This window comes from Trichosurus vulpecula, chromosome 3 (genome assembly GCF_011100635.1).
Source record: "Trichosurus vulpecula isolate mTriVul1 chromosome 3, mTriVul1.pri, whole genome shotgun sequence".
Taxonomy (NCBI): Eukaryota; Metazoa; Chordata; class Mammalia; order Diprotodontia; family Phalangeridae; genus Trichosurus; species Trichosurus vulpecula.
Window position 1 is genome coordinate 409,043,917 of NC_050575.1, and position 144,179 is coordinate 409,188,095.

General features: G+C 41.7%; 1 protein-coding gene and 1 pseudogene across 1 annotated transcript; one reads left to right on the forward strand and one right to left on the reverse strand.

The window, feature by feature from the left end:
• Window positions 1-2,868: 2,868 nt before the first annotated feature.
• On the reverse strand, window positions 2,869-110,134 carry LOC118841070 (zinc finger protein 420-like). The gene is made up of 6 exons (XM_036748484.1): window positions 110,091-110,134; window positions 107,634-107,686; window positions 83,512-83,638; window positions 81,923-82,018; window positions 74,483-76,239; window positions 2,869-7,378 (listed from the first exon to the last, which is right to left on the reverse strand). Exons 2-6 carry the CDS (start codon window positions 107,664-107,666, stop codon window positions 6,521-6,523), a joined length of 2,871 nt encoding a protein of 956 aa, XP_036604379.1. The 5' UTR covers window positions 107,667-107,686; window positions 110,091-110,134; the 3' UTR covers window positions 2,869-6,520.
• Window positions 41,113-42,017, forward strand: LOC118841333 (annotated as a pseudogene).
• Window positions 110,135-144,179: the final 34,045 nt, after the last annotated feature.

Sequence of the window (144,179 nt, forward strand, 5' to 3'; positions counted from 1 at the left end):
TCCCTCACTCAAATCAAAGTCAAGTGTAAGTCATATCACCATTTCCCTGATGCCATGGCCCTTTTTCGAAAAGGAAGGGCAAACATACAACAAGGTTAATTCAATAAAGCAGCCAAGCTATGATGAGACTATTCGATTTAAAGGAAAGATGGTTTTTCCTGTAACTTAAAAAAAGTGGGGATGATGACACTTAATCTTATTTCCTAGTCTTTAGGCAATGCTTTCTGTGGATCTATTTCAAAGCTCTTATCTTGTAATTTCTAACCTTGTTGAGTGACCCACTATTACCTTCCATGTCTTGTAAGATAGGAGGGATCTTTGTGTATAGTGAATGTTGGGAACCAAATTCACCACCCTGAACTTGGTCAGAATATCTGCTTTGTCAGCAATGAAATCATTTTGCCGAGAAGATTAAGATAAATCCTTTATCACTTTCCTATTGATCCTATTTACAAGTAATTGATTTTGTACTGTAACTACTTAAATCAGGGCCCTTTGTATCTGAATTTTGTTTAAAGACTCAGTGGGCCTGTAATGAACTGAAAAATGTAGATATTGATTTGGTATTGTGTATTCAAATGTATTACTAAAAATCTACATTAAAATGCACTCTGGTATTCCATTCCATAAGTGATCCTACTCTATAACCCATATATATATATCTATATATAACATATATATATAGATATATATATCTGCCTATATATCTATATCTATATATCTATGTATCTATGTATCTATGTATCTATCTATCTATCTATCTATCTATATCTATCTATCTATCTATATATATATATAACAGGCCCAATCCCTCCTGGGAATGCTTTAGGAATGACTTCCATAAGGCTTTGGCAAACTTTTTCTTCTGTAATCAGTGTGGTCCTTATTAGGCAGAGCCTAAGAAATACCTTCCAGGGGATGTTTGCCATCAGCCATTCTGTACCACTGAACTCACCCCAGGACTCACCAGATCCTCTATTAATTGATAAATGTCAGGAAGGCTGGACTGTTAAGTAGACCAAGTGAGTTGGAATTCTCCTGTCAAACTGCCTGGGGCTTCACAGCCTTTTGGAAACTCCTTGGCCATAGCCCAGAGTTCATCTTTGGCCCAGGGCATAAAAGAGGAAGTAATTTTGGTGTCCTTGTCCCTCCTGACCTTTATTTATCTTAAAGGGAAGCTGGGGCTTAGGAGCTCCCTCTTTCCCTCTCTCCTTTCCTGATCTCATTCTGAGGGAGTGGGTTTTCTTTGGGGAGCAGTGGATAGATTTTCTTAGGGCTGGGCAATTTGATCTAACATGCATGCAGATCTCTGATTTCCTTTTTCAATTGAGCTATACAGTTCTCTCATTGTGGAGGGCCCAAAATCTTCTCTTCTGCCCTTTCCTCATTCTTTTTAATTCCATTTAAGATTTCTTTAAAGGAATCCAAGTTATGAGAAGCTTCTGCTCTGGTGGTTTTGCATAGCCATATATTGAAAGCATTCCATTTCTTAAGGTAATTTATTTTATTCTATTCAAAAGAACCTATGTTGGTAAGCAAAATGGCTCTTAGCACTCAGTTCAACCAAGTGCCCTTGGAGAGTTTGGCTTTTGCTTCCTCTGAGTAATTCAGGTGCTAAACCCCAGGCCCAAACCCCTATTAGGTGCTAAGCCTATGTGGATGTGAAGCTCCCAGGGTACTAAGGGGAGGTGCTAACTCAAGAGCCAATCATAGGAGCCTAAGTTCTGGTCATTCAGATGACATTTGATGACGTCTGAAGCCCTATAAAAAGAGAGGACAGAGCCATTTGCGCAGGGCTCTCACTTGTGGTGGTGCTGATGCTGAGACTCAGGGCAGCTGTAGCTAAGAGCCCTCCCGCTTATAACCCGGATGCTGAGACTTTGTTAAAACTCTGGTAACTATGTATTGGGATTTGAATCAGACAAGGTCTGTCTGTCGATGTTTGTACTTTGTATTTTGCTGTGAAGTTCAGGGTGCTGGTTTTTCCCCCAAACTAAGTGAAGGATATTTGTATGCTGAATTAAAGTAAGTTTGTCAACCCCTTAACGTTGCTTTCCTTACTAAAGCAGATCAAAAGAACCTGTGCTTTTGCAGCGTGCTGGTAGCATTCTTGTTGTTGGGCTTGTGTTGGTCTTTCACCCCCACAACAACTGCTAGCCAGATTGTTGAAACAGAACCCCACATTGGTCAACAGTGACAGAGGTCATCTTGGTTCAATTTCTGCGAATTAGTTAAATATCTGAAGGTTTGGGGCATCTAACAGAGACATAGAGCTAGCTGCTGTCCCCTTGGGGGGATAGCTTGGGAAATCTGGTTCTTCCAGGGAATTTGGCCAAGATCTTACTTTATTCTGGAATTTATCTTTTCACCAAGTAATATGGACTACCTAAATTAAAAACTGTGGCTTTAATAAGTTCTTAATGCTGTCTAAACTGTTAACTGTGGTCCTCAGGTTTTCACTAGTCCCCACCAAAGGGTCTTCATCACATCCCCACTCAGAGGGTGTATACCCTGGGGAGCCTATGAAGGAGTCTCCACCCTGTGCCACAAACCCCTGAGCCCTTTGGCCCTTAGTCATTAATCAGTGTTACCCTTGCCTGGACTTTATTCACCCTGGCACCTCTTTCCACCTAATAAATGAACTCTACTAAAATAGACAAGAGCATGGGATTCAAGCAGGGAGACATTTACCAGACCCCCAAGCGGGAAATGGCAGGCTGGACATCAAAAGTTTGAAGCTGATAGCAAAGCACCTGGATCACCCCTCCAAGGGTCATGAAGTTCCTGATCATGATGAATCCCACTTCTTACACTACTGTTAATTGGGCAAACCTACCCCTCCCCCCTCAAATGCAGACAACTCCAAAATGAATTGAAAGCAAAAAAGTTTTATTAACAGGAACATATGACACCGAAGAAGAGGCACCCCAGTTCATAGTACAAAGGAGTTAAGAAGCAGAATGAGTAATTGAGGTAAGTGTCCTCCTGAACAGAGGAGGTAAAAGAATTCACCCTCCTCCATCTGGGGAAAGGAGAGAGAGGGAAGGGCAGCAGCTACAGCAGGAGCCCCATAAGCAAAAGCCCTGGGCTCTGGGAACCTGGGGAACTACCCAAAAAGCCTGGAAGCATCATCCAGATTCAGCACATCCTGTTTACTGCTCCCCCCAGCAGCTGTGGAGAGGAAAGTGGAATAGGTCAAGGCAGCATGAGGTAAGAAGCCAGCCTCCCTCTGCCCTTGGTAAATCCACTTTTTTGAAGTTGTAGTTTTAACTTGTTAATCATGAGATGCTGGTTCTCTCTGTAATTTGGAAATGCATAAAACAAAATTGAAGTCACCTGATTGGTAATGGGTTTGTTTCAAATTGGTAAACTTTTGTTTCAATTATATTAAGGAACTTTACATAACTTGGATTTATTAGAGTATGAAATGAGAGAAACTGAAAAGACAGTGGAAAAATTCTTCCCCTGCTAACCCTGTCTTATAATGTTTTGTAACATTTAGAAAACTGGGTATTTTCACCTTAACTTATAGTTAAGAGGAAGTTGCAGCAAAGTTGCAGAGTTTGGCTCTCAGGAAAATTCTAAGATTGCTAACTATTTCAGTTGTTTTTTTAATGCTAAAATCTAAAACTAGCAATTGATTACTGTGTGTTTGTGTGGAAAGCAGGGGATGAAGCCTTATCTGGATTGGTTCTGCCCATTCAGAGCAGTCCTCAGGGCTAGTCATAAGAAACACTCCACAACATCTCTAAGGGTAGATGGGATGCAGAAGCCCCTTTTCAGGGTTTCTTGTCAATCCCCTGATTTTGTAAACTGCCAAAAGTGCTTACATGGGTTACAGAGATCCAATGAACTTGGCTTCCCAAGAATTTGCAAGTATATAAACATCTAAAGATTGGCTTTTACACCATTTCAAATTGTAAATCTGAGATGCAAGTCCTAGCAAAATTTCCCCCAAGCTGTGATTAGTGAAACTTGCTGTTTGATGTAAAGCTCATAGGACCATAACTGATTTTGAGTTGTCTAATGGATCATACTAATCCATCAATAAATCGTCAATAATCCACCATCTAAGAGAATTGCCACAAGGTACTCAGAATGTGATACAGGTAAATGTCTGGATCTAGAAAAGCTGAAAGACCACTTTTAAGCCTCATTTTAAGATGAGATCCTCCTGGCTCAGTTTCCCCATTGTGTTCCTTTGAACAGGAATGTTACCCACCTGGCTATGAGGTGGAATTGATACTGCATGGTTGGAAAACTGTGAATTACCTGATAAGGATGTTTTATCCTGTTTTATCTGATATAATCATATCCTCATTTTATCCTTTTATACCAGATTTCTGTAATCAGAACAAATGGTCAAAGATAGGAGCACATTGCAAGCACGTGAGATCTTGCTGTTTTGACCTGAATGCGTAGTCAACCTACTACTTTACTCCAACAGCTGGGTAAATTAATATTCAGGCTTCTCATCTACCTGCCTGCATAGTCAAGTGATTTATTATCCCACAGACTAAGGCTGGGCTAGTAAAAGGTATGTTTCAGATTTGAGCTAGTCTGGCTAAACTTATATTCCTTTCTATATCCTAAACAACCTATTTAGGTTATTCTATTGATTACTGAAACTAAATCAGAAACATCTTCACTTTGGTTTGGGGAAAGAGAATTTCAGTGCAATTTTCTTAGAGGGAGGTAACCTCCTTACTTAAGTATCCTCCCAAGGCTTTTGTTCTAATTGGAGTAAAAGTCAGTCTCTGGCAAATTGATTTGTTTAAGTATTGAACCCAGGGGTGGAAAACTTCTACCTACAAAATTATTGCTACTTCCCAATGGCATCTGATCCTCCTAAAGGAATTTTAAGTCCCCCTATATTTGGGCCCTGCACATGGAACCTGCTTGTTAGATTTGGGTCTTGCAGACTACAGGCCATTCACCTATGGTTGAGAGCAAACAGTGGGTACCAGCTCATGTCCCCTGGATGCAGCCTTTGTTGTTCCACTCAACTGCCTCTCTGAAATACCAAAGCAGGGACAGCTATACAGCCCTTGCCAGCAGGAAGCAGTTTCAGAATCTGAGACTTTACCCCTTACCCCAAAACATACTGGGTCCCATTTGTTTGAGGGGGGAGTAATGTGGTGCTATTGATGGGCTCCTAAAAGAAAATGTCTTTGAAAGCAACCCCTCCCTGAATTTTCCCATACATTTCAGCAGCCCAGATCACTGGCATCTGGCATAGCTCTTCTTTAGGACTGGGGCTTAAGCTGACATTTTCCAATCCAGTAGACACTTTGGAAGTTTCCAAATTTGCTTGCATATTGAGTGCAGCACTGTTTTTTTCTTTTTTGAAAAATTTTGGTTTTCCAACTATATATAACAATATTAAAAACATTTTGAAAAAAATTTTGAGGTGGAAATTCATTCCTTCTTTTTACTCTGGGATTGGAACATGAAACTGTGTATGTGCAATACAAGATGGTCCTATGCCCAATACCAGGACAAGCTTCCTTATCATCCCTTTCTGACCAGTTGTCTGACCCCTTTATTGTCAATGAGCTGAGAGCTCTCCAAGCTGCTGCTGTTGCCTTGGTGAGGAATGGCCTTCACCACACTGGTGTGCAGGTACAACCACCATCATTTTTCCTGTGGCCTGCTAAGCTGTCTTGGGTTGGAAAATTGTTTTATCCAGACTTTTTGTTGGTTCTTCCCCTCCAGAATTGGATTCAAAGCATCATTTAAAATTGTTTTGAGCAGAATTTGGGAGAATTCAGGTGAGTTTCTGCCCTTACTGAGCAATCATGGCTCCACCTCCCTTCTCAAACTCATAAATTTAATCATTACTTAATGACACTATACATTTCTGCAGACCGGGGTGGGGGGGGGGGAAGATCTGTTGTGCTCTTGTGTCTCATCTGCCTACCAGACTTGATCAGTTAGAAAAACAGAGGAACAGACTATCTTTTTGAAGACTTTGCAAGTTCTGCAAAAGTGTTCCTTTTCACCCCATTTGCTTTGGCTGATCTGGCCACAGGAAACAGTCTATTTAGATTTACCAAGACAGAAACCATTTCCTATAGAGGAATCTCAGGAGGTCCCTTTGACTGTCCAGAGCCCTGGATTCTAGCCCAGATGCCTCTTGTGTAGTTGGTAGCTCTTTTTTGTGGGAAACCACTAAAAGGTAGTTTGTAGTCCACCTTCCCCCACTCCTTCTCCAGTTGTGACTTGAATATAAAACCAGTGTGTTTGCTTCACCTAAGGAAACATTCTTCACTCTGACATTGATTAAACACCATGATTACTGGCACTCCTGTTTCTAGGCCTGCTTTGTGTGGTTCCAAGCATTCTCAGATTAGACACTGACTCAGTAAAAATCCTGTTAACAGAATCCATTGAGGAAAGGATAAGAGATGATTTCTGGCTGAAGGCCTTCTTCACACTGAGACCATAAATGGCTTGTATGCACAATTTTCTGTTGTCTACAAAGCTCCATACTCCATTTACATGCCTCTCCTCAATCATGTCACTGATGAGGTTTATATCTTATATGAATTCTCTGATGTTTAACTAGACTGGCGCTGACTCTAAAAGCCTTTCCACATTCATTACATTCATATGGTTTCTCCCCAGTGTGGATTCTTTGATGTGTAGCAAGACTGGAGCTGCCTCTGAAGGCCATTCCACACTGATTACATTCATAAAATTTCTTCTCTCCAGTGTGGATTTTCTGATGTTCAGCAAGACTGGAGCTGCGTCTGAAGGTCTTTCCACACTGATTGCATTCACAAGGTTTCTCTCCAGTATGGATTTTCTGATGTCCTCTAAGGTGAGCCTTCCGTGTAAAAGCTTTACCACAGTAATTACATTCAAATGGTTTCTCCCCAGTGTGGATTCTCTGATGTTCAGTAAGACTGGACCTAACTCTGAAAGCCTTTCCACACTGATTGCATTCATAAGGTTTCTCTCCAGTGTGGATTCTCTGATGTGTAGTAAGAGTGGAGCTACTTCTGAAGGCCTTTCCACACTGATGACATTCAAAAGGTTTCTTGCCAGTGTGGATTCTCTGATGTTGAGCAAGAGTGGAGCTACTTCTGAAGGCCTTTCCACACTGACGACATTCAAAAGGTTTCTCTCCAGTGTGGATTCTCTGATGTTCAGCAAGACTGGAGCTGCCTGTGAAGGCCTTTCCACACTGATGACATTCATAAGGTTTCTCTCCAGTGTGGCTTCTCTGATGGACAATAAGACTGCTCCTCCATGTAAAATCCTTTCCACACTGATTGCATTCATAAGGTTTCTCTCCAGTGTGGATTCTCTGATGTATGGTAAGATGGGCTGACTGTTTAAAGGTCTTTCCACATAGATTACATTCATAAGATTTCTCTCCAGTGTGAAGAGCACAGTTTTCTCTCCAATTGAAGTCACAGGGACCATCACTCATCAATCTTTGCTCCTGAGTTTCTTCCACAGAAAGATTTAGGTCTGCAAGAGGCTCCACTCTGATCTCTCCTTCTGAAAGAAACAAGCAAATAAAAATCACATAGACACATACATAATTACCTCCCCTTCACTTCATTGGCAGAACATAAGCTCCTTTATATTTTCTTTCCCCAGGCAAAGAGAAAGGTCTTCAAACTTCAAGTCTTCAAATGGGTAGAGCGAATTATTTCAAAATGCCATTAGCTCACATCATAAAAATGATTTAATTTATAAAGAGCTTCACACGATTACAATGGATCCTCAGAAAAAACCTCAGAGGCAGTGTTATCACATTTGAAACTCAGGCCATGAGCTCAGAATGGCTGAGCAACTTGACCCAAAATCCCAAATTTGAGACATGACCTCAAACCCAAAACTGGGCATTCTCTCTGTACGGTACTAAACAGTTTTCTTCCACTCAATTTTTCCTTTTTATTTTCATTTTCTGCACTTTCAATCCTTTCTTCACAGATATTATGCCATTTGGTGCACACATATTATTTATTTCATGATCTCTCATACTTGTAAGTATAATGTAATTTCCCAGTATCAAGTTTTAATCTTAGTTCTTCCTGTGGCACCATTTGAGTAGTTTTTTTATTTACCTAAAACATAAGATTTTGTTCTGGCCTATTAATATTTTTTTATAAATTTATTTTTTTATTTTTAGTTTACAACACTCAGTTCCACAAGTTTTGGGGTTCCAAATATTCTCTCCCTCGCTCTCTTCCCCCCTACCCACCAAGATGGCATGTAATCCGATGTAGGTTCTACATATACCTTCACATTTGAACTCATTTACATAGTAGTCCTGTTGTAAAGAAGAATTATAAGCAATGGAATGAATCATGAGAAAGGCGAAATGAAACCAAAAAGGAAGGAAGAAAAAAAAAGAGCAAAAAGTTTGCCTTAATCTGCATTCAGATTCAGTAATTCTTTCTCTGGATGTGCACAGCTTTTTCCATCATGAGTCTTTTGGAGCTGTCTCTGAACCTTGCATTGATGAGAGGAGTCAAGTCTATCAAAGTCAGTCCTTATAGATACCATGTGTCTTTAATCATGTATATATTCTTTCCATTTCTCAAGTCAACATCAAATTCTTTGCAAACTCGTAGGAAGGTTTGACATTCATGTGGAAATGATAGCAAGCATGCACAGACCCTCACTGGCTGGCTGCCACTGCACTAGAGTCGTCCTCTCATTCCTGGGTTACTTGTAATCACATTTCATCAATGCTGTAATTACCAGATGAAGACATTACTTGGGTTGGCTTCTTTCTAGGCTCCTGAAAGGACTCATACCAGGGGACACCTTCACGTCTATACCTACCAGTTCCTCAACAGAGGTGGTCATCACCAACATGAACCTGGTTAATGATTCTCCAACAACGGGATAGAGATTGAGCCATAGAGATCAGGAAAGTGACTTGGGCTGATGATTTATGCTAAGCTTAGCCTTGGATTACTTCAAAGCAAGGCAGCAGCCTTCATTCCTACTCATGTGCTGCTGGATGAGAGTGAGAAAGCCATGAAACCAGGCTGCCTGGATCCACTACAAATGTAGACTGTGCAATCTCAGCTAGACCCTCATTGTGGCAAGGCAATCCTTTGACATCTCCCTAACTCCCCATGTTAGTCACCAGAGCAGCTTTTCCAAATCTTTTCATTCATCCCCAACCCTCCCTTTTGGATTATTCTCTCCCTGCTTCCGCCCCTCCCTGCCCCCATACATTCACACCTTTTAGATTAAGAACCTGGCATCCTATTTCATTGAAAAAACTGGACATTTATCAAGAGCTATCTTATTCTCCTTATCTCACATTACTCATATAGCTTCTTTTCCTTTTTGTCCTCAGTATCAGATAAAAAGGACATCTTTTGCTTCCTAAAGCAAATCACTTTATGTGTACACATAATCCCATTCCATCCCTCATCTGCCACATTCAATTCTTCCCCTAGTAACCACATTTTTTTTTTACTAATTTTTATTCTCTCCCATACTAAGGACTCCTTTACTATTGTCACAAATAAAATCATTCATCTCAAAACACCCTCAATGAACCATGCAGCCACATGGATTATTGTCCAATATCTTTTCTCCATTTCATGGCCAAATAGCTAGAAAAGGCAATATACAACTGGTGTCTCCAACTCCTTTCCTTTGCTTTCTTTGAAACTCCACAGTCTGGCTCACAACTTTATTGTTCTACTGAAAATTATTCCTCTAAAATTAGCAATAATCCTGAAATTGCTAAATTTGATGGCCATTTCTTGATGCTCATTTTTCTTGACTTCTCTACAGGCTTTGACACTGCCAGTCACTCCTTTTTCTTGATACTCTCCTATCAAAGCTTTAGTTACACTACTCTCACCTAGTTCCCCTTTTACCATATGCAAATGAAACCCATTCTCTTTCTCCCAACCCTCCCAACTCCTTACATTGCTAAAGCTATCTGAGGCATGCTCAGTAGTCCAGGCTCAGAGATGAAGTGTCATGCAGTTCTCATTGACTCTCACACATTCACACTCCTGACTCCATATTCACTCTGGAGCAAAGTCCTGGAACTCCATTTGTGTGACATCTCTCCCACAGATCCCCTTCTCACCCAGCACTGTCACTGTCTTGGTTCAGGCCCCAATCGCCTCACACCTGAGGAATTTCAGGGCCTGCAGGTTGTTCTGACTGCCTCACATACCCCCAGTTCAATCAATCTTCAACCCAGTTGCCAAGTTCATCTTCCTAAAGCTCTCATCTGATGATGTTACCACCCACTCCACAGCCTCCTCTGACTCCCTAGCAAAACGATCCAATGTGAAATCATCCCTAGGGTTAATAAAGCACTTCATCACCTCCCCATCTCCTACTCTTCCAGTCTTTTTTCACACTGTTTTCCCCCCATATAAGCTATAATCCAGTGGTATGGGCCTCCTTCCTATTCTGTGAACAAGGACACTCCACCTCCTGAATCCCTGGGTTTTCTCACTATCCCTTTGGCCTAGAATGCTCATCCTGGCTTCCCTGAAGACCCAACTAGAGCCCACCTTCCATAATAAACCTTTCCCAGTTTTCCCCACTTGAGGGCCTTCCCTCTCTTGCCCAACTCCAATTTAATCTGTCCATATTAGTTTTCTACACAGTTGTTGGACTGTTCACCAGACTGTGAAATCCAGGAGTGGTGAGGACTTCCCTTGCATCTCTTTATGAACCTAGTCTGTAGCAAAGGGCCTGGCATGTAGCAAGATCTTAATAAATGTTTGTGGGTTTGAAGAAGGTCTAAGAAAGAGCTCATCTTGGACTGCCTAACCCCTTTTGGCACCTTCAGGAGATAAATTCCAAATAGCAGTTTCCTATAAGGTGATAAATTTATCCCTAGAAGGGAGCTGAAACACCATGGAGTATAACACCTTGGTTTAACAGATGGGGAAACTGAGACTCCATGATTCAGTGAATGTTCCAGGAAACCACTGCTAGTGAAAAAATCTGAAAAAGAATTACAAGGCAGGCCTTCCTGCCCCCAAATCTAGCACTTCCTTCACCACACAAAGAGCAGTCTCTCATAATCACAGCTCTCATATACCTGCTTTCACCTCACTCACCTGGACAGAGGCTCCTCAGGCCTTCTTGCTCCAGCATCCATGGTGCTTCCCTTTGCTCAAAATAGGAGATCACATCTTCTCTGGGAACTGGAAACCCTGGGCATGGGGAATCACTTATGGATGAGCATGGAGAGAAACATGTCATTTGGTTCTCTTTAGGGAAGGTATGTGGATACAAAGCTGCTCCATTTTGAGATCACTCCATTCTGGTCATAGGTAGAGGTCCACACTAACCTATTAGTGCTTGTAATGCAAAGAGCTACTGAATATAAATACTCTCTTCCCTTCCCACCATCTGTGCTGGAATTTTAGGGCAACATGAAGGAAGATTAAGGAAAAACCTGCTACACCAGCCACAAATGAGAGCTATAAACTACCAATGTATGCTCATTAAATAGAAGAATATTCCAAATATTAGGCCAATCCCAATGAGGAAGGGGCTGCAAGGAAAAGCTGACTGGGCAGTTTTCAGAGATCTGGCACTGAAATTCATGTCCAGGTAGAGGTTAGACCTAATAACTCCTGAGTTTAGTTCCATGTCTGAGATTTCTTCCACACTGATTGGGACTTTGACCTGGAGATACCTAGAATTGCTAAGAGACTGCATCAGAAGCAAGAAAGGAAACCCTCAGCTGCCTATCACACAATGAGAAGAAAACCATGGTTTTAGGAAAACCAGGTAGCATGAGGAGTCAGTCTCTTGGACACAGGAGACATACACTTTTCTCTAATAAGTGATAGATGCTCCAAAGCCTGCACAGTAGGGAATGAAGACATTCCCTTTACTTCAGACTCAGAGTGAGCAAGGGAAGTATCCTTACCCAGGGAAAGCAGGTTCTGGGCATTCTCCATCATGACCTCCTTGTACAATTCCTTTTCAGGAGGGTCCAAGAGGCCCCATTCCTCCTGGGTGAAGTCCACAGCCACATCCTTAAATGTCACTATCTGCTAAATCATCAAAAGTCATAGGACACAGAGCTGAAAGACACTTCAGAGTTAAAATATTAGAATCCTCATTAATTTATAGGAAGAAATTTTGGGGTCACCTCTTGAAACCACAGTCAGTTAGAACCCCATGGAATTCAGAGAAAATTCATTTCCAAATTTGAGAAAATATCATGAATTTTTATAAAGCTGAAAAATGTTTTATTATGGAATGTGTCTCACTGAGGAACCAGTGAGAAAGTATGTGTTCTAGCTGATAGGCAGGTTAATCTATGCAGGAGAAAGAGAAAGGGTGATGTGAAATTTCCTGATGTGATATATTCTAAATTCATTCTAGGGGAGAAAAAACCATTTAATATATTCACTGAAAAGAGGATAAAGATTAAAAAAAAGATGTAGTTTGCTTCCTGAAAGGCTGAAATAAAGTTTTATCTACATGAAAACGGGAAGATTCTAGAATGATGCTCTTCAGAATCTGGACTGCACTGAGTGGTATGAGAGACTTCCGAGCTCAGTTTGTGTTCTCCTGGGTTTTCCTGTGGTCTACTGGGATTACTGAATGCTGCCTTACCCCAGAATCTCAAGGACAGCTCAGGCTGGGGACCTGCAAGCTTTGTCTCATTTGTGACAAAACTGATGGAGGCTTCCCTTGCCCACAATGGGTTCCCAGTTCTGCAGGCTCCTGATCTGGTTTTTATCCTTCTTGGCAATAGTAAATCTACTGAACTTGGCCACTATCAGTCAGCTGGCAAGCTCTGCAGGTCCCATGTTAGATTACGATTCCTGCCCTGGTGATTCTTGTGCAAGCTTCAGGCAGGGATATGAGCTGGGACTGAGCTCCTGCTCCCATCCTGAAATATCAGCCACACCAATAAAGGATTCTGAACCAGCTTCTCTCTAGCTATTCCACGTAGAGTCTCCAACTGCTCCTGACCTCAAAGGCTGTCTCCAGATGCAGGTCATCAACTATCCAATCCAGGAATAGGTAGATGGCCACCAAGATGTCAGCTGGCACCTGGTGCAAGTCACATGGGTCCACAAGCTAGTTTCCATCCTCTGCTCCTCACGTTCTCCTCCCCCCCCCCACATCCCATCTGTTGTCCAGCTCTGCTGATTCCACCTTTGCAATATCTCTCATAAATGATCACTTCTCCCCTACCTAATACTTCCCCATCCAGGTCCAAGCCCTCATCACTTCAGAACTAGGCCCTTGCTATAGCCTGCTGGTGGGTCTACCTGCCTGAAGCTTCTCCCCACTCCAATCTGTCCTACAGTCAGCCACTAAAGTGATTGTTCCTAAAGGGATGCCCTGCCCATGCCATCACCCTGCTCCTCCACTCAATAACCATCAGTACCAAATACAAATACAAAAGTCATGCAAAGCCCTTTAGGACTTAATCCCTACCTGGATGTACTCTTCTATCCAGTCACCCTGGCCTCCTGGCTTTTCCCTAAACAAGAACCTCCTTCTCTCAACTCCACACGTTTTCAGTGGCCAGCCCCACTGTCACACTCTTCCTCTTCATCTCTGCCTCCTGCCTTCCATAATGTTGCTTTTATTACTCAGTCATGTCCACCTCTTCATGATTTGGGGGTTTCCTTGGCAAAGATACTAGAGTGGTTGGCCACTGCCTTCTCCAGCTCATTTTACAGACAAAGAAACTGAAGCAAACAGGGTCAAGCGACTTGCCCAGGGTCACACAGGTTGTAAGAGTCTGAGGCTGGATTTGAACTCAGGGGTATGGCTCAGGCCTGGGATGCCAAGCAGGGTCCCCCTTCCAATGTCCCGCCCTTCCTGCAGTGGATAAACAAAGGCAGGAATCCCAAACTAAAGAGAAACTGCCAATCCTTCCCCTCTGAGCCAGCCAGCACAGCTTATTAGTTGGCCAATAAGGACAGAGCCTGGCAGTGGTCTACCCTTGTAGAGACTCAAACCCAGGTCAGAAACTGAGAGAGCTCAGAACAGGAGGGCAACAATCTGATTTTGCTCTGGATCAGACCACTTTGGGAACACCGAGAGCTCAGAGGACTCTATCCTGCCCCTGAGATCCTGGAATAAGACAACACTGAGGACCTCAAGGAAACAGCAACAGAAGCATCCCAGACATTCCCTCCAAGGTACTGCAGAGGACGTAGGCTGAAAGAATGAGCCAACAAAAGAAGAACCTCACCATAATGAATGGTTATGGCAGCAAAGGAACTGGAGACACAAATACAGAAGGGTGACTCCTACCTGCAAGCACTGCCACTGAAAAACACAGCTTGGGCACAAATTCAACCAGAATTTCTGGAAACATTAAATAAGAATTAAACATGTTTGTAAGTGGAATGAGAGTGCTTGAGGGGAACAGAAAAGCTAAACAAATGAATGGTGAGAGAGAAAGGATCAAGGAATTAACAGCTTGGCAGACGAGGTACAAAACCATGGCCAAGCAACAAACTCTCTAAAACTTTGAATACAACAAACAGAAGCCACAAGGCAATAACAAATATTATAACATATTCAAAAGGTTAAAAAAAGGAAAATGTCAGTTATCTCATTGTAAAACACAACACACATAGAAAATATAACAAGAGAAGATTTAAATAACATTGGACTATCTGAATGCCATTAAAAAAAAGAAGCCTCAATGTGAGATTTCAAGAAATCTTAAAACTGCCCAGATGTCTTACAACCAGAGCAAAAAGTCAAAATGAACCACAGATCACTTCCTGAACGAAATCTCTGAATGAAAACTCCCAGGAACACCATTGCCAAAAATACAGAGCTAACAGGTGAATGAGAAAAAATACAGCAAGCAGTTGGGAGAAAAAAAGAAAAGCAAATCAGTTCAAGTACTAAGGAGCCACAGGATCACACACAATTTGGCAATAACCAACTAGCCTATGGGAATTAAAAAAAAAAAGTAAAGGATAAACTATTTTTATTCAAATATGGGAAGGTGATATGTGTCCCCTCTAATTTCTCTCAGGGTTCACAGAGGGAATCAAATTAGAAAAGACCTGGAAGGGGTTCTGTTATGTCTTGATCTTAAGTAAAAGGAGAAAAAAAAAGGAAGAGGAATACACTAAGGTGGGTGGATGGAAAGGAAGGTTAGGAAATATTATCTTGCATGATGATGAGGCACAAGTAGACATCTATACAAACAAGGAGGTAGCAGTGGGTGGAAACATCTGATGCCTAAACCTTAGTCCTTTAGTCAATGGAAGGAAGAATATGCACAACATAGAGTTCTATATAGAAATAGATTTTACTCACTAGTAGAAAGGTGGGAAAGGAGAAAAAGGAGAGGGGGTATTAAAAAAGGAGGATATATTATGGGAGGCATTAGGCCTAAACAAATCAAATTCAATTTTTATAATTCTTTGTCAGGTGGCAAAGAAAGAGAATCTGAGGGATTATTCATAAATGGGGTATAGATGAATAAGTTTAAAAAATGTAATGGGATACCATTGCACTGACCTCGAATTAGCATAATGACCAACCAAGACTCCAGAGGGCCAATGACAAAGAAACATTTTGCCCACCACCTAGAGGGGAAGGACTCAGGGAGAGAATGAGAAGTATTTTTCAGATTGACTATACATTGTGTGTAATGGGTTGTTTTTCTTGTGTCCTCAATGTGGGGGAGGGAGCAGGTGGGAGGACGATTAGGTGGACCTGCACTGATACAAACGCATATATTCATATGGGTCTATACACACACTGGAAATCTGATCAATGCAATGATCCTTCAGTTCCTGAGGACTCATGGTGACGTGTTGCTTTCCTCTTGATAGAGAGTTGATACTCAAAGTGATGGTTGATATTATTTTATAACCACTGAGAAATTTTGTTTAGCTCGACTACATACATCCTTGTAATAGAAGCTACTTTTTCTTGCTTTCTTGATGGTGGGGCGCGGCAAAAAGGGAAGGGAGACAGGGCTAATTTCTGATGGACAAAAAATTCAATTTAAAAATAAGGTAAAAAATGTTTCCCCTCAAATATTCCAGACTCCATAAGTAAAAATAAGATGGGGATAATGATGCCTACCTTCCAGGACTGGTTGTGAGGCTCAAGTGAGATACTGGTAAGGTGCTCAACTCAGTGCCTGGCTGATAATAAATAAGGGTGTTCTTCCTTCAGCCAGTCTTGAAATCAGACTGACCACTCACCTGATGTCTGTCAAAGGTAGCCCCCTCCCCATCTGAGAAAGGGCCACCATCTCCAGGAGTTCTGTCCTTCCTCTCCCACATGGTTAGGCCAGCTTCTTGTTTTTTCTCCCAGAAAGGTGACCAAACTGTCCCAAGGACCCGACTTACATAGTTGGCAAATGTGCCATGGGCCTCCCTTCAAGCAGTATTCTAAGGGTCTCTGGACAAATCAGTGTGGCTGGCTGGCAACCTAAAGGCATAAAAGTCTATTCGTGTGAAATTAGGGTCCTTCAGATATGACAGATCTCCCCTAACGGTACACTGCCACACCTTGCTCTGCTGACCAGATGGGCTCTCACATGGAGGTGAGGGCTGCCTTGTCTACTGAACCTAAAGAACTCTTACATCCTTACAGAATGTCCTTTTTATGCTATACTTAAGTGAAGCTCCTTTTGCTTGTTGAATGACCTACGAGTGTCTGATTTTTGCTTAACATCTAAAATGAGTATTGTCCTAAGTCAGTTCCATCCATTACTCTCTTCCCAGGTCAATCGAAGACCTGCTCCAGCCTATGGGAGACTCAGATTATATGAGAAGCTGTCTGAGGTACCTTGACACACTAACTTGACTCTGTTGGTCCTTCCTTTTCTCCTTATTGCTCTTGTGGTCTCTGCCAGTGCCTGGCACAGTGCACAGGGTAGACCAAATTATCTCACCAGGAATCCAATCTGTACAGTAACATGGTATGTGGTGAAGCTAGTCCTGGTGCCCAGGACCAACAGAGGCAAGGGTGAGAATCACAGGAGCCGCCTTTAAACAGTGTAGAAGCTGTCCATCATTCAATCACTGTGCCAGGGAAGGTCTTAGAAACACAGGAGCAGCAGGATAGCCCCTGAACAGTCTGTACAAGAAATCCTGGGCTTATATACATAGGGTCTTTCTAAACGCTCATTGATTTGACCAGAGAACTGATAAAGGGGAAGGCTTCAGAGGGACCTGGGAAGCCTTGTGTGAGCTGAGGCAGGAGGAAATGAGCAGCACCAGAACAATTTCTGCTCTGAGGACTGCACAGCAAAGGACAAGAACTGGGGAGCCTTCAGGGCTCTGCGCCAGGTCTGCCCCAACAAGACTCAGGGTGAGGGGATCTCCTGGGCCTTCAATCACTATAAGGGAGAGCTTGGCCACCAGAAAGAGAGTGGAAGGGGAGGAACTGTGTGTAGAGGGAGGGGGTGCTGGTAGGAATTAAGAGAGTAAGGACATGATCCCTGAGTAATAGACACTAAGGAATGAAGGGGTCACCCTTCTCAGTCACCTGTAATGAAGGGGAAGTTAAAAACAAATTGTGAGTGGTAGGTTGAATAGTAAATAGAACACTGGCCATGGAGGCAGCAGGACCTGGGTTTAAATCCAGGTCGGGCATTTGAGACTTACTAGCTGTGTGACCCTGGGAAACTCACCCAACCCTGATATCCTCACAAAAAGAACCTGGGAGGGCAGCATGGGAGGAGTGCAGGGGAGCAGTGCTCAAGACACAAAGGTGCCAGTGCTTAAGGTTAAGAAGATGGGAGCAGGGTGGTGTTATTACTGTATTCAATTTCACACCAATTTTTATAAAGAAATGATCCATAAGGCAGGGATCACCAGCTCCACAGACCATCCTCTAGGTCTATGGAAATGGCTGCATTGCTGATGTTGCTCAAGCCCATGGATGGACTGTACTCACCTGGGCTGGGGCTCGGCCGTTCCCGGGGGCCATTCCCTCTGAATCCAGGCTCCCTGTGTAGGGAACAAAGGAACCAAAGTGACTCCATTTGGTAAACTTTCTCCATCTTATACCTGGACATTACTGACCTCAGGGATCTGCTCCCCCACCCTTTATGTCCCCACAGATGAAGCCCCAGCCAAACCTCTTCTTCACAGATGTCCGATTAATCATGGAGTGTCCCAATTCTAAGCCTTTCTGATAACCAGGAGACAGCCTGGAGCCACCTGGAAAGTCCTTGTCTTCTTTACCTCTGCACAGAAAAGCCCATCTGCCCAACCTGTAACCTTAATCCCAGGCTGCCTGCCTCGGTGCTCATACTCTGAGTCATTGCTATTTGTTGTACCTTTTAATAAATCTTCTATTTTCCCTCCTGCTGTGGTGTCAGGATTTGACCCAGTACCTGCTTGGGGCAGTCCTTGGTCGTCTGCAGACTGAGCTGGGGAGGGAGAAGGATCCCAGACAGGGAGGGCTCATTCCCCTCTCCTCCTGGGCACTAGGCTGCCCAACTAGGATTTACAGAGGGCCAGGCCCTGCCGTCAGGGGAAACATTCTAACCTATAGAGGGAGGAAGGCAGCAAGGAGGGTCAGGCTCGGAAACGAAGAGGGTCTGAACAGGAAGAATACTTCCCTCCCTCTCTTACTCCTCTTCTGTCCCCCTCCCCTCCCGATTCTCCTACAGAGCCCCAGGAGGCAGAAGGGGGCGCACCTTGGGATCCCAGATGGGATGACTGGGGTCAGAGCTCTACAGGGCGGGCTCCAGAATGGAGCCACCAGGGAATGACCGGGGAAGTCTGAGACTCGGAGAGAAAACGCAGACTGGGATTCAGCCCTCTGCATGGGACCTGTGGGGGCAGGGAAGCAAGAGACCCGGGGTCTGGGAGGCAGGACAGTCTAAAACAGCGCAGGGCAGGGCTTGGAGGGCTCTTCCCAGGACCCAGAACTGCGGGACGACGGAGGCTGCTCCTAGTGCGAGTTCTCCCGAGACTGGGGACGCGAGGCTCACCTTACTTGCTAGAGGATCACCTTTTTCCAGGCCCACGAGTTTCGGCTCCCGGAGCTCCTACCCCTCCATCGGCCATTTCTCCCTCCTCTGTAAGGTAAGGATATCCCGCACCCTTACCTGCCGGCGCCGGATGCCCATTGGTCCCCTAAACCTCCATTTCCGGGGCGTCCTCCGCCGGCAACACTTCCGGACTCCATTTCCCAGCAGCCTCTGCACCTTCTGGATCCGCCTGCTCATTGCTCTCCTAGGTCTCCACAGATGGACTCGGTTTCCCAGAATCCCTCGCTCCCTAGTCCTTCCCATGCTAGAGGCAGAACTTCATATGTCACCCAGTACAGGCTCCTGATTCGTCCCTTCAATCCACACTATTTCCTTTCCGGGAAGTAGCAGATGTCCCAGGAGGAATCATTTGGTGCCTGTTGCTTTTTCTGTAACTGATCTCACAGAGGTTAAGGACAAACTCGGCCGTCACTCTGTTACTCCACTAATTGTGTGGAGGGCCTAAGAGCCATCTGCCTCCAATTTGATTTGTCCCGAGGATACATGAACAGCCTAAACCCTTGTTGCTCCAGGGAGGAGAGACCGGGGATCCAAAAAAAAAAATGCAGAAGAAAGTTTTTTGGCGGGAATCTTTTTCAAGAGGCAAGGCAACTGGTGGATTCTTTTAATTTCTATTTTACCCTCTGGCTCTAGAATATCAGGGCAGTTTTCCTTGATAATTTCTTGAGAGATGATATCTAGGCTCTTTTTTTGATCATGGCTTTCAGGTAGTCCAACAATTTTTAAATTATTTCTCCTGAATCTGTTCTCTAGGTCAATGGTTTGTCCAGTGAGATATTACGCATTGTCTTCCAATTTTTTTTACTCTTTTGGTTCTGTTTTATTATTTCTTGATTTCTCATAAAGTCACTAGCTTCCACTTGCTCTATTCTAATTTTTAAGGCAGTATTTTCTTCAGTGGTCTTTTGGACCTCCTTTTCCATTTGCCTAATTCTGCCTTTCAAGGCATTCTTCTCCTCATTGACTTTTTGGAGCTCTTTGGCCATTTGGGTTAGTCTATTTTTAAGGTGTTATTTTCTTCAGTATTTTTTGGGTCTCCTTTAGCAAGTTGTTGACTTGTTTTTCATGGTTTTCTTGCATCATTCTCATTTCTCTTCCCAATTTTTCCTCTACTTCTTTCACTTGCTTTTCCAAATCCTTTTTGAGCTCTTCCATGGCCTGAGACCAATTCATATTTTTCTTGGAGGCTTTTGATGTAGGCCCTTTGACCTTGTTGACTTCTTCTGGCTATATGTCACCAAAAAAAGATTCCATAGTCTGAGTCTGACTCCTTTTATTCTGCTTGCTCATGTTCTCTGTCAACTACTTAACCTTTGAGCTTTTGGTTAGGGTATGACTGCTTTCAGAGTAGAGAATGCTTTGTCCCAAGCTTAAGGAAACTTGACTGCTGTTTTGAGAGCTGAGGTGGTATGATCCTCCACTCCTGGACTGTGCTCTGGTCTGTGAGTATAAGCACTCCTTTCTGTCATGTAGCTACCAAGATGAGTCCCTCCCCACAGTCACTGCAAGCAATGCCACACCAATGCTCCTCCTCCCTCAAGAACCCCCAACAAGGATACGACCCAGATCCAAGCAGGGCAAAGCAAGAGAAACTTGCCTCAGTGCCAGCAAAGCATTCCTTGCACTCCTGCTCTGATCAGCCAGTTGATTCCTCTGATCTTGTGGGCCTGGGGCAAGACCATACACTTCTCTCACCCAGATCCAGCAGTTTTCCCACTGACTTGCTAAGTTGTTTTTGACATTTGTGGGTTGAGAAGTCAGGTAGCTGCTATAGCTCAGTGATTCTTGGCCCTAAGGCCTGCTCTGCCCAATCTATTCCTGGCCTGGTCATTCCTGGCTCAGTCCATGCTGGGCTGCACTCTGCTCCCATGACAGCGCAATAGACCCTTCCCAGTGACCATCCAGGGAGTCCTGGGCTAGAGACCTGCTTCCCTCTGTTATTTAGTGGGTTCTGTAGCTCTAGAATTTGTTCAGAGTCTTTTTTTATAGGTGTTTGGAGGGATTTGGGGGAGAGCTTAAGAAAGTCCCTTTTCTCCAGCAGGCATCTTGGCTCTGCCCTCCTATGGATCCCACTTCTGACATGAAAAATATCAACTGGGTAAAGCCCACCCCCTCAAAATGCAAAAGAGTACAAGATAAACGGAAAGCAGAAAAGCTTTATTAGGAGGAAAATAAGACACTAAAGCTAAGGCAACCCAGTACAAAGGAGCTGATTAATTGTAGCAGAATGAGTAATTGAGGTACCTGTCCACTGACCAGAGGGAATGGAAGCATAGTTCAAATGCAAAACCTGAAGCATGTATTGGGTGAATACAGGATATGCAGATGCTCAGAGAATAGGAGAACCTAGTCTGGCTTCTCCCCAGATTGGGGGTTCAGGGAGTGCTCTCTATGGTTTTACAACAAAGAGAGGCAGGAGAATAGGGTGAATGCAAAGTAGCCAGGACCAGGATATTTGTCCAAGTTCTGTCCATTTGTAGCCAGTATGGACCAGTTTGAGCCAGCCCTGTGGTTGCTGGCACAGGGGAGGTGTTCTGGGCTCACCCCCCCCACCCCGACACCACAAAGGATCACTGCTATCTCAAGCTTGAGCAGCACTCATTCCACTTCCTGATTGGCTGATTTTGATTCCCAGGTTATTTCTGTCTCTCCTGGATAATGAGTGAGCTCAAACACATCACCTTGATTAGTAAACTCATTATCATTCCATTTCCACAGAATCCCTAGCCTAGGGGAGGCAGGAGTATTTTATGCTTGAAAACATCAAAGGGGAGGTTTGGGGAGGGGTCAGCACAAAGGATGGACAACCTTTTTCAGGAACAAGTGAGGCACAGAAGGAGGATGCTTTGCAGGAACAGTTGACCACTAGGCTGTTTTGGGCCATAGCTCAGCAAGGTCAGCCAGAGAACACCAACAAAGGCAGCTGGGAGTGAGCAAGACTGGCTCACTGCAGGCTCCTTATTGGTACCTTTAGCAAACAGGCTTATTCTATGTGCAGTGCACTTGTCTGTTTATGGTCAACTAATAGAAAACTGCCATATCCATCTCAGGGGCACTTTCACAACTGTAAATCCAAAGTTGATGAGATTGAGATTGTCCTAAACGAAATTATAATGAGAAAACATTCAAAGTCACATGTATTTTTCTTTTAGGATAATTATGATGTTTGACCTTGTAAAGGTAGCATAGGAATTAAAACCATCCAACTTCAATAAAAGAGACTGAGGCAGAGGCCAATGGCACCTTATCAAGAAGCTGATGGTCTCCTCTAATGAACTGCATCTTAAATCTTCCTCATGATCTGAGATGACCCCTTCTTCCAGTACCTTGTTTTATAGTGTTTCATACCCAAATATGCAGAAGAGGCATGGCAAAATACAGCATCTCATTGATTGAAAGACATTGCTTGAGGGCAAAAAATGACATATTAGCAGAGAGTGTGGGGGTTCACAGGTTGGGTGAAGGAAGGGGGCATCTCCCCTGACTAAGTGGTCATAAAATGGTCACTTGTACCGGTTGAATAAGATAGAATAACTTGGGGGTCTTTCCAAAGAATCGAGCAATCCCACCCATCCTGGTTTTGGACATGCAATTTGAGTAAAATGGGATGGAGATATCTTTGTCAGCATTCTTGTGAGTTGCCCAAGTGAGCTTCAGAACTTGGTAAACAAGTAGTGAACATGACATTAAAGTTTGAGGCTCACTATGAGAACCTAGCTATCCTATGTAACTTTTCCCCATATTTTTATTATTTAACATTTTTGGTTTTCAACATTGATTTGCACAAGATTTTGGGTTATAAATTTTCTCCCCATTTCTACCCTTCCCTCCACTCCAAGATGGCACATATTCTGATTGCCCCTTTCCCCACTCTGCCCTCCCTTCTGTCACTCCACTCCCCCCCATCTCCTTTCCCCTTACTTTCTTGTGGGGGCAAGATAGATTTCTATACCCCATTGCTTGTATATCTTATTTCCCAGTTGCATGTAAAAAACCAAATTTTTTTGAACATTTGTTTCTAGAACTTTGAGTTCCAAATTCTCTCCCTTCTTCCCTCCCCACCCACTCATCCTTGAGAAGCCAAGCAATTCAACATAGGCCAACGTGTATCATTATGCAAAACACTTACATAATAGTCATGTTATAAAAGACTGTATTTCCCTCCATCCTATCCTGTCTCTCTTTATTCAATTTTCTCCCTTGACCCTGTCCCTTTTTAAAAGTGTTTGCTTTTGACTACCTCCTCCCCTAATATGCCCTCCTTTCTATCATCCCCCCTGTCTTATCCCCTTCCCCCCTACTTTTCCTGTGGGGTAAGATACCCAGTTGAGTGTGTATGTTATTCCCTCCTTAAGTCAAATCCAATGAGACCAAGATTCATTCATTCCCTTTCACCTGCCCCCTCTTCCCTTCCAATAGAATTTCTTTTTCTTGCCACTTCTATCCCCATTCTATCTCTCTCTCTCTCCTTCTCCCAATATATTCCTCTCTCACCCCTTGATTTTATTTTATTTTTTTAGATATCATCCCTTCATATTCAACTCACCCTGTGCTCTCTGTCTATATATAGGTATATTCCCTTCAACTACCCTAATACTGAGAAAGGTCTCATGAGTTACAAATATCATCTTTCCACGTAGGAATTTAAACAAAATTATCCCTATATAATTTATGAAGAATATCAAATTGATTAATACTGACTGGAATAGAGCAGGGGTCCAAATGAATGATTTCTCACAGTAGGTCAGTTTAATAGGAAAGTGATGTTTAGAAATTGTTATAAAGTTTGATATGAAGGTGATGTTTAGAAATTGTAAGGATAAGAAATAAAAGTGTAATTGGACCAAAATTCAACTACTCTGGTCTCTTAATGCAATCAGCCCAGAGTGTCAAATTGAGAGATGCATGAAGTGATTTCTTATATAAGACAATTTAGAAATGAAACAAATTTATGTCATTGGACTGCCAGTAATTTTATCTCATCTTTTACATCCATAACATCATATTGCCATTATCACCTAGTTTTCCTTATGTTGGGAATATTTAGGACACTACTATGTATGAAATGTTATTAATTAAAAGATGATCTCTAGAAGGTGATGCAATTACTTTTGTTGTTCAGTCATTTCTGATTCTCTATGATCCCATGGACCACAGCATGCCAGGCCTTTCCATGCTTCAGTATCTCTCAACACTTTTTCCAAGCTCAAGCTCATTGCTTCCATGACACTGTCCACTTCATCCTCTGCCACCTCCTCCTTCTACCTTTAATCCTTCCCAACATCAAAGTCTTCCCACTGAGTTCTGTCTACTCATTATGTGCCCAAAGTATTTAACCTTCAACTTCAGTATTTGGCCTTCCAGTGAATAGTATGAATTAATTGGATTTGATTTCCTTGCAGTCCAAGGTGTAAGGTATAAATTTTGTTTCCACAGAGATCATATGAAAATATGATTCGAAACCAAACTAGTGGCCAGTTGAGGAGTTTGGTTGCCTGAGAATCATCATATCTAAAAGACAGACTCCTCTCTTTGTTCTAAGAAGGCCTTTTCCTGTATCTCAGGAAGAACCTCCAGACCAGGTGTTATTCACAAAGGCAAACCTGATGGCGCCTATTTCAACAATTCGGCTAGCAGCTGCTGTGGGGGGTGTAAAACCAACAACAACCAGCTCACAGAATGCTGCAAGTCCAGGTCCTTTTGGTCACCTTTACTAGGGAAAGCAACATTAAGGGGCTAACAATCTAACTTTAATCCAGCATATAAATATCACTTACTTAGTTTAGGGGGAAAAACCAGCACACTGAACTTCAGAGCAAATACAAACAAATTACAAGCATACATTTATAAACATACCAAATACCATTCATAGTTACCAACATCTGAGTTCAGCCAGGGAGCTCATAACAGGGGCTGGCCCAGAGTCACATGCCACTCCTGCTGCGGCTCAGAGCTCTGAGGGAGAAAGCTTATATGCCCTGAGGGGTTTGACCTTACCTAGGCTGGCTGTGGGAAAGTTTCCCACCCCCAGTATCACATCATGTACAAATCAATGACTCCCAGTTGTCTCAGTGCTGAGAAATACTCCAAGACAAAAAGATCCCACTTTATCTGCCCTGATAAAGGCCAGAATCATTAAAGGTACTTAAGAGAACAACAGCAAAAAGTCCTACCTTAATTACTATTACAGGGCCTTAGATAATGTGTCTTTTAGCATTGATATCCTGGGTTTGAATCTTCAAACTCATACTTTTGTCAATTCTCTTTAGCAATTGAGAAGGATCCTTTCTCATGCTACGAGATGAAGACAAATGGAAAGGAAACTAAAAATATAAATCAAGTGTATTGGATGAGAAAGGAGGGTGGGATTGAAATGTGAAATGACAAGATGTAATCAAGGTGTAAGGTTTAGTGAACCCTAAAATGCTGACCAATGGGGTTCAAGGTGCAAAATTCAAATCTGGATGTATTATAAAGAAAGCTTTGTACCTAACTTGGGGAGGGGCTTGTGCCAACTAAGAAGCCAAGTCACCTTATCAAATAGTGACATGACATAAAAATCTTTTTTTTTCTAAATTCACACACGGCCAGGTTAAAATTTTTGATATTTCTAACAATAGAGACCTTGATCTGTGATCTTAAAAAAACATCTGGAGTGAAAAGTGCTCCATGACAAGAAAGAAGCATCCCATTATTTTTTTTAATGATTCTCATGCTGATACTCTCCCTGGCAGACTGTTCAGAATCTGAGGACCATAAGAATTAAAGAGGCTGCTGTGAAGAAAAGAAAAAAAAATAAAGGGAGAAGGAAGTAAGTACCCAGGACAGGAAGGAAAAGAAAAAAGTAAGTGGGTTACTGGGGCAGTCAGGCAAATTGAACAGACTAAGGTAGGGACAGGGCAGAGGATTCAGGATTAGTGACTGGGGAATACTGCTGAGACACAAGACCATGAGGAGTCTTGGACAGATTAGCAGGATGGGGAATAGAGGAAGAAAGTCACCAGATGGAGTGGATTCCCCTAGAAAGGAAAAAAGGGAAGATCTCCCTAAGGAAAAAGAAAGGCATTCTCTTGTGAGCATAATTCCAGATAATCCCATAGGAAAAATGTTAAAATACTAGAAGATTACACCAGAGACCAAAGTACAGAAAGTTAGCTCTAAGGCCTTTGAGATAGAGCAGACTAAGGAGGAAACACCCTCAAGCCTTTTTATAGAGGCTGAGGGATCAGAGGACTAAATACTTGAGGATGGACATTGAGTCCCTAATGGCAGAAGAATTCTTAAAAGTGCACTTTGTGACTAAGGCAAGGCCTGATATAAGAAAGAAAGTGCTAAAAGATAGAATACTGGAGTTTTAAGTCTTTGGAGGAGCTGGTGAGAGAAGCACAGAGAGTTTTCTGAACAGAGAAGAAGAAAGTCAGAAACTAAGGGCAAGGATTATGGTAAAAACCATTAATGAGATGATGGGGAAAAAGTCTGAACAGCAAGGATATAAGTGTAAAGATAGAAACTGGGGGGCAGAGAAACATAGGAGTTTTGGAAAACGAAGAGGCTGAGGAGGGGCTTTTCTCCCTGTCTGGGAGGCCAGATGTTTTCATTGTAGAGAGCTGGGGAATTTCAGAAGACACTGTGCCAAGCTGAAGAGGAAAGGAAAGGATTATTTCTCTGATGAATTTTGAGGCTTATAATAGGTCTCACGGACTGTAGTAACAATTAGGCTAGCAGCTATGTGGCTGTGTAAAACCAACAACAACCAGCACACAGAGGGCCACCAACACAGGTTCTTTGAGCTGCTTTACTAAGAAAAGTAATGTTAAGGGGTTAACGATCTTACTTTAATACAACATACAAATATCATTCACTTAGTTCAGGAGGAAGAGCCAACAACCTGAACTTCAGAGCAAATACAAACAAATTACAAACATACCCAATTTAAACAGACCAGATCACAATTCACAGTTACCAGAAAAGCATCAACATCTGGATTCACAAGCCGGAGGGCTCCTAACAACAGATGCCCAGAGTCTCAGCATCAACACTCCTCCAAGAGTGAGAGCCCCAAACAAACAACTCTGTTCTCTCTTTTTTGTGCTGTTCTTAGACGTCATTTGATTGACCAGAATTTAGGTGCATACTATTGCCTCTGCTCTTAGCAACTCCCCTTAGGGCCCTGGGAGCTTCTTGCCTCTCTCAAACTAGTGTGGGGCATTGCACCTAGTAAGACTCAATCAAAGACACTTAATTAATTTAGCATTCTAAAACAGTAAAAAAAAAAAAAAAAAAAGGTCCCACCTTAATTACCAATACAGGGACCTAGGAAGGAGGATTTGAAATATCCCAGCATGCTAGAGGAGATAGGACTGGGGAAGAGATCTGGAAGGGGTCTCTGGGAAGGATATTCTTTTGAAATTAGCTAAAAAGTCAGAATAACTTGCAATTCTGAGTTTTCTTTGGATCAGTCTGAATTCGAATTCTAAATTGTTTCTAATTATTTTTTGCATGCTGTCTTGTCAAATGTCTTGTCTAGTGTCTTGTCTGTGTGTTTGAGAAATGTTTCATGGTTTGTGGTGAGAAATTTCTGAGGTCTGTAATTAGAGAAAGAGAACATTGGGAAAGAACTCCCCCTTTTAGGCTTTCAGGGGGAGATTAAGATTCCTTTTGGTTCCAACACTGGCCAAGTTGGAATACCAGATTAAAAATTAAATCATAAAAAGCCAGCAGCTTTTAGAATTGATAAGGAATCAGAACCAAAGCAGTCCAGCCGAAGCAAGGGCTGATAGGGAGAAGAAGGCTGAGGGCTTCTGAATTAAGGTTTAATTAGGTGCTTAGGGTTAAAAATCTGTATGTTTTCATTAAATCAATGTATCTGACATCAAGCAAAGTGTTTTAAAGCTGCAGAAGTAAGGGGATCTTCTGCATGATAATGGAATGTTCACTTTATGGATTCAGTGGTCTGTTTAAAATATGATGAAATTGTTAGATATTTAACTTAACTTCTAGTTTTTAAGGTACAGAAAAACTGGATGAATTCATGAGTATAATTTTTTTATTTATTTGAAATATAAAGGAATAGTCTAGATGGAGGGTGTTTTATTAAAAACTGGGTTAAAATGGATATTGACTATGGTAAAGATATTAATTACTGTGATTTGTAATTATTACTGAAGTTGGCCACATCTTGTTCAAATTCTCTTTTGTCTGGGCCAGAGGCAACAGTTAGAATATTGGCTTAAGCACATTTTAAGCTAACATAATTTCAAATTTTAAAACTTTTCTCAGAAGAATAGTTATTCAGTACAAGAGGTATACAGCTAAATAAAAATATATTTAAGGGAATATATAAATTCGTGGATAATATTTCCTTTTAAAAGGCCAGAAGTATTGCACTTAAAAAATATGTTATAAAGGTAATTGAAGTGTTTACATATTGTTATTTGGCAATAACTGACCAAAAGACCAAAAGTAATAGGATCAATAATTTCTCTATGTGATTATCTGGAAATGTAATTGATATCATCTTATTTCTAAATGTGTTTTTAAAGTTCTCTTAGGTTATAAAATTTGAGAGATCACGGTTAGGTAGAAATGGTGTTAAAGCAATTTTAATCTGGTTTTATTATGTATGAATTTTTTTAAAAGTGTTATAAAAATGTGATAATTTGAAACTGTTATACTTGGTTATGAACAAGTAATAATAATATTATATGGCAAATTTTCCATCTGAAATCTTGGCTATTTATGAAAATGTATACAGTGGTTTAGGGTAATAGTTTTCAAGTTTTCAGCACATAATAATGTTAGGGCATTATTATACTTCTGTGGTTTAAATGTTATTAAGAATTGTACTGTCAGAGAAAAATGATGAATGGGTTAAGAAGCTGTACCATTGCTGTAACTTAAGAAATTATAAACTTCCAAGTTTTGTCTTTATTTAAAAGGAAGTTTCAGTTAAAATTGTTTTGCTATAAGTCAAACATTTACAAAAGTATGTTTGTGAAATGAAACTTGGTAATTATGCAAAAACCTTTTTGGTATCACCTCTTGTAATTTCTGTCAATTCAGGATAAATTGTAAACTGTTTTGTTTTTTTACAAAATAATTAGCTGAGAATTTGCAAATGATCTCTAGTAACTGACTCAGGACAGATTTTAAAATTAGAATTTGAGATGTGGGTCCTGGTAACATTTTGATTAATGAGACTTGCCATCTGATGTAGAAGAACACACCCTCTGGGGGAGATGCCATTAGTTACTTCAGAGAGAACATGTGGATGTGATGCAGCATGTGTTAGGCTGAGATGCTTTCTTTTCCTTTTGGTGGCAAGTCTCTGTAATTAAAACAAATACTTAGTGATAAAAGGAAACATATCTGTCAGAATCTGTTACTATTGTGAAGTGAAGTTGTGGTTCCCAAAGACCTAGATGGTTTTATGGGGGGAAATGTAAAATTTGGTTAATGCAAATATAGGAAAACTTGCTGTTTTTAAAAGCAAATAAATGGGTAAATTGGTACTCTTGTATAGTCATATGAAAGATAGAATTCCTGGAATGAGAACATACTTATGTTATGGGGATAATTAGATAAAGGGAAAAAGAAATAAAGATACAAACACTAACGCTGGAATTTAAAGTTACTGTGTATCCATATGGAATAAGATCCTTAAATGTTTCAAAATGATGTAAGAGCAATTGGGTATTGATACAATTGACTGAATTAATTACTGGAACTAAATCAGAGACATCTTCAGTTTGAGGAAAAGAATTTAAGTGTAGGTTTCTTAGGGGGAGATAACATGTGGCATACTTTTACACTCATGAAAGAGCTAAATACTTTTGTTTTGATTTGAATTCATACCATGACCTAAAACATAAGATAAAGTTATTGTTTGAACCCATCATATTTATATGGTTCAATTCTTGAAGTATATCTCATTCTTTCAGATCAGGCATAGAAAGAGGAGGATGGAGACGCTTGGGAAACAGATTCAAATCTATTACAGCAATAACTTATGATCTTATTGGGAAGATTTTATGAACAAAGGTAGAAGTACATTCACGCTACTTGAGGCTCACTTTAAAGATGTTCCTTAACCAATGTGAGTTTATAGTCATATCTTTTTTTAAATTTAATTTATTTATTTAATATATTTAGTTTTCAGCATTGATTTTCACAAGAATTTGAATTATGAATTTTCTCCCCATTTCTACCCTCCTGCACACTCCAAGATGGTGTATATTCTGGTTGCCCTGTTCCCCAGTCAGCCCTCCCTTCTGTCATCCTACTCCCCTCCCATCCCCCTTTCCCTTCTTCTTTTGTAGGGCAAGACAAATTTCTATGCCCCATTGCCTGTGTATCTTATTTCCTAGTTGCATGCAAAAACTTTTTTTGTTGTTTTTGAATGTCTGTTTTTAAAACTTTGAGTTCCAAATTCTCTCCCCTCTTCACTCCCCATCCACCCTCTCTAAGAGGGCAAGCAATTCAACATAGGGCACATGCGTATCATTATGTAAAACCCTATACTCATGTTGTGAAAGATTGGCTATGTTTTGCTCCTTCCTAACCTATCCCCTTTTATTGAATTTTCTTCCTTGACCCTGTCGCTTTTCAAAAGTGTTTGTTTTTGATTACCTCCTCCCCCTGTCTACCCTCCCTTCTATCGTCCCCCCTTTTTTATATTCTTCCTCCTTCTTTCCTGCGGGGTAAGATACCCAATTGAGTGTGTATGGTATTCCCTCCTCAGGTCAAATCCTATGAGAGCAAGATTTACTCATTCTTCCTCACCTGCCCCTCTTCCCTTCCTAGAGAACTGCTTTTTCTTGCCACTTTTATGTGAGATAATTTACCCAATTCTATTTCTCCCTTTCTCCCTCTCTCAATATATTCCTCTCTTGTCCCTTCATTTGATTTTATTTTTTTAGATATCATCCCTTCATATTCAACTCACCCTGTGCCCTCTGTCTCTCTGTCTCTTTCTCTCTGTCTGTCTCTCTCTGTCTCTCTCTCTCTGTCTCTCTCTCTCTATATATATATACATATATACACACACACCTACATATATACATACATAGACACACACATATGTGTGTATATATATGTATATGTATATATACATATATATATATATATATGCATATTCCTTTCAGCTACTATGATACTGAGGTCTCACGAATCATACACATCATCTTTCCATGTAGGAATGTAAACAAAACAGTTCAAATTTGGTAAGTCCTTTATGATTTCTCTTTCTTGTTTACCTGTTCTTGCTGCTCTTGATTCTTGTGTTTGAAAGTCAAATTTTCTATTCAGCTCTCGTCTTTTCACTGAGAAAGCTTGAAAGTCCTCTATTTTATTAAAAATCCATATTTTGCCTTGGAGCACAATACTCAGTTTTGCTGGGTAGGTGATTCTTGGTTTTAGTCCTAGTTCCATTGACCTCTGGAATATCGTATTCCAAGCCCTTCACTCCCTTAATGTAGAAGCTGCTAGATCCTGTGTTATCCTGATTGTGTTTCCACAATATTCAAATTGTTTCTTTCTGGCTGCTTGCAGTATTTTCTCCTTGACCTGGGAGCTCTGGAATTTGGTGACAATATTTCTAGGAGTTTTCTTTTTGAGGAGGTGATTGGTGGATTCTTTCAATTTGTATTTTACCCTCTGGTTCTAGAATATCAGGGCAGTTCTCCTTGATAATTTCTTGAAAGATGATATGTAGGCTCTTTTTTTTGATCATGACTTTCAGGTAGTCCAGTAACTTTTAAAGTATCTCTCCTGCATCTATTTTCCAGGTCAGTGGTTTTTCCAATGAGATATTTCACATTGTCTTCCACTTTTTCATTCCTTTGGTTCTGTTTTATAATATCTTGATTTCTCATCAAGTCACTAGCTCCCACTTGCTCCAATCTAATTTTTAAAGTAGTATTTTCTTCAGTGGTCTTTTGGACCTCCTTTTCCATTTGGGTAATTCTGCCTTTCAAGGCATTCTCCCTTTTGGAGCTCTTTTGCCATTTGAGTTAGTCTATTTTTTAAGGTGTTGTTTTCTTCAATATTTCTTTTTCAGTATTTTTTGGATCTCCTTCAGCAATTCATTGACTTTTCATGGTTTTCTCGCATCCTTATCATTTCTCTTCCCAATTTTTCCTCTACTTCTCTAAATTGCTTTTCCAAATTCTTTTTGAGCTCTTCCATGGCCTGGGACCAGTTCAAGTTTTTCTTGGAGCTTTTGATATAGGCTCTTTGACTTTGTTGACTTCTTCTGGCTGTATGTTTCGGTCTTCTTTGTCACCAAAGAAAGATTCCAAAGTCTGAGACTGAATATGAATGTGTTTTTGCTGCCTGGCCATGTTCCCAGCCAACTTACTTGACCCTTGAATTTTTTGTCGGGGTATGACTGCTTGTAAAGAGTACTTTGTTCCAAGCTTGAAGGGATGCGCCATTGATTTCAGAGCTATTTCTATACAGCCAGCTCTGCCACACCAGCATTCCTCCTTCCCCAAGAACCACCAGCCTGGACCTGATGCAAATCTTAAGCAGGCTCTGCACTCCTGCTCTGATCTGCCACTTAATTCCTCCCACCAGGTGGGCCTGGGCCCTGAAGCAACTGCCGCTCTAGTTCTGTAGCTGCACCTCCCTCCACTGCCCCCAGGGCAGTGGCCAAACTGAGAACTCTTTTCACTCTGTCCCCAGCAGCTTTTCCCACTAGCCTTCTCTGTTGTCTTTGGTGTTTGTGGGCTGAGAAGTCTGGTAACTGCCACAGCTCACTGATTCAGGGTGCTAGGGCCTGTTCCACCCGGCGCCTGGTCTCATTGGTCCTGCCGCAGCCCATGCTGGGCTCTGCTCCCCTCTACTCTATAGACCTCATCCAGCGACCATCCAGGCTGTCCTGGGCTGGATCCCTGCTTCCCTCTGCTGTTTTGTGGGTTCTGCAGTTCTAGAATTTGTTCAGAGCCATTTTTTATAGGTCTTTGAAGGGACTTGGCAAGGAGCTCTTTCCAGCTGCCATCTTGGCTCCACCCCCTATAGTCATATCTTAAACCGATTATTGGAACTTGCTATCCAAAGACCTAATGGGACTGTTAACCAACTGTTTTTCTGAGTCTAACTCCAGGTATGGCTATCTATCAAGAAAGGCTGAGACACTGATCCATGATGCTAGCTACCCTGAGGTGCAGGTACGTACTGCAAGGGGTGATGGAAAGGCTGGGAAAATGGCTATTCAACCTGAGCTGAGGCAGGATTTTTCCAACCTAATTCCTCAAATGAAATCTGGAAGACTTTAAGCCATGCTCATTGCAATTTACAATTTCACATAACTTCTGCCTGGAGTTGACATGAAGTTGGGGAAATATTGTTGCCGTACTATAAGTTATGTCCCTGATCTCTTAGTGGCAACTTTCTGTAATGAAAGGTTTTGTAGCACAATAACAAATCTATTAAATAATTTATTCCAGAACATCTTAGATTACTATAAGATTGAGCATTAGGCTTAGGAATTTAGCCCAAACAACAACTCGCTAGTTAGACTTGATATCTGTTACTAATATATATATATATATACACCTGTATGAGCTAGAGTCCTTTAATTCTTTGTAACAGTATGGAGACTACTAGGTCAAGGGCTTGTGAGAATAGTATTTTGTTACTTAGTTAATATCATACTTGTCTCAAATTTTGTTACAACTAGTTAATGTTAAATGAATGGTTTGTGGTTTATTTTGTAAATGCGTTAAAAGAGACATTGCATGACTAGGAGTTTGAACTGTTTTATGATTTGATATGTACTGTATTAAAAATTGATTACTTAATGCATTTATGTACATACTGGTGCCCGTTATTAATTCCTTAGTGAAATCTCATCTTTCTGGTGGGGGAATTAATAATGAATTAAAGTGTAAGAAATTAACTTCTGATGTGAATTTCTGAAATATTGGCCAAGATTTTAATTTTGAATTTGAAAGAATGCTCAGGGCATAAAGTTTAGGAATGGTAATTTAAAATTGTGCTGAGGTTACTTTTTTAGGAGAATGGACAAAAGAAAGCTGGTTCCTACAAAAAGACAAGAAGAAGATGCTGAGATGCTGTGCTAGACATGCCTGGAACAGGTGCCCAGACCAGAGGAGTTCATCAGATGATCCCCACCAGACAGCAGTATGAGAAGAGACTTCTGAATCTTAAAGGTACAATAGATTGTTCATTAGTATATTTGGTGGGGGGGCAGCTCTGTATCTGTACTTATGCCCCTTTTTAATTTGTCAATGCGTCAACATCTCCCCCTTCCCTTTCCCATATTTATTATGCCTACGAAAAGGGGAGATTGATAAGAGAAAAAATTCATGTGGGAAAGAAAGTGTTATAAGGAAGACCCCAGGCTCAGTTCTGAAGTTGGCATCTCAAGCGTTTTATTCAAGAGGCTGAAGGATTTTCCCTTTCAGTTCTCAAGAAGAGGGAACAAATCCTCGGAAAGGAAGAGTGCACCCAGTACAGAAATGAAAGTGAGAGTTATAGGATTAGTAACTGCAAACCGCGCCCTCCCCCCCCCCCCATCAGGATCAGTCCTGATCCTTCCGGGTTACAACATTCCCTATATGTCCATTTTAGTTGCCAAGCAGTTGCTACACTGTTGCTAACCAGGAGTTAACTCCAACCAGTTTGAGACAGTTTTTCCTGGGGCCACTGCCCGAAGTTTGTGGTTTCTGAGCTCCTTCCATTGACTGGTCAAGCTTTTTTTATCTTTTCTTCAGAAACTTTTGAGTTGTCACAAGGTTGGGGTCCTACGGTTCCAACTGGGTGGAAACTTATTTCAAAAGATTGTCACAAAGTTGGGTCTCTATGGCTCCAATTGTGTGGAAACTGAATACACACACACACACACACACACACGTACATATGTATATCTGTGTGTATGTATCTATATCTATATCTATATATACCTTACAATTGTGAGGAAGGAATTGGAGAAAAATGTGGAAACAAGACATTTTTGATACAAAAAGGAGAAGCATTGTAAGGTATGATTGAATTTTATTTCCACAGAGATTATATGAAAATATGATTTAAAGCCATACTGGTGGTTAATGGAGAAGTTTGGCCACCTGAGAATCAGCATATCTAAAAGGCAGACTCCTCTCTTTGTTCCAAGAAGGCCTTTTCCTGTATCTCAAAAAGAACAGCCAGTATCAGAGACACTAGTTGTAAAGAATTTCTCCCAATTTTCTGCTTCCCTCCTAATTTTTGTTGCATTGGCATTTTGTACAAAAACATTTCAATTTAACATAATCAAAATTATCCATTTTGTATTTTGTAATGCTCTCTATCTCTTGTTGGGTCATGAATTCTTTTCTTTTCCATAAATCTGATAAGTAAACTATTCCTTGCTCTCCCAAATTACTTACAGTATCAGCCCTTACTCCTAAATCATGAACCCATTTTGACTTTATTTTGTTATATGGTGTAAGATATTGGTCTATGCCGAGTTTCTGCCCTACCATTTTCCAATTTTCCTAACAGTTTTTGTGAAATAGTGAATTATTAGCCCAGAAGCTGGCCTCTTTGGGTTTATCAAAGAGTAGATTGCCATAGTTGTTGACTTCTCCATCTTGTATTCCTATCCTATTCCACTGATCCACATCTCTGTTTCTTATCCAGTACCAGGTAGTTTTGATGACTGCTGCTCTGTAGTACAGTTTAATATCTGGTATGGCTAGGCCACCTTCTCTAGCATTTCTTTTCATTAATACCCTAGATATTCTAGACCTCTTGTTTTTCCAGATGAATTTTGTTATTATTTTGTCCAACTCAGTAAAATAATTTTTTGGTAGTTCGATTGGTATGGCACTGGATAGATTAATTTAGGTAAAATTGTCATTTTTATTATATTAGCTCAGCCTAACCATGAGCAACTGATATTTTTCCATTTATTTAGATCTGACTTTATTTGCGTGAAAAGTGTTTCATAGTTTTGTTCATATAGGCCCTGGGTTTGTCTTGGCAAATAGACTCCCAAATATTTTATAGTGTCCACAGTAACTTTGAATGGAATTTCTCTTTCTATCTCTTGCTGTTGGGCTTTGTCAGTAATGTATAGGAATGCTGAGGATTTATGTAGGTTTATTTTATATCCTGCAACTTTGCTAAAGATGTTTATTATTTCAAGTATTTTTACTTGATTCTCTAGGATTCTCTAAGTAAATCATCATCTGCGAAAAGTGATAATTTAGCTTCTTCTTTGCCTATTCTAATTCCTTCAATTTCTTTTTCTTCTCTTATTGCTACAGCTAACATTTCTAGTACCAAATTGAATAGTAGGGGTGATAATGGACATCCTTGTTTCACCCCTGATCTTACTGGGAATGCATCTAGCTTATCCCCATTACAAATAATGCTTGCTGATGGTTTTAGGTAGATGCTATTTATAATTTTAAGGAAGGCTCCATTTATTCCTATGCTTTCCAGTGTTTTTAGGAATGGGTGTTGTCTTTTGTCAAAGGCTTTTTCTGCATCTATTGAGATGATCATATGGTTTCTGCTAGTTTTGTTGTTGATATGGTCAATTATGCTAATAGTTTTCCTAATATTGAACCAGCCTTGCATTCCTGGAATAAATCCTACCTGGTCACAGTGTATTATTCTGGTGATAAGTTGCTGCAATCTTTTTGTTAATATTTTATTTAAAATTTTTGCATCAACATTCATTAGGGAAATTGGTTTATAATTTTCTTTCTCTGTTTTGACTCTACCTGGTTTGGGTATTAGTACCATATTTGTGTCATAAAAAGAATTTGGTAGGACTCCTTCTTCACCTATCTTCCCAAATAGTCTACAAAGTATAGGAATTAGTTGTTCTTTGAATGTTTGATAGAATTCACATGTAAAACCATCTGGCCCTGGAGATTTTTTCCTAGGGAGTTCATTGATGGCTTGCTCAATTTCTTTTTCTGAGATGGGGTTATTTAGAAATTTTACTTTCTTTTCTGTTAACCTGGGTAATTTATGTTTTTGTAGATATTCATCCATACATCTAAGGTTGTCCAAGGCATCCTCAGTAGTCCAGGCTCAGAGATGAAGTGTCATGCAGTCCTCATTAACTCACACATTCACACTCCCGAGTCCATATTCACTCTGGAGCAACGTGCTGGGATTCCATTTGGGTGACATCTCTCCCACACACCCGCTTCTTTCCAAGCACTGTCACTGTCTTGGTTCAGGCCCCAATTGCCTCACACCTGAGGAATTTGAGGCTGCTGGTGGTTCTGACTGCCTCATCTCCCCCTAGTCCAGTCGATCCTCAACCCAGTTGTCAAGTTCCTCTTCCTAAAGCTCTCACCTGACCATGTCACCACCCACTCAACAACCTCCTATGACTCCCCAGCAAAAGGATCCAATGTAAAATCCTCCCTTGGGCTGTGAAACACTTTATCACCTCCCCATCTCCTACTCTTCCAGTCTTTTTTCACCCTATTTTCCCCACAACATATGCTATAATCCAGTGCTATGGACCTTCTTTCTCTTCAATGAACAGGACACTCTACTTCCTGACTCCCTGGGTTTTCTCCCTATCTTTTTTGCCTAGAATGCTCATCCTGGATGCCCTGAAGTCTTAGCTAGGGCCCACCTTGCACAATAAGCCTTTCCCAGTCTTCCCCACTTTAGGGCCTTCCATCTCTTGCCCAGCTCCAATTTAACCTGTCCATATAGACTTCCTACACAGTTGTTGGACTGTTTACCAGACTGTGAAATCCAGTACTGAGGATGTCCCTTGCATCTTTTTATGACCTTAGTGTGTAGCAAAGGACCTGGCATGCAGCAAGATCTTAGTAAATGTTGGTGGGTTTGAAGGTCTAAGAAACAGCTCATCTTAGAGCACCTAAACCCTTTTGTCACTTTCAGGAGATTTCATGCCCCCAGTTCGAAATAACAGCTTCTTATAAGATGATAAATTTATCCCTGGAAGTGAGCTGAAAGGCCATGGAGTCTAACACTCTGGGGAAACTGAGGCTCCATGGTTCAGTGATGGGCCCAGGAAGCCACTGTTGACAAAATATCTGAAAAAGATTCCAAGGCATGCCTTTCTTCCTCCAAATCTAGTACTTCCTTCACCACAACACAAAGCGGCCTTTCATAATCACAGTTCTCATGCTTTCACCTCACTCACCTGGACAGCAGCTCCTCAGGCCCTCTTGCTCCAGCATCCATGGTGCTTCCCTTTGCTCACATCTTCTCTGTGAACTGGAAGACCTGGGCGTGGGGCATCACGCAGAGGTGAGCATGGAAACTTGTAATTTAGTTCTCTTTAGGAAAAGGGGTGTGGATATAGAGCTGCTCCATTTTGAGAATCACTCCATTCTGATCACACATAGGAGTCCATACTGACCCATTAGTGGTCGTGATACAAGCAACTCAAAGAGGATGTGTTGTACAACCTCTTCTGAGAAACAGCCAAACCCTTTGCCCCCATCCTGTTATGCTCCATTCTGGCAGAAACTCCTAGACCCAAAACTGGGAAAAAGGGTAATTGTATCAGATCAGCCTCAAGCCCAAGCAACAGGGACATTGATGCATGATACTTTGCCCAGTCCCCCTACCTGGCTCCTCACTCTCTGAGCTCTATACAAACCTTGTACACTATACATTCAGGGGTTTTGCCCCCTTGGGTGAGAGTCTCCTGCTGGCAAACTCAACCTAGTTAGTCCAAATTCTATTTCTCAGTCTTAGTTATTCCTGTAATCCACAGAGGCATGCAAACAAGGACCCCAGGGTAGTTCCCAGGAATCCTGTGGATAGTTTCCACAGCATTAATTTTGAGAAGTTCTGGGGAGAATTTGATCTTGTGCACCTTCTTCATGAAAGGATGGACTCATTGCATGGTTTCCAATGTCTAGAAATCAGAGGCAGCTGGTAGTACAGTGGAGAGAGCCCTGGGCCTGGAGTCAGGAATGCATGGCTTAAATGCAACCTCAGACAGTTAGAATCTGTGTGCCCCTGTGCAAGTCACTTAAGCTCTGTTTGCCTCAACTTCTCAAGGGTCAAATGGGCATAATATCACCTATCCTGGAAGGTTATCATGAGGATGAATTGACATAATATGGTAAAGAAATCCCTTGGCCCAGCCCCTGGCAATAGGTGAATGTAAATGGTCATTCCCTTCCCTTTCTTTCCCACCATCTGTGCTGGAAGTTTAGGGCAAAATGAAGGAAGATTAAGGACAAACCTGCTATATCAGCCACAAGTGAGAGCTATAAACTAACAATGTATGCTTGTTAAATACAAGAATATTCCAAATATTAGGCCCATCCCAAAGAGGAAGGGACTGCAAGGAAAGCTGCCTGGACAGTTTTCAGAGATTTGGCACCAAAATTCATGTCCAGGTAGAGGTTAGACCAAATAACCCCTGAGATTGGTTCCATTTCTGAGATTCTTCCACACTGATTGGAGCTTTGACCTGCAGACACCTAGAATTGGTAAGAGACTGCATCAGGAGCAGCAAAGGAAACCCTCAGCCTCCTATCACACAGTGCAAAGACTTTCTATAGGAAAACCAGGTAGCATGAGGGTCTGGCTCTTGGACACAGGAGACATACACTTTCTCTAATAATTGATAGATACTCCAAAGTCTGTACACTAGGCAATGAAGGCATTCCCTTTGATTGCAGACTCAGTGAGCAGAGAAGTGTCCTTACCCAGGGAGAGCAGGTTCTGAGCATTCTCCACCATGACCTCCTTGTACAATTCCTTCTGAGGATGGTCCAAGAGGCCCCACTCCTCCTGGGTGAAGTCCACAGCCACATCCTTAAATGTCACTGTCTCCTAAATCATCAAAAGTGATAGGACATAGAGCTGAAAGACACTTCAGAGTTAAATATTCCAATCCTCACCAATTCATAGGAGGAAATTTAATAGTCACCCCCTTGAAACCACAGACAGTAAGAATCCAATGGAATTTTGAGAAAATTCATATTCAAATGTGAGAAAATATCATAAATTGTAATAAAACTGAAAAATGTCTTATTATGGAATAAGTCTCACTGAGGAATCAGGGAGAAAGTGTGTGTTCTATCTGTGAGGTAAGTTCATGTACAGATCAGAAGTGATGTGATATAGTCTAAAGAAAAGTCCATGAGAAGCTGGCAGGTACACTGCATTCTGGGGGAAAACAAACATTTAATACAATAGGTGAAAAGAGAATAAAGACTTAAAAAAAATAAGCAATTTGGGAGAGCAAGGAATAGTTTACCTGTCAGATTTATGGAGAAGGTAAGAATTCATGACCCAATAAGAGGTAGACAGGGTTACAAAATAGATAATTTTATTTATGTTAAACTGAAAGGTTTTTGTGCAAAGCCAATGCAACAAAGATTAGGAGGAAAGCAGAGAACTGGGAAAGGATTTTTACAACCAGTGTCTCTGATAAAGGCCTCATATCTAAAACATACAGGGAACTGAGCCAAATTTATAGGAATACAATCATTCCGCAATTGAGAAATGGTCAAAGGATATGACCGGCAGTTTTCAGAGGAAGAAATTAAAGATATCTAGAGTCACATGAAAAAATCCTCCAAATCACTATTGATTAGACAAATGCAAGTCAAAAGAACTCTTCTTAGATACCACATCTCTCCTGTCAGATTGGGTAACATGACAAAACAGGAAATGATAAATGCTGGAGAGGATGTGGGAAAATAGTAACCTTGTTACATTGCTGGTGGAGTTGTGAACTGATCTAGCCATTCTGGAAAGCAATCTGGAACTATGCCCAAAGGGCTATAAAAATGTACATATCAGAGATGCTCCGCAGTTGCATCCGCAGCATGGCTGAGGCGAATGTTACCTGAATCCCAGCGAGGCGGGGAAGGGAGCTAGGGCGCCGGCGTAGAGGGGGCGAGGAGCCGCTGCTGGAAGGGCGACTGCAGTCCTCTTGCCCTCGAAGGGCGTGGAGCGGCTCCAGGTTGCTGCTCTGGGTCTCGTGGCCGCTGCCGCCATCCTCCTTGCCTCCTCATCAGGCTTCTTTCCTGCCCGGTCCGGCTCCGGCGCAGTAGTCGGGTCTTCAGTCCCGGAGTTTCCTGTTTCTTCCACCTCCCCCCTGCCCCCACCTCCTTCGGCTCTAGCGGTAGCTGCTGAAGCAGCGTGTCCCCAAGCAGATGCAGCGCTGCTCCCGCTTCTCTCCGTCGCGGCTTTCCATTAAGCAGTTCCTGGACTTTGGACGTGACAACGCGTGTGAGAAGACATTGTATGTGTTTAGGAAAAGAGCTGCCAGTGTGACTGGCTAACACAATGAGGGAAGTCAGTCTGTTGCCTGATACATGGCTGAGCCGACCTTCCGTAGGGTGGGTGCAGAGTTGGTATGTGCAAAGCTTTCTGGAACTTTCAGAATATGAAAATAGGAGCCCCCAGGACCCACAAGTTTTGGGGTGACTTTACAAGTCATGGTTAAAGCCAGAAAGAAACGCAATGATGTGCTTCCTACCATGACGCAAGCGGTGATTGAATTCAAGGAGAAGGATGGTTTTGATCCTTTCACTAGCAGTAACAACCAGTATTTTCTGGATTGGTTTTATACCAATTGCATTGCACAACACATTTCTGTTTGGTGATGACCCACGTGGCTGACTTAATTTAAGACGCATATGAAACAGCCAAGATGCTTCCTGAACAGTATTATAAGGTAGCCCCAGAATTGGAAATTGAAGAATTCGATGAAAGGCTCCAGACAAGCCTATTCAGGTAGTTTATGTGCCCTCACATCTGTTTCACATGCTGTTTGAATTGTTTAAACTCAGTAAGAGCAACGGTAGAACTTTATGAAGACAGAAAAGAAGCTTACGCATGTATTAAAACTCTAGTAAGGTTGGGCAAAGAAGATTTATCCACTAAGATAAGTGACCGAGGTGGTGGTGTTCCACTGCGAAAAATAGCTCTACTTAGTTATATGTATTCAACTGCTCCCACACCTACCCTTGAACCAACAAGAGCAGCACCTTTGGTTGGATTTGGCTATGGATTGCCCATTTCCCGTCTTTATGCCAGATACTTTCAAGGAGACTGAATGATAAATCATTATAGAAGATCTTCCATATTACAGTGTAAGGCCAGCTTTTCTTCCTTCCCCCCATCCCCCCTCCCTGCAAGACTCTCTAGTTTGGAATATCAGACATTCCTTTCCTCCTTTCTTTCTTGCAAAGACCTTTAGACTTTCTGGCTTGGAATAAAGAATCAGACCTTAACCTCTCAGGCATCTGCCCTCTGGCTGATGGGCCCAGTCAATGGAATCCACTAGGAGATAGGCCTGAACAAAGAACAGGTAACTCTCAAGACAAAGGACAGGAAATTCCAAAACTGCTTCTTGAGGACCTAGCCAGTTTTCAAAAACATAAACATTGACAAGCTCCTCCTAAAACAATACCTGAAGGCTTTTCACAATGCCTTGGTGTGGTTAGCTTCTACTTTTCCAAGGCCCAGGGTGCTGTGGTATTTTGTGTTTGCAGCTGGATTCCAGGCTCTTCTCAAACCACTGACTAGCACCCAGAGATACTGAGGAGTGAAGTCATCTCCTGGAGCCTCATCAGTGGGGGATTCCTTTCCTAAATCCTCAACCTTTCTTCTCATTTCACAATAACCTACTCCGCAATTGACTCAGATACTTCCTTCCCTCTCACCCTATGTTCTCTATCACCTCGTCAGGTGCACATTGGGTTTTCAAGTTAGAAAGGAATCTCAGCCATATGTGCAACTGATTTTCTATTTAATTTGTACACTGCCATTCTGATTAAAAGTGTTCCAAAAGTTAAAAAAAAAAGTGCACACCCTTTGGGTTTTTTTTTTGCTTTTTGGCAGGGCAATTGGGGTTAAGTGACTTGCCCAAGGTCACACAGCTAGGACATGTCAAGTGTCTGAGGCCACATTTGAACTCAGGTCCTCCTGACTCCAGGGGTGCTGCTCTACTCACTGCGCCACCTAGCTGCCCCCAAGTGCATACCCTTTGACCCAGCAATACCAGTTCTAGGGCTGTATCTCAAAGAGATGACACAAGTGGGAAATGGACCAGTATGTACAAAAATATTTATAGCAGTGCTTTTAGTGGTGGCAAAGAATTGGAAATGAAGGGAATGCCCATCAATTGGGGAATGGCTGAACTAATTGTGGTATACGAATGTAATGGAATACTATTTTGCTATAAGAAATGAGAAGCAGACAGACTTCATTACAACCTGGAAAGACATATATGAACTGATGCTGAGAGAGGGGAGCAGAACCAGACCATTATACATGATTACAAACACACAGTATCTGTAAGGACTACTTTCATAGACTTGGCTCCTCTCATTAAAGCAAGATTCAAAGAGAGCTCCAAGACTCATGATGGAAAAAGCTATACACACCCAGAGAAAGAATGATGGAGTCTGAAGGCAGATAGAGGCAAACTTTTTGCTCTTTCTTTTTTGGTTTCATTTCTTCTTTCTCATGATTCATTCCATTGGTTATAATTCTTCTTTGCAAGTGGATGATTATGTAAACAAGTTCAATGTGTAGGTATATGTAGAACCTATACTGGATTACATGCTGTCTTGAGGGGGGAGCAGGGAGGATTGGGAGGGACAATTTGCAACCCCAAAACTTGTGGAACTGAATGTTGTAAACTACAAATAAAAAATAAATTTATTTAAATTAAAAAAAAAAGATCAAGTTTGCTTTCTGAATGGCTGAAATAAAGTCTTATCTACATGAAAAGGAATCTGGAAAGATAGTCATCAGAATCTGGACTGCTCTGAGTGGTATGAGACAGTGCCCAGATGAGCCTGTGTTTTCCTGGGTCCTCCTGCTTTCCTGGCCATATTGAATGCTGCTTCACTCTAGGATCTCAAGGACAGCTCAGGCTGGGGACCTGGAGGCTTTCAGTGCTCCTCAAGTGGTCTCATCTGTGGCAAAGCTGACTGAGGCTTTCCTTGCCCACAGTGGGATCCTAGTTCTGCAGGCTCCTGACCTGGTTTTCAGTTTTCTTGGCAATAGTAAATCTACTGAACTGGGCCACTATCAGCTGGCAAGCTCTGCAGGTCCCATGTTAGACTGTGATTCCTCCCTGGTGATTCTGGTACATGCTTTGGGCTGGGCTAGGAGCTGGGACTGAGCTCCTGCTCCCATCCTGGGATTTGAGCCAGACTAACCATGGATTCTGAACCTCCTTCTCCCTAGGTATTCCATGTAGAGCCTCCAACTGCTCCTGACCCCAAAGGCTGCCTTGAGGCCTAGGTCCTCACCTATCCAATCCAGGCCTAGGTAGTAGGCAACCAAGTTGTCACTTAGCACCTTGTCCAAGTCACATGGGTCCACAAGCTAGGTTCCACACTCTGCTCCTCACACTCTCTCTCCCGCACATCCCACCTGTTGTCCAGCTCTGCTGATTCCACCTTTGCCACATCTCTCATAAATGATCACTTCTCCCCCACCTAACATTGTCCCCACCCAGGTCCAAGCCTTCATCACTTCAGACCTAGGCTATTACTATTACTATAGCCTGCTGGTGGGTCCACCTGCCTCAACCTTCTCCCCACTCCCCATTCTATTCAGTCACTAAAGTGATTTTTCCTAAAGGGAGGCTCTGACCATGTCACCACCCTGCACTTCCACTCAATAATGAACAGTACTCAGTGGAAATACAAAAATCATGCAAAGCCTTTACGACTTGGTCCCTATATGTGCGCAATCTATCCAGTGATGCTGGCCTCCTGGTTGTTACCTAAAGAAGACCCTCCATCTCTCAGCTCCACACATTTTTAGTAGCCAGCCCCATTGTCACCCTCTTCCTCCTCATCTCTGCCTGCTACCTTCCCTAATGTTGCTTTTGTTGTTCAGTCAGGTTCACTTCTTCATGATTTTGGGGTGTTCTTGGCAAAGATACTAGAGTGTTTGGCCATTTCCTTCTCCAGCTCATTTTACAGAGGAGGAAACTGAGGGAAACAGAGTCAAGTGACTTGCCCAGGGTCACAAAGCTTGTAAGAGTCTGAGGCTGGATTTGAACTCAGGTATCCTAACTCCAGGCCTGGCAGACTTTCCACTATACCACTTAGATGCCCTACTGGGTGCACTGGCTGTCTTATGTCCCAACCTCTGTCTCATCTATGGTAGCCTTTCCCCTCTTAATTCTAGTGCTTTCTCTCTCTGAATTAGTTCCTATTCTTTACCATTCCCCAATAGGCTGTGAGGTCCTTGAGTAACTGTATTGTCTCTTGCTTCTCTGTATGTCCCAAGCACTTAATGAATGTTTATTGATCAATCATCTTAGTGACAGATTTCTTCCAGGAGCTTTCATCTTCCTCCTCTGCCAAGAGCACTGATCCAGGAGTCAGGAAGACTGATCTTTGGGATGACCTGGGCTCACATGAAGTCACACACTCATAGCTATGTGATGCTGGGCAAATCCCTCAACATCTGGGTCAGTTTTCTCAACTTGTGAAAACTGAGAATAATGTCTCTTGGAATAGCAGAGTCAAGGTGGCAGAGTGAGGAAGCAATACAATGAATGTCTCTCCACAAACAGCTAAGAAGTCTGGACAATGTATCAGACCAAATCCTGATGGGGAAAACCAGAAAAACCTGTGAGTACTGCATCCAGGTTGGCACAAGGGGAAAAGGGAAGGACCGTGGAGTAACAGGGCAAGAAGATTCAAATCCAAGTTGGTGAACTGCAACAGGATGGCTGCCACTGGCAGCTCTCTCACCCTCTACCCAGGCCCAGCTCACATAACCAGGGTCAAGGGAATCTGTGCCAAGCACTGGAATTCCTGGGTAAGGAGTACCTGGGGAATGAAGCAAGGAAGTGCAGAAGTCTACACAAGCAGGAGTGGGGTTCAGGACTGGGATGCCAAGCAGGGTTTGGCTTCCAATGTCCAGCCCAGACTGCAGTGGAATAACAAGGGCAGTAATCCCAAAATAAAGAGAAACTTACCCTCTCTGAGCAAGTAAATGGAGCTTATTAGTTGGCCAATAGCGACAGAACCTGACAGCAGTCCACTCTTACAAAGACTCAAACCAAAGTCAAAAACTTGGAGAGCTCAGAGCAGGAGGGCAATAATCTGATTTTGCTCCAGATCAGACCACTTTGGGAACAGTGAGAAGTCACAAGCCCCTTAGATCTTGGAATATGACAACACTCAGGACCCCAAGGAAGCAGCAACAAGAACATCCCAGACATTCCCTCCAAGGTGCTGCAGAGGAAGTAGGCTGAAAGAATGAACCAACAAAAGAAGAACCTCACCATAATGAATGGTTAGGGCACCAGAGGAAGTGGGAACACAAACAGAACAGTGACTCATATCTACAAGCACGGCCTCCAAAAAACACAGCTTGGCCACAAATTTAACCAGAATTTCTGGAAGCATTGAAGCAAGAGTTAAACATGTTTATAAGTGGAATGAGAGTGCTTGAAATGGAAAAGAAATGAGTGGTGAGGGAGAAAGAATCAAGGAGGTAACATTGGTACAAGGGGCACAAAACCATGCCCAAGCAACAAACTCTCTAAGAAACTTTGAATACAACGAACAGAAGCCACAAGACAATAACAGATATTAAAACAAATTCAAAAGGTTGAAAACAACACCAGAAGAAAATGTCAGTTATATCATTGTAAAGCACAACTCACATAGAAAAGGGAACAAGGGAAAATTTAAATGACCTTGGACCATCTGAATGCCATTTAAAAAAGGAGCCTCGATATGACATTTCAAGAAATCTCAAAACTGCCCAGACGTCTTACAACCAGAGCAGAAAGTCAAAATAAACCACAGATCACTTCCTGAAAGAAATCTCTGAATGAAAACTGCCAGGAACACCACTGACAAAAACAGAGCTAACAGGTGTAAATAATGAAACACGAATGAGAAAAATACATGAAGCAGTCAGAAATACAAACAAAAAACCAAAAACCAAAGGCCACAGAGCTTGGAATAGGATATGCAAGAAGGTAAAGGACATGGTCTTATAACCAAAAAGTGACAAAGCTATCCCAAGGACCTGACTTGCATAGGGGGCAAAGGCTCCATGTCCCTGCCTTCAAGGAGTATTCGAAGAGTCTCTGGACAAATCAGTGTGGCTGCCTGGCAACGTGAAGGCACAAAATTCTACCCATGTGAAATCAGGGTCCTTCAGATATGACAGGTGTTCCCAAATGGTACACTGCCACAACACGCACTACTGATCAGATGACGCTCCCACATGGAGGTGAGGGCAGCCTTCTCTACTCAAGCTAAAGTACTCTAACATCCTTATTGAATGTCCTTTTTATGCTAAACTTTAAAAAAGCTCCTTTTACTTGTTGAATGACCTAGGAGTGTCAGATTTTTGCTTAACAACTAAATTGAGTATTGGCTTGAGTCAGTTCCATCCACTATTCCCTTCTCAAGTCAATCTAGGACCTACTCCAGCCTATGGGAGACTCAGATTTTCCAAGAAGCTGTCTGAGGTACTTGACACTCTGGCTTGATTCTGTCAAACCTTCCTCTTCTCCTTGTAGCTCTCATGGTCTCTGCCAGTGCCTGGCACACTGAACAGGGAGACCAAATTATCCCACCAGGAAACCAATCTCTACAGTAATATGGTACATGGTGAAGCTAGTCCTGGGGCCCAGGACCAACAGAGGCAAGGGTGAGAATCCCAGGAGCCTCCTTTAAACAGTGTAGAAGCTGTCCATCATTTAATCACTGTGCAAGGACAGGTCTCAGAAACACAGGAGCAGCAGGATGGCCCCAGAGCAGTTTGTACAAGAAATCATGGGATGGTATAATTAGGGCCGTTTTAAGTGTTCATTGACTGGATCTGAGAACTGGGGAAGGGGAGGGCTTCAGAGGGAACTTGGAAGGCTTGTATGAGCTGAGGCAGGAGATGAGCAGCACCAGGAGCACAATTTCTGCTCTGATGACAACACAGCAAAGAGAAGAGCTGGGGGAGCTTTCAGGGTTGTGCTCCAGGTCTGCCCAGACAAGACTCAGGGTGAAGGGATTTCCTGGGCCTTCAGTCACTACAAGGCAGAGCTTGGCCACCAGAAAGAGAGAAGAGGGGGAGGAGCTGTGTGTAGGGGGAGAGGGTGCTGGTAGGAATTTAGAGCAAAGACATGAACCATAGAGAATAAGGAATGAAGGGGTCACCCATGTCAGTCAGCTGTAATGAAGGGGAAGTTAAAACCAAATGGGGAATGGTACATGAAGCAGTGGATAGAGAATAGGCCATGGAGTCAGCAGGACCTGAGTTCACATCCAAGCTCTGACACCTGAAACTAGCTAGCTGTGTGACTCTGGGAAACTCACTTAAAGTTGATTGTCTCACAAAAAGGACTGGGGAAGGCAGCATGGGGGGAGAGGAGGTGGGGGTGGGGAGGCAGTACTCAAGACACCAGGGTGCTAAGGAATCAGCTTAAAACACAGACCATGGGAGCAGGGCAGTGTTGTTTCTACTGTATTCATTTTCATGCCTGTTTTTATAAAGAAAAGGTCCATAAGGCAGGTGTTACCAGCTTCACGGACCATTCTCTATGTCTATGGAAATAGCCTGGATTGCTGGTGTTGGTAAAGCCTGTGGATGGAGTGTACTCACTTGGGCTGGGGCTTGGCAGCTCCCAGGTGCCATTCCCTCTGAATCCAGGCTCCCTGTGCAGGCAGCAAAGGAACCAAAGTGATTCCATTTTGTAAAGTTTATCTATTTTATCTCTGAACATTGTCTGCCTCAGAGATCTGCTCCCCCCACCCTTTATAGCAACAGAAATGGAGCAACAGCCAAAGCTCTTCCTCACAAATGTCCCAACTAATCACGGAATGTCCTAATTCTAAGCCTTTCTAATAACCAGGAGACAGCCTGGAGCCACCTGGAAAGTCCTTCCGTTTTTTACCTCTGTACAGAAAACCCCATCTACCCCCCTGCGCCCTTCCCCCCCCACTCCCCCCGTAACCTTAATCCCAGGCTACCTACCTTGGTGATACTCTGGGTGATTGCTATTTGCTATACCTTTAAATAAAACTTCTATTTTCCCTCCACCTTTCATGTCTGGATTTGACCCAATACCTGCTTGGGCCAGTCCTTGGTCATCTGCAGACTGAGCTGGGGAGGGAGAAGGATCCCAGACAAGGAGAGCTCTTTCCCCCTCCTCCTGGGCACTAGGCAGCCCAAATGAGATTTACAGAGGGCCAGGCACTGCCTTCAGGGGAAAGACTCCAACCTGTAGCGGGAAGGAAGCAGCAGAGAGGATCGGGCTTGGAAATTAGGAGGGTCTGAACAGGAAGACTACTTCCTTCCCTTTCTTAATCCTCTTCTGTCCCCCTCCTCTACCCATCTCCTACAGAGACCCAAGAAAAAGAGGGTAACTGGGAATCCCAGATGGGATGAGAGCAGTCAGAGCTTCAATGAGCTGTGTCAGAGCTCTGTAGGGTTGGCTCCAGAATGGAGCCACCAGGGAATGACCAGGCAAGTCTGAGACTGGGAGAGAAAACCCAGGCTGGGATTCAGCCCTCTGTATGGGACCTGAGTGCTCTGAGAGGAGTGGGGGCAGAGAAGCAGGAGACCTGGGGTCTGGGAGGCAATACAGTCTAACACAGCTCATGGCAGGAAGGTCAGGGTCCTGAGAATGACAGATGGGTTCCAGGTGGACAGTCTGGGAACGCTAGAACACTGTGTTCTGAGGTCTAACTGGGAGCCAGGGAGGACTCCTGGGAACCCCTGGTAAAGTTTAGGCTAAGAATCCCAAAAGGGAAAGTGGAGACAGGGAGCCACCTGCCTCAGATATGAGAGGTAAGCAGCCCAGGGCCAGGAAAGAGCTTGGCTTCCTGAATCCAAGGTGAGGTCCTCAGAGCAGGCAGAACTCCTAGATCCTTACAGAGTCCTGGGTGTGAAGCTAGGAGCTGGGGGCAGGGAGACAGGACACCTGGGTCCGATGGGGTACTTGGGGGCCTGTGCTGGGACCCCAATTCTCTCCCTAGCCTCTACACAGTGTCCCTGGCAGTTTCTCTGTCCCCTAAGGACAGCAAGCCGTAGCAAACACTTCTGTCTCAGTGGCCTGCTGCACCTGCAGGATTCATTAGTCTGACCTGGCTGTGCACTGGCCCATGGAGGTATTTTCCTACTCACTGACCTCTCACTGGCCTCCTTAACTCCTCATTGTGTCTCCTAGGCTTAGACACTAGAGACTCCGTACGTTTACCTTGTCTAAGTGGACATTGATGGGGGCAGCCTGGGCAGTCCTCAGTCAGCCCTGACCCTTAGTGACGGTTCTGGCCTAAAACCACCCTCCCAAATAGCCCCCCCACCCCGGGCTATTTATCAGTGAATTCTGGGTCAAAAGTCTGCAGTTGACAATAAAGGTGCCTGTTCCTTTAAGAACTGACCATTCCTTGACCACTCCCACACTCACCCAATCACCTATTAGCATACGTGGTCTGTTTTACTCTAGAACATCCGAATAAACACTGAATGTCCCACTTAGGACCGCAGGCTCCCTAAGAACTCTGGCCCCCGGAAGGCGCAGACAATACACTTTGGCCAGCCGGACTCTTTCAGTCCTGCTTGAGTCCCTGACCTCAATTCCTGATGACCCCGCCTGGGACCTCCACCCTGGGGGTTTCTGGAACCTCCTCCTTTGGGGGATGGGCGGCCCCGTGGTGAGGATTCTGGGGAAGAGGTGAAGCGGCAATGCCAGCACTTGTCAGGACCCAAGGACTGCTATTGTAGCCACCTGATGTCTTACACCTTGTGAGGATTTTGCTGTGTGCTCCCTTGGATTTTCAGCACCCCCTCTCACCATTTTCATTAAACCCAGTATCTATCCCTTGCAAGGAGTGAAGCGTAGATTCTGTGACAATGGGCCTCCCACTTGTTGCCCACGATCTCGCCACACTTGAAGCAGTGCACTCAGATGATCGTGGTGAGGGCAAAGAGGCAGTGGTACCTGCAGTGGAGAAAAGCTCAGATGTCCCTCTGGGCATAGGTTTTTAAGACTTGCTTTTGCTTCTATAAGGTGTGTCTATTTTACAAGACATCTGCCTCTACAGACATGCATGATAAACTTAACTTTTATCTTCATCCTTCCCAAGTCTGAGTTATTTCTCATGTTGCCTAATTCTAATTTTTTGTTGTTCAGTCATTTCTGACTCATTGTGATCCCACAGACCATACCATGCCAGGCTTTTCCATGCTTCAGTATCTCCCAGGGTTTTTTCCAAGCTCAAGCTCATTGCTTCCATGACACTGTCCACCTCATCCCTTGCCATCTCTTTCTCTTTCTACCTTTAATCCTTCCCAACATCAAAGGGTTTTCAGTGAGTCCTGTCTCCTCATTGTGTGGCCAAAGAATTTAAGCTTCAACTTCAGTATTTGACCTTCCAGTGAATAGTGTGAATTAATTGGATTTGATTTCCTTGCAGTTCAAGGGACTTGCAAACGTCTTCTGCAGAACCACAACGTGAAAGTGTCAGTTCTGTGGCAATCAGCTTTCCTTAGATTCCAACTCTTCTAGCCATACATTGCTACTGGAAAAAAGGGGCTTTGACTAAAGGTACCTTCATTGGCAAGGTGATGTCTCTGCTTTTCAGTGTGCTGTCCAGATCAGCCATAGCTTTCCTGACAAGGAATAAGCATCTTTTGATTTGATGGCTGCAGCTGCCATTCATAGCAATCTTTGAGCCCAAGAATTTAAAATCTGACATTGGCTCATTTCTTCTTTCTTCCTCTGCCAGGAGGTAATAAAACCATTGCCATCATCTTAATTTTTTTTTAATGTTAAACTTCAAGTTAGCTTTAAGTCTCCTCTTTTACCCTCATCAAGAGCCTTCTTAATTCTTCACTTTCTGCCATCAGAGTGTATTCATGCTCATATCTGCCATTAAGCCAATCAGGGTCAAGTGACTGGCCCAGAGTCACACAGCTAGTAAATGTTTGAGGTCAGATATGAGGTCAAGTACTCTTCATTCCAGGACCAGTGCTCTATCCACTGTGCCACCTAACTGCCTCTGATGTTGGTAACATTTCAACCAGCATTCTTAATTCTGTCTTTTGATTTGTCCAGACCAGCATTTAACCTGATGCACTCTGTATATGTGAAATAAATAAGGTGGCCATAGACAGACTTGTTGTACCCCTTCCCTAATCCTAAACCAATCAGTGAGATTGCACCTCTGTGTAAAAGCCATTTTATTACATTCATAAAGTTTTTTAAATTTTTCCTTAAGCATACATTAAAAAAAATTCTATATAATTTATTTATTTTAGGTTTTTTGGTTTTTTTTTTTGGTTTTTAGTATGATTTTATTTTATTTTTAAAAAGTTTTTATTTTTAGGTTACAACACTCAGTTCCACAGGTTTTTCAGTTCCAAATTTTCTTCCCCTCCCTCCCCTCTGCCCTCCCCCCAAGACCTCATGGAATTCAATATGTGTTCTACATGTACCTTCACATTAAACATATTTACACAATAGTCAAGTCATAAAGAAGAACCATGATCAATGGAGTGAATCATGAGAAAAAAGAAAGAAAACCAATATATATATATAGAAAAAAAGAGAGAGCACATAGTTTCCTTCAATCCACATTCATACTCCATAATTCTTTATCTGGATGCAAATAGCTCTTTCCATCATGAGATCTTTGGGGCTGTCTTTGAACCTTGTATTGCTAAGAAGAGCCAAGTCTATCAAACTTAGTCATCACAGAATCAGTAAGTCTGTGGTTGTGTACGATATTCTCCTGGTTCTTCTCTCACTTAGCATCATATCATGTAGCTCTTTCCCGGTCATTGTGAATTCTGAATCTTTCCCATTTCTTATAGCACAATAATATTCCATTACATTCATTACATCCATTACATCATCCATTACAACTTGTTTAGCCATTCCCTAATTGATAGGCATTCCCTTGATTTCCAATTCTTTGCTACCACAAAAAGAGCTTCTATAAATATTTTTGTACTTACCGTTCCCATTTCCCCATGTTTGATCTATTTAGGATTGTTTCAACAATCCAGCTAGCAGCTGCTGTGGGGGGTGTAAAACCAACAACAACCCGCTCACAGAACGCTGCAAGCCCAGGTACTTTTGACCTGCTTTACTAAGGAAAGCAACGTTAAGGGGTTAACAATCTTACTTTAATCTAGCATACAAATATAATTCACTTAGTTTGGGGGAAAAAGCCAGCACCCTAAACTTCAGAGCAAATACAAATAAATTACAAACATACATTTATAAACAGACCAAACACAATTCATAGTTACCTAGGAACCATCAACATCTGAGTTCATCCGGGAGCTTGAGGATGGCTGGCCCAGAGTCAAGCACCACTTGTACTGTGACACAGAGCTCCGAAGGAGAAAGCCAACCTCTGGGGTTATATATCTTGTTCAGGGTCAAAGGTGAGTAACACATGCAACTCACCCACTTAACCTAAATGTGGCACAAAAATGCGACTTAAACCCAGGTGGTCTAAAAGCCTCTGATGTCACAAACATCACTCAAACCCATATAAACTAGGCTTTCCCTTGAGGCAAGGAGGTCATCAAAGACTCCTAATTTAATCAAGGAAACAAAGGCCAAACTCTGCAAGGGCAATTGGTTGAATAAGTGCCAAGAGCCCATCTTGATTCCCAATACAAGGATACAGACCTAGAAGTGGTATTGCTGGATCAAAGGCTATGCACATTTTGATAGCCCTTTGGGCGTACTTCCAAATTGCTCTCCAGAATGGATGGAGCTGTTCACAACTCCACCAACAATGTAACAATGTTCCAATTTTCCCACATCCTCTCCAGCATTTATCATCTTCCTGTTTTGTCATGTTAGCCAATCTGACAGGAGAGATGTGGTACCTAAGAGTTGTTTTGATTTGCATTTCTCTGATCACTAGTGATTTAGAGCATTTTTTTCATTTGACTATAGATATCTTTATTTCTTCCTCTGAAAATTGCCTGTTCATATCCTTTGACCATTTCTCAATTTGGCTCAGTTCCTTGTATATTTTAGAGATGAGGCCTTTATTAGAGACGCTAGCTGTAACTATTTTCTCCCAATTTTCTGCTTCCCTCCTAATCTTTGTTGCATTGGCTTTGTTTATACAAAAACTTTTCAATTTAACATAATCAAAATTATCCGTTTTGCATTTTGTAATGCTCTCTATCTCTTGTTGGGACATGAATTCTTCCCTTTCCCATAAATCTGACAGGTAAAGTATTCCTTGCTCTCCCAAATTGCTTATAGTATCAGCCTTTATTCCTAAATCATGAACCCACGTTGGCTTTATTGTGTCATACAGTGACCAGTTTCTGCCATAGCATTTTCTAGTTTTCCCAGCAGTTTTTGTGAAATAGTGAGTTCTTAGCCCAGAAGCTGGATTCTTTGGGTTTATCAAAGATTAGATTGCTATAGTCGTTGACTACTGCAACTTGTGTACCTAATCTATTACACTGATACACCACTCTGTTTCTTAGCCACTATCATGGAGTTTTGACGACTGCTGCTTTATAGTACAGTTTAATATCTGGTATGGCTAGGCCACCTTCCCTCACATTTCTTGTCATTAATTCCCTTGGTATTCTGGACCCTTTGTTCTTCTAGATGAATCTGGTTATTATTTTATCCAACTCTGTGAAATAATTTTTTGGTAGTTCAATTTGTATGGCACTTATTTTTAGTTTTTAACATTCATTTCCATAAGATTTTGAGTTTTGAATTTTCTCCCCCACCCTTGCCTCCCTCCTCCCCAAGACAGCATGCAATCTTATATAGGCTCTACTTTTCCACTCATATTAAACATATTTTCACATTATTCATGATGTAAAGAAGAATTAGTACTAATGGGAGGAACCATGAGAAAGAAACAAAACAACAAAAGAAAAGTGGAGCAAATAGTATGCTTCCCTTTGCATTCAGACTCCAAAGTTCTTTCCTGGATGTGGATAGAATTTCCCGTCATGAGTCTTTTGGAGTTGTCTTAGATCCTTGTATTGTGGAAAAGAGCTAAGTCTATAAAGGTCAGTTATCCTACAGTGTGGCTGTTACTGTATACAATGTTCTCCTGGTTCTGCTCACCTCACTCAGCATCAGTGTAATGGTAATGTATATTTGAAGATCTTCCCGTCCATTAATAGGCCCATGTGACCTGTATACATCACAGGAAGCCTAAGTCACATGTGGTAGGAGCTTGCTGAAGGTGGAACTGGAGGGGTGGAGGAGGAAATGCTCAGAAGAGTTAGAAACAGCAGAAGGAGAGGGCACAGGCAGGGAGTGAGCTAGGCTTTGTGAGTGTTTGTTGGTGAGAAGGCCCCAGCAGGGAGGAAGGTTATGGGATGGCCATGGCTCCCTGCTGTGATACTGTATAGTAACTTCTTTGCTCCTATGATGGATTGAACTCACTGGTTTATGGATTGTTTTTTTTCTGGTGTCTGAATACATGTTTTGCTTCTGCCTTCTGTATGGAGAGTCTGTTACATTTTGTGATTCATAACTAGGCAGGTATATTCATAGCAATAGCAAGTGTTGTGAATATTGCCTTGGCAATACATTCGGCAGCAAGGATGGGATCACAAGGTACAAAACCTCAATTTGGAGGTAAAAAGGCCTTAGAAGAAGAAACGGGTATCCCATGATGGGAGGATTTGCCTTATTTTTCCCTAGTAATGGAATGGGCTAAGGCAGCAGACTCTGAAAACTGGGAACACAAGTGACAGAAGGGAGAACCTAGAGATTTGGAAAGATGTGTGCAAAGGGTGAAAAGGCAGGGAGAGAATTGGCAGCAACATTTTGGAGAGTCTGGGTTTTACTAACAGCTTATCATATTATATTTGAAAGCAGAGACAAACTCTTGAAAGAGAAAGTTCAGATGGAAAGGGAGTTGCCTGGTGTGTTACAGTGTTCAAACTCTTCATCAGAAGAGCAAAATGGGGGATATCAGGTGATAAAAGCTGATTCGAATGAGGATTTTGCTGTTAATTTAGTTAAGAAAAAAGGAAGAACAAAAAAGGTTACAAGTGCATACAAGTTCAACACAGGGTGAGCCTAGTTGCCCTGGTGATGGCTGCCAGGAGAGAGGGTTGGCAGAAAATGAAACAATGTTAGATAAGGCTCAGGCAGATGCACACCTCATACTGTGAAGGAAACAAGAGAATCAGGGAGAAAATTCAGTTTATAGAGACATTCTTGAAGGTTTCACTCAGCAGGAGGTCACAGTTATCTTGGGTTGGTTTACCCCCAAAATGGGAGAATCATTAATATCTTGGATGGTGAGAATTATTGGTAGGTGGCGTGGATTGCTTGAAATTCATAGGTGCTAGTCAGAATCTCTCAGTGCAACAAGCTTTTAGAGATTACCACATGCTAGGAGCTAACAATACAAATAATTTGTTAGCTTTAGTTGGGGTTGGATGCTGTAAACAATATCCTGCTGACTCTATGTGGTCCAGGGCAGATAGGCCCTGGTATTCACTTAAGGACTGTATGAGAAACTTGAAGGAGGAAGTAATGAAGACAGCAATCATGACTAGAAATGCTGAGTCTCTCATACAGATATAGTAGTGAAGACAGTTCCCCCTGCTTATGAACACCTAGTTTTGAGTGCTAATGAGGAGATGGAGCACCCTCTTTCAGAGGTGCTGGATACCATTTCACAGTTTAAGTGACTTAGGGGACTGGGAAAAAAGATGAATTTCCTCAAGAAAGAAGAGTAAATGGCCAGCAGATTCAAAGTCAGAATAGATTGACAAGAAAAGAAATGTTTACTACTCTATTGAGAGCAGGGGTAGATTTTGGAAGTATAGATGGTATTCCAACTACTGAACTATATAAAATGTACTGAGATAAGGAGCTTAATAGCAGACAGAATGGAGAAGTAAGAATTGCCCCTACAGATGCTTCTGAACCCTTGTATCCAAGTGTGTCACACCTTCGGTGAGAGTAGGAAATTGGCCAAGCCCCAGCTCAGATTAAAGAAATACACAGACAGGATTATAGATCCCATATTGATTTGACCAAATATTGGATAAATGGATCAAACACTGCAACTAGGACATTGATACTGGGGAGGAGGCTTCCCTTATAATTGAAACCCTGATAAGTTTAAACATGGAACTCCTATTACCATCACAAGACTGGGAGGGGCTGAAATATCATCCAGACAAATTAAACTAATGATGAATATTGGACAATTACCTAAGAAAGAATATACCGTGGTCATCGTACCCATTCCTGAATACATCATTGGAATAGATATACTGAGAGGTATAACTCTAAATTTACCTGAGGGGAGATAACAATGTGCAGTAAAGAAGATAGGAATCAATACAGTTTTAGTAGGAAAACTAAAAATTGACCCAATCACTTCAACTGAACCTTTTGAAGTAATTACTTTGAAGCAGTATTGTGTGCCATGTGGGTGAGATGAAATTACTAATACTATAAAGTAATACGTTGAAGAAGGAGTATTAGTCCCTACAACCACTTGATGGAATAATCCTGTCTGGCCAATATGAGAGTCAGGTGGAATGTGGCGAATGACAGTAGATTATAGATAACTGAATAATGTGATTCCTCACTTGTATGGTGCTGTACCAGATACTGTTACCTTAATAGAAAGCATCCAGAAATATAATGGTGCTTAGTATGCAGTGATTGATTTAGCCAATGATTTCTTTACTATCCCAACAGATTCTAAACAGTGGGACCAATTTACTTTCACTTGGCAAGTCCGACAACATACTTTTACACACTTGCCACAGGGATATATGCATAGCCCCCTATTTGTCACAGGATTATGGCTGAACATTTGGATGAATTAAAGCTACCTGGTATACAGCTTACCCACTACATAGATGATATTCTGATAAGGGGAGAAAATGTAAAAGAAGTGGAGGAGAGTTTGATGCTTTTAATTGAGCATATGAAAAGCAAAGGATGGGAAATTAACCCTGCAAAGATTCAAGGACAAGCTCAAACTGTGAAACTTTTAGGTATACAATGGAATAAGGGACTGTGAGAAATTCTTCCACAAGCCCACCAAAAAAATTCAGGATTTTCCTATCCCTACCAATAAGAAAAAGGTCTAAGAGTACATAGGATTATTTAAATATTAGAGACACCACATTCTCCATATGGGACAGATTTTGAAACCCTTATATAAAGTTACTAGGAAAAAATATGAATTTGATTGGGGACTTGAGCAGAATATACCTTTTGAAGAAGCCAAGGCTGCTATTAATTTGGCGCTAGATTTATGTCCTATGCAAAATGGACAAGTGGAATTACAAGTGATGTACAGGATAAATATATAAACTGGTGTTTATGGCAAAAACAACAAAGCCAAACTGTATCCTTAGAATTCTAGTCTAGGAAGCTACCTTCATCTGGAGTTCAATATACCCCTCTTGAAAAGCAGTTGTTAGCTGCATTTGATAGATTGGCTTTGGTAGAGACTGAACAACTGACTCTGGGTCATGAAGTCATCTTAAGGCCTGGAATCCCAATTATGACCTGGGTCATGAGTACCTCAGCTTCTCAACTGGACATGTGCAAAAGGCTAGCGTAATTAAATGGAAATGGTATATTCAAAATAATCGAAAATGGGCAAAAGTGGAGTTTCTGCTCTACATGAATCTATAGCAAACATAGACGCTGAGGGAAATGACAAACCCCCTGAACTGAGGCAAGAGTTGGTCCAGTCCTTGGAAAAATGGAATGAGGGACATGATGAAGAACAGAAGAAACATGCACTGTTTACTGATGGGACAGAAAAATATTCGGGCCACAAAAGACATTGGAAAGCCATAGCCTATAACCCATGTACTAGGTGGACTTTGGAAAGTAATGGGTTAGGTGGAAGTAGTCAGTATGCTGAACTTATGGCAATACTTCAAGCTATCAAAACAGAACGAGGAGGACAGTGTCATATATTCACAAATTCATGGGCAGTAGCTAATGGGCTAACTATGTGGATGCCCATGTGCAAATATCAAAGTTGGGAAATTCATGGCAAACAGGTTTGGGACAATCAGAACATGAATACAATGCACATGCTGATCGTCTAGCAAAGATTGCTACTGAACATATTGTCCCCACCCTGACACCAACTGATGATCTGGTACCAGCAAAATGTGTCCACCAAATGGTCAACCATTTAGGGGTCCAGGCCACACACCAATGGGCACAAGATCAAGGTATTAGTGTCTCTCATTGATTGTCAAAACAAGTAGCAGAGGAAGGTTATATATGTCAGTTGGAAAAGGAACAAACTGCTCCTTGGGTAGTAACAGGAGAAATAGCAAGGGGACAAGTTCCAGTCCAAATTTGGCAGATAGATTATATTGGACCACTAATCCAAGATAAAGAATGCAAATTTATATGTACTTGTGTTGACACCTATTCAGGTGGACTAGTGGCTTGTCCTTACAAGAATGTGACCCAGCAAAACACCTGTAAAACTCTAGATATCATAAGTCTATATTATAGAACCCCAATGTAGATTCAAAGTGACATTGAGTCGCATTTAAAAGGTAATGAAATGAATAGATGTTGTGTATTAAACAATATAGAATAGATATATTCTATACTATCCACAAGTATCTGGGTTAACTAAAAGAATGAATGGATTATTAAAGGAACAGTTAAGAAAGTTAAGTTCTAATAATTCGTATCAACGTTGGAAGCATAATTTGTTCACTGCTTTGTGTAATTTGAATAATAGACCATTGGTAGGAAATACACCTCTAGCTAGAATGATGACTCCAAATCTGCAAATTAGAAAACAGCAAACACATAAGATCCCAAATATTGAATGATGAAATTTGAGGGAATATGTCCCAATACTGTGTCCAGGAACACCTGGTTCGGTCAGATATCACTAACAATGTTTAGAGGACTTTTGGTTAGATAGAAAATAAGTAAGAAATATCTCTCCTGGAGTATGTATGAGAATCCCTAAGAATCATTTTGGATGGATATTACCTAAATCAGAATTAGCAGCTCGAGGAATGCATGTATTGGCTAGAGTAATAGATTCTAATTATCAAGGAGAAAATTGTTGTGACATTCCAAAATTTGGGTGAAGAACCTATACAGTTTTGTAAAAATGATGGAATAGTTCAAGTGATTATTTTCCTTGTGAAACAATACCCCTCGTGAAAACTGACCCTCCTTCCAAAATTGTTGTTGTTTTTGTCCTTCCTTCTTGAAGAGGCCCATGACATCAGGGAAGTGATGACATGACTTGCACTTGACTTTGATTTGAGTGAGGGAGGTCTGTGTAAGGTCACCAACTTCACTTTCTCCTCCAGAGCCATCTGGATTCAATGACCTGATATTCATCAGGATGACTGGAGGTGACCCAGGCTGCAATGGGAGACCCTGGCCCTTTTAGGCTAAGGCCTTTTCATATACTCACTTAGAGTGAGGTAATGCCCATTCAGTGAATAGGCCTCTTTAAAAAGTGAGTCAAGGAGATTCTCACAAAGTCTTAATTAATAATCTCACAAATGCTATTAAGTGATAGCAAAGCAATTTTAACTGAACAATAACAGCTTTTTAACCCATTCAGCATTTCTTACAATTCTTAACAACATTTAAACCATACATATGTATGTTTGGACCATATAAATTTGATGCTTTAATTTATATATTTAAAAACTTGCATAACCAAATATAACAGTTTCAAACTATTACATCTCCTGTCGTAATTGTTATGTACAAGAAGTTCTAGAAATTCTGTAGTAACAAAGAATTGAGTTGTGGAAATTTATGAAAAAGTATTTTTTCTTATAATCTCAATGTTGTTAGGTTAAGAATTGTACTTAAGCAAAAGATTAAGGCTGTTAACTAAAACAAGGATTTTGGACTTAAATTCTTGAATTTTATGACTCCCTGGATGGGACCAGGGATAGAATATAAGTCAGAGAGAGGAATTCTAAAGGAGTTAAAGTTTAAAAAGTGTGGACTGTGTTGAAAAGCCAGTCTCTTTCCCTGCTTACCCTCCTGTCCTTTGGTCTAGATAAGAAGAGAGATTGATCTAGGCCCTCCTGGTAGAAGGGAAGGAAGGGGGAGGGGCAGCAGTACTGGGGTTTGAGTTTTTACTGAAAGAAAAAGAGCAGTAGGCATCAGAAGTCTCCAAACCTGGCTTCTTAAAGTCAGCAGAACTGATAAGATTAGATTTGAGACAGGGTTTGTTTTGGTAGTTTTTATTAGTGAAACTTGCCATCTGATGTAAAAGAATCTACCCTCGGGGGAGATGGTAATGGCAGGTCTGTAATCAAAAATAAATAAGTAGTGATAAAAGGAAAGTTATATACCTACAGATGTAGAAGGGTTTATGGGGGAAAATGGAAAATTGGATAAATGCAAATATGTGAAATTTTATTGTTTTTAATCAAATGACTGGTTACATTGGTACTCTTGCATAGTCAAATGAAAGATAAGTATTGTTTCTGGATATTGGTGGGAGTAGTTTGGACAGGCGGAAGAGAGGTTTGTGAAATAAGAAATACAAATGTAAGGTTGAATCACTATCCCATAGACTAAGGCTCGGATTTAAAGTTATATTGTATCTATGTGAGATAGAGTCGTTAGATGTTTTAAAGTGATGTAAGAGCAATTAGGTATTAATACAAATAGTGTAATTAATTACTGGAACTAAATCAGAGACATCTTCAATTTAGGGAAAAGAATTTCAATGTACGTCTCTTTAAAAGAGATAAGTTGTAGAATATTTTTGTATTGGGAAAAGTTAAATGTGGATTTGAATTCATTACATCGTCTAAAACATAAAGATAAAGTTATATGGTTCAATTCTTTCAGATCAGACATAATTAGCGAAGAATAGAAAAATAGAGGAGAACCTGATGCAAATGTGTTAGAGCAATAACTTATGATCTTAATGGGAAGATTTTATGAACAAGGGAGGAAATGCATGCAAGCTATTTAGAGCTAGCTTTAAGGATGTTCCTTAAGCAATGTGATTATTGGAACCTGCTAATCAAAGACTTAATGGGACTCTTAACTGACTGTTTTTCTCAGTCTAACTCCAGGTGTGGGTATCAAGGAAGAATGACCCAAGATGCCAGCAGCCCTGTGGAAGGGCGGGCATGAGCTGCAGGTATGATTTCATGGTAAAGTTGAGAGGGCAACTGTTCAGAATGTGCTGAAGTGGGATCCTCTTGATCTGATGCCTTAACTGAAACCTGGCAGACTAGGCCTGGCCCAATGCAGCTTGCAGTTTAACATAACTTCTGCCTGGAGTTGATAGGAAGCTGGGAAAATATGGTCCCCTTACTCTAAGTCCCTAATCTCTTGGTGGCAAATTTCTATAATCAGAAGGTTTTATAAGTACAGTAACAAATCTATTAAAATAATTGGTTATGGAACATCTTAGATTACTATAGGACTGTGACTAGTGTTCTTGTATAAATTAGGCTTTTTCTTGGTAATGGTATGGAGACAATTAGGTCAAGGGCTTGTGAGAAGGTTATTTGGTTAATATCATGCTTGTCTAAAGCTTTGTTACAGTTAGTAATGTTAAAAAAGAATGGCTTGTGGTTTATTTTGTAAAGCCATCAAAGAAACATAGCATGACTAAAAGTTTATGATGTTATATGTACTGTGTTAAGAATTGGTTATTTAATGTGTTTATGTATGTGCTGGAGTCTGCTGTTAATTCCTTAGTGAAATATCATCCTTCTGGTGAGGAAATTAATAATGAGTTAATGTGAAGTATGAGAAAATGGGTTCTGATGTGAATTTCTTAAACGTGACAATTGGCCAAAGTTCAAATTTTGAATGTGTAAAAATGATTAGGCTATAAGGATTAGAAATGGTAACTTAAAATTCTGCTAAGGTAACTTTTGTAGGAGAATGGAAAGAAAGCTGGTTCCTAGAAGAAGGCAAGAAGAAAGTGATGGCTGGAACAAATACCAAGGATCAGAAGACTTCATTGATGTTGTTCCCTGCCAGACAGCCTTATGGGAAGAGACTTTTGAATCTTAAAGGGACAATTGCATTTTCGTTTTCTTTTGGGTCTCCATATCAATATTTACAAAAGGGACTGCCCCCTTTGATTTGTCAATGCGTCGATGTGTGGTAAGCAAAATGGCCTTTGTTTTCTTTGAGTAACTCAGTTTATTTCATTAAGCCTTACTAGGTGCTGGGCCCTTGGGGCCCAAGGTAGGGCTAACTCCAGGGAGGGCCCAGTTTACACATCTGGGACAGCAGAGGCTTTTAGGTCCGCCTCTTTGTGACGATTCATGGGGTTGGCTAAGGGGAGGTGTTAACTCCAGAGCCATGCCCTATTGGGTGTTAACCTAATCTACCTGGATGTGAACCTCCCAGGGTCCTAAGGGGAGGGGCCAACTCAAGAACCAATCGGCTCTGGTCATTCAGATGATGGTTGATGATGTCAAAAACTCTATAAGAGGAGAGAAGACAGCTTGAAGATCCCTTTTCTGTTGGAGCAGCAGGGGTGGCGAGTGTGACTCTGGGCCAGCCCTTGTTCTGAACTCCCTGGCTGAACCTAGATGTTGGTAACTATGAATTGTATTGGGTCTGTCTGTTGATATTTGTAATTTGTTTGTATTTTGTTCTGAAGTTCAGGGTGCTGGTTTTTTCCCCTGAACTAAATGAATGTTCTGAAGTTCAGGGTGCTGGTCTCTTCCCCTGAAGTAAGTGAATGAATCTGTATTTGGTCCATCTGTTGATGCTTGTAATTTGTTTGTAATTTGCTCTGAAGTTCAGGGTGCTGGCTTTTTCCCCTTAACTAACTGAATGCTGTCTGTATGCTCCCCTGAACTAACTGAATGCTGTCTGTATGCTGGATTAAAGTAAGCTTGTCAGACCCTTGGCCTTGCTTTCCTTGGTTAAGCAGATCAAAAGAACCTGTGCTTTCCCAGTGTGCCAGCAGCTTTCTGGGTGCTGGCTGTGGGTGGATCTTACACCCCCCACAGAAGCTGCTAGCCGGATTGTTAAAACAGTCGATCAAACCTTCCCATATTTACTTAAAGGGGTGACGGTTAAGGGGAAAAATTCAGATGAGAAAGAGAGTAAGGGAGTATTAAAAATGCGGAAACAAAAATTTGAATAAAAGAAGAGGGGGGAAATTGTAAGAAATGGGAGGAGGAGTTTTGTTTCCACAGAACTGAAGGTGTACTTCCCCCCCTCCCCCACCCCAGCTTTAGCAGAAACCAGGCCTCAGGTCAGTCAGGTGAAAGGTCAGAGGCTTGTACAGGTGCTTAAATGAGCCATTTGAGGAGAGCATGACATAGGCAGTCATGGGGTTGTATCTGGCCAATGAAGAGCCTGGTGGGAGATTCAAGGTGAGGGTCTTTTCAAGGACTGGTGTCCATCTGAGTCCTTTGTACTTTCTCCTGTACTATGTTCAGGGGAGGTACCCATTTATTGAGGGAGAATAAATGTAAATTAAAATTAAAACATTCCTGACTTCCCCCCCCCCAAAAAAAAGTGAGTCAAGGGATGGCCCCTTAAATTAGGAAAAAGAAAAGGAAAACAAGCTGGGAGGGGAAGATTCTCAGGGTTGCTGTTCCAAACAAGAACAGTTACCATTGACATTCACTCTAAGCTAGGAGGGCCCAAAATACAGCCATTAGGTGGAGCTTGGGCAGGGACCTATTGTGGTCCAATCTATGAGCTTCAGAGAGAACTGGATTTAAGGTTTTGAGAAAGAAAGAAAGAAAGGTACCTGCTTTCACCACTTACCTGGACTGTGGCTCCTTTTTCAATAATCCAGCTAGCAGCTGCTGTGGGTGGTGTAAAACCAACAACAACCAGCTCACAGAATGCTGCAAGCCCAAGTTCCTTTGATCTGCTTTACTAAGGAAAGCAAAGTTAAGGGGTTAACAATCTCAATTTAATCCAGAATACAAATATCATTCACTTAGTTCAGGGGAAAAAGCCAGCACCCTGAACTTCAGAGCAAACACAAACAAATTACAAACATCAACAGACCAAATACAATTCATAGTTACCAAGAGAACCATCAACATCTAAGTTCAGCCAGAAGGCCCTTACAGTGGCTGGCCAGAATCCAGTGAGAGCCTTAAGCAAATAGCTCTGTTCTCCCTTTTTATACAGTTTCAGATATCATCAAACATCATCTGAGCAACCAGAACTTAGGCTTCTATGATTGGCTCTGGTGTTAGCACCTCCCTTCATTGGCCCCAACTGGAGCCCCATTTTAGTTACCAATTCACACCCACATAGGCTTAGCACCTAGATAGGGATTTGGGTCTGGGGCTTAGCACCTGGTAAGACTTAATCAAAGACACTGAATTAATCAAAGGAAACAAAGGCCAAACTCTTCAAGGATCCCCAATACAGCTCCTCAGGCCTTCTTGCTCCAGCATCCATGGTCCTTCCCTTTGCTCAAAGTAAGAGATCACATCTTCTCTGGGAACTGGAAGCCCTGGGCATGAGGAAACCGTAAGGGATGAGGATTTAGAAAAAATCATAATTTAGTTCTCTTTAGGGGAAAGGGTATGAATAAAGAGCTGCTCCATTTTGAGAATCACTCCAAGTAAGAGGTCAAACGTAGATGTCTGTACTGATACATTAGTGCTTTTTTTGTAAATAACCTGAAATAGGATGTGTTGTGCAACCTGTTCTGAGAAACAGCCAAACCCTGGGCCTGCCATCTTGTTTTGTTCCTTCCTGGCAGAATCTACTAACCCCACAACTAGGTAAAAGGGTAATTGTGCCAGATCACCCTCAAACCCAAGCAACAGGGACCTTGACAAATCAGTTTTTGCATTGAACTTGAATTAGCATAACTATCAACCAAGACTCTAGAGGGCCAAGGATGATGAAACATGCTGCCTACCACCTAGAGGTTAAGGATTTAGGTAGAGAATGAGAAATATTTTTTAGGACACAGCACGGTGGATTTTTTTTTAGATCGACTATACCTTGTGTGTAATGGGTTTTGTTTTTCTTGTGTTCTCAATGTGGGGGAGGGAGCAGGTGGGAGGATGAGCTGGATCATGGCTGATAGAACTGGAAGTATTTGTGTGTGTGTGTGTGTGTGTGTGTGTGTGTGTTAGTTATGCACACATTGGAACTCTGATCAATACAGTGATCAGTCAATTCCTGAGGACTCATGATGACATGTTGACTACCTCTTGATAGAGCGTTAATACTCAAAGTACCAGCTGATGTAATTTTCTTTAGCTATAACCATTGAGAAATTTTAGTTAACTTGACTACATATATTCTTGTAATATGAGCTAGTTTTTCTTGCTTTCTCAATGGGGGATAGGGCCTAGCAGCAAGGGAAGGGAGAGAAGGCTATTTTCTGATTTAAAAAAATTTGAATTTAAAAAATGAAGTAAAAAACATTTCTCCCCATGCCTGAACAGGCTGTGCTACATGGAGGTAGTGGAATACTGTTGTGCTATGGGAAATGGGGATGATAAGGACTTCATGGCAACCTGGAGGAACCTACACGACATAATGCTGAGTGAGGGGAGCAGAGCCAGGTGAACATTGTGCACAACCACAGATATATGGATTCTGTGGGGACTGACTCCTGACGGACTTTGCTCTTCTCAGCAATGCAGGGTGCAGAGACAACTCTCGATGGAGGGTGCTATTACATCCAGAGAAATAGCTGTGGAGTGTGGATGCAGATTGAGGCACACTTCATGCTTGCCTTTTTTCCCCCACTTTTTTTATTCTCTTTTGTTTTTGGGTTTTTTGTTTTTTTGGTTCTGTTTCTTCTTTCTCGTGATTCATTCCATTGGTCATGATTCTTCTCCACAACGTGACTAGTGTGTGGATTAGTTCGGTACGAAGTTGTATGGGATTCCATGCTGTCTTGGGGAGGGAGAGTGCGAGGGAGGGAGGAGAGTCTGGAACTCAAGATTGTGTGGAGCCAAGTGTTGTAAACTAAAGATAAAAAAAAATAAAAAAAAACACATTTCTTCCCAAGTATTCCTAACTGTATAAGTAACAATAAGACAGGGAAAATGATGCCTACCTTCCAGGACTGGTTGTGAGCATGAAATGAGATATTGTTAATGTGCTTACCTCAGAGCCTGGCACGCAGTAGGGGGTTGATAATAAATGCTGGTGTTCTTCCTTCAGCCCATCTTAAAATCAGACTGACCAATCACCTGATGCTGTAAAAGGTAGCACCCTCCCCATTTGGGAAAGGGTCATCATCTCCAGGAGTTCTGTCCTTCCACATGGTTAGGCCTGTTTTGTTTTTTTTTGTTTGTTTTCCCCAAAAAGGTGACAAAGCTATCCCAAGGACCTGACTTACATAGTGGGCAAAGGCCCCACGTGCCGCCCGCCAAGCAGTATTCTAAGGGTCTCTGGACAAATTAGTGTGGCCGCCTGGCAACCTAAAGGCATAAAAGCCTACCCATGTGAAATCAGGGTCCTTCAGATATGACAGATTTCCCTTAATGGCACACTGGCACACTTTGCTCTGCTGACCAGATGGGCTCCACATGGAGGTGAGGGCAGCCTTGTCTACTGAACCTAAAGAACTCTAACATCCTTATTGAATGTCCTTTTATGCTATACTAAAATAAAGCTCTTTTTACTTGTTGAATGACCTAGGAGTGTCCGATTTTTGTTAAACATTTAAATTGAGTAGTGACTCGAGTCAGTTCCATCCACTATTCCTTTCTCAGGTCGATTTAGGACCTGCTCTAGCCAATGGGAGACTCAGATTTTCCAAGAAGCTGTCTGAGATACCTTGACACACCAACTGGACTCTGTCAATCCTTGCTTTTCTCCTTGTTGCTCTCATGGTCTCTGCCAGTGCCTGGCACACTGCACAGTGTAGACCAAATTATCTCACCAAGAAGCCAATCTGTACAGTAATATGGTATGTGGTGAAGCTAGTTCTGTTGCCCAGGACCAACAGAGGCAAGGGTGAGAATCCCAGGAGGCTCTTTTAAACAATAGAGATGTTGTCCATCATTCAGTTACTGCCAGGGTAGGTCTTTGAAACACAGGAGCAGCAGGATGGCCCCAGAGCAGTCTGTACAAGAAATCTTGGGCTTGTGTATCTAGGGCCGTTTTAAGTGCTCATTGACTGGATCTGAGAACTGGGAAAGGGGAGGGCTTCAGAGGGACCTGGGAAGGCTTGTGTGAGCTGAGGGAGGAAGACATGACCGGCACTAGGAGCACAGTTTCTGCGCTGATGACCACAAAGCAAAGGACAAGAACTGGGGAGCCTTCAGGGCTCTGCTCCAGGTCTAGTCCAGAGAAGACCGGGGTGAAGGGTTTTCCTGGGCCTTCCATCAGTACAGGGGAGAGCTTGGCCACAAGAAAGAGAGAGGAGGGGTAGGTGCTGTATGTAAGGGGAGGGGGTGCTGGTAGGAATTAAGAGAGCTAAAACAAGATCCTTAGGTAATAGAGACTAAGGAATGAAGGGGTCACTCTTGTCAGTCAGCTGTAATGAAGGGGAATTTAAAACCAAATGGGGAGTGGTAGGTAAAGCAGTAGATAGAGAATAGGCCATTGATTCAACAGGACCTGAGTTCAAATCCAGCTTTAGGCATTTAAGACTGACTAGCTCTGATTCTGCATAGCGACCTGGGGAGGGAGAAGGATCCCAGACCTGGAGAGCTCTTTCCCCTCTCTTCCTAGGCAGGAGGCTGCCCCATGGGGATTTAGAGAGGGCGACACATCAGAGGGGTTAGAAAGATTCAGACCCTGCCCTCAGGGGAAAGACTCCAACCTGTAAAGGGTGGGAGGCAACAGGGAGAGTCAGGCTTGGAAATGAGGACTAGCTAAACAGGAAGACAACTTCCCTCCATCTCTTGCTCCTCTTCTGTCCCTCTCCCCTGCTCATCCTCCTACAGAGCCCCAAGAGGCAGAGGTGGTTTGGGATCCCAGACAGAGCCTTGATGACCCCTAAGATGGAGGTCTCCCTCCAACTGGTCATCTGCCCTCCATGCATCCCCTCTTCCCAATTAACACACATATTATCTAAACAATTGACTGAATGCCAGATCAAGGGAGGAAAGCCAGGAGAGTTTGAGGATGGGGAGGGATCTGGAATGGAGCCACCAGGGAATGACCAGGGAAGCCTGAGACTGGGAGACAAAACCTAGCCTGGGATTGAACTCCCTGGTAGGGGACCTGAGGGGTCTGAAAGTAGTGGGGGCAGGGAAGCAGGAGGCCTGGGGAAGGGGAGCAGAGGTAGGGTCTGTCCTGAGGTCTAACTAGTATCTGGGTTGGATGCCTGAGACCCTCTGGTACAGCTTAGGCTTGGGAGGAGTTGATTCACTGAGGACCCCTACTCCATTCCCATCAGTATCAATCAATTTGATGTGATGTGATGTGATGTGATGTGATGTGATGTGATGTGATGTGATGTGATTCTCAGTATTTGGCCCCACATCTATGAGCTGCACATTGTAAGTCCACTTGCTTAATCACAAGCAGCTAACTAGAGACCCTCCACCCTTGTTTTTCCTTGTCATGGTGACCAAGTCCAGTGTGGTGGAGGTGACTTAACTACATGGAAAATCTCCCAACATATTTTTGTGCCTCTGGGCCATTGTCTCTTGTCCAACAGGAGCCAGTAACCATCTTATGACCATTTGGTGTCTGGAGGTGCCCCATGCCTTGCCCAAACTGTGACACTCCCTCTCCAATGCTGATATGTCATTTTTGGCTCTCAAGAGCAAGGTCTGTTACCAATGAGATTTTTCAGTGGAAAAATTATTCCTTTGCTAACTCTGTCTTATGTTTTGAAACTGCCATTTAGAAAACTGAGTATTTCAACTTAGCCTGTACTTAAGTGGAAGTTGTAGCTAAAACAATTTGGCTCTAACATGAAAAATTGGAAGATTGTTAACTAAGATACTTTGGTTATTTTTAACATTAAAATCTAAAACTAGTAATTCATTACTGTGTACGTGTGTATGGAAAGGAGGGGATGAAGCCTTATGTGGATTGGTTCTGCCCATTCAGAGCAGTCCTCAGGGTTAGTCAAAGGCACAGCCCACAGCAGCTATAAGAGTAGATGGGGTGGAGAAGAAACACTTCTCAGGGTTTCTTATCAATACCCCTTATTTTGGACACTGCAGAGAGTTTGTTTGGGTTATGGAGATCCAATGAACTTGGCTTTGTGAGAATTTGCAAGTATACAGAAAGGATATCTACTGATTAGCTTTTACACCAGGACAAATTTTAAATTTCAGATGTAAGAGCTGGTAAATTTTCCCCTAAGCTGTGATTAGTGAAATTGCTGTTGATGTAAAAGCTCTAAGGGATCATAGTAATCCATCAATAAATCAATAATTGATAATCTACCATCTGAGAGAAATGCCAGAAGCTCCTCAGAGAGAATGTGACACAGGTGGAGGACTGAATCTGGAAAAGCTGAGAGGCCAGTTTTAGCCTCATTCTAAGATGGGATCCTCCTGGCTCAGTTTCCCCATTGTGTTCATTTGAAAATCAATGCTACCCACCTGGCTGATGTGCAATTGATACTGCATGGTGGGAAAACTGTGAATTAGCTAAATTCAAATAGAGCAAAGGATGTTTTATAATGTCATACTTGACATAATCATATCCCTGCTTTATCCTTTTCTACTAAATTTGTATAATCTGATCAAATGTTCAAAGATAGGTGCATAATGCAAGCATGTGTGACAGCTTGCTGTTTTGACCTTAATGTAGTCAAGCGGCCACCCTGGGCTTGGGGCTGGGGTGCGACCACCCTCCCCTCTCACCCTGTTGAGAGATGTTTCCCACTGACTTTTAAAGCTGTCTTTGGCATTTATGAGTTGAGAAGTCTGCAAACTGCCACAGCTGCCAGTGATTCAGTGCCTTGAGGCCACCTCCAGTCCCATCTCTGCTTGTGCGGCCAATTCTGGGCTGTGTTCTGCTCTGAGCTCAGTGCAATAGACACTTCTGTTAGCTTGCCAGATTGTCCTGGTCTGGAAATGTACTTCACTCTGTCATTTTATGGCTTCTGCTGTTTGAAAATCAGTTTACAGTCATTTTTCACAGGTATTTCGAGGAGTTTGAGGGGAGAGAGCTCAATAAGATCCCTGCTTCTACTCCACCATCTTGGCTCAACCCCCCTAACTTTGTTTCCCCCAATTCTGACATCACTTTTCTTTCCCCTTGTATTTGGGCCCTGCACACTGAACTTGCTTGGCAGATTTGTGTCTTCCAGACTATAGCACATTCACCTATGGGGGATGGCAAACAGTGCCCATGTCCCTTTCCTGTCCACTGGATGCAGCCAGTGCTCAGTTCCAGTCGAGCACCTCTCTGGGACACCCTCAAGGCAGGGACAGCTGAATAGTCCTTGCCAGCAGGAAGTACTTTCAGAAGCTGAGGCTTTGACCCTTACGCCAAAAGATATTGGGTCCTATTTCTTCAAGGGGAGAGTAATGTGGTGCTAATGATGGACCCCGAAAAGACCAAGTCTTTCAAAGCATCCATTCCCCAAATTTTCCCACACATTTCAGCAGCCCAGATCACTGGCATAGCCCTTCTTTAGGACTGGGATTTAAACTGACATTTTTTCAATCCAGTGGCCATTTTTGAGCTTTCCAAATTTGCTTGCATATTGAGTGCAGCACTTTATTTTACCTTGCATGAAAAATTTCAAGTTTTACATGCAAAAAGAATATTCAAAAATATTTTGAGTTTCAAATTCTTTCCTTCTCTCTTCCCTTTGCTCTGGGATTGTGACATGAAACTGTATGTGCAATACAAGATGTTTCATGTTTTCTTTTTTCCAATTCCATGCAAAAAGAATATTTAAACAATGTTGGAAAAAAAAACATTTTGAGTTCCAAATTCTTTTCTTCCCTCTTCCCTTTACTCTGGGCTTGTGATGTAAAACTGTATTTGCAATACAAAATGTTTCTATGCCCAATGTCAGCAAAGGGTTCCTTATAATCTCCTTATGATCAGCTATCTTATCCCCTTACTGTCAGTGAGCTGAGAGCTCTCTAAGCTGCTGCTGTTGCTTTGGTGGGGGGTGGCCTTCACCACACTGGTGTCCAGGTCCAACTACTGTTACTTTTCCTGTGGCCTAAGTTGTTTTGGGTTGGAAAATTGTTTCATCCTGACTTTTTGTTGGTTCTTCATCTCCAGAATTGGATTCAGAACATCATTTAAAGTTGTTTTGAGCATCTGGGAGAGTTCAGGCGAGTTTCTGTCTTTACTTTCATTATCATGGCTCCACCTCCCTTCTTAAAGTCATAAATTTAGTCTTTACTTAATGACACTATAAATTTCTGCAGACTAGACAAAAAAATTGTTGCCCTCTTCTATGTCTTTTGTCTGCCTACCCAACTTGACCAGAGTTCGGAAAAGAGGGAGAGACACAAACCATGTCCCAGAGTCCCAGGAGGTCCCTGTGACTGTCCAGAGCCCTGGGTGGTATGTGACCATCAACCCAGAAGCCTCTTATGTAGTTGGTTGCTCCTTTTAATTCCGCTGCCAGGTTGGTGGAGCAGGAGCAAGCATAAGAGGCTGGTTAGGTACAAATGGCAGGCCTCTTACAATCTATCAGCAGCTGTATTTTAACACAATGGCTCTGCTCTGCCTGAAGTCTAGCAGGGGAATCCCTTCCTCATCACCATGATTGTTGGGTCACAAAATCAGTGAATGACAAGTTTCTTGATTGTCATATGCAGTAGCCTGAACATAGGCTAATACATACATACAGGTGGCCTACAGGAGACCACAAAATTTCCCCAAATTACCCCAGATTTTATACCCTTGATAAGCACCTCTGATTTCTTTACTTCACCAAGCATCTCCCCTCAGTTGACATAATACTGATGCAAGTTCATTTCCTAACTCTGAAGATATTCTGTTTTCGAGAACATCGATGTCTTCCTTTATAGTTTATGAGCCTGTTTCCGCCTTTTGTGGTTTTGCAATCTGGTGGGATTGCATGATTTATTCCCCCTTATTTCACCATTCTGGTATAATCAGACATAAAATTCAACCTTCACCAGTGACCTCCGTGTTCTAGAGAAAGTCATGTCCCTGTGAAGCACATTCATAAGGTTTTTACCTAGTATATACTGAGAAAGGAACTCACATTAATCAGTAAGACATGTATAACAAATACAACAATAATTTAATTTTTTCAAGAGCTGGCCGTCTGGCTTTGGAGACAGAGCTCACAATGCAGCTTGTGCTGAGTAATCAAAACTCTGACAGTGGTCACAAGCCCTGGACCTTAAGTGAAGCCAATCAAAGATTGTAGAACCTGTACCCCTTACAGAAATTTGGTTATCTCCTTTAGGGGAAGTGGTCACGACAACCAAAGAAGTGACTCCAGAACTGTTGTGTTGTGGGACTTGTGGTTTTCTCATGGGAAATTACTAAACGAATGTTTGTAATCCACCTTCCCCTCTTTCCCCAGTTGTAACTTAAGAATAAAACGTGTACTTTTACTTCAGCTAAGGGAACACTCCTCACTATGACAGTGATTAAACAACTTGATTACTGGCACTCCAGTTTCTAGGCCTGCTTTGTGTGGCTCCAAGCATTCTCAAGTTAGAGACTGGCTTGGTAAAAATCCTGTTAACAGAATCCTTTGATGGGAGAGTAAGAGATGATTTCTGGCTGAAGGTACTCTCCACAGTGGATCAATAAATGGCTTGTATGCAGAATTTTCTACTGTCTACAAAGTTCTATACTCCATTTACATGCCTCTCCTCAATCATGTCACTGATGAGATTTGTATCTTACATGAATTCTCTGCTGTGAAAACAGGGCTGACTTTGGCTTGAAGGCTTTACCACATGGATTGTATTTTCTCCAGTATGGATTCTCTGATGTTTAACTAGACTGGAGCTGACTCCAAAAGCCTTTCCACATTGATTACATTCATAAACTTTTTCTCCAGTGAGGCTGTTTTGATATGCTCTTAAGTTTGGCCCTCTTTGTAAAAGCTTTACCACACTGATTACATTCAAAAGGTTTCTCCCCAGTGTGAATTCTCTGATGTTCAGCAAGACTAGAGTGAACTCTGGAGTGGAAATCCACACTGTTTGCATTCATAAGGTTTCTCTCCAGGCTGGATGCTGATGCCCAGCAAGCCATGAGCTAACTCTGAAGGCCTTTCCATACTGATTTCATTCAAAAGGTGGATCACCAATGTGATACCCATAGCAGCTGCTCTGAATATGCAGGCGTATGTCCCGGTTTGAATGGAAAAACAGACTGTCTTCTGCAAAGAGGAAAGCAAGATATTTATTCAGATACCAAAAAGCCAAATCCACTGTAGTAACAAAGGAGTTGGTACCAATGCAGGGAGCACTGCCATCCCCAAGCCTTCCCTCCATCAGGCCTCCTCACAAAAATGCTTCCTTAAGCAACATGCTCCTCTCTTACTCTCCCTAGCTGGTCTGCCTCTGCCTGCTCTCTCCCCCAGCTATACCCCACCCACTCTTCCTGCTCCACCTGTTTAGCAAGCTCCTACCATCAGAGCCTTATGTGACTGAGACTCAAAGCAAGTCACACAGGCCTACTAGTGGATGGGAAAAATCTGACTATTTCATGAACAGTACAAAAAGTTCCTCTCCAGTGTGGATTCTCTGATGTTCATTGAGATAAGTCTTGTATGTAAAAGCCTTTCCACACTGATTACATTCATAAGGTTTCTCTCCAGTGTGGATTCTCTGATGTACAGCTAGTTTGGAGTTGTCTCTAAAAGCCTTTCCACACTGATTACATTCATAAGGTTTTTCTCCAGTGTGGATTTTCTGATGTTTAGCTAGAACGGAGCTGCGTCTAAAAGCCTTTCCACACTGATTACAGACGTAAGGCTTCTCTCCAGTGTGGATTCTCTGATGTTCAATAAGGTGGGCTTCCCGATTAAAGGCCTTTCCACACTGATTGCATTCATAAGGTTTCTCTCCAGTGTGGATTCTCTGATGTTCAGCTAGACTGCAATTGACTCTAAAAGCCTTTCCACACTGATTACATTCATAAGGTTTCTCTCCAGTGTGGATTCTCTGATGTACAGCTAGACTGGAGCTGTCTCTAAAAGCCTTTCCACACTGATTACATTCATAAGGTTTTTCTCCAGTGTGGATTTTCTGATGTTTAGCTAGAATGGAGCTGCGTCTAAAAGCCTTTCCACACTGATTACAGGCATAAGGCTTCTCTCCAGTGTGGATTCTCTGATGTTCAGTAAGATGGGCCTCCCGATTAAAGGCCTTTCCACATTGATTGCATTCATAAGGTTTCTCTCCAGTGTGGATCCTCTGATGTTCAGCTAGACTGCAATTGACTCTAAAAGCCTTTCCACACTGATTACATTCATAAGGTTTCTCTCCAGTGTGGATTCTCTGATGTACAGCTAGACTGGAGCTGTCTCTAAAAGCCTTTCCACACTGATTACACTCATAAGGTTTTTCTCCAGTGTGGATTTTCTGATGTTTAGCTAGAATGGAGCTGCGTCTAAAAGCCTTTCCACACTGATTACATTCACAAGGTTTCTCTCCAGTGTGGATTCTCTGATGCTCAGTAAGATGGGCCTCCCGATTGAAGGCTTTTCCACATTGATTGCATTCATAAGGTTTCTCTCCAGTGTGGATCCTCTGATGTTCAGCTAGACTGCAACTGACTCTAAAAGCCTTTCCACACTGATTACATTCATAAGGTTTCTCTCCAGTGTGGATTCTCTGATGTACAGCTAGACTCGAGTTGTCTCTAAAAGCTTTTCCACACTGATTACATTCATAAGGTTTTTCTCCAGTGTGGATTTTCTGATGTTTAGCTAGAATGGAGCTGCGTCTAAAAGCCTTTCCACACTGACTACATTCACAAGGTTTCTCTCCAGTGTGGATTCTCTGATGTTCAGTAAGATGGGCCTCCCGTTTAAAGGCCTTTCCACATTGATTGCATTCATAAGGTTTTTCTACAGTGTGGATTCTCTGATGATTAACAAGACTGGAGTTTACTCTGAAAGTTTTTCCACACTGATCACATTCGTAAGGCTTCTCTCCAGTGTGGATTCTCTGATGTTCAGTAAGATGGGCCTCCTGTTTAAAGGCCTTTCTGCATTGATTGCATTCATAAGGTTTTTCTACAGTGTGGATTCTCTGACGATAAACAAGACTGCAACTTCCTCTGAAAGTCTTTCCACACTGATCACATTCATAAGGCTTCTCCCCAGTGTGGATTCCCTGATGAAGAGCACAGATTTCTCTCCAAGTGAAGTCACAGGGACCATCACCCATGAATCTTTGCTGCAGAGTTTCTTCCACAGATAAGTTAAGGACTACAGGAGTCTTCTTCACTTCAAGTCTGATCTCACTTTCTGAAAGAAACAAGCAGGAAAACATGTATATACAGACACATAGATAATTATATCCCCTTCCCTTCACTGGCAGAACATAAACTACTTTACATTCTCTTTCCCCCAGCAAAGAGAAAGGTCTTCAAATTTCGAAAGTCTTCACATGGGCAGAAACAATTATTTCAAAATGCCATTAGCTCACATCCCAAGGACAATTTAGTTTACAAAGAGCTCCACACATGGTTACACCAGATCCTCACAACAAACATCTGGCAGAGGCAGACTGTTCTTATCACATTGGAAACTGCCACAATGAAACCAACATGGACTCCCCACAACCTTCCTACAAAAACCAAGGCCATGAGCTCAGAATAGCTCAGTGACTTGACTCAAAATCCCAAATGTGAGACATAAACTAGAACTTGTGACTTAACATGCTCTGTCCATCATACTAGAAAAGATCCTTCTACTCAATCTTTCCTTTTCACTTTCACTTTTGCACTTTCAATCCTTTCTTAACAGATATTATGGCATTTGTTCTACACATACTAAATATTCAAATTATTTCATGATGTCTCATATTTGCAAATACGACACAATGGCCCTAGTAACATCTTTCAATCTTTTTACTTTTCTGTTGCAGTATTTGAAGTCACATGAATACCAGCACTATTTTTTTTTGTATTTACCTAAAACATAGAAGATTTTATTCCAGTCTATTTCAATTTTTTCAATTTTTTTTTTTGCAAGACAATCAGGGTCAAAGGACTTGTCCACTGTCTGACAGGATTTGAACTCAGATCTTCTTAATTCCAAATCTAGCTGCCCCTTGGCCTATTAATTTATTTTGATAATGATAATTTATTTCCTTTAAGAAGAATTGTTTCTAAATGCCTCTGTTTACTATGATAAAAATAAAATCCTTGTAATAAAGATAGTACATGAATAATCTATGTAATATTGCATACCATCTAAAGGAAGGGAGGGGGGAAGGATTGAAGGAATTTGGAATTCTAAATTTAATCAAATGTTTAAAAAATGTTTTAATATAATAAAGTATCATATTAAAAATAAAAACTGTTTTTACTTAAAATCTGCACAATAAATACACCTTTAAAAATGCATGGCATTTCCCATGTCTGAAAATATGTGTCTCATACATGAATTTGGATCTATCATCCTTTTGTTAAGTGAGTAGACAGCATGCTACAGTGTAAGTACTCTTGAAGAGTTTCCCATTTAGGGAACGCCTTGGAGGATCTAGACAGGTGTCCAAAGGATTTGAACTAAAAATTTTTCAGTGGCACCTTGAACGGTAAATAATTGCCCAATTTTGTGGCTAAGATATTTATCTTCTGGGACAATAAGCATGTGCATACTTCAACCATGATGAGATTCTTTCTGGAAGGATTCCTAATCATGATGGTGAGGCATATAATCCTTTTGGGGTTCATGCAATGAGAACATCACACTCTGACTGCTTCTGACTGTGCAGCATATTCTTTCCATTTCTCAACTCAACATCAAATTATTTCCAAACTTGCATGAAGGCTGGACATTCATGTGCAAATGATGACAGGCATGCACAGATCCTCACTGGCTACCACTGTACTAGAGTAGTGCTCTCATTCCTGGGTTACCTTGTAATCACATCTCATCAAAGCTGTAATTGCCAGATCAAGATGTTACCCGGGTTTGCATTCTAGCAGCTGAGATCACAGGCTCTTTGGACCCATGATTGCTATGCATGCACAGTAGAGGCTACAATGAAATCATCCTGGACGCCCCCACAATCTTTCTACAAAAACCAACCTTAAAGTGCCCCTCATTACAATGCTAAGGTTGTTTTCTGGGACCTTTATTATTCATCTCAATGTTAGCTTCTCAAAGGAACAGTTTGGCAACACAGGTTAGTCATTCAGTAGAGTTTCAATGAAAGTGTACTGGGTTTTCCATTGATAGAAAAAAGAAAGTTATGCCTGAGGAAATCCTATCCTTCCAAAGGAGGTTTTAAATACTAACATCATTTTAAAAAAAATTTGTGCAATTGACCTTCAAGCACATATATCATTTAATACGTTACTTGTCATGAGCAATTAGAAAAATACATCTTTAAGAGTAACCAACAATTCACCTTACTGACTGGTTAGAGAACTAAAAAAAATGATTTTCCCTCATTTGGGATTGTCTTGGAACAATTTCTGCCGAGAAAAGTTAAGTCATTCATTGTTCTTCATTGAACAACAGAGCTGTTCTTCGGTTTCTACTTTACTTCACTATGCACCAATTCATGCACGTTCTTCCAGCTTTTTCAGATATCACTGTTTGTCATTTCTTATAGCACAATAATATTCCACTACAGTCATATGCCAAAGCTTGTTTAGCCATCTTCCAATTGATGAGCATGCCTTCAATTTCTAATTCTTTTCTCCATAAAAAGTGGTGCTACACACTTTTGTGCAAATAGGTCCTTGAGGATTTTTTGGTTGTTTTTGGCATATGGACCTAGCAGTAGCATAGCTGAATCAAGGAGTATGCAAAGTGTTATAGCCATTTGATGCAAAGTTCCAAATTGCTCTCGAGAATGGTGGGATCAGTTCACAACTCCACCAACAATGCATTGTCACCCCAGTTTTCCCACATTCCCTCTAATATCCAACATTTTCCTTTTTTGTGATATTAGCCACACTGATCAGCGTGAGGTAGTACTTCAATGTTGTTTTCATTTGCATTTCTCTGATCGATACAGATTTAGAGAAGTATTTCATGACTATAAGTTGCTAGGTATTGTTTTTATCACTATGATTTTGATTTAGACTATTTCCCCCCAACTCTGTTCTCCTCCTCAGACTGTTATTATCCTCATTCCTTGTATTCTCTCATTTCTCCATTGAACTAAATGTATTTCCATTCCAAACCAGTCTCTTTTCAAGTAGATCAGCTAAGAGTGAGGTTCATTTTCTATTCCTTCTTCAACAACTATCTCCATGTTTTTATACTATAATGGGAGCCTCCTGACAGTAGAGACTTGTTTTTTTGCCTTTCTTTGTACCCTCAGAGCTTAGCACAGTGCCTATAACACAAGGTGCCCAATCAGTCTTTACTGATTGCCTTAATGGGCCCAGGGCTGACAGCATGCCCCAGCCTCTAACTCAATCACTGTATTCTGCTCTCTCCCAATTGTCAAATGTATGTTCTCATTTCTCTTTTTCTTGCACCCACTCACCTCTAAGTAGTCACGTTTGTTAGGTTGTAACCCTTGTGGAACCTGACCAAACTCAATACTGAAGATCACAGAGGCTTCTTTGTAAGCTCCTGAAGGGTTTCATACCAGGGAACACCTTCAAGTCTCTACCTCCCAGCTCCCTAAAGAGAGGTGGTCATCACCTACATGAACCTGGTCAATGATTCTCCAAGAATGGGACAGACTGAGCCACAGAGATCAGGAAAGGGTTTTGGACTGATGATTTATGTAAAGTTTAGTTTTGGATTACTTCCAAGCAAGGCAGCAGCCTTCACTCCTACTCATGTGCTGCCTGAAGAGACAGAGAAATGCATGAAACCAGGCCGCCTATATCCACTACAAAATAGGCCGCACAACCTCAGCTGGACCCTCATTGTCACATTGACATCTCCCTAACTAACTGTCCATGCCACTCACCACAGCAGTTTTTCCAAATCTTTGTCTTCATCCCCAACCCTCCCTTATGGCTTGTTCTCCTCCCCCCATCCCACCCATCCACATCTTTTTGCTCAAGAACTTGGCCTCGCATTTCATTGAAAAAAACTGAATGTATACCAAAAGTTGTATCATTCTCCTTATCTCACATTCTTCAGATGTCTTCTTTCCCTTTTTGGCCTCAGTACCAGATTAAAAAAGATTCTTTTCTTTGCTAAAGCCAATCACTTTATGTGTGTAAACAATCCCATTCCATCTCTCATTTACCTTTGTACATTCTTCCCTTAGAACCTGCATTTTTTCACTAATTTTCACTGTCTCCCACACTAAGGACTTTCTTGCTGTCATGAATACAACTATTTCACTGAAAATATATTCAATGAACAATGCAGCCCTATGAGATATTGTCCAATATCTTTCCTCCATTTCATGGCCAAATAGGTAGAGACGGCCATATACAACTGGTGTCTCCATCTTACTTCCTTTGCTTTCTTTGCAACTCTCTGCAGTCTGGCTACCAACTTTATTGTTCTAATGAAACTTACTTCTCTAAAATTAACAAAAATACTGAAATTGCTAAATTTGATGGCCATTTCGATGCTTGTTCTTCTTGACTTCTCTGCAGGCTGTGGCACTGTCAGTCACCCCTTTTTCTTGATACTATCTTCTCGAAGCTTTAGTGACACTGCTCTCTCCTGGTCCTCCTTTTATGATAGGCAAAATGAAACCCATTCTCTTTCTCCCAACCCTCCCATCTCCTTACACTCCTAATGTCATCTGAGGCATCCTCAGTAGTCCAGCCTCAGAGATGAAGTGTCATGCAGTCCTCATTGACTCTCACACATTCACACTCGTGACCCCATATTCACTCTGGAGCAAAGTCCTGGGATTCCACTCGGGTGATGTCTCTCCTATACATTGTCACTGTCTTGGTTCAAGTCCCAATCGCCTCACAACTGAGGAATTTAAGAGCCTGCTGGTTCTTCTGGCTGCCTCATCTCTCCCCAGTCCAGTCAATCCTCAACCCAGTTGTCAAGTTCCTCTTCCTAAAGCTCTCACCTGACCATGTCACCACCCACTCAACAACCTACTCTGACTCCCCAGCAAAACAATCCAATGTAAAATCCTCCCTTGGGCTGTGAAACACTTTATCACCTCCCCATCTCCTACTCTTCCAGTCTTTTTTCACCCTATTTTCCCCCATATATGTTATAATTCAGTGGTATGGGCCTCCTTTCTATTCTGTAAACTGGACAATCCACCTCCTGAATCCCTGGGTTTTCACCCTATCCCTTTTGCCTAGAATGCTCATCCTGGCTTCTCTGAGGCCCCAGCTAGAGCCCACCTTGCACAATAAGCCTTTCCCAGTCTTCCCCACTTTAGGGCCTTCCCTCTCTTGCCCAGCTCCAATTTAACCTGTCCATATTGCCTTTACACAGTTACTGAACTGTTCACCAGACTGTGATATCCAGGAGTGAGTGTGTAGCAAAGGGCCTGGCATTCAGCAAGATCTTAATGTTTGTGGGTTCGAAGAAGATTTAAGAAAGAGATCATCTTGGAGCACCTAACCCCTTTTGGCCCTTTCTTGTTTTGTTTTTTTGGGAGGGCAATTGGGGCTAAGTGACTTGCCCAAGGTCACAGAGCTAGTACATGTGTCAAGTGTCTGAGGCCGCATTTGAACTCAGGTCCTCCTGACTCCAGGACCAGTGCTCTACTCACTGCGCCACCTAGCTGCCCCCTTTTGGCACTTTTGAGAGATTTCTTCCACCCAAATTCCGAATAGCAACTTCCTACAGGATGATAATTATCCCTGGAAGGAGAGTTGCAAGGCCATGGAGTCTAACCCCTGGGGGAAACTGAGGCTCAATGGTTCAGTGACGGGCGCAGGAAGCCACTGCTAATAAAAATCTGAAAAAGAATTACAAGGCAGGCTTTTCTGCCCCCAAATCTAGTATTTCCTTCACAACAACACAGAGCAACCTCTCATAATCACAGCTCTCATATACCTGCTTTCAACTCACTCACCTGGACAGCAGATCCTCAGTCCTTTTTCCTCCAGCATCCATGGTACTTCCCTTTGCTCAAAATAGGAGATCACATCTTCTCTGGGAACTGGAAGACCTGGGCACAGGGAATCAGGTTTGGATGAGGATGGAGAGAAATTTGTAATTTAGTTCTCTTTAAGGAAAGGGGTATGGATAAAGAGCTGCTTCATTATGAGGACTACTCCATTCTCGTCACACATAGGACTGACCCACTAGTGCTTGTGATGCAAGTAACTCAAAGTAGGATGTGTTGTACAACGTGTTCTGAGAAACATCCAAACCCTCTGCCCCCATCCTGTTATGCTCCATTCTGGCAGAAATGCCTAGAGCCAAAACCGGGTAAAAGGGTAATTGTGTCAGATCAGACTCAAGCCCAAGCAACAGGGACACTGATACATCATACTTTGCCCAGTCCCCCAACCTGGCTCCTCACTCCCTAAGCTCTATATCACTGTGCACTCTATACCACCTTGTGCACTATTCATTCAGGGAGTGTTTGTCTCCTTGGGTGGGTCTCCCGCTGGCAAACTCAACCTAGTTAGTCCAAATTCTATTTCTCACACAGTCTTAGTTATTCCTGGCATCCACAGGGGCGTACAAGCAAGGACCCCAGGGTGGTTCCTAGAATCCTGTGGATAGTTTCCATACATTAACTTTGGGGGATTCTGGGGAGAGGTCAGGGAGAAAACTTTGGAACCTCTTTGGAGTCAGAGAATTTGATCTTTATGAAAGGATCAACCCATGGCATGGTTTCCATTGCTTAGAAATCAGAGGTGGCTGGTAGTACAGTGGAGAGAGCCCTAGGCCTGGAGTCAGGAATGCCTGAATTTAAATGCAGCCTCAGACACTCAGTAGCTCTGTGCCCCTGGACAAGTCACTTAACCTCTGTTTGCCTCAATTTCTCAACGGTCAAATGGGCACAATAATATCAGCTAACCCGGAAGGTTATTATGCAGATGAAATGACATAATATGGTAAAGAAAGCCCTTGGCCCAGCCCCTGGCAAACAGCAGGTGAATGTAAATACTTATTCTATTCCCTTCCTTTCCCACTATCTGTGCTGGAAGTTTAGGGCAAAATAAGGAAGATTAAGGACAAACCTGCAACATCAGCCACAAGTGAGAGGTATAAACTACCAATGTAAACAGAAAAATATTCTTTTTAAGTAGAAGAACATTCCAAACATTAGGCCCATCCCAAAGAAAAGCTGCCTGGGCAGTTTTCAGAGATTTGGCACCAAAATTCATGTCCAGGTAGAGGTTAGACCAAATAACCCCTGAGATTGGTTCCATTTCTGAGATTCTTCCACACTGACTGGATCTTTGACCCAAAGCTGCCTAGGATGGCTAAGAGACTGCATCAGCAGCAACAAAGGAAACCCTCAGCTTCCTATCACACAATGCAAAGACTTTCTATAGGAAAACCAGGTAGCATGGAGAGTCTGTCTCTTGGTCACAGGAGACACATACTTTCTCTAATAACTGACAGATGCTCCAAAGTCTGGCTACCTGGGAATGAAGACATTCCCTTAGACTGCAGACTCAAGAGTAAGCAGGGAAGTGTCCTTACCCAGGGAGAGCAGGTTCTGGGCATTCTCCACCATGACCTCCTTGTACAACTCCTTCTGAGGATGGTCCAAGAGGCCCCACTCCTCTTGGGTGAAGTCCACAGCCACATCCTTAAATGTCACTGTCTCCTAAATCATCAAAAGTCACAGGACACAGAGTGAAAGACACTTCAGAGTTAAATATTCCAAACCTCATCAATTCATAGGAAGAAATTTAATAGTCACCACTTGAAACCACAGTCAGTAAGAATCCCATGGAATTCTGAGAACATTCATATTCACATACAAATCTGAGAAAATATCACAAATTGTAATAAAGTTGAAAACTGTCGTATTATGGAATGTGTCTCACTGTGGAATCAGGCAGAAAGTGTGTGTTCTATCTATAAGGCAGGGTCATCTATGGAGGAGAAAGAGAGAGAGTGATGTGAAATTTCTTCCTTATTAGAACTGATGTGAGACAGACTAAAGAAAAGTCCATGAGAAGCTGGCAGGTACACTGCATTCTGGGGGAAAGAAAGAAACATTCAATGTAATCACTGAAAAGAGAATGAAGACAAAGAAAAGATCAAGTTTGCTTCCTGAATGGCTGAAATAAAGTCTTATCTACACGAAAACCTGAAGAGGAAGCTAGAAAGATAGTCATCAGAATCTGGACTGCACTGGGTGGTATGAGACAGTGCCCAGATGAGCCTGTGTTCGCCTCAGTCCTCCAGCTCTCTTGGCCATAATGAATGCTCATGCTGGGGACCTGCAAGCTTTCAGTGCTCCTCAAGTGGTCTCATCTGTGGCAAGGTTGATGGAGGCTTCCCTTGCCCACAATGGCATCCTAGTTCTGCAGGCTCCTGATCTGTTTTGCAGACTTTTTGGCAACAGTAAATCTACTGAACTTGGCCACTATCAGCCAGCTGGCAAGCTCTGCAGGTCCCATGTTAGTCTGTGATTCTTGTGCATGTTTCTGACAGGGCTAGGAGCTGGGACTGAGCTCCCGTTCCCATCCTGGGATCTGAGCCACACCAATAATGGATCCTGAACTTGCTTCTCTCTAGGTATTCCACGTAGAGCCTCCAACTGCTCCTCACTCCAAAGGTTGCCCTAAGGCCCAGGTCCTCACCTATCCAATCCAAGCCTAGGTAGTAGGCAACCAAGTTGTCACTTAGCACCTGTCCCAAGTCACATGGGGGCACAAGCTAGGTTCCTCCCAAGTCACATGGGGGCACAAGCTAGGTTCCTCCCAAGTCACATGGGGGCACAAGCTAGGTTCCTCCCAAGTCACATGGGGGCACAAGCTAGGTTCCTCCCAAGTCACATGGGGGCACAAGCTAGGTTCCTCCGCTCCTCACTCTCTCTCTCCTCCACATCCCATCTGTTGTCCAGCTCTGCTGACTCCACCTGTGCCACATCTCTCATAAATGATCACTTCTACCCCACCTAACACTGCCCCCACCCAGGTCCAAGCCTTCATCATTTCACACCTAGGCCACTGCTACAGCCTGCTGTTAGGTCTACCTTCCTCAAGCTTCTCCCCACTCCAATCTGTCCTCTATTCAGTCACTAAATTGATTGTTCCTAAGGGGAGGCTCTGACCATGTCACCACCCTGAACCGTGGGTAATAGTTGATTGTCTCACAAAAAGGACTGGGGAAGGCAGCATGGGGGGAGAGGAGGTGGGGGGTGGGGAGGCAGTACTCAAGGCACCGGCATGCTAAGCAATCAGTTTAAAACACAGAAGATGGGAGCAGGGCAGTGTTATTATTACTGTATTCAATTTCACACCGATTTTTATAAAGAAATGATCCATATGGCAGGCATCTCCAGCTTCACAGACCATCTTCTAGGTCTATGGAAATGGCTGGATTGCTGACTTGGCTCAAGCTCGTGGATGGACTGCACTCACCTGGGCTGGGACTCTGCTGCTCCCAGGGGCCATTCCCTCTGAATCCAGGCTCCCTGTGCAGGCAGCAAAGGAACCACAGTGACTCCATTTTGTAAAGTTTCTACATCTTATTCCTGGACATTATCTACTTCAAGGACCTGCTCTCCCCACCCTTTATGGCCCCACAGATTGAGCTCCAGCCAAAGCTCTTCCTCACAGATGTCCCAACTAATCATGGAATGTCCCAATTCTAAGCTTTTCTGATAACCAGGAGAAAGCCTGGAGCCACCTGGAAAGTCCTTCCCTTCTTTACCTCTGCACAGAAAAGCCCATGTGCCCTACTTGCAACCTTAATCCCAGGCTGCCTGCCTCCATGCTAATATTCTGGGTGATTGCTATTTGTCGTACCTTACAATAAAACTTCTATTTTCCCTCTACCTTTGATGTTTGGATTTCACCCAATACCTGCTTGGGCCAGGCCATGGTCCTCTGCATAATGAGCTGCAGAGGGAGAGGGATCCCAGACAGGGAGAGCTCATTCCCCCATCTCCTGGGCACTAGACTGCCCAACTGGGATTTAGAGAGGGCCAGGCCCTGCCCTCAGGGGAAAGACTCCAACCTGTAGAGGGAGGGAGGCATCAGAGAGGGTCAGGCTTGGAAATGAGGGTCTCAACATGAAGACTACTTCCCTCTCTCTCTTACTCCTCTTCTGTCCTCTCATCCCTACCCATCTCCTACAGAGCCGCAAGAAGGAGAGCAACTGGGAATCTCAGATGGGATGAGAGCAATCAGAGCTTCAATGAGCTGTGTCAGAGCTCTGTAGGGTGGGCTCCAGAATGGAGCCACCAGGGAATGACCAGGCAAGTCTGAGACTGGGAGAGAAAACCCAGGCTGGGATTCAGTCCTCTGCATGGGACCTGAGGGCTCTGAGAGGACTGGGGGTAGGGAAGCAGGAAACCTGGGTCTGGGAGGCAATACAGTCTAACACAGCTCATGGCAGGAAGGTGAGGGTCCCTAGAATGACAGATGGGTTCCAGGTAGACAGTCTGGCAACCTAGAGCACTGTGTTCTGAGGTCTAACTGGGAGCCACGGAGGACTCCTGGGAACCCCTGGTAAAGCTTAGGGAGAGTGGAGACAGAGAGCCATGTGCCTGATATGACAGGGAAGCAGCCCAACAGCTGTGGGTCCAGTTAAGGGGCCAGGAAAGAGCTTTGCGTCCTGCATCCAAGTTGGGGTCCTCAGGGCAGGCAGAACTCCGGGATCCTTACAGAGTCCTGGGTGATCTGACCTGGCTGTGCAATGGCCCATGGAGGTATTCCCACTCCCTGACCTCTCACAAGTCTTCTGAATTCCTCATTGTGACTCCTAGACTTAGACGGTGGACATTGATGGGGGCAGCCTGGGCAGTCCTCAGTCAGCCCTGACCCTTAGTGACTTAGTGAGTGTTCTAGCCTAAAAGCACCCTCCCATGTAGCCCCCCTGGGCTATTTATCAGTGAATTCTGGGTCAAAAGTCTGCAGTTAACAATAAAGGTGCCTGTTCCTTTAAGAACTGACCAGACTTTGACCACTCTTGAACCTGCCCAATCACCTATTAGCATACGTAGCCCGTTTTACTCTAGAACATCCGAATAAACACTGAATGTCCCCCTCAGAACCGCAGGCTCCCTAAGAACTCTGGCCCCTGTGAAGCGCAGACAATACACTTTGGCCAACTGGACTCTTTCAGTCCTGCTTGAGTCCCTGACCTCATTCCCGAGGACCCCGCCCGGGACCTCCAGCCTGGAAGCTCCTGTACATCCTGACCTCGTCCTTTCTGGTACCCCACGTGGGGCACAGCGGGCGGTCTACGGCCTTCTCCCGTCCAGGGAAGCCTACCCTGTGCTCCCCTGGAGCCGGGTGTCTCCCCTGAAGCCCCTTGGAAGGCTCACGGGGACGTCGGGCGGGACCTGCAGCGTGCGTGGGTAGCCTTCCCTCCGGACAGGGGCCGCCTCGTTGGAGAGCATGGGTCGATCACTGTCTCCCTGGCCCGGGACGCTGAAGCAGGTAGCGGACTACAGGAGCTCCAAGGCTCGCGAGCCCCAGCACGGGGCAGGCTCCCTGGGCAGCCAGAGATCCGCCCTGGGGGTGTCTCTTAAACAGCCCGACCCAGCTCGGGCTCCGGGACCCCGAGAACCCGCGCCTCTTGTCCTTCGGCCCCGGGACCTTCTGGAGGAGCAGGAGCAAAAGCCCGTCCGGAGCTACGGGATCACGCCGCGTCACAGCTCCGTCCAACTTCCCGCGGGGAGGGGGCCCGGCAGAGGGGCCCCGGTCCGGCTTTGAGGGCTGTGCCCCAGGACCCCGAAATGCGGGACGACGCAGGCTGCTCCTAGTGCGAGTCCCTCCGGCACAGGGGACGCGAAACTCGCCTGACCTACTGGACGATCCCCTTCTTCCAGGGCCGCGAGTTTCGGCTACATGAGCTCCTACAAAGACTAGACCTCTCCTACCGCTCAATCCGCTCCTTCTCTTTTCTAGAGAAAGCATGGACCGCACCCGGAAGCTAGCTACAGGATGTCCCTCCCCCTTACCCTCCGACGTTTCCTGCCTATTGGTCCGCCAAACCTCCACTTCCGGGGCGTTCACCGCTGACGCTACTTCCGGACTCCATGCCCGAGCAACAACTGCACTTAGTGGATCCGCAGCTTCCGGGTCTACTAAAACTCCGCACCCGGACTCAGTTTCCCAGAATGCCTCGCTCCCTAGTTCTTCCCTTACTAGGGGCGGGACTTCCTATCTCATTTCATCTGAAGTTGTTGATTAGTCTGTTCCCTCTAAACTATTTCCTTTAAGGGAAGCAGCTCATTCCACTGGAGCTGCCATTTGGTCGTACGTTCATTTTTCAATAACTGATCTCACCCAGGTTAAGGAAAAATTCGGTCATTACTCTCTTTTCCAGGAATATTGACATGTAATCTTGCTGATCCATGGGGCATTCAGGCTCAGGACCTTTTACAAACAGGCCCCAACTGAGCCCTTAAGGGCTAGTCCTTCCTTTGGGGGATGGGCAGCCTGGTGGTGAGGAGTCTGGGGAAGAGGTGAAAGAGCAATGCCAGCACTTGTCAGGACCCAAGGACTGGTATTCTAGCCCCCTGATGTCTTACGTCTTGTGAGAATTTTGCTGTGTGCTCCCTTGGATTTTTAGCACCTTCTCTGACGATTATTCATTAAACCCAGTATCTATCCCTTGCAAAGAGTGAAGCGTGCATTCTGTGACAATGTCTTCTGGTGCCTTCAGAAGGGAGCAGAGCACCTCATACCTTGGTATGGATGTTGACAGCATGAGCTCATTCTTTCAAACCTGAGACCATTCACCACTTGGCAACTAAGACAAATTATAGTCTCCAAGAAATCCAGGAGTCTCTGGATTCCCTAGTAAATGTGGTCTGGACGATGGCATAGCGTTAGACCACCCGCTTGCCTCCAGTGGAGGTGTCTGTGCCCTGGCCAATACCTCCTGGTGCATGTACGTTAACAACTCTCAACAGGTTGAACTCCACACCGAGAGTACAGTGGAAAAAGCTAATACGGTGCAAGGAATTCACCAAAACATTAGCACACCAGGATCCTCCTCTTCCTAGGGATCCTGGCTTCTTTCTGTGCTAACTCCTACTCTGGTCCCACTCATGACCATATTCCTTTTATTTCTTTTTGACCCTTGTTTGCTTAATTTCCTTGCCAGATTTGTCTCATTTAGGCTCAGTACCATCCAACTGCAGATGACTGCTCAGGCTAGGTACCAACCTCTGTTTGAGACCATGACCCATCATGGTATCATACCTGATGTAGATCAAGTTCTGGACACTGGCTACAGACCCAACCCCTCGAATGCCAATGCCTCACCCCTGTGAGACAAAGACAGCTTGAAGTCCACTGTCAGCATGAAGCAGTTTCAGAAGTAGAGACCTGTGTCCCTTATTCCAAAGGGTTTTGGCTCCCATCTGGGGGTGCTTGGGTACCTGTGCTTGGACCCCAATTTCAATTCCAAAATCACAGTATCATTAATTTATGAATCCTAACTGCTTACCTGTGTCCTCTCCTCCCAAAGTTCTGAGACCTTGCAGTTCTCTATCTCTCCCTCTCTGAGTCTCTCCATCTCTCAACCCTTGTAGTTCTGTCTCTGCAGTCCTCTCTCTCAGCCCTTCTAGTTCTCTCTGAGCTTAATGGCTACCCTCAAAGTATATATACTCTTCTTAGGACCCAAGGACTTTACATCTAATCAGCAAAAGGGGCTGGCCCCGGGGTTTAACATCTAGTTAGCCAAGGGGTGTAGGCCTGGGGCTTAACACCTAGTTAGCAAAAGGGTGTGGGCTTCCCTACAAACAAGCCTCCCCTAATCAAGCTTCCCTTAACTACCTCCACCTAAAGCCTATTAAATGAGCAGGGAAGATCTTTAATCACATTAACATCATACCAGGATCCAAAAAGAGCCTGGCTATCATCTATCAAGAAATTATCAAGGAAAACTACCCTGATAACTAGAACCAGCAGGCCAAATAGAAATGGAAAGAATTCACTTGTTACGGGCTCCCGAAGCCTTGCAACTATACTCGGGGTTCCCCCCAAGCCCCAGGCCTTTGCCTAAGCAAAGGACCTGATCTAGCAAACAATGAATGGGGCGGGAGCCGAAAGATGGTGAAGGACTCCGAATTTTATTTCAGCAAGCAGCACCTTTATATCTTTAGTGAGGCAGGTACATTCTTTGGTTACGTGGGTGAAGGACAGGTAAAAATCAATACACCTGGATACTAAAACCGCCCCAACTCCGCCTACTCTCCTCCCCTTCTCTTCCTGTGCTAACCCGATGCTCCCTGCAGTTAGGCAGTCCAGGCAAAGAACCAGAAACTTCACGTGCTCTGGCAAGCCCAGACAGAGAGCCAGAAGTTCCATGTGGTCAGGCAGGTCCAGGCAAAGACCTGGAATTGCCAGGGAGGCAACAAAGGTGAGACCCCTCCTCCTGGCTCCACCCACATCCCAAAGCCCCGAGTCTATCTCAGCAGGCCCCTGGGCCTGGAGGTCCGAGGAGGACAGGGCTCAGCTCTAACTCAGCCCGCAACATCCACCAGTTACCATCTAAAAGTGATCCCAAAATGAAAACTCCCAGGAACATCATACCAAATTGCAGAACTCCCAGGCCAAAGAGAAAATACTACAAACAGTCAGAAAGAAATAATTCAAATATCATAGAGCCACACTAAGGTTTACATGGGATTTAGCAGCTTATTCATTAAAGAACTAGAGGACTTTGAATATGATTATCCAGAAGGCAAAGGAATTAGGATCAGCACCAAGAAACACCTATCCAACAAAAATGAGTCTTTCAAGCATTCCTGATCAAAGGACCAAAGCTAAAGAAACATATTTGATCTTCAAATTCGAGACTCAAGAGAAATAAAAAAAAATAAAGAATAATAAAGAAACAAGAAAGAGGAAAGATAAGAAATTTAATAAAGTTAAACTGTGTATATTCCTATATGGTGAGATGATATTTGCAACCCTTAAGAATTTGATCACTAGAAGGGTACAGCTGTGAAAGAAGAAACAGGTCATGTAAGTATTCAGAGATATAAAACTTCCCCCAAAACCACCACTGCCTCCCTTAGTCTTTTCTCCCTTCTATCAGCCGCCCCCTCCCTTTCTTTCCCTTATTCCTTCTTCCCTCCCTTCTAACCACCCCCTCCCCTTTCTTTTCCCCTTTCCCCTCCTACTGCCTGTAGGGCAAGTTAGATTTCTTTAACAGAGTATGTTATTCCCTCCTTGAACCAAATCTGATGAGAGTAAAGTTCAAACAAAGCTCATCTCCCTCCTTTCTTTCCCTCTATTATATTTTTCTGCCTCTTCATGTAATGTAATTTACCCTTTTCTACCTCCTCCTTTCCTCTTCTCCCATTACAATCCCTTTTCACTCCTGAAGTGGGTTTTTTTTATCAGCACATCAGTTAATACCCACACCCTCTATGTATATACTTTTTAAATGTCATAATAAAGATACATTTCTCAAGATTTAAAAGTATCATCTTACCATGTAGGGCTGTAATGATTTTGTCCTTATTGAATAACATGGGTTTTTTCCCTGTTTACCTTTTTATGCCTCTTGAGTCTTGTATTTGAAAATCAAATTTTCTGTTGAGCTCTGATCTTTTCTTTGTTAATTGATTTATTTTTAGTTTTCTACATTCCTTTCCACAAGATGTTGAGTTGCAGATTTTCTATCTCTCCCCAAGATGGCATACATTCAGATTACACCTTCCCCCAGTTTGCCCTCCCTTCTATCCTGTCCCCTCCCTCTTATACCCTTCCCCCTTTCTTGTAGGGCAAGATAGATTTCTTTACCCCATTGCCTGTATATCTTATTTACCAGTTTCATGTAAAAACAATTTTTAACATTTGTTTTTAAAACTTTGAATTCCAAATTCTCTCCCTTCTTTCCTCCCCACCCAGCCTCGTTGAGAAGGCATGCAATACGTAGAAAGGTCTCATGAGTTAGAAATATCTTTCTATATAGGAATGTTAATAGTTCAACTTTAATGTCCCTTATGATTTCTCTTTCCTGTTTACTTTTTCAGAGTTCTCTTGAGTCTTGTATTTGAAAGTCAAATTTTCTATTCATCTCTGGTCTTTTTATCAAGAATGCTTGAAAGTCCTCATTTCACTGAATGCCCATTTTTATCCCCTGAAGTATTATACTCAGTTTTTTGTTTGTTTTGTTTTTGCTTTAAAAGGGTCCAGTCTGCAGAATGAGAGCATCTGGCCTATCCTTTTTTTTTTTTCAAGTTTTTTAAAAAGTAATTAATTTTTGGCTTTAACACTCAGTTGTGTAACACTCAGTTACACAAATTTTTGAGTTCTAAATTTTCTCCCCCTCCCTCTCTTCCCCCTTCAAAATGGCATGTAATCTGATATAGTTCTACATATACCTTCACATTAAACTTATTTTCCCATAATCAGGTTGTAAAGAGGAATTCTAACCGATGAAATGAACCATGAGAAAGATTTAACAAAACCAAAAATAAAATAAAATAAAAAAAAGAGGCAGCAAATAGTTTGCTTTAATCTACATTCAGACTCCATAATTCTTTCTCTGGATGTGCATAGCCTTTTCCATCATGAGTCTTTTGGAGATTAGTACCTTGCGTTGTTGAGAAGATCCAAGTCTATCAAAGTTAGTCATCATAGAAGCAATGGGTATGTGGTTGCGTGCAATGTTCTTAATAGATGCAGAAAAAGCTTTTGATAAAATACAATGCCTATTCCTATTAAAAGTACTAGAAAGCATAGGAATAGACAGAGTCCTCTTTAAAATGATAAGTAGTATCTACGTAAAACCATCAGCAAGCATCATACGTAATGGGGATAAGCTAGATGCGTTTCCAGTAAGTTCGGGAGTGAAACAAGGATGTCCATTATCACCCCTATTATTCAATTTGGTACTAGAAATATTAACTTTAGCAATAAAAGAAAAAGAAATTGAAGGAATTAGAATAGGCAAAGAAGAAACTAAGGTATCACTCTTTGCAGATGATATACTTAAAGAATCCTAGAGAATCAAGTAAAAAACTACTTGAAATAACTTTAGCAAAATTGCAGGATGTAAAATAAACCCACATAAATCCATGGCACTCCTATATAATACTAACAAAACCCAACAGCAAGAGGTAGAAAGAGAAAATCCTTTTAAAGTTACTGTAGACAGTATAAAATATTTGGCAGTATACATGCCAAGACAAATGCAGGAACTATATAAACACAATTACAAAACACTTCTCACACAAAAAAAGTCAGATCTAAATAATTGGAGACATGTCAGTTGCTCATGGATAGGCCAAGCTAATATAATAAAAATGATAATTTTCCCTACATTAATTTACTTATTTAGTACCATACCAATCAAACTACCAAAAATTATTTTATAGAGCTAGATAAAATAAGAACAAAATTAAACTGGAAGAACAAGAGATCCAGAATATCAAAGGAATTAATGAAAAGAAATGCTAGGGAAGGAAGCCTAGCCATACCAGATATTAAACTATTATAAAGGAGCAATCATCAAAACTACTTGGTACTGGCTAAGAAATAGAGTGGTGGATCAGTGGAATAGGTTAGGTATACAAGATGCAGTAGTCAATGAATATAGTAATCTACTCTTTGATAAACCCAAAGAGTCCAGCTTCTGGCATAAGAACTCACTATTTCACAAAAACTGCTGGGATATAAATAAGGTGGCTATAGACAGCCTTATTGTACTCCTTCCCCAATCTTCAACCAATCAGTAAGATTGCACCTCTCTGTAAAAGTCTTTCAACTTTTATTACATTCATAAGGCTTTTTTAAAATTTTGCTTAATTTTAAGAAATACTTTTTAAAAAAAAATCTATATAATTTATTTTTAGTTTTTAACATTCATTTCCATAAGATTTTGAGTTTTGAATTTTCTCCTCCATGCTTTCCTCCCATCACCCCAAGACAGCATGCAATCTGATATAGGCTTTACTTATATATTCATATTAAACATATTTTTACATTATTCATGATGTAAAGAATAATTAGCACTAATGGGAGGAACCATGAGAAAGAAACAAAACAACAAAAGAAAAGGAGAGCAAATAGTATACTTTCATCTGCATTCAAACTCCAAAGTTCTTTCCTGGATATGGATAGAATTTTCCATCATGAGTCTTTTGGAGTTGTCTTAGATCCTCGCATTTCTAAGAGCTAAGTCTATAAAGGTCAGTTATCCTACAGTGTGGCTGTTACTGTGTACAATGTTCTCCTGGTTCTGCTCACCTCTCTCAGCATCAGTGTAATGGTAATATAAATTTGAAGATCTTCACATCCATTAATAGGCCCATGTGACCTGTATATATCACAGGAAGCCTAAGTCACATGTGGTAGGAGGAGCTTGCTGAAAGAGTGGAACTGGAGGGGTAGAGCAGGAAATGCTCAGACCATTTAGAAACAGCAGGAGGAGAAGACACAGGCAAGGAGCTAGAATTTGTGAGTGTCTGTTGGTGGGAAGGCCATAGCAGGGGGGAAGATAATGGGAGGCGTGGCTCCCTGCTGTGATATTGTGAACTTCTTTGCTCCTATGATGGATTGAACTTACTGGTTTGTGCATTATTTTTTCTGCTGTCTGAATAAATGTTTTCCTTTTGCCATCTATATGGAGAGGTGGAAAAAATTTTGAGGTGGAAATTCTTTCCTTCCTTTTACTCTGGGACATGAAATTGTGTATGTGTGATACAAGGTGGTCCTATGCCCAATGCCAGGACAAGATTCCTTATGATCCCCTTCTGACCAGTTCTCTGACCCCTTTACTGTCAATGAGCTGAGAGCTCTCCAAGCTGCTGCTGTTACCTTGGTGAGGAATGGCTTTCACCACACTGGTGTGCAGGTACAACTACCATCATTTTTCCTGTGGCCTGCTAAGCTGTCTTGAGTTGGAAAATTGTTTCATCCAGACTTTTTGTTGTTCTTCCCCTCCAAAATTGGATTCAAAGCATCATTTAAAGTTGTTTTGAGCAGAATTTGGGAGAGTTCAGGTGAGTTTCTACCCTTACTGAGCCATCATGGCTCCACGTCCCTTCTCAAACTCATAAATTTAATCATTACTTAATGACACTATATATTTCTGCAGACTGGGGGGTGGGGGGAAGATCTGTTGCCCTCTTGTGTGTCTCTCGTCTGCCTACCAGACTTGATCAGAGTTAGAAAAACAGAGGAAAAGACTATCCTTTTGAAGACTTTGCAAGTTCTGCAAAAGTGTTCCTTTTCACCCCATTTGCTTTGGCTGATCTGGCCACAGGAAACAGCCTATTTAGATTTACCAAGAGAGAAACCATTTCCTGTAGAGGAGTCTCAGGAGGTCCCTTTGACTGTCCAGAGCCCTGGATTCTATATGCCCATTAGCCCAGATGCCTCTTGTGTAGTTGGTAGCTCTTTTTTGTGGGAAACCACTAAAAGGTAGTTTGTAGTCCACCTTTCCCCGCTCCTTCTGCAGTTGTGACTTGAATATAAAACCAGTGTGTTTGCTTCACCTAAGGAAACATTCCTCACTCTGACACTGATTAAACACCATGATTACTGGCACTCCTGTTTCTAGGCCTGCTTTGTGTGGTTCCAAGCATTCTCAGATTAGACACTGACTCAGTAAAAATCCTGTTAACAGAATCCATTGAGGAGGGGATAAGAGATGATTTCTGGCTGAAGGCCTTCTTCACACTGAGACCATAAATGGCTTGTATGCACAATTTTCTGTTGTCTGCAAAGCTCCATACTCCATTTACATGCCTCTCCTCAATCATGTCACTGATGAGGTTTATATCTTATATGAATTCTCTGATGTTTAACTAGACTGGCGCTGACTCTAAAAGCCTTTCCACACTCATTACATTCATATGGTTTCTCCCCAGTGTGGATTCTTTGATGTGTAGCAAGACTGGAGCTGCCTCTGAAGGCCATTCCACACTGATTACATTCATAAAATTTCTTCTCTCCAGTGTGGATTTTCTGATGTTCAGCAAGACTGGAGCTGCGTCTGAAGGTCTTTCCACACTGATTGCATTCACAAGGTTTCTCTCCAGTGTGGATTTTCTGATGTCCTCTAAGGTGAGCCTTCCGTGTAAAAGCTTTACCACAGTGATTACATTCAAATGGTTTCTCCCCAGTGTGGATTCTCTGATGTTCAGTAAGACTGGACCTAACTCTGAAAGCCTTTCCACACTGATTGCATTCATAAGGTTTCTCTCCAGTGTGGATTCTCTGATGTGTAGTAAGAGTGGAGCTACTTCTGAAGGCCTTTCCACACTGATGACATTCAAAAGGTTTCTTGCCAGTGTGGATTCTCTGATGTTGAGCAAGAGTAGAGCTACTTCTGAAGGCCTTTCCACATTGATGACATTCATAAGGTTTCTCTCCAGTGTGGATTCTCTGATGTTCAGCAAGATTGGAGCTGCCTCTGAAGGCCTTTCCACACTGATGACATTCATAAGGTTTCTCTCCAGTGTGGCTTCTCTGATGGACAATAAGACTGCCCCTCCATGTAAAATCCTTTCCACACTGATTGCATTCATAAGGTTTCTCTCCAGTGTGGATTCTCTGATGTATGGTAAGATGGGCTGACTGTTTAAAGGTCTTTCCACATAGATTACATTCATAAGATTTCTCTCCAGTGTGAAGAGCACAGTTTTCTCTCCAAGTGAAGTCACAGGGACCATCACTCATCAATTTTTGCACCTGAGTTTCTTCCACAGAAAGATTTAGGTCTGCAAGAGGCTCCACTTTAAGTCTGATCTCTCCTTCTGAAAGAAACAACCAAAAAACATAATCACATAGACAACATACATAATTATCTCCCCTTTACTTCTTTGGTAGAACATAAGCTCCTTTGTATTGTCTTTCCCCAGGCAAAGAGAAAGGTCTTCAAACTTCAAGTCTTCAAATGGGTAGAATGAATTATTTCAAAATGCCATTAGCTCACACTATAAAGATGATTTAATTTACAAAGAGCTTCACACACAATTACGTTGGATCCTCAGAAAAAACCTTGGAGGCAGAGTGTTATCACATTTGAAACTCAGGCCATGAGCTCAGAATGGCTGAGCACCTTGACCCAAAATCCCAAATTTGAGACATGAACTCAAACCCGAAACTGAGCATTCTATGTATACAGTACTAGATAGTTTGCTTCCACTCAATCTCTCCTTTTTAATTCCATTGTTTGCACTTTCAATCCTTTCTTCACAGATATTATGCCATTTGGTGCATATATACTGAATATTTAAATTATTTCATGATCTCTCATACTTGTAAGTATAATATAACTTCCCTAGTACCAAGTTTTAATCTTACTTCTTTTTGTGGCACTATTTGAGGTACTATTTTTTTATTTACCTAAAACATAAAAGATTTTGTTCTTGCCTATTAATATTTTTTTATAAATTTATTTTTTTATTTTTAGTTTACAACATTCAGTTCCACAAGTTTTGGGGTTCCAAATTTTCTCTCCTTCACTCTCCTCCCCCCACCCACCAAGATGGCATGTAATCCAATGTAGGTCCTACATATATATACCTTCACATTGAACTCATTTACATAGTAGTCCTGTTGTAAAGAAGAATTATAAGCAATGGAATGAATCATGAGAAAGGCAAAATGAAACCAAAAAAGAAGGAAGAAAAAAAAAGAGCTAAAAGTATGCCTTAATCTGCATTCAGACTCCATAATTCTTTTTCTGGATGTGCATAGCTTTTTCTATCATGAGTCTTTTGCAGCTGTCTTTAAACCTTGCATTGATGAGAGGAGTCAAGTCTATCAAAGTTAGTCCTTGTATATACCATATGTCTTTAGTCGTGTATATATTCTTTCCATTTCTGAACTCAACATCAAATTATTTCCAAACTCGCAGGAAGGTTGGACATTCATGTGGAAATTATCACAAGCATACACAGACTCTCACTGGCTGGCTGTCACTGCACCAGAGTAGTCCTCTCATTCCTGGGTTATCTTGTAATTACATCTCATCAATGCTGTAATTACCAAATGAAGACATTACTTGGGTTGGCATTCTTGCAGCAGAGATAACTGGCTCTTTGGACCCATGACTGCTATGCATACACAGTAGGGGCTACAATGAAACTATCATGGATCCCCACACCCTTTCTATGAAAACCAACTTTAAAGTGTCCCAATTATAATGCTAAGGTTGTTTCCTGATTTGAACCTTTATTATTCACCTTCCTGTCAGCTCAAAGGAACTGTTTGGCAACACGGATTAGTCTTTCAGGAGAGTTTCAATGAAAGGATACCGGGTTTTCCATTGGTAGGAAAAAGAAAGTTATCTCTGAAGAAATCCTATCATTACAAAGGAACTTTTAAATGTAAACATGGTTGGGGGCAGCTAGGTGGTGCAGTGAGTAGAGCACTGGCCCTGGAGTCAGGAGGACCCAAGTACAAATCCGGCCTCATACACTTGACACATGTACTAGCTGTGTGACCTTGGGCAAGTCAACCCCAATTGCCCTCCCAAACAAAACAAAAAAAAGACATCCTTTTGCTTCCTAAAGCAAATCACTTTATGTGTGCAAATAATCCCACTCCATCCCTCATCTACCTCATTCCATTCTTCCCCTAGTATCTGCACTTTTTTTTTTTTTTACTAATTTTTACTCTCTCCCATACTAAGGACTCCTTTCCTATTGTCACAAATAAAACCATTTATCTCAAAATACCTTCAATGAACCATGCAGCCACATGAAATATTGTCCAACATCTTTCCTCCATTTCATGGCAAAATAGCTAGAAGAAGCAATATACAACTGGTGTCTCCAACTCCTTTCCTTTGCTTTCTTTGCAACTCTGCAGCCTGGCTCACAACTTTATTGTTGTACTAAAACTTATTTCTCTAAAACTAGCAATAATCCCAAATTGCTATGGCCATTTCTTAGTGCTCATTCTTCTTGACTTTTCTGCAGGCTTTGGCACTGTCCGTCAGTTAAGGCAATCGGTAAATGAGAAGATCCTCCCCATCCCCCCAATGTTAATAGACTTCAGGTGAGGCTCCAGGTGGGTCCAATGAAGGGAGGTCTGATTATATTTTCGCTCCCAAGTAGGCCGAAACCCCTAGCTACTAGGTGCTAAGCCAATGTGGGTGTGAAGTCCCCAAGGTCCTAAGAGGAGTTGCTAAGACCAGAGCTAATAGTAAAAGCTTAAGTTCTGGTCGCTCAGATGACATTTGATGACAGCATAAAAAGAGAGATCAGAGCTATCTGCTTAAGGCTCTCACTCTTGAAGGTGTGTTGATGTGGAGACTCTGGGCAGCTGTAGCCCTCCAGCCTGTAAACCTGGACATGTGGACTTTTGTTAAACTCTGGTAACTATGCATTGAGATTTGAATCAGACAAGGTTTGTCTGTTGATATTTATAATTTGTATTTGCTCTGAAGTTCAGGGTGCTGGCTTTTTCCCCTGAACTAAGTGAATGATATTTGTATGCTGGATTAAAGTAAGATTCTTAACCCCTTAACATTGCTTTCCCTAGTAGAGCAGATCAAAAGAACCTGGGCTTGCAGAGTTCTTGTTGTTGGGCTTATGTTGGTTTTTCACCCCCACAGCAGCTGCTAGCCGAATTGTTGAAACACAGTCACCCCTTCTTCTTGATTCTCTCCTCTCTAAGCTTTAGTGACACTACTCTGTCCTGGTCCCACTTTTATTATAGGCAAAATGAAACCCATTCTCTTTCCCCCAAACTTCCCATCTGCCTACATTCCGAATGTTATCCAAGGCATCCTCAACAGTTCAGGCTCAGAGATGAAGTGTCATACAGTTCTCATCAACTCTCATACATTCACACTCCTGAACTCATATTTACTCTGGAGCAAAGTCCTGGGACTCCACTTGTGTGACATCTCTCCCACACACCACCTTCCTTCCCAGCATTGTCATTGTGTTGGTTCAGGCCCCAATTGCCTCACACCTGAGGTACTTCAGAGCCTGCTGGTTGTTCTGGCTGCTTCATCTTACCCCAGTCCAGTCAATCTTCCACCCAACTGTCAAGTTCATCTTCTTAAAGCTCTCAATTGATCATGTCACCACACACTCACCAACCTCCTCTGGCTCCCCAGGAAAGGATCCAATATCACTTCTTTCCTAGGACTGCTAAAGCACTTTATCCCCTCTGCCTCTCCTACTCCTCAAGTCTTTTTTTAACCTTTTTCCCCCCCATATATGCTATAATCCAGTGGTATGGGCCTCCTTTCTCTTCTGTGAACAGGACACTCCACCTCCTGACTCCCTGGGTTTTTCTCACTATCCCTTTTGCCTAGAATGGCTTCCCTGAAGCCTGACCTAGAGCCTGTCTTCCACAATAAGTCTTTCCCAGTCTTCCCACTTTAGGGACTTCCCTCTCTTGCCCAGCTCCAATTTAACCTGTCCATATTGGCTTTCTACACAGCTGTTGGACTGTTCACCAGATGGTGAAATCCAGGAGTACTGAGGAAATCCTTTACATCTCTTTATGACCCCAGGGCTTGGCAAAGGACCTGGCATACAGCAAAATCTTAATAAATGTTGGTGGGTTTGAAGAAGGTCTAAGAAAGAGCACATCTTAGAGCACCTTACCCTTTTTGGCATTCCATATTTCATTCCCCAAATTACAAATAGCAGCTTCTTATAAGATGATAAATTTATCCCTGGAAGGGAACTAAAAGGCCACAGAGTCTAACCCTCTGGGAAAACTGAGGCTCCATGGTTCAGTGAATGTTCCAGGAAGCCACTGCTAATAAAAATATCTGAAAAAGAATTCCAAGGCAGGCCTTCCTGCTCCCAAATCTAGCACTTCCTTCACCACAACACAGAGTAGCCTCTCATAATCACAGCTCTCATATACCTGCTTTCACCTCACTCACCTAGACAGAGGCTCCTCAGGCCTTCTTGCTCCAGCATCCATGGTGCTTCCCTTTGCTCAAAATAGGAGATCACATCTTCTCTGGGAACTGGAAACCCTGGGCATAGGGAATCGGTTAGGGATGAGCATGGAGACAAACATGTCATTTAGTTCTCTTTAGGGAAGGTATGTGGATACAGAGCTGCTCCATTTTGAGGATCACTCCATTCCGGTCATAGGTAGAGGTCCACATTAACCTATTAGTGCTTGTAATGCAAATACCCAGTGAATATACATATTCTCTTCCCCTCCATTCCCTTCCCTTCCCACCATCTGTGCTGAAATTTTAGGGCAACATGAAGGAAGATTAAGGAAAAACCTGCTACACCAGCCACAAAGGAACACTATAAACTACCAATGTATGCTTGTTAAACACAAGAATATTCCAAATACTAAGCCCATCCCAACGAGGAAGGGGCTGCAAGAAAAAGCCACATGGGCAGTTTTCTGATATTGGGCACCATAATTCATGTCCAGGTAGAGGTTAGACTTAATAACTCCTGAGCTTAGTTCCGTGTCTGAGATTCTTCCACACTGATTGGAGCTTTGACCTGAAGATACCTAGAATTGCTAAGAGACTGCATCGGGAGTAACAAAGGAAACCCACAGCCTCCTATCACACAATGCTAAGATGTTCTCTAGGAAAACCAGGTGCCTCTTGGACACAAGGGACATACACTTTTCTCTAATAAGTGATAGATGCTCCAAAGCCTGCACAGTAGGGAATGAAGACATTCCTTTTGATTGCAGACTCAGAGTGAGCAGGGAAAGTGACCTTACCCAGGGAGAGCAGGTTCTGGGCATTCTCCACCATGACCTCCTTGTACAATTCCTTTTCAGGAGGGTCCAAGAGGCCCCACTCCTCCTGGGTGAAGTCCACAGCCACATCCTTAAATGTCACTGTTGCCTAAATCATCAAAAGTCATAGGACATAGAGCTGAAAGACACTTCAGAGTTAAATATTAGAATCCTCATTAATTTATAGAAGGAAATTTCGGAGTCACCTCTTGAAACCACAGTCAGAACCCCATGGAATTTTGAGAAAATTCATATTCAAATTTGAGAAAATATCATAAATTGTTATAAAGCTGAAAAATGTCTTATTATGGAATGGGTCTCACTGTGGAATCAGGGAGAAAGTGTTTGTTCTATCTGTTAGGTTCATCTACGGAGGAAAAAGAGAAAGGGTGATGTGAAATTTCCTGATGTGATATACTCGAAATTCATTCTAGGGGAAAAAAAACATTTAATATATTCACTCAAAAGAGAATAAAGATTAAAAAAAAGATGTAGTTTGCTTCCTCAATGGCTGTAATAAAGTTTTATCTACATGAAAACAGGAAGAGGATTCTAGAATGATGGTCTTCAGTTCAGAATCTGGACTGCACTGAGTGGTATGAGAGAGTTCCCAGCTGAATTTGTGTTCTCCTGTGGTGCACAGGGATTACTGAATGCTGCCTTACCCCAGAATCTCAAGGACAGCTCAGTCTGGGGACCTGCAAGCTTTGTCTCATCTGTGACAAAATTGATGGAGGCTTCCCTTGCCCCCAAGGGGATCCTAGTTCTGCAGACTCCTGACCTACTTTTCAGCCTTCTTGGCAACAGTAAATCTACTGAATTTGGCCACTATCAGCCAACTGGCAAGCTCTGCAGGTCCCATGTTAGACTATGATTCCTGCCCTGGTGATTCTTGTGCATGCTTCAGGCAAGGCTAGGAGCTGGGACTGAGCTCCTGCTGCCATCCTGGGATCTGAGCCAGACCAAGGATGGATTCTGAACCTGCTTCTCTCTAGGTATTCCACCTAGAGTCTCCAACTGCTCCTGACCTCAAAGGCTGCCTGGAGGCCCAGACCCTCACCTATCCAATCCAGGACTTGATAGTAGGCAACCAAGATGTCACTACTCCAAGTCACTTGGGTCCTCTGATCCTCATACTCTCTCTCCCCCCCCATTCCATCTGTTGTCCAGCTCTGCTGATTCCACCTTTGCAACATCTCTTACAAATGATCACTTCTCCCCCACCCAATATTGCCCCCACCCTGTTCCAAGTCCTTATCACTTCACACCTATGCTATTGCTACAGCCAGCTGGTGGGTCTACTACCTCAAGCTTCTCACCACTCCAGTCTGTCCTCTATTCAGTCACTAAACTGATTTTTCCTAAAGGGAGGCTCTGACCATGTCACCACCCTGTCCCCCCACTCAATAACCACCAGTACAAAATACAAATACAAAAGTCATGCAAAGCCCTTTAGGACTTAATCCCTACCTGGATGTACTCTTCTATCCAGTCACCCTGGCCTCCTGGCTGTTCCCTAAACAAGAACCTCCTTCTCTCAGCTCCACACATTTTCAGTGGCCAGCCCCACGGTCATACTCTTCCTCCTCATCTCTGCCTCCTGCCTTCCATAATGTTGCTTTTATTACTCAGTCATGTCTACCTCTTCATGATTTGGGGGTTTCCTTGGCAAAGATGCTAGAGTGGTTGGCCACTGTCTTCTCCAGCTCATTTTACAGACAAAGAAACTGAAGCAAACAGGGTCAAGTGACTTGCCCAGGGTCACACAGGTTGTAAGAGTCTGAGGCTGGATTTGAACTCAAGGATATGGCTCAGGCCTGGGATGCCAAGCAGGGTCCCCCTTCCAATGTCCAGCCCTTCCTGCAGTGGATAAACAAAGGCAGGAATCCCAAACTAAGGAGAAACTTCCAATCCTTCCCCTCTGAGCCAGCCAGCACAGCTTATTAGTTGGCCAATAAGGACAGAGCCTGGCAGCGGTCTACTCTTTAGAGACTCGAACCCAGGTCAGAACCTTGGAGAGCGAAGAACAGGAAGGCAACAATCCGATTTTGCTCTGGATCAGACCACTTTGGGTCTGAGAGCTCAGAGGACTCTATCCTGCCCCTGAGATCCTGGAATAAGATAACACTTAGGACCTCAAGGAAACAGCAACAGAAGCAGCCCAGACATTCCCTCCAAGATGCTGCAGTTCACAAAAGAACAACCTCACCATAATGAATGGTTATGGCGGCAAAGGAACTGGAGGCACAAATACAGAAGGGTGACTCCTACCTGCAAGCACTGCCTCTGAAAAACACAGCTTGGGCACAAATTCAACCAGAATTTCTGGAAACATTAAATAAGAGTTAAATATGTTTATAAGTGGAATGAGAGTGCTTGAGGGGAAAAGAAATGGAAAACTAATGGTGAGGGAGAAAGAATCAAGGAGGTTATCTCATAGTAAAACACAACTCACATAGAAAAGAGAACAAGAGAAAATTTAAATAACATTGGACTATCTGAATGCCATTTAAAAAAGAAGCCTCAATATGAGATTTCAAGAAATCTTAAAACTTCCCAGACATCTTACAACCAGAGCAAAAACTCAATATGAACCACACTTCACTTTCTGAAAGAAATCTCTGAATGAAAACTCCCAGGAACATCATTGCCAAAAACACAGAGCTAACAGGTGAATGAGAAAAATGCAGCAAGAAGTCAGGAAAAAGAAAAGAAAAGCAAAACAATTCAAGTACTAAGGAGCCACAGGATCACACACAATTTGGCAATAACCATCATTTAAAGAGTGCGGAGATTGGAATAGGATATGCTAGAAGGTAAAGGACATGGTCTTATAACCAAGAGTCATTTACCCAACAAAAATGAGTATAATAATATGGGGGTAAATGACCCTAAAGGAAAGGGCATCCAAGCATTCGTGATGAAAAGACCATAACTGCAGAGAGCTTTTGAAGCTCAAACACAACTGAAGAGAAACATAAGAAAGCAAAGAAGCATGAACTAGCCTACAAGAATAAAAAAAAAAGTAAAGGATAAATTACTTTTATTCAAATATGGGAAGGTGATATGTGTCCCCTCTGATCTCTCTCAGGGCTCATAGAGGGAATCAAATGCGAAAAGACCTGGGAGGGGTTCTGTTATGTCTTGATCTTAAGGAAAAGGAGGAAGGAAAGGAAGAGAAATACACTAAGGTGGGTGAATGGGAAGGAAGGTTAGGAAATGTTATCTCACATAATGATAGGGCACAAGTAGACATCTATACAAACAAGGAGGTGGGAGTCGGTAGGAGACATCTGATGACTGAACCTTAGTCCTTTTGTCAATGGAAGGAAGAACATACACAATACAGAATTCTGTATAGAAATAGATCTTACTCACTAGTGGAAAAGTGGGAAAGGAGAAAAAGGAGAGGGGGTATTAGAAGCAGGATATATTATGGGAGGCATTAGGCCTAAACAAATCAAATTCAATTTTTATAGTTCTTTGTGAGGTGGCAAAGAAAGAGAATCTGAGGGATTATTCATAAATGGGGTATAGATCAATAAGTTTAAAAAATGTAATGGGATACTATTGCACTGACCTTGAATTAGCATAATGACCAACCAAGACTCCAGAGGCCCAATGACAAAGAAACATTTTGCCCACCACCTAGAGGGGAAGGACTCAGGGAGAGAATGAGAAGTATTTTTCAGATTGACTATACATTGTGTGTAATGGGTTTTGTTTTTCATGTATTCTCAATGTGGGGGAGAGAGCAGATGGGCGGAAGATTAGGTGGACCTGCACTGGTACAAACGCATGTATTCATACGGGTCTATACACACACTGGAAGTCTGATCAATGCAATGATCCTTCAGTTCCTGAGGACTCATGGTGACGTGTTGCTTTCCTCTTGATAGAGAGTTGATACTCAAAGTGATGGTTGATATTATTTTATAACCACTGAGAAATTTTGTTTCGCTCAACTACATACATCCTTGTAATAGAAGCTAGTTTTTCTTGTTTTCTCGATGGTGGGGCGTGGCAAAAAGGGAAGGGAGACAGGGCTAATTTCTGATGGACAAAAAATTCAATTTAAAAATGAGGTAAAAAATGTTTCCCCTCAAATATTCCAGACTCCATAAGTAAAAATAAGATGGGGATAATGATGCCTACCTTCCAGGACTGGTTGTGAGGCTCAAGCGAGATACTGGTAAGGTGCTCAACTCAGTGCCTGGCTGATAATAAATAAGGGTGTTCTTCCTTCAGCCAGTCTTGAAATCAGACTGACCACTCACCTGATGTCTGTCAAAGGTAGCCCCCTCCCCATCTGAGAAAGGGCCACCATCTCCAGGAGTTCTATCCTTCCTCTGCCACATGGTTGGGCCAGCTTTTTGTTTTTTCTCCCAGAAAGGTGACCAAACTGTCCCAAGGACCTGAGTTACATAGTGGGCAAAGGCTCCATATGCTTCCCTTCAAGCAGTATGCTAAGGGTCTCTGGACAAATCAGCATGGCCGCCTGGCAACCTAAAGGCATAAAAGTCTATTCCTGTGAAATCAGGGTCCTTCAGATATGACAGATTTCCCCAAATGGCACACTGCCACACCTTGCTCTGCTGACCAGATGGGCTCCCACACAGAGGTGAGGGCAGCCTTGTCTACTGAACCTAAAGAACTCTTACATCCTTATTGAATGTCCTTTTTATGCTATACTTAAATGAAGCTCCTTTTACTTGTTGAATGACCTAGGAGTGTCTGATTTTTAGTTAACATTTAAACTGACTACTGGCTTGGGTCAGTTCCATTGATTACTGCCTTCCCAAGTGAACCTAGGGTCTGCCTATGGGAGACACAGATTTTCCAAGAAGCTATCTGAGGTACCTTGACACACTAACTTGACTCTATCAATCCTCCCTTTTCTCCTTGTTGCTCTCATGGTCTCTGCCAGTGCCTAGCACACTGCACAGGAAGACCAAATTATCCCAACAGGAAGCCAATCTGTACATAACATGGTATGTGGTGAAGCTAGTCCTGGTGCCCAGGACCCACAGAGACAAGGATGAGAAACCCAGGAGCCTCTTTTAAACAGTACAGAAGCCATCCATCATTCAATCACTGTGCCAGGGAAGGTCTTAGAAACACAGGAGCAGCAGGATGGCCCCAGACCAGTCTGTACAAAAAATCTTGGGCTTGTATATCTAGGGCCTTTCTAAATGCTCATTGACTTGACCTGAGAACTGGTAAAGGGGAGGGCTTCAGAGGGACCTGGGAAGGCTTGTGCGAGCTGAGGCAGGAGAACACGAGCAACACCAGAACAATTTCTGCTCTGATGACTGCACAGCAAAGGACAAAGGCTGGAGAGCCTTCAGGGCTGTGCTCCAGACAGGTCTGCCCAGACAAGACTCAGGTTGAAGGGTTTTCCTGGACCTTCAGTCACTACAAAAGAGAGCTTGGCCACAAGAAAAAGAGAGGAGGAGGAGGAGCTGTGCGTAGGGGGAGATGGTGCTGGTAGTAATTAAGAGAATAAAGACATGATCCCTGGGTCATAGAAGCTAAGGAATGAAGGGGTCACCCTTCTCAGTCACCTGGAATGAAGGGGAAGTTAAAAACAATTTTGAAGTGGTAGATTGAGTAGGAAATAGGACACTGGCCATGGAGGCAGTAGGACCTGGGTTTAAATCCGGGTCAGGCATTTGAGACTTTACTAGCTGTGTGACCCTGTGTAAGTCACTTAACCCTGATATCCTCACAAAAAGAACCTGGGGAGGAATGCAGGTGGGCAGTGCTCAAGACACAAAGGTGCCAATGAATCAGCTTAAGGTTAAGAAGATGGGAGCAGGGCAGTGTTGTTATTACTGTATTCAATTTCACACCAATTTTTATAAAGAAATGATCTGTAAGGCAGGTATCACCAGCTCCACAGACCATCCTCTAGGTCTATGGAAATGGCTGCATTGCTGATGTTGCTCAAGCCCATGGACGGACTGCACTCACCTGGGCTGGGGCTCGGCTGCTCCCAGGGGCCATTCCCTCTGAATCCAGGCTCCCTGTGTAGGGAGCAAAGGAACCAAAGTGACTCCATTTGGTAAACTTTCTCCATCTTATCCCTGGACATTATCTACCTCAGGGACCTGCTCCCCCACCCTTTATGGCCCCACAAATGAAGCCCCAGCCAAAGTTCTTCTTCACAGATGTCCCGATTAAGCATGGAGTGTCCCAGTGCTAAGCCTTTCTGATAACCAGGAGACAGCCTGGAGCCACCTGGAAAGTCCTTGTCTTCTTTACCTCTGCACAGAAAATCCCATCTGCACCTGCTGTAACCTTAATCACAGGCTGCCTGCCTCGGTGCTCATACTCTGGGTCATTGCTATTTGTTGTACCTTTTAATAAATCTATTTTCCCTCCTGCTTTGGTGTCAGGATTTGATCCAATACCTGCTTGGGCCAGTCCTTGGTCGTCTGTAGACTGAGGTGGTGAGGGAGAAGGAAGAGCTCTTTCCCCTCTCCTCCTGGGCACTAGGCTGCCCAACTGGGATTTACAGAGGGCAGGACTCCAACCTGTAGAGGGTGGGAGGCAGCAAGGAGGGTCAGGCTAGAAAGGAAGAGGGTCTGAACAGGAAGAATACTTCCCTCCCTCTCTTACTCCTCTTCTGTCCCCCTCCCCTCCTGATCCTCCTACAGAGCCCCAAGGCAGGATGGGTGGGTGGAGTATATCATTAAGGCAGAATTCATGACTTCAAAGATAACCATGAATAGGCCTGAATGGTCCAGAATGGCAGGATATAAGGAATTCTCTCAGTAGAAGGCTGTATTATGAAGGCAGAATTTATGATCTCAAAGAGAATCATATATATGTCTGAACGGTTCAGAACCGCAGGATATAAGGAATTCTCTAAGCAGAAGGCAGAAGAATTAAAGCATTTATTCAAGCGTCCCCATTTTGATATTTCGATCAAAAGCTTCCAGGCCCAATAAGTCTGCCTCACAAGAGTAACCAGGAGGCCACAGAAAAGCATGATGGTATTAAACCAAATCACATTCATGCCTCCCCTCTCCAGTAAGAAGATTACCCACTGGCCTCAGGTCCTTACTCAACACTCCTTGGTCCACATATGGGTTGGCTCTGCTACCAGCAGCTCCTGCTTCGGCTTCATCTTCAGCTTCGGCTGTAGCCGTCTCTGGCTCCAACAGAAATCAATCTTCAAGCTGTCTTCTCTCCTCTTACAGAGTTTTTGACGTCATCAAGCATCGTCTGAATGATCAGAGCTTAGGCCCTGGTGATTGGTTCTTGAGTTGGCCCCTCCCCTTGGGACCCTGGGAGGTTCACATCCACATAGATTAGGTTAACACCTAATAGGGCATGGCTCTGGAGTTAACACCTCCCCTTAGCCAGCCCCACCTTGGGCCCCACCTCAGTCACCAATCCACACCCACATAGGTTCCACACCTAATAGGGCTTTGGGCCTGGGGCTTAGCACCTAGTAAGGCTTAAAGAAATACACTGAGTTAGTCAAAGAAAACAAAGCCCATTTTGCTTACCAACACAAAGGCAGAGGAGTTAAAGCATTTATTGAAACTCAAAAGTAGCAGACCCACGGACCAGTGTCCCCAGTTAGACATCCTGGCAAGAACCTTCCAAAACCAGTATCCCCATCTCACAATAGTGACCAGGACGCCACAGAAAAACATTATGGCAGCAATTCAAGCCATACTGGTGCTTCCGCTTCCCCCTTCCCCCCCCATGCCAGGGCCCTCCAGCAAGACCACTCACTGGCCTCAAGCCCCTGCTCAGCTCTCTCCTGACTCCACGAGGGTCAGTCCTGCTTCTTTTGTAGCGCCTGCCTGCCGCCCTCGCCACCACTTCTGCTTCAATCTCCAAGCTGGGTTCCAACTAGCTGACTGCTTCCTCTCTCCTTCAGCCCTTAACTGCTCTCCCAACTGCCTTACCAACTGCCTCTTAGCTCAGTCCCAACAGTTCAGCAACCTCCTCCCACCACAGGCTTCAAGTCATCACGTGGACTAGAACAGGCGCCTACCATTGGCTCCAGGCATAGCCACTCCCCCAGGACCCTGAGAGCCCCGCCCCCAAGCCCACTCACATGGGCGGGGAAAGATCTTCCCATTCACTGGTTGCCTTTAGAGGGAGGCATCTTGGGATCCCAGATGGGATGACTGGGGTCAGAGCTCTACAGGGCGGGCTCCAGAATGGAGCCACCAGGGAATGACCGGGGAAGTCTGAGACTCGGAGAGAAAACGCACACTGGGATTCAGCCCTCTGCATGGGACCTGTGGGGGCAGGGAAGCAAAAGACCCAGAGTCTGGGAGGCAGGACAGTCCGAAACAGCGCAGGGCAGGGCTTGGAGGGCTCTTCCCAGGACCCCGAACTGCGGGATGACGGAGGCTGCTCCTAGTGCGAGTTCTCCCGAGACTGGGGACGCGAGGCTCGCCTGACCTGCTGGAGGATCACCTTCTTCCAGGCCCGCGAGTTTCGGCTCCCGGAGCTCCTACGCAGCCCGCATCCCTCCTACCCCTCTATCGGCCACTTCTCCCTCCTGTGCAAAGTAAGGACCGTACCAGGAACCTAGCCGATTCCCTACAAGATACCCCGCCCCCTTACCCCCTGGCGCTGTTTGCCCATTGGTCTCCTAAACCTCCACCGCTGTTAGCACTTCCGGACTCCATTTCCCAGCAGCCTCTGCACCTTCTGGTTCCGCCTGCTCATTGCTCTCCTAGGCCTCCACAGATGGACTCGGTTTCCCAGAATCCCTCGCTCCCTAGTCCTTCCCATGCTAGAGGCAGAACTTCATATGTCACCCAGTACAGGCTCCTGATTCGTCCCTTCAATCCACACTATTTACTTTCCGGGAAGTAGCAGATGCCCCAGGAGGAATCATTTGGTGCCTGTTGCTTTTTCTGTAACTGATCTCACAGAGGTTAAGGATAAACTCGGCTGTTACTCTGACAATCCTGAAGAGGTTTGGGTTTGAGCGGTGCCCGACACCCCAAAGTACCGACTGGCGGGGTCCTGCCCAATTGAAAGAATTCGACTCAAGCCTTCTCAGCCAAGGGAAAAGACAAAGTTTATTAAGGGTTTGCCATGGTGGGTTGTCTTAAGAAATCCCACCCTTTGTGATGCCTGTTTTCACAAGCGGGCCAGATTCAATCTACTGAACTACAATCTGAGCACCTTCACCGAGGCAACATGGAGATTATGTATACAAAGATTGTGGGAGGGATTGAGGGGTAGTCTGGGGTGACTAGGGGAAGGGTTTAGGGAGGGACTTGAGGAGGAGTCTAAGGAGGAGTTTGATGGGACTGAGAGGAGGTCAGACTCCAGGGTGGGAAATAGCTGAAGGCTACATGGAGATGGCAGACAATAGAGGGCTTGGGTGACAGAGCTAGGGTATAGATATTTTGATCAGGATTAAGAGTGGGAAACAGCTGGACGATAGAGGGCTAGGCTAGGCAGAGACTTGGGCCCAATGATAATGCAAGCCCCATGGCCTTAGGGGAAGGCCAGATCCAGTTGAAAGACTCAAGGAGAGTACAAGGGGGCTCCTAGAGACTGTACTCCAGGTTCAAGGGGGTTCTCAGAGACTGTGCCCTCATCAATCCCACTAAGTTTGTGGAGGGCTTTAGAGGGATCCGCCTCCAATTTGATTCGAGAAGAGCTAAATGTTTTTGTTTTGATTTGAATTCATTCCATGACCTAAAACGTAAGATAAAGTTAGTGTTTGAACCCATCATATTTATATGACTCAATTCTTGAAGTGTATCTCATTCTTTCAGATAAGGCAAGTTTGTGGTTTCTGAGATCCTTCCATACATTTTTTATCTTTTCTCAGAAAAGTTGCCTCAAGGTTGGGGCCCTATGGCTCCAATTGTGTGGAAACTTATTTCACAAGATTGTCAAAAGCTTGGGGCCCTATGGCTCCAATTGTGTGGAAACTGAATACACACACACACACACACACACACACACAGACATATATATGTATATGTGTATATGTATTGTTAAACCTGAAAATTTGGTTGAAGGAAACAACAGAGCTAGGTGATAGAAAAATCCATGTTGTTTATTATTTTCCCTTAAAGCATAGCGGAGCTAGCTTACTTGTACGTACAAGGAGTCAGAGTATAAACTCTGGCTGCCTGAACAAAGCAATGAGAAAACTTATATACGTTATTTTAGCAGAGCTAGCAAGCCTGTATGACCTCATTTTTATGACCCCCATGTATGTTTAACCATGATACAAGAATAGGATTTTCCTTAATGGAATAGAGTTGTAAAGAATGTTGACAAAAGTCAGTTGAAACTACAGCCCAGTGTCTCTGTGTCTCATTACATTCCATAATATTAAGCAAGGTGTGTGGGATGAGTGAAGACCTCTCATAAAAGGGAACAAATTAGATAAATAGAAATAAGTAGGATAGTGAGTCCCATTTCTCTACTTAGATATTTTCCTTTCCGTAAAGCCATTTCTCTACTCAGATGTTTTCCCCTCCACAAGCTTAGCTAGTGACCGTAAGGCCCCCGAGGTTAAGAACAGGACACGGGATGCTCGCATCCTGTGTATTTACCTAATGGCGAGAGGCCTGAAAGAAAGAAGGGTTGAGGTGAATAAGTCAGCAACCATAAAATTCTCTGAGGGTAAGGATAGGACACAGGATGCTCACCCCCTGTACATTGACCCCAGGATGAGAGAACCTCCGTTTGGGGAAGAATGGATGAAAAGCTGGAAAGCCAGGTGCAATGTAGATGTGCAAGATCAGTTAGGTATAAGAATGATGGGAGGCAAGGTGTAAGGATACTGGGGATATCCGCCATAGCCACAGATGTGAAGATGAGATAACTAACAACTAATTCCTGCCTGTCACCGATGACCGAACTGTTTGTTCAATCGTCATTGTCATTGTTATTAATACAGATTTACTACCTTGAGATTGATAGTAGAATGAAACAAGAATGGTGGGAAGTTTATGTCCGTCACCTGCTTGTCAAAAATAACCATACTGTTTGTTCCTTGCCATTGTCCCTGGGTAGATTTATCGCGTCCAGATTGTACCCTCAAAGCTTACGTCTGCAAGCTGAGAGGAAGGAGGTTGGGAGGGGGAATTGCGGTTAGGGACCTATGTAAACACCCCAATTTTCTGTGTCCAGTGCGCTCTGACACTGAGAGACCTTCGGTGTCCGAGTGGCCCTTTCCCGGGATCGTAATAAACTTTCCTTTCTACTTTCACCTTGAGACGCCACTGTTGTTAATTTTTGGATTCGTAAAATCCATCCCACACAAAGGTAATCTCTCTTGGGGTTATGTCCTTAATGATCTGGCCTTGTTGACAGAGGTAAGGGTATTGCCTGAGCAAACTTTTAGAGAGAACAAAGAAGCCCAGGTCCTGGATCTTCATCCAGTTACTCATTAATGGAGGCTCTGGGTCTGGTTGAAATTAGAAATGATATAAAATAGTATAATATTTTCCACATTTCCTCCTTTTGGTCAAAGGTAAGCTGAAAGCTTCACCTGAAGACCAATTAAGGTATGGAAAAACCTCTATCTTCCTCAGGGGTGAAGGTTCTAAAAATCCTTATCTGGGTGGATTCAGGTTTTTTTTTTCTCTTTCTGTGTTTGGACATCCCCAGAGATGCGCAGTAATTATAAACTACTTGTAAACAAGCAGGGGGAGCAAGTTGCAAGGGGGATCAGTAGGGAGCGCAATGAGGATACTAGAGCACCTAAATAAAATAAGCTAAAGACACCAAAGGTACAAGTAAACAGTCTTGGGAACGCAACGGACTCAGAAAGGGAAAGAGCAGTTCTTCATTCAGGTTCTGGTCCGGGCTCTTGGGAAGGTTGCCTGTGTCCGATGCTCTCCCCTTCAGGCTCTTTGAAACCGGAGGGCAAGGTGTCCTATCGGCTCAGATGTCCACTCAGGAGCACAGGCAATCATCAGATATGATAGAAGGATCAAGGAGTCCATATCCACAAGTTGGCAGCTGTAGAAGTAGTCAGATCTGACAGGAGCTCCCAGAACACATGTGATTTGACAATTGAGAGAAAAACAGCACAACATAGGTCCCAGCCACGCAGGGCTAAGTTCAAACAGTACAAATACAAAGTAGCTCCAAATCCCAGTTACATATTTCCAACGTCCATTTAAAGTGGCACCTTTTTTCTTGAATCCCAGATGCCTGATTGTAGTTATCTGGTCCCTAGATAGTAAAAGAGAGTTCTGCTTCTCTGGTTCAGATCTAGAAATTCTCAGACAATTCTTACTTACTTAATATAACTTAGTACAATCACTTAAATTTGGCTCTCTTTTTTTTTTTAACTTCAGAGTATTTCAGTTCATATATCATCTGTTTCTAACCTTACCTAAATTTTGTACCTGGTATAAGAGTCCTTTAAAATATAAAGGTCCAACCATAAATTGAATTCATCTTCCTTTTAAAATCATCAGACAGATACTTTAATAAAGGAGATATAATTTCACTTGTACTATCTCATACAATTTTCTTGTACAAAAATCCACATTTAAGATCTTACTACCTAAACACACTTGTTAGCTTGAATTTCCATGACTGATAAATTTTGGAGCCAATCACACACATCTGTATATAGTTCTTAGAGGAATCAATTTGGTCCTATTGCCTTTTCCTCTCAAAATTTGCTATCCTATTTAATTAGACATTTATCACATTACATCTTTGTCTTATTACTGTGTCTAATCATTTCCTCCTTTTGGAGGATGTTATCTCTATATCCTTCTGATCTTTATTTGGTAATGAACATAGGTTAAAATTGTAAGCTATTCATTCCTGTATCCTATTATAACAACTCAGAGATATTCCAATATTCATCTATTACCTAATAGATTTAGCATTGTGCTTACAAAACTTCCTGATAATATAAATTTGCTATGAAGAAAAGAGGGACAATTTCATATATCTTAACAGAAGGAAAGAACTTCCTTAGCTCTGTTTGATTCCAGGCACGAGTCATATCTGATAGCCAATCTTATAGTCACCAGGTGCTGAAAGCAGGGCTTAGGAGTAATCAGGTGGGGATTTTCCTTTTCAGAAAGGAAATAGCAGAATTGGGAAATAGAGTCAGGAAGATCCTACCTAGGTTGTGTCCAAGGTCGTCTTCAAGACTTTTTCCCAGGCATAGACATCCACCCTTAAGAATTCTCAGTCTGTAATGCCTGCCATTCCACTACTGGCTTCATGTGACCTATACCTGTAATCAGAGCTTAAAACAATATTAAATTGTAGTCCCATAAAATCTTAAATAGCAAATAAATATCCTTCAGAGAGGACTGTCCCAAATTTCATTGAGCTAATAATTATCAAATCGAATCAAGCTGCATAACTCTTCTGTCTTCTAAAATACTTTCTCACACTCTCAACTTAACTTAAACCATTTGAAACTAGTATTCCCTTGGGACAGGAGAGGCTTAGCAAACTCCAATTTGTCCCCAAACTTTCTTATCTGCCTTTTGTATTTCCAATCAAACCTTTCCAAATCTTTCAAACCCATTATTCAGCCTTCCTTTACGTTTCAACCATAAGACAAAATAGCTCATAAATTAGTGATTTTTACTGACATAGCTGTCTGTACTGGAATCCATTCTAGCTTAAACAACGCAAAGACACAAAAAAAATTGTTTTTCGTGATAACTCATTCTAAAAGAAAGGAACACTTACTAGAGAGATCTGCCATCTCATCTCCCCCTGAGGGTGGGTTCTTTTCCATCAGAAGGCAAGCTTCACTAATAAGAACCTTAAGACCCACATCCTCCTCGAAACCCAATCTTATCCTAAAAACTCATCACTTTTGCTGACTTTAAAAAGCCAGGTTTTTTTTTGGCTTCTGACCCCTACTGTTCTTTCTTTCAGTAAAAACTCAAATCCCAGTAATTGTTGCCCCTCCCCTTTCCTTCCCTTCTGACAGGTGGGCTAAGGTGAATCTTCTTATCTAAACTAAGGGCGGGGAGGAGTAAGGAATTCAGACTGTCGTTTCCAACCTCCTTACTCAAAAAAGAACCTTGAATAAGACATTGAATGGGCGCTTCTATAGATAAGCATTAATTCTATTAACTAAGTTGGTACCAAATGTCCTCATTCTCAATATTGCCCAGAATTCCTAGATATTACAAAGTTCCTTAGTCAAAAAGTGTTGTAATGGAAGGACACTTAATTTCTATAAATTACATACTCAATTAAATTAACCCTATCACAATAACAAAGTTTACCAGGACTTTAAAAAGCTTTCTCCATAAGAGTTCCTCTACACAGAAAACCACACAAGATTGATAAGAATTCATGACTAGATGGTTTCAAAAGTTCTTGTTTCAGTTAAAAACCTCAATTTCTTAATTAACTACAATTCTTAATCTAACAACATCCAGATTATAAGAGGAATTATTTTAGTCACTAGTGGTAACATTTTAATTTCTAAGGCCCAATACTCTTAGCATTGTAAAAGATTACCACATTTTCAATATTGCTGATACATCTGTTTGTCAAATTACACATTGTTAAACCTGAAAATTTGGTTGAAGGAAACAACAGAGCTAGGTGATAGAAAAATCCATGTTGTTTATTATTTTCCCTTAAAGCATAGCGGAGCTAGCTTACTTGTACGTACAAGGAGTCAGAGTATAAACTCTGGCTGCCTGAACAAAGCAATGAAAAAACTTATATACGTTATTTTAGCAGAGCTAGCAAGCCTGTATGACCTCATTTTTATGACCCCCATGTATGTTTAACCATGATACAAGAAGAGGATTTTCCTTAATGGAATAGATTGTAAATACAACAAATTAGATAGTTGTCAAAGTGTCAATTGGATTTGCAACCCCAGGATCTCTGTGTTTAATTGGCCATTAACATTCCACAACATAGTATACACCCATAAAATATTAAGATAAGGAAAAGTCACATAATTCAAGATAGTGTCTGGGGTCAAGGTTTTCACCCTTAATGGCCATGGACAGAGCAAGGAATGCTCCATCTGGATTTGTTGATACAAGATAGAGATATCTCTGAGCTTAGAGAACAAAGAGACTGTTAGGATCAGGCTTTTCTTCTGGTTAAGTAGTTCAGGCCCTGAGTCTTATTGAAATTACAAAAATGATATAAAATAGTATAATATTTTCCACAACATGCACAGAGAATCTTTCATCTCATCATTTGAAACTATAACTTTAAATCACCAGATATATTCTCATTATAGAAAATTTTTCACACAGAAAGTCTGTTCTCATGGTTAAATATCAGTATTATTAATTATTTATGTTAAACCTGAAAATTTGGTTGAAAGAAACAACAGAGCTAGGTGATAGAAAAATCCATGTTGTTTATTATTTTCCCTTAAAGCATAGCGGAGCTAGCTTACTTGTACGTACAAGGAGTCAGAGTATAAACTCTGGCTGCCTGAACAAAGCAATGAGAAAACTTATATACGTTATTTTAGCAGAGCTAGCAAGCCTGTATGACCTCATTTTTATGACCCCCATGTATGTTTAACCATGATACAAGAAGAGTATTTTCCTTAATGGAATAGATTGTAAATACAACAAATTAGATAGTTGTCAAAGTGTCAATTGGATTTACAACCCCAGGATCTCTGTGTTTAATTGGCCATTAACATTCCACAACATAGTATATGCCCATAAAATATTAGGATAAGGAAAAGTCACACAATTCAAGATAGTGTCTGGGCTCAAGGTTTTCACCCTTAATGGCCATGGACAGAGCAAGAAATGCTCCATCTGGATTTGTTGATACAAGAGAACAAAGAGACTGTTAGGATCAGGCTTTTCTTCTGGTTAAGTAGTTCAGGCCCTGAGTCTTATTGAAATTACAAAAATGATATAAAATAGTATAATATTTTCCACATTTCCTCCTTTTGGTCAAAGGTAAGCTGAAAGCTTCACCTGAAGACCAATTAAGGTATGGAAAAACCTCTATCTTCCTCAGGGGTAAAGTTGTAAAAAAAAAAAAATCCTTATCTAGGTGGATTCAGGTTTTTTTTTTTTTCTCTTTCTGTGTTTGGACATCCCCAGAGATGCACAGTAATTATAAACTACTTGTAAACAAGCAGGGGGAGCAAGTTGCAAGGGGTATCAGTAGGGAGCACAATGGGGAAACTAGAGCACCTAAGTAAAATAAGCTAAGACACCAAAGGTACAAGTAAACAGTCTTGGGAACGCAACGGACTCAGGAAGAGAGTTGTCCTTCGTACAGGTTCTGGTCCAGAGTCTCTTGGGAAGGTTGCCTGCATCTGATGCTGTCCCCTTCAGGCTCTTTGAAACCAGAGGGCAAGGTGTCCTATGGGCTCAGATGTCCACTCAGGAGCACGGGCAATCATCAGATGTGATAGAAGGATCAAGGAGTCCATATCCACAAGTTGGCAGCTATAGAAGTAGTCAGATCTGACAGGAGCTCTCAGAACACATGTAATTTGATAATTGAGAGAAAAACAGCACAACATAGGTCCCAGCCACTCAGGGCTAAGTTCAAACAGTACAAATACAAAGTAGCTTTAAATCCCAGTTACATATTTCCAATGTCCATTTAAAGCAACAAAAATTTTTTTTTCAGTTGCCTGATTGTAGTTATCTGGTTCCTAGATAGTAAAAGAGAGTTCTGCTTCTCTGGTTCAGATCTAGAAATCCTCAGACAATTCTAACTTAATATAACTTAATCAATTAAATTTGGCTCTCCTTTAACTTCAGAGTATTTCAGTTCATATATCATCTACTGTTTCTAACCTTACCTAAATTTTGTACCTGGTATAAGAGTCCTTTAAAATATAAAGGTCCAACCATAAATTGAACTCATCTTCCCTTTAAAATCATCAGACAGATACTTTAATAAAGGAGATATAATTTCACTTGTACTATCTCATACAATTTTCTTGTACAAAAATCCACATTTAAGATCTTACTACCTAAACACACTTGTTAGCTTGAATTTCCATGACTGATAAATTTTGGAGCCAATCACACACATCTGTATATAGTTCTTAGAGGAATCAATTTGGTCCTATTGCCTTTTCCTCTCAAAATTTGCTATCCTATTTAATTAGACATTTATCACATTACATCTTTGTCTTATTACTGTGTCTAATCATTTCCTCCTTTTGGAGGATGTTATCTCTATATCCTTCTGATCTTTATTTGGTAATGAACATAGGTTAAAATTGTAAGCTATTCATTCCTGTATCCTATTATAACAACTCAGAGATATTCCAATATTCATCTATTACCTAATAGATTTAGCATTGTGCTTACAAAACTTCCTGATAATATAAATTTGCTATGAAGAAAAGAGGGACAATTTCATATATCTTAACAGAAGGAAAGAACTTCCTTAGCTCTGTTTGATTCCAGGCACGAGTCATATCTGATAGCCAATCTTATAGTCACCAGGTGCTGAAAGCAGGGCTTAGGAGTAATCAGGTGGGGATTTTCCTTTTCAGAAAGGAAATAGCAGAATTGGGAAATAGAGTCAGGAAGATCCTACCTAGGTTGTGTCCAAGGTCGTCTTCAAGACTTTTTCCCAGGCATAGACATCCACCCTTAAGAATTCTCAGTCTGTAATGCCTGCCATTCCACTACTGGCTTCATGTGACCTATACCTGTAATCAGAGCTTAAAACAATATTAAATTGTAGTCCCATAAAATCTTAAATAGCAAATAAATATCCTTCAGAGAGGACTGTCCCAAATTTCATTGAGCTAATAATTATCAAATCGAATCAAGCTGCATAACTCTTCTGTCTTCTAAAATACTTTCTCACACTCTCAACTTAACTTAAACCATTTGAAACTAGTATTCCCTTGGGACAGGAGAGGCTTAGCAAACTCCAATTTGTCCCCAAACTTTCTTATCTGCCTTTTGTATTTCCAATCAAACCTTTCCAAATCTTTCAAACCCATTATTCAGCCTTCCTTTACGTTTCAACCATAAGACAAAATAGCTCATAAATTAGTGATTTTTACTGACATAGCTGTCTGTACTGGAATCCATTCTAGCTTAAACAACGCAAAGACACAAAAAAAATTGTTTTTCGTGATAACTCATTCTAAAAGAAAGGAACACTTACTAGAGAGATCTGCCATCTCATCTCCCCCTGAGGGTGGGTTCTTTTCCATCAGAAGGCAAGCTTCACTAATAAGAACCTTAAGACCCACATCCTCCTCGAAACCCAATCTTATCCTAAAAACTCATCACTTTTGCTGACTTTAAAAAGCCAGGTTTTTTTTTGGCTTCTGACCCCTACTGTTCTTTCTTTCAGTAAAAACTCAAATCCCAGTAATTGTTGCCCCTCCCCTTTCCTTCCCTTCTGACAGGTGGGCTAAGGTGAATCTTCTTATCTAAACTAAGGGCGGGGAGGAGTAAGGAATTCAGACTGTCGTTTCCAACCTCCTTACTCAAAAAAGAACCTTGAATAAGACATTGAATGGGCGCTTCTATAGATAAGCATTAATTCTATTAACTAAGTTGGTACCAAATGTCCTCATTCTCAAATATTGCCCAGAATTCCTAGATATTACAAAGTTCCTTAGTCAAAAAGTGTTGTAATGGAAGGACACTTAATTTCTATAAATTACATACTCAATTAAATTAACCCTATCACAATAACAAAGTTTACCAGGACTTTAAAAAGCTTTCTCCATAAGAGTTCCTCTACACAGAAAACCACACAAGATTGATAAGAATTCATGACTAGATGGTTTCAAAAGTTCTTGTTTCAGTTAAAAACCTCAATTTCTTAATTAACTACAATTCTTAATCTAACAACATCCAGATTATAAGAGGAATTATTTTAGTCACTAGTGGTAACATTTTAATTTCTAAGGCCCAATACTCTTAGCATTGTAAAAGATTACCACATTTTCAATATTGCTGATACATCTGTTTGTCAAATTACACATTGTTAAACCTGAAAATTTGGTTGAAGGAAACAACAGAGCTAGGTGATAGAAAAATCCATGTTGTTTATTATTTTCCCTTAAAGCATAGCGGAGCTAGCTTACTTGTACGTACAAGGAGTCAGAGTATAAACTCTGGCTGCCTGAACAAAGCAATGAAAAAACTTATATACGTTATTTTAGCAGAGCTAGCAAGCCTGTATGACCTCATTTTTATGACCCCCATGTATGTTTAACCATGATACAAGAAGAGGATTTTCCTTAATGGAATAGATTGTAAATACAACAAATTAGATAGTTGTCAAAGTGTCAATTGGATTTGCAACCCCAGGATCTCTGTGTTTAATTGGCCATTAACATTCCACAACATAGTATACACCCATAAAATATTAAGATAAGGAAAAGTCACATAATTCAAGATAGTGTCTGGGGTCAAGGTTTTCACCCTTAATGGCCATGGACAGAGCAAGGAATGCTCCATCTGGATTTGTTGATACAAGATAGAGATATCTCTGAGCTTAGAGAACAAAGAGACTGTTAGGATCAGGCTTTTCTTCTGGTTAAGTAGTTCAGGCCCTGAGTCTTATTGAAATTACAAAATGATATAAAATAGTATAATATTTTCCACAACATGCACAGAGAATCTTTCATCTCATCATTTGAAACTATAACTTTAAATCACCAGATATATTCTCATTATAGAAAATTTTTCACACAGAAAGTCTGTTCTCATGGTTAAATATCAGTATTATTAATTATTTATGTTAAACCTGAAAATTTGGTTGAAAGAAACAACAGAGCTAGGTGATAGAAAAATCCATGTTGTTTATTATTTTCCCTTAAAGCATAGCGGAGCTAGCTTACTTGTACGTACAAGGAGTCAGAGTATAAACTCTGGCTGCCTGAACAAAGCAATGAGAAAACTTATATACGTTATTTTAGCAGAGCTAGCAAGCCTGTATGACCTCATTTTTATGACCCCCATGTATGTTTAACCATGATACAAGAAGAGTATTTTCCTTAATGGAATAGATTGTAAATACAACAAATTAGATAGTTGTCAAAGTGTCAATTGGATTTACAACCCCAGGATCTCTGTGTTTAATTGGCCATTAACATTCCACAACATAGTATATGCCCATAAAATATTAGGATAAGGAAAAGTCACACAATTCAAGATAGTGTCTGGGCTCAAGGTTTTCACCCTTAATGGCCATGGACAGAGCAAGAAATGCTCCATCTGGATTTGTTGATACAAGAGAACAAAGAGACTGTTAGGATCAGGCTTTTCTTCTGGTTAAGTAGTTCAGGCCCTGAGTCTTATTGAAATTACAAAAATGATATAAAATAGTATAATATTTTCCACATTTCCTCCTTTTGGTCAAAGGTAAGCTGAAAGCTTCACCTGAAGACCAATTAAGGTATGGAAAAACCTCTATCTTCCTCAGGGGTAAAGTTGTAAAAAAAAAAAATCCTTATCTAGGTGGATTCAGGTTTTTTTTTTTTTCTCTTTCTGTGTTTGGACATCCCCAGAGATGCACAGTAATTATAAACTACTTGTAAACAAGCAGGGGGAGCAAGTTGCAAGGGGTATCAGTAGGGAGCACAATGGGGAAACTAGAGCACCTAAGTAAAATAAGCTAAGACACCAAAGGTACAAGTAAACAGTCTTGGGAACGCAACGGACTCAGGAAGAGAGTTGTCCTTCGTACAGGTTCTGGTCCAGAGTCTCTTGGGAAGGTTGCCTGCATCTGATGCTGTCCCCTTCAGGCTCTTTGAAACCAGAGGGCAAGGTGTCCTATGGGCTCAGATGTCCACTCAGGAGCACGGGCAATCATCAGATGTGATAGAAGGATCAAGGAGTCCATATCCACAAGTTGGCAGCTATAGAAGTAGTCAGATCTGACAGGAGCTCTCAGAACACATGTAATTTGATAATTGAGAGAAAAACAGCACAACATAGGTCCCAGCCACTCAGGGCTAAGTTCAAACAGTACAAATACAAAGTAGCTTTAAATCCCAGTTACATATTTCCAATGTCCATTTAAAGCAACAAAAATTTTTTTTTCAGTTGCCTGATTGTAGTTATCTGGTTCCTAGATAGTAAAAGAGAGTTCTGCTTCTCTGGTTCAGATCTAGAAATCCTCAGACAATTCTAACTTAATATAACTTAATCAATTAAATTTGGCTCTCCTTTAACTTCAGAGTATTTCAGTTCATATATCATCTACTGTTTCTAACCTTACCTAAATTTTGTACCTGGTATAAGAGTCCTTTAAAATATAAAGGTCCAACCATAAATTGAACTCATCTTCCCTTTAAAATCATCAGACAGATACCTTAATAAAGGAGATATAATTTCACTTGTACTATCTCATACAATTTTCTTGTACAAAAATCCACATTTAAGATCTTACTACTTAAACACACTTACTAGCTTGAATTTCCATGACTGATGAATTTTGGAGCCAATCATACACATCTGTATATAATTCTTAGAGGAATCAATTTGGTCCTGTTGCCTTTTCCTCTCAAAATTTGCTATCCTATTTAATTAGACATTTATCGCGTTACATCTTTGTCTTATTACTGTGTCTAATCATTTCCTCCTTTTGGAGGATGTTATGTCTATATCCTTCTGATCTTTATCTGGCCATGAACATAGGTTAAAACTGTAAGCTATTCATTCCTGTATCCTATTATAATAACTCAGAGATATTTCAATATCCATCTATTGCCTAATAGATTTAGCATTGTGCTTACAAAACTTCCTGATAATATAAATTTGCTATGAAAGAAACGAGGGACTATGTCATATATCTTAACAGAAGGAAAGAACTTCCTTAGCTCCGTTTGATTCCAGGCATGAGTCATATCTGTTAGCCAATCATATAGCCATTAGATGCTGAAAGCAGGGCTTAGGAGTAATCAGGTGGGGATTTTCCTTTTCAGAAAGGAAATAGCAGAATTGGGAAATAGAGTCAGGAAGATCCTACCTAGGTTGTGTCCAAGGTCGTCTTCAAGACTTTTTTCCAGGCATAGACATCCACCTTTAAGAATTCTCAGTCTGTAATGCCTGCCATTCCACTACTGGCTTCATGTGACCTATACCTGTAATCAGAGCTTAAAACAGTATTAAATTGTAGTCCCATAAAATCTTAAATAGCAAATAAATATCCTTCAGATAGGACTGTCCCAAATTTCATTGAGCTAATAATTATCAAATCAAGCTACATAACTTTTCCATCTTCTAAAATACTTTCTCACACTCTCAACTTAACTTAAACCATTTGAAACTAGTATTCCCTTGGGACAGGAGAGGCTTAGCTAACTTCCATTTGTCCCTAAACTTTCTTATCTGCCTTTCCTATTTCCAATCAAACCTTTATTTACCTTTCCAATCTTTCAAACCCATTATTCAGCCTTCATTTCAGCCATAAGACAAAACAACTCATAAGTTAGTACTTTCATTGTCATAACTGTGTATACTGGAATCCCATTCCAGCTTCTTAAACACACAAAAGAGGTTAATGACTGACCTCACAAGTTGATGGATTGTCCCTGTTAACTCATTCTGGAGGGAAAAAGGAACACTTCAGGAATTGAGTCTTATACACATTGTTAAGCTCTAACTCTCGCTTAAAATCACAAAAACATTTTCCAAGATACTTCTAGAATTGTTCTAAACTGAAGATGTCTCTGATTTAGTCGCAGTAATTAATTACACTATTTGTGTCAATACCCAATTGCTCTTATATCACTTCACAACACCTAAGAACTCTATTTCACATAAATACAGTATAACTTTAAAATCCCAGTCTTAGTCCACGGGATAATGATTCAACCCTACATCATAAAACTTCTCTTCCCTTTCTAATTATTCTCATTAACACTTTAGAAACCATATTTTCTTTCATTTGACTATACAAGAGTACCAATATAACGAGTCATTTGATTAAAACAACAAGATTTTACATATTTGCATTTATCCAATTTCCCATTTTTTCAAAAAAACAACTTCTTTCACAATGGTAACAGATTCTGGCAGATAATTTCCCTTTTGTCACTACCTGCTTATTTCTGATTAAAGAGATCTGCCACATCATCTCCCCCTGAGGGTGGGTTCTTTCCCATCAGATGGCAAGCTTCACTAATAAGAACTGTATCCTTAAGACCCACATCCTCCTCGAAACCCAATCTTATCCTAAAAACGCATCACTTTTGCTGACTTTAAAAAGCCAGGTTTTTTTTTTTTAGGCTTCTGACCCCTACTGTTTTTTCTTTCAGTAAAAACTCAAATCCCAGTAATTGTTGCCCCTCCCCTTTCCTTCCCTTCTGACAGGCGGGCTAAGGTGAATCTTCTTATCTAAACTAAGGGCGGGGAGGAGTAAGGAATTCAGACTGTCTTTTCCAACCTCCTTACTCAAAAAAGAACCTTGAATAAGACATTGAATGGGCGCTTCTATAGATAAGCATTAATTCTAATAATTCTAATAAGGTTCTCACCCAGAAACTCTGAGAACTCACAATAGTTTTGAACTGCAACCAATTGGCTTACAGGTGGAAATTCAGCAGGCCTTCTAAAATTATACAAAAAGATTTTACAGAACATTTTCCAAAAGTATTTTCCTTAAAGCAAATTAATCCTTAAATGCTGGAATTCATTAACTAAGTTGGTACCAAATGTCCTCATTCTCAAATATTGCCCAGAATTCCTAGATATTACAAATTCCTTAGTCAAAAAGTGTTATAATGTGGAGGACACTTAGTTTCTATAAATTACATACCCAATTAAATTTACCTTATCACAATAATAAAATTTACCAGGATTTTAAAAAGCTTTTTCCAGAGTAATTCCTCTACACAGAAAACCACACAAGATTGATAAGAATTCGTGACTAGATGGTTTCAAAAGTTCTTGTTTCAGTTAAAAACCTCAATTTCTTAATTAACTACAATTCCTAATCTAACAACATCCAGATTATAAGAGGAATTATTTTAATCACTAGTGGTAACATTTTAATTTCTAAGGCCCAATACTCTTAGCATTGTAAAAGATTACCACATTTTTCAATATTGCTGTTACATCTGTTTGTCAGATTACACAATTTAGAAATGTAACAGCACCCTAAACATAATTATGCATTTTAAAACTTGAAACAACCCATTTATCAGTTAGGTGAACATATTCCTAAATCTCCTTGCACAGAGAATCTTTCATCTCATCATTTGAAACTATAACTTTAAATCACCAGATATATTCTCATAATAGAAAACTTTTTCACACAGAAGGTCTGTTCTCATGGTTAAATATCAGTATTATTAATTATTTACTTGTTATAACCACATATAACAGTTCCAGATTTTATCACCTCCCTTTTGGAAACCCAATTCACATATATCAAAATCAGATTAAAATTGCTATAATATCATTTCTTACCACACAATGGTCTTCTCAAATTCCACAATCTAAGAGAATTTTGGGAACACAATGCAAGTTTAGAAATACAGAAACAATAATTTTCAAATGACGTCTATTGCGTTTCCAGATTACCACATATAGAAATTATTCAGCTTATTACTTCTGGTATTTTAAAAACCACTTCATAAGTTAACAATTACATTAAATCAGAGAGAGATAATAATAATGTTGTATCTAACATATACCAGACTTTATGTTACGCATTTTACAATCATTATCATTTTGATCCCGTAACAACCATCATTATTACTTTCCCTTTAAAACTCAGGAAACAGGTCAAACAGATTAAAATACAGTTTTGCAGTTGGAACAAGAAGTGTGAAGTTACCTAGAGAAGTTACTTAGAGCAGAAGCTAGTATCCCAGTGGTGACAATTCTGGGAGGCAGAAAGTCCAAATCCATCTACCTCACCCTTCCCCCACAACTGCAGAAGTTACTGAGCCTAGGGCAGTTTGCAGCTGCTGGGACAGAGTGGGCAGAATGCATAGGACCTGGGTGACAATTCCAAACTTTGCCAAAAAGAATGGGCTACAAAGGTACCCAGGGGCACAGTACTGTCAGAATACTGTCAGTCTGTGAAATTCTGTCCTTCTCCTCCTTTTGCCAGGTGGGGAAAGATGATTTAAGTTTTCCCTACAGTTCTCCTGCATTATCTTCTCCTAATCTGATTTGGGAGGAAAGGAGTTTGTTTTAGCTGCTCTAACTTTTACTGCAGCTCTGGCTCGGTCAGAGACAGGACAATGGTGAAAGATCTCAATGATCATAACTCAAGTAACTTCACCTAAGTGATCAGCAAGAGTGAGCTCCTGGAGGGATTTTACAGTCTCAGGAGTTCTGTCCCAAAATCCAACTAACCAATTTCCAAACTTTTAATGAATAATCAATCCCAGAATATGCTAAAATGTTTCAGCTCTATTTTTTTCTTCAAGTTCGGCTGGCCAGGCCAAACATTGAGAAAGGAAATAGAGTCTCTGCTTCCCTAACTGCAGCCTTAGAATTCTCTGGCTACCTGCATTTCAGATTTTACCCAAGTATAGACATTTCACAGCACACGCTCTCACACAGACAGTTAACAGACAATTAACAAAACAAATACAGAACAAATACAGACTGAGCTCAGAGTTTAAACAACAGAGAATTAGAAGCTTTCATGAGTTAGCTATTAGCACCCCTATGGTCTTTGGGGAAGCCTTGGCGTTCCTGATTTTTCTGACTCTCCATATCCTATCCCTTAGGAATGAGGAAAGGGGAGATGGAGGAGGACTAGGACAGGTAAAGGAAGGCGAGGAGTAAGGATAAAATGCATTTATCCTCCCCATAATCAGAGCCTTCAAGGGAAGGAAGCAGGAATAGGGCAGAAGGCAAAAACAGAGCCCTTAAGGGAAAGGGGGAAAGGGGCGGGGAGGGAAGAGAGAGAGGAGGCAACGGTAGCAGAACAGAGTTACCTCTCTCAGGATCAGAGCCCTTTCTGGGAGGCAGAAGGGGAGGGAAAAAGCAAAGTGCAGTTTTTCTCCCCAGGACCAGAGCCTCCAAGGGAAGGAAGGGAGGGAGTGGAGGAATGGTTGGACTTCTAATTCTAGTTTTTGACTGATCCATAGTTAATTTCCTAGATCAATCAGTGTTTCCAGGGGATCTATGTGCGTTTGACCGCAGATCTGTGTTTTACCACAGATTTGATCCCTGCCCCCAGAGCTAGCTTAAAGGGAATTTCCAGACTTCAACCAATTTTGTGGGAGTTCTTTTTGGAAGCTGGGAAGAGAGACAACTTACCCCACCTTGTCAAGGCCAAAATTCCAGGAAAAATTAATCCTATGGCGCCCAAAAGCGTTGGCAAGGTTGGGCTGCGTTGTCCCGTTTCCATCATTTCCATCCGAAAGTCACGGCACCATAACTGTTAAACCTGAAAATTTGGTTGAAAGAAACAACAGAGCTAGGTGATAGAAAAATCCATGTTGTTTATTATTTTCCCTTAAAGCATAGCGGAGCTAGCTTACTTGTACGTACAAGGAGTCAGAGTATAAACTCTGGCTGCCTGAACAAAGCAATGAGAAAACTTATATACGTTATTTTAGCAGAGCTAGCAAGCCTGTATGACCTCATTTTTATGACCCCCATGTATGTTTAACCATGATACAAGAAGAGGATTTTCCTTAATGGAATAGATTGTAAATACAACAAATTAGATAGTTGTCAAAGTGTCAATTGGATTTACAACCCCAGGATCTCTGTGTTTAATTGGCCATTAACATTCCACAACATAGTATATGCCCATAAAATATTAGGATAAGGAAAAGTCACACAATTCAAGATAGTGTCTGGGCTCAAGGTTTTCACCCTTAATGGCCATGGACAGAGCAAGAAATGCTCCATCTGGATTTGTTGATACAAGAGAACAAAGAGACTGTTAGGATCAGGCTTTTCTTCTGGTTAAGTAGTTCAGGCCCTGAGTCTTATTGAAATTACAAAAATGATATAAAATAGTATAATATTTTCCACATTTACTTTTTATAACCACATATAACAGTTCCAAATTTGATCACATCCCTTTGAAAACCCAATTCACATATATCAAAATCAGCTTAAAATTGCTATAATATCATTTCTTACCACACAATGGTCTTCTCAAATCCCACAATCTAAGAGAATTTTGGGAACACAATGCAAGTTTAGAAATACAGAAACAATAATTTTCAGATGACATCTATTGCATTTCCAGACTACCACATATAGAAATTATTCAGCTTATTACTTCTGGTATTTTAAAAACCACTTCAAAAGTTAACAATTACATTATATCAGAGAGAGATAATAATAACGTTGTATCTCACATATACCAGACTTTATGTTAAGCATTTTACAATCATTATCATTTTGATCCCGTAACAACCATCATTATTACGTTCCCTTTAAAACTCAGGAAACAGGTCAAACAGAGATTAAAATAAGTTTTGCAGTTGGAACAAGAAGTGTGAAGTTACCTAGAGAAGTTACCTAGAGCAGAAGCTAGTATCCCAGTGGTGACAATTCTGGGAGTCAGAAAGTCCAAATCCATCTACCTCACCCTTCCCCCACAACTGCAGAAGTTACTGAGCCTAGGGCAGTTTGCAGCTGCTAGGGACAGAGTGGGCAGAATGCATAGGACCTGGGTGACAATTCCAAACTTTGCCAAAAAGGATGAGCTACAAAGGTACTCAGGGGCACAGAACTGTCAGAATACTGTCAGTCTGTGAATTTCTGTCCTTCTCCTCCTTTTGCCCGGTGGGGAAAGATGATTTAAGTTTTCCCTACAGTTCTCCTGCATTACCTTCTCCTAATCTGATCTGGGAGGAAAGGAGTTTGTTTTAGCTGCTCAAACTTTTACTGCAGCTCTGGCTTGGTCAGAGACAAGACAATGGTGAAAGATCTCAATGATTGTAACTCAAGTAAACTTCATCTAAGTGATCAGCATCGGGAGGGTGTTTTAGCAAGAGTGAGCTCCTGGAGGGATTTTACAGTCTCAGGAGTTCTGTCCCAAAATCCAACTAACCAATTTCCAAACTTTTAATGAATAATCAATCCCAGAATATGCTAAAATGTTTCAGCTCTATTTTTTTCTTCAAGTTCCGTTGGCCAGGCCAAACATTGAAAATGAGAAAAGAGTCTCTGTTTCCCTAACTGCAGCCTTAGAATTCTCTGGCTACCCACGTTTCAGATTTTACCAAAGTATAGACATTTCACAGCACATGCTCTCACACAGACAATTAACAGACAATTAACAAAACAAACACAGAACAAATACAGACTGAGCTCAGAGTTCAAACAACAGAGAATTAGAAGCTTTCATGAGTTAGCTATTAGCACCCCTATGGTGTTTGGGGAAGCCTTGGTGTTTCTGATTTTTCTGACTCTCCATATCCTATCCCTTAGGAAGCGGGAAAGGGGAGATGGAGGAGGACTAGGACAGGTAAAGGAAGGCGAGGAGTAAGGATAAAATGCATTTATCCTCTCCACAATCAGAGCCTTCAAGGGAAGGAAGCAGGAATAGGGCAGAAGGCAAAAACAGAGCCCTTAAGGGAAGGGGGAAAGGGGCGGGGAGGGAAGAGAGAGAGGAGGCAAAGGTAGCAGAACAGAGTTACCTCCCTCAGGATTAGAGCCCTTCCTGGGAGGCAGAAGGGGAGGGAAAAAGCAAAGTGCAGTTTTTCTCCCCAGGACCAGAGCCTCCAAGGGAAGGAAGGGAGGGAGTGGAGGAACGGTTGGACTTCTAATTCTAGTTTTTGACTGATCCATAGTTAATTTTCTAGATCAATCAGTGTTTCCAGGGGATCTATGTGCATTTGACCACAGATCTGTGTTTTACCACAGATTTGATCCCTGCCCCCAGAGCTAGCTCAAAGGGAATTTCCAGACTTCAACCAATTTTGTGGGAGTTCTTTTTGGAAGCTGGGAAGAGAGACAACTTACCCCACCTTGTCAAGGCCAAAATTCCAGGAAAAATTAATCCTATGGCGCCCAAAAGCGTTGGCAAGGTTGGGCTGCGTTGTCCCGTTTCCATCATTTCCATCCGAAAGTCACGGCACCATAACTGTTAAACCTGAAAATTTGGTTGAAGGAAACAACAGAGCTAGGTGATAGAAAAATCCATGTTGTTTATTATTTTCCCTTAAAGCATAGCGGAGCTAGCTTACTTGTACGTACAAGGAGTCAGAGTATAAACTCTGGCTGCCTGAACAAAGCAATGAGAAAACTTATATACGTTATTTTAGCAGAGCTAGCAAGCCTGTATGACCTCATTTTTATGACCCCCATGTATGTTTAACCATGATACAAGAATAGGATTTTCCTTAATGGAATAGAGTTGTAAAGAATGTTGACAAAAGTCAGTTGAAACTACAGCCCAGCGTCTCTGTGTCTCATTACATTCCATAATATTAAGCAAGGTAATCTCTCTTGGGGTTATGTCCTTAATGATCTGGCCTTGTTGAGAGAGGTAAGGGTATTGCCTGAGCAAACTTTTAGAGAGAACAAAGAAGCCCAGGTCCTGGATCTTCATCCAGTTACTCATTAATGGAGGCTCTGGGTCTGGTTGAAATTAGAAATGATATAAAATAGTATAATATTTTCCACAGTATATATGTGTATATACATATATATGTATGGGACAGAATTTTTAAATAATAGGAGAGACATCTTTAAGAGAAACAAAGTAAAATTTATTCTACAAACCTTGCAAGATTTGGGCACACCTCCATAATGGAGGAGGCAAGGTAAAAGGGAACCTGCCTTAATTTATAGTCTTAATGAAAAAGATTCCCACCCACCTCTATCCCTTCTCACCATTGGCTGGGGGGGTGGGCTTACAGTCTAGGCGCGAAAACTACACAGAGGACCAAGATTGATCCGGTCCGTTCAGGTTTTTCCCTATCAGAACTCAACTGCCAGGGTGGCGTCTGAAAGTCTAGGAGGAGAAATGGGATGGGGGAAGGAGAGACCCTTCCCACAGCAGAGAACAAATAGCTCACAGGAAGTTCATTATCTTCTAACAGCTGAGAGAGAGAGGGGGAAGGGCATGCCTTCCCAAAATTACAAGGCCAAATCCCAAAACCTCTCCATTAGACATACCCTGTGAAGTCTTCACAATTATCCACTCCATGCATACATATTCATACATATACATACATATATATATATGTATATGTACACATATATATGTATATGTACATATATATATATATTGTTAAACCTGAAAATTTGGTTGAAGGAAACAACAGAGCTAGGTGATAGAAAAATCCATGTCGTTTATTATTTTCCCTTAAAGCATAGCTAGGCTATGTACGTACGAGGAGTCAGAGCACAAGCTCTGGCTGTCTGAACAAAGGAATGAGAAAACTTATATACGCTATTTTAGCAGACCCAGCAAGCCTGTGTTACCTCATTTTTTATGACCGCCATGTATGTTTAACCATGATACAAGAATAGGATTTTCCTTAATGGAATAGGGTTGTAAAGAATGTTGACAAAGGTCAGTTAATATTCTTCCTTGGAGTTAGGGTCTCATCCTTTAATGGCTAACAGGGGTAAGAATGTCCTTCAGTCAGTCTAATCTGGCCTTGTTGACAGAGGTAAGGGTATTTCCTGAGCAAACTTTTAGAGAGCAAAGAAGCCCAGGTCCTGGATCTTCTTCCAGTTACTCATTAATTCAGGCTCTGGGTCTGGTTGAAATTTAAAATGATATAAAATAGTATAATATTTTCCACAATATATATCTTACAATTGTGAGGAATTACAATTGAAGAAAAATGTGGAAACAAAACATTTTTGATACAAAAAGGAGAGGGCTTGTAAGGTATGATTGAATTTTATTTCCACAGAGATTATATGAAAATATGATTTAAAGCCATACTGGTGGTTAATGGAGGACTTTGGCCACGTGAAAATCAGCATATCTAAAAAGCAGACTCCTCTCTTTCTTCTAAGAAGGCCTTTTCCTGTATCTCAAAAAGAACTGCCAGGCCAGGTGTCACTCACAAAAGGATGCCTGATGAGGCCTTAGATAATGTGTCTTTTATCATTGATATCCTGGGTTTGAATCTTTAAATTCATGCTTTTGTCAATTCTCTTTAGCAATTGAGAGGGATCCTTTCTCCTGCTACCTGAAGCAGACAAATGGAAAGGAAACGAAAAAATATAAAGAATAAAGTGTATGTCGATGAGAAGGGGGAGGATTGAAATGTGAAATGAAAAGATGTAATCCAGGTGTGGGGTTTAGTGAACCCTAAAATGCTGACCAATGGGATTCAAGGTGTGAAATTCAAATCTGGATGTGTTATAAAGAGAGCTTTGTGCCTAGCTTGGGGGGGGGGGTGGGCTTGTGCCAGCTAAGAGGCCAAGTCACCCCGTCAAATAATGACATGAAATAATTTTTTTCTTTTTTTTAATTTATTTTTTATTTTTAGTTTATAACAGTTTCACAAATTTTTGAGTTCCAAATTTTCTCCCCCTCAATCTCCTCCTTCTCCCACCCAAGACAGCATATAATCCAATATAGGTTCTGTGTGAGGTAAATAAAATGTGAAGACTTCACAGGGAAATATGTATAAATATATATCTATATCTATACTAAGAAATGTTTAAAAATCAAGAAATAGGGAAGTGAAAAAAAATTCTCAGGCCAAGAGTCTGACCGCTCAGCCTCTGGGAAAGTTTACCCTGAAACCTTTTGTTCTTTCTTCTGGTTCTGGTTTAAAGATTTGCTCAGTAAGAATAGGGTCACTGTGACCTGCTTTCCTTTACTGTAAAAGTACTATAAGAGAATGGAGAGGGTCTCCCCCTACCCTTATCCTATTGATGGATGATTCTGTTCTTCTTTAGATTTATAGATGTCACCTCAGCTGTAATCATTAACTAAGGGAATGGGAATTGGAGTTTCTGTGCCTCAATTTCCAGATCTTTGTCTAGCTTTCGTGCTTAGATTGTAAGCCCACCTCTCAGCAATTGGTGAGAAGGGTCAGAGGTGGGCGGGAATTCTCTTGTGTTAGGTATAATTATGGGTGCTTTGCCTCTTGTAAAGCACCTCCCTTGCTAGATCAGTTCTAGCAGAGGATGCCCAATTCTCAAGAATTGAATAAAATTTATATCTGTTCCCACCCTGAGATGGCTCCTTATTAACTTTTAATTGGTGAGGGTCTTTCATCCCACACAAGTTCTACATATACGTTCACATTAAACTTATTTACACAATACTCAAGTTGTAAAGAAGAATAATAACCAATAGAATGAAACATGAGAAAGAAGAAACAAAACCAAAAAAGAAGAAAGAAAAAGAGAGACCAAATAGTTGCCTCAATCTTCATTCAGACTCTGTAATTCTTTCCCTGAATGTAGACAACTTTTTCCATCATGAGTCTTTTGGAGCTGGCTTAGAACCTTGTATTGCTGAGAAGAGCCAAGTCTATCGAACTCAGTCATCACAGATACTGCATGTCTGCAATTGTATATAATGTTCTCCTGGTTCTGCTCCCCTCACTCAGCATCAGATCATGTAAGTCTTCCCAGGTTATCATGAAGTTGGTCTGCTCCTCATTTCTTATAGCACATTAGTATTCTACTACATTCATATACCACACCTTGTTTAGCCATTCCACACTTGATGGGCATCCCCTTGATTTCCAATTCTTTGCCACCACAGAAAGAGCTGCTATAAATATTTTTGTACATATGGGTCCATTTCCCAATTGCGTAATCTCTTTGGGATATAGCCCTAGAAGTGGCATTGCTGGGTCAAAGGGTATGCACATTTTTATAGCCCTTTGGGCGTAGTTCCAAATTGCTCTCCAGAATGGCTGGATCAGTTCACAACTCCACCAACAATGTAATAATGTTCCTATTTTCCTACATCTCCAGCATTTATCATTTTCCTGTTTTGTCATGTTAGCCAATCTGACAGGAGAGATGTGGTACCTTGTTTCAACAATCCGGCTAGCAGTTGTTGTGGGGGTGAAAGACTAACACAAGCCCAACAACAAGCACACTACCAGCACTCTGCAAAAGGCCAGGTTCTTTTGATCTGCTTTACTAAGGAAAGCAACATTAAGGGGTTGACAAGTTTACTTTAATCTGGCATACAAATACCATTAACTGAGTTCAGGGGAAAAAGCCAGCACCCTGAACTTTGAAGCAAAATACAAACATCAACAGACAGACCAAATACAATTCACAGTTACCAACATCTAGGTTCAGCCTGGGAGCTCATAACAAGGGCTGGCCCAGAGTCACATGCGCCATCACTGCTGTGGGTAAGTGCTCTGAAAAAGAGAAAACCAAACCCTGGTTTTATATCTTTTTCAGGGTCACCTGACTCACCCACGTGACCTAAGATCGTCACAAAGAGGTGATTTAAACCCACGTGGTCTAAAAGCCTCTGATGTCCCAAACATGTCACTCAAACTCATGTGTAAACTAGGCCCAGTCTACTGAGGTAGATTGAATCTGAGCCTCTTCATGGAGGCAAGATGAGACTTATATACAGAAAGATCATGGGAGGGATTGAGGGGTGGTCTTGAGTAGTCTGGGATGACTAGAGCAGGGGTTTAGAGCAGACTGGTGTGATTGGGGTGAGGTCAGACTCCAGGGTGGGAAACAGCTAAAAGCCACATGGAGATGACAGACAGTAGAGGGCTAGGGTAACAGAGCTAGAGTATAGATATTTTGATCAGGATCAAGGGTGGGAAACAGCCAGAAGGCGATTCAGTGATAGCCAGACAATGGAAGGCTAGGCTAGGCTAGGCTATTTGGGCATGAAAAGCCAGATCAAGTGGGAAGATTCAGGGTGGGGTTCAAGGGGCTTCCCGCAGTCTAAACCCCATAAGAGCCACAATAAGTTTTACACAGAATTTGGCAGCTTCTATATTAAAAAACCTGAGGACTTAGAATATGAGTATCCAGAAGGCAAAGGAATTAGGATTATAATCAAAACTCCCCTACCCAGCAAAATTGTGTATTTAGGGGGAAAAATAAATATTTAATGAAATAGAGGACTCAAGCATTCCTGATGAAAAGACCAGAGCTGAATAAAAAATTCAATTTTCAAATTCAAGATTCAAAAGAAACATAAAAAGGTAAAAAGAAACAAGATAAAATATAACAGATTAATATGGTTAAGTTGTTTGTATTCCTATATGATAAGACGATATTTGTAACTCAAGTATTTTATCAATAAGAGGGCAATAATGATGAGGTCAGAGTTGGGAGAGCTGGTTCATCAAATGTGAAAGAATTCACTTAGACCTTCTCTGTAGCCATTGGGAGCTTTATTGACGCAAAAGCAACAGACCTGAGATTTAGCAAGGAGCTAAACAAAGGCACTGATGTAGGGAAGGGGCCAGATTTATATAAACAAAAAGCTATATAGTCTGTAGGATGATTTTAGGGTTTGTTATGGGGGTTGGAGATTTAAGGATAGGATAAGTCTTACAGGATAAGGACAACAATTGACACAAGATAAGGAAGACTGGAAATTTTAGGACCCAGGGTGGGACAGGAGACAAGGAATTCTATGGTCCAGGATAAGGGGGAAGTTAAATGGTAACTCAAGATAAGGGGAGAAGATTTTAGGCAGCCAGAGAGAGAAACTCATCCCTTAGGGCACCTTTGTTATCAAAATACATTGTCTCCAAGTTAGAGGACAAACAGGGGAGAGAAACTCATCCCTTAGGCCACAGTGTCTACATCAATAAGAAGGAGTGTACTGTGAGAAATGATTACCTTTCTTGTATTTAATAACTAATTCAATCAGACCCAAGATTTTTCCCCTTTTCTACTTCCAGCATGGGAAATCTTTCTTAAATATTTACCCAGACCAAGAGCTAATTAGACAGTAAAAGAAATTCCAACTTGAGGCTAATGAGTGCATTTCTGTTTATTGTGTTTTCTCAGACAGGTCTGGGAAAATGTGGATCCTCCCTTTTGTCAGACAGGTCATATGGAAATTGATGAGTCTCTTCAACCAAGATTTAGGTGACCCAAGTCATGTACCCCAAGACCCTCATTGTAATAAGGATCACCCTCTCATTTTCATGTTCATTTTCTCATTAATTGTTAACCAAGCAGAGTTTATTGTTGTCTGTAGCGAACACTCAATATTACCTCACACACTCACAGGGAGAAGATTTCTGCCATTTTTGAACATGGAATGTATGTTGAAGTGAGGGGAACATACCAAGGAGTTGCATGTTGGGGGTGTGTAGGGAAGATTGAAACACAGAAGGGAGCAGACCAATCTGTTCTCTGAAGGGAGGTACTGAGCTCATGGTGCATCAATCTATGTCAGTCTAATAGAATAAAGTTGGTCTCACTCCTGTACTCCCCACTCCCCCTATCTAAAGAAGAGTGGAATCTGTTCCTGGCCAGGAATGGCTACCAATTCCTTTGGATTCCTCAATAATAATAAATAAGTTTCCCTTGATACCTGAATTTCAGTGTCAAGTGTATTTCTAACACAAATTTTGCAGGTCTGACATAGGCAGAGTGTGGTAGTGGAAAAATCAGTTATTGCTAAGGAGAACCCTGCCCCCAGCCCCTAACTAACACCTCAGTTTGCATAATAAAGAATAGACTCAGACCTTTTGGAGTTTAGCAAACATCCCTGGGGCTACGTGACTCCACCAAGGAATGTCAATAAGATTATCCCACTTAATGATAACCTGTCAGAATCTTTTGATCTGTCAGGACCTTTGTACTTGTTCCCTGGGACCACCCGCCACTCTGTGACCTGGCCTGTAAATTTCAAGAGACAATTAACCACTGTACCTACTCCTTCACCCCAATTTGAGGCCATTTTGATTTGGGGAAACCCCGAATGGTCGCCGGCTAATAAATTCTCCATTTAAAACTTATACTCTGTGGCGTCTCACTCGCTCTTGCTATAACATTTCGGAGGTCCCACCGAGATGAGGCGGTATTTTGTGTTACCGCCCCGGAGACACACACAGGATTTCGGACCTCAGCAGAGAGTCTCTGCCCCGATCCACCTTCTTTCGCTTGGGAGAGCCGGCTCTTGGGGATTTCTTTTCCTAGGACTCTGAAGTGGGGTGATGGTCTCGGAGAATGGGCTCTTTGCTGACTTGTCCCTTTTCGGCCTATGGAGAATTCTGGGTTTCAGACCTCTAGAGGTAAGGTTTCTGTTCTGGGCTAGCCATCTGCTAACATGATAACCTGGACGCAGGGATGTGTGCAGAGCGGGGTGGGGGGGGGTGGCAAATGGGACGCAGTCTTCTCCCTGTTGGGGTGTGGGAAAGATTGGAGGCCTTTATCCCTAAGGAGGAAATCTGGTTTATTTTTTCTTCCCTCTGAGGGGACTTGGTTTAGCTTTCAATTTCCACCCACACTGTTGATTTTCTGTTCTATGTTCTGTATGTTTTGAATTTGTCTATGTCCATGTGTCTGTGTCCAAAAAATGTGAAATGTCTATATTTTGTTAACAATCTGAAATGCAGGCAGCCAGAGATTTAAGGCTGCAACTAGGGAAACAAAGACTCTTTTCCTTATAGTTCCTTGTCTGGTTAAACTTGGAATTACAACGGAAATAGGGTTAAAATTTTGGCAAACTCTGGGTTTTAATTGTTAAAAAGTTTGGAAACTGGTTAGTTGAATTTTGGGAGAAAGCACTCCTGAAATTGTAAATTCATTCCCGGAGCTCACTCTTGCTGAAACACCTCCTCCCAATAAATGCCTTCTGGCTAAAAAACCTCTGTTTATCCCTAAATACAGAATCTGGTTAAAGTTTCAGTCAGACTCTCTCGTTTGTCTTTGTCCCTGTTCACAGTTAGGAGGGAATCTTTTCCCTTAGATTTAAGTGCAAAAAGGTTTTTAAGGAGTGAGTAAAAGGTGAAGTTTGCTTGAATTACAGTCATTGAGATCTCTCACCATTGTTGTCCTGTATCTGACTGAGCCAGGGCTGCAGTAAAAGTTAGAGCAGATAAAACAAACTCCTCTCCTCCCAGATCAGATTAGAAGAAAATGCAGGAGAGCTGTAGGGAAAACTTAAATCACCCTTCCCCACCTGGCAAAAAGGAGAAGGACAGAAATTCACAGACTGACAGTCAGTCCTGTGCCCCTGGGTACCTTCGTAGCCCATCCTTTTGGCAAAGCTTGGAAATGTCATCCAGGTCCTATGCATTTTGCCCCCAGCAGCTGCAAACTGCCCTAGGCTCAGTAACTTCTGCAGTTGTGGGGGAAGGGTGAGGTAGATGGATTTGGACTTTCTGCCTCCCAGAATTGTCACCACTGGGATACCAGCTTCTGCTCTAGGTAACTTCACACTTCTTTGTTCCAATTGCAAAACTGTATTTTAATTTCTGTTTGACCTGTTTCCTGATTTGTGAAGGGAAATAATAATGATGGTTGTTTATATTTTAGACACAACATTATTATCTCTCTCTCTCTGATTTAATGTAATTGTTAACCTTTGAAGTGGTTTTTGAATACCAAAAATAATAAGTTGAATAATTGCTATATGTGATAAAATTTGGAACTGTTATATGTGGTTGTAACAAGTGAATAATTACTAATACTGATATTTAACCATGAGAATAGACTTTTCATGTGAAAAAAAGTTTTATTATGAGAATATATCTGGTGGTTTAAAGATGAGATGAAAGATTCTCTGTGCATGGAGGTTTAGAAATTCGCTCACCTAAATTGATAAATGGGCTCTGAATTAAGGGTTAGTTGGAGTCTAAAAAGTAAAAACTAAAAGCTGGGAGAGTATGTAATTGATTATTCACTTGAAATGTTTGAGGTAGTTTGGGTCAAGGTTAGGAAAGAAAGATTGAAATTGGAGATACAGAGGGTAAAAAGGTATAGGGAGTTGGTGCCAACCCCGGGGTTGCTCGGACCCTAGCACTTGGCCTGTTTCCTGGGTAAAACCAGACAGGCTTAGTAGGAGTTGGAACAGCAAGCGCCTGGAGGAAGGACTTCCGTCCCTAACAGCCCACCTCCTGCTCTGGTAGCCATCCTTTCTCATGCAGGCAGAGTCCATTGACCAGGGACTCACAAGCCCAGAAGGATAAACCCAGCTGGCTACTACCTAATGCTCTTGAACCAGTGCCTAACACAACAATGCTTTGATACTTTACTTACTGGAACATCTTTGATACTTTACAAGGGCATCCTGCCCTGTGCCTCACATAGTTCATACAGCTCTGATATCAGCTGGCTACATGCCTGAGCCTTCCCATGCCTCCTTAGATACTGTAGAACAGCACCCCCCTTTGTTCCCATACTCCTTTGGAAACTACTTTACTACAGCCCTAGTTTTTCCCATACGCTTGTAGGAATCATAATTTACAAAAATCCAGATTCTTCCCACCTGATATCGATCTTCCCATGCTGTCATCCCCTTACCCCTTGAACACCTGCTTCTCCTCATGTAGTGCAAAACCCTATAAAACTGGATAATGTCTCCCAATAAATCAGAGTTGCATCTTCCCTGACTCCAGCCTCATTATTGCGTACCGAGATTGGGGTCCTTGCTGGTCAGGGTCCCCTAACAAAAAGGAAAGAAAAGTTTCAGTAAAGATTGGGAAAGAGAGATAGAAGCTATAAATAAAGGGTTTGGGGGCGGAGGACTGCTGTTCTTAGCTACCATGTGCTCCTGGCCACACCCTTCATCCACCCTTTACATTGAAAGACTGTGGGAAGCTGAAGCTAAAAGAAACTTGTAACCTGATTGAGAATATACAGCTAAATAAATAAAGTGTATTAGAGATATTTATGTATTGATATATGTTATGCATGTATTTATATATTAATGTATTAATATAGAAATACTATAAGTAATAGGATCAACAATTCCTATATGTGATAATCTGGAAATGTAATTGATGTCATCTGAAATTTATTGTTTCTGTATTTCTAAAATTATATTGTATTTCCAAAATTGTCTTAGATTATGTAATTTGAGAAGACCATTATGTGATTTTAATCTGAGTTTGATATATGTGAATTGGGTGCTTTTAAAGGATGTGATGAAAATTTGGTAATTTTAAACTGACATATTTCGTTTAGAAATGCATTTACCTAGACTGAAATGAGTAGTTCAAATTTTACATACATAATAATGTTTAGGACATGATTACATTTCTAAAGCATAAATTTTGTTAAAGTTACATTAGGATAAGAAGGTGGACAATTGCTGTAACCTAAGAAATTATGGCTTCCAAGTTTTGTCTGAAAGTTCAATTGAAATTGTTTTTGCTATAAGTCAGGTATTTGTGCAGAGGCATTTTTGGGTTCTCTTGTGATCTCTGTCAGTTCAGGATACATTGTGAACTGTTAAAATGTGGTTTTATAGGTAATAATCTTTTACAATGCTAAGTTTTGGGCCTTAGAAATTAAAATGTTACCATTAGTGGTTATGAATCAGATTTGATTTGCTTATCCAACTCAGTTATGATCACTAGATTGGTAATTAATTAGATTCTGTTTCAAGTTTTAAATACATGATAATTGCTTGTGGTGTACTTATATTTCTAAATTTGTTATATTATACAAATTGGTTAGCATTGCATTACCTATGCTGTTAGAAAATAATTCCTCTTATAATCTGGATGTTGTTAGATTAAGAATTGTACTTAATTAAGAAATTGAGGTTGTTAACCATTTAGTCATGAATTCTTATCAATCTTGTGTAAAGTTTTCTGTGTAGAGGAATTCCTATGAAAAGTTTTTAAGGTTCTGGTAAACTTTGTTATAATGATAAGGGAAATTTAATTGGGTATATAATTATAGAAATTAAGTGTCCTCTACATTACAACACCTTTTGACTAGGGGACTTTGTTATATCTAGGAATTCTGTGTTATACTTGAGAGTGGGGACATTTTACACCAACTTAGTTAATGAATTCCGGTGTTTAAGGGTTAATTTGCTTTAAGGAAAGAGAAGGAGATGTCTATCATTCGAAAACCCTCTAAATAATTCTCTTCAGAAAGGTTTAGTGACTATTCCTTTTAACATCAGGATAAAATTTTAAACTGTTTTAAAAAAGGGAAAATACTTTTGAAAAATGTTCTGTAAAATCGTGTAAGAAGGTTCAAAACGGCAGTCTAAGTCTACATTCCTTAGTCCTCCCCGGCCTTAGTTTAGATAAGAAGAAAGAATTTCACCTTAGCCCACCTGTTAGAAGGGAAGGAAGGGGGAGGGGCAACAATTACTGGGATTTGAGTTTTACTGAAAATAAGAAAACGGTAGGGGTCAGAAGCCTCCAAACCTGGCTTCTTAAAGTCAAAAGAACTGATAAGATTAGACTAGACCTGAGATGGGTTTGGTTTTGTAGTTTTTTATTAGTGAAGTCTGCCATCTGATGGAGAAGAACCCACCTTCAGGGGAAAATGAGATTTCAGATCTCTTTAATAAGTGTCCAGTATACACAGTTATTTCAGTAAAAGTATTAACTTATGAGTTATTTTGTCTTATGGTTGAAATGTAAAGGAAGACTGAGTAATAGGTTTGAAAGATTTGGAAAGGTAAATTAAGGTTTGAGGAAAATAGGAAAGGCAGATAAGAAAGTTTGGGGACAAATGGGAGTTAGCTGAGCCTCTCCTGTCCTGAGAATGTGAGTTTCAGATGGTTTAAGTAAGTTGGGAAAGAGTGTGAGGAAGTATTTAGAATATGGAAATGTTATGTAGCTTGATTTGATAATTATTAGCTCAATGAAATTTGGACAGTTTTATCTGAAGGATACTTATTTGCTATTTAAGATTTTATGGGACTACAATTTAATATTGTTTTAAGCTCTGATTACAGGAATAGGTCACATGAAGCCAGTAGTAGTATGGCAGGCATTGCAAGCTGATAACTTTAAAGGTGGATGTCTGTGCCTGGGAAACAGTTTTGAAGATGACCTTGGACACGGCCTAGGTAGGATCTTCCTGACTCTATTTCCCAATTCTGCTATTTCCTTTCTGAAAAGGAAAAATCCCCACCTGATTACTCCTAAGCCCTGCTTTCAGCACCTAGTGACTATATGATTGGCTATCAGACATGACTCATGCCTGGAATCAAACAGAGCTAAGGAAGTTCTTTCCTTCTGTCAAGATATATGACATTGTCCCTCTTTTCTTTCATAGCAAATTTATATTATCAAGAAGTTTTGTAAACACGATGCTAAATCTGTTAGGTAATAGATGAATATTGAAATATCTCTGAGTTATTATAATAGGATACAGGAATGAATAGCTTACAATTTTAACCTATGTTCATGGCCAAATAAAACATTGAAATAATATAGAGATAACACCCTCCAAAAAGGGGAAATGATTAGACAAAGCAATAAGGCAAAGATGTAATGTGATAAATATTTAATAAAAGGAAAAGGGGATAGCGAATTTTGAAAAAGGCAATAGGATCAGATTGATTCCCCTAAGAATATATACAGATGTGTATGATTGGCTCCACAATTTATCAATCCTGGAAATTCAGGCTGATAAGTGTGTTTTGGTAATAAGATCTTAAATTTGGATGTTAGCACGAGTAAATTGTATAAGATAGTAGTACAAGTGAAATTATATCTCCTTTGTAAAGTATCTGTCTGATAATTTTAAATGGGAAGATGAGTTCAATTTATGGGTGGACCTTCTATTTTAAAGGGATTCCTATACCAGGTACAAAATTTAGGTTAGGTTAGGAACAGTAGATGATGCATGAACTGGAATACTCTGAAGTTTAAAAAAAGAGAGCCAAATTTAAGTGATTGTACTAAGTTATATTACTTTAGAATTGTCTGTGAATTTCTAGATCTGAACCAGAAAAGCAGAACTCTCTTTTACTATCTAGGGACCAGATAACTACAATCAGGCATCTGGGATTTAAAAGTGTTGCTTTGAATGGACATTGTGAATATGTAACTGTAATTTAAAGTTACTTTGTATACAAAATGTGCAATTAAGTGCTGGAATTAAATCAGAAACATTTTTAGCTTTGTTAAGAATAGTTTGTGGATTATTTTGTAAATGCCATCAAAGAGACATGGCAAGGCTAAAAGTTTATGATGTTATATGTACTGTGCTACTGGGATACGAGGAATTTAATGTTAGTCAGCATTGTTAATAATGATTGCATTACTTTGTATGGTTCATGTTTAAGTTTTCTTGGTTATCTAATGTAAAACATGTGACATGCAAATCTCCCCCTCTATTGTGAACCATCTAAGTGGTTTGGTCTGTACCTGACTCAATGAAATTGTGCAGTTTTGTGAATTATGGGAAAAACTACTGTAATTGTTTAAACTCAGCCCTGTGTGGCTGGGATACTGAATCATTTATTGTATTTGTTTGAACTTAGCCCTGCACGGCTGGGACCTGTGTTGTGTTTTTTTCTCGCAATCATCAAATCATATGTGTTCTGGGAGCTCCTGTTAGGTGGATATCGACTCCTTGATCCTTCTGTCACATCTGAGGACTGCCTCTGCTCCCAAGTGGACATCTGAGCCTATAGGAGACCTTGCCCTGCGGTTCCAAAGAGCCTGAAAGGGACAGCATCAGATGCAAACAGCTTTCTCACAAGATCCAGAACCAGAATCTGAACAAGGACCTGTTTTCTTTCTGAGTCCTTGCATTCCCAAGACTGTTTTTCCTGTATTTTTAG

Coding starts and splice junctions, on each gene's coding strand:
- LOC118841070 (XM_036748484.1), bottom strand. CDS start 107,666: ATGGCCCCTGGGAGCAGCCGAGCCCCAGCCCAG. Junction 82,019..83,511: donor CCAGAACCTGCTCTCCCTGG/GTAAGGACACTT, acceptor CCCTGTGCCCAG/GTCTTCCAGTTCCCAGAGAA. Junction 7,379..74,482: donor ACACTGGAGAGGAACTTTTT/GTACTGTTCATG, acceptor CACACTGGAGAG/AAATCTTATGAATGTAATCT.